General features: G+C 52.0%; 3 protein-coding genes and 1 pseudogene across 6 annotated transcripts in view; all 4 read left to right on the top strand.

Moving 5' to 3' along the window:
• Positions 1–9,497, top strand: part of LOC142496827 (uncharacterized) — an 11,538-nt gene extending 2,041 nt beyond the window's left edge. Inside the window, exons 2-6 of one of the 4 annotated variants that reach the window (XM_075603816.1) lie at positions 812–939; positions 2,518–2,630; positions 2,862–3,070; positions 5,861–5,902; positions 6,100–9,497. In XM_075603816.1, the coding sequence (XP_075459931.1) occupies positions 812–939; positions 2,518–2,630; positions 2,862–3,070; positions 5,861–5,902; positions 6,100–8,431 (2,824 nt within the window). In that variant the 3' untranslated portion in view covers positions 8,432–9,497. Of the gene's footprint in view, positions 1–811; positions 955–2,023; positions 2,208–2,517; positions 2,631–2,861; positions 3,071–5,860; positions 5,903–6,099 lie in introns of those variants that run through there. The other 3 variants (XM_075603815.1, XM_075603818.1, XM_075603817.1) reach the window with 3 other exon arrangements.
• A 13,879-nt stretch (positions 9,498–23,376) lies between these two features.
• Positions 23,377–26,667, top strand: LOC142496828 (uncharacterized). Its single transcript, XM_075603819.1, has one exon. It carries the CDS (start codon positions 23,503–23,505, stop codon positions 25,561–25,563), a length of 2,061 nt encoding a protein of 686 aa, XP_075459934.1. The 5' UTR covers positions 23,377–23,502; the 3' UTR covers positions 25,564–26,667.
• Positions 26,668–30,103: 3,436 nt separating this feature from the next.
• On the top strand, positions 30,104–32,602 carry LOC142496829 (uncharacterized; annotated as a pseudogene).
• A 50,065-nt stretch (positions 32,603–82,667) lies between these two features.
• Positions 82,668–136,989, top strand: LOC142496826 (lethal(3)malignant brain tumor-like protein 4). Its single transcript, XM_075603814.1, is given in 23 exon segments — positions 82,668–82,765; positions 85,287–85,389; positions 88,396–88,504; positions 88,603–88,669; positions 94,675–94,843; positions 95,530–95,584; positions 95,860–95,948; positions 96,373–96,477; positions 103,773–103,908; positions 104,591–104,682; positions 109,972–110,123; positions 110,786–110,862; positions 112,987–113,072; positions 130,265–130,375; positions 130,540–130,582; positions 130,585–130,653; positions 132,602–132,701; positions 132,804–132,968; positions 133,118–133,225; positions 133,808–133,869; positions 134,132–134,298; positions 135,056–135,118; positions 136,317–136,989. Coding segments are annotated over 23 exon segments (2,340 nt in total). The 5' UTR covers positions 82,668–82,682; the 3' UTR covers positions 136,446–136,989.
• Positions 136,990–144,179: the final 7,190 nt, after the last annotated feature.

Raw genomic sequence — 144,179 nt, 5'->3', positions numbered from 1 at the left:
TTGTGGGGCGAACGCCCTGTTGGGAATCACTGCCCTTTCGTTGTACTCACTAGAAGCGTGCGGGGATACATGTCATGCAGGTGTTGTCAGATATATTTACCTATCCTAGAGTCCTAGGGGTTTAGAAATTGAGTGCAGGGTGGGTTCTGTGTTGCTTCCTATAGATACCTCTGAGCTATCACGGGGGAAGGGAGAGGTTGTGAGGTGCTTGACCCTGTGTTGTCATTGTCTTCGGCTATGGCCCCAGTACTTACTGTTGCATGCGCGCCTGGTGGCGCGTTCACAGATAACATCTGCGGTCTGGAGAGCGATGGTAGCTGAAGCCGTGACGGGGCATATCTGCCCTTCCATTGGCCGCCGGCAACCACGTGACCACGGCACAGGAAGATAAAATTCTTGTCTTCCCTGCCATAGTTCGCATCACATCGCTTTGCGCCCCCACACATGCGGCCACTGGGGCCTGCCCCATAGAGGGCTGTGCTGAGGAGTCTGGCGCGCATGCTGCAGCGCCCGCATGTTTAGTCCAACTGCGTGGTTGGTGCTAGAGTTGCTGGGTTTTATCTATGTTTCTGCTATCTTGTATCCTAGAGGTGCTAGTCAACTGACGATACAGCTCGAAGAGACATGTATCTTACCCTCCCATTTTTGTTTTTCACTCGCTGCGCTGCCGGGCGATTTAGGAATAATAACGGCCTATGGGTGACACAGGGAACCCAAGGGATATGGAGTCTGTCCACCCCACCACAGGACGACAGGTAATGGAACCTATGAGACATGACATCTGCACTAACCGCTCCATGTTTTCGAACAGCTATGGCTTTGTGGAGTTCGCGGACCTTCGCGATGCAGATGACGCAGTGTACGAGATGAATGGAAGGGACCTGTGTGGCGAGCGTGTCATCGTGGAGCATGCCCGGGCCCCGCGGAGAGACTCACGCAGTGAGTATTCAACAGGCACGTAACTATCACCGCGCATGCGTGTCACATCTGCCACACCTGCATTTCACAACCCTTGTCGCTTGGCGAAGAATCCAGTGGGAGGAGTAGAACACAGAGCTATATAGAGTAATGCGAGGAAGTGACACCACATTACATATCACTGGTCAGTTCTTAAATAGAGCCGAAGGCTAGCGCTCACATCCCGGGGGGGTGATCGTAGCACGTCCTGCATCAATAGTCTAGCCGTCCCATGTACAATCCAAGAGGTCACATTTTTAGGAGGACGCAGGTAATTGCTGCAGTGTTCCATGTACAGTCCTTTCATGTCGTCTCCAGAAGTACATAGGAAAGTGAAATTGCTTACCAGATCATTGGTCAGGCCTCACCTCAAATGGTATAATCCTATGTCTCTCTCCTTCTGGGGATGTGATCTCTAGAACGGCATACATTGCTCTAGTTCTGGTTTTACCAATGGCTTCATGGCCCAAATATCTAGCCCCAGATGTCTAGAAGGACAGTGGTTGGTGAGACCTGTTTAAATAAGGCCATCTCCAGGAGAATACGGAAGTGTATTTGCCACTGTAGGATACAGGAAGGTGTTGATTCCACTGTTTCTAACATATGACCTTCACCTCCCTGAGTACTTCTGGAGGTTTTGTCATGTGTCCAACTTCCAGGCTCCATGTTTTGATGTCCTTTTAGATGTGAAGGCCACATCTAAAGGACTTCAACACATGGAGACTGGAAGAAAGAGGAAATTAGGGGTTGTGATGCGGTTACACCTCCATGGTATAAGTAAAGTGCATGATGGAAGCCTGAAGGAGTGTCAGAACAGATAGTGGATCAGTCTCACGGCAGAGGCTCTGGAGCAGTCTTTCTCTAGAACTCTGCTTCACCCACATCGCACACCTGTCAAACACTCCTTGTGAAAAATCCTTTCCCTGTTAAAATGTCTGCCAATGGGGGAAAATCCCTAGAGCAAGAGGCGAAACATGGAGGCCCTTTTTGTGCGCGCCTGCGTGTTTTTCTGAGACTGGCATGGGGCTGACGTTTCTTGCGTCCCTCCACGCGCTCTCCCTCGTAGGCGGTCCCTCTTCCTTCCCCCCTCCTCTCTCTCCTTCTCGCGAGATCCGAGGAGATGCCGCAGGGGGAGCGCGTGCGTTGGGGAGCGCGTGGCTTTTGCCTGCCGGCGGGGGGCCTGGGGCAGCCGTCCGACGCGTGGCAGGCGGAGGGAGCGCGGGCGGCTGAGGGCAGTTCCCTATTCAGAGGTAAGTGAATGTGCCTATGGGGTGCATGGGGCAGAGGAGGGGGAAGAGGCATGTGGGGGACATGAGGGATGGGCAGGTGGGAACTTGTGGGACAAGTAAAGGGACAGATCAAAGGGATTGGGGCAGTGTATCTCAGAGGAAAATACGGGAGGGCAGTTGAGGGGTGGGCTTAGCGGGGTTGAGGATGTAGCGGGAAGTTGGAGTGGGGCGAGCAGTGTAATATAGGAGCTGTGAGTATAAGTGTAGCTGCTGGTCACCGTTTCGTACTGTTGTCTTTGCACCTCTCTGACTCTCTTTCCCTATGTCCCAGGTGGTTATGGGTACCGCAGGAGCAGTAGTGATAAGTTCGGACCCCCGATCCGTACCATGTACCGACTGAGAGTGTTGAATCTGTCCACCCGGTGTAGCTGGCAGGACCTGAAGGTGAGGGCTTACTTGCGCTAGCGGGTTTTCATATTACTCATCACAGACAGGTATTTGCTAAGTAAAGAATATGAGCAGAAATAGAAGACCGCTACCTACCTCGGTTAGGTACATGTGAGAGAGAAGAGATGGCATGTCAATATTGTCAGTAAGAACCCCCTCCCCCACCCTGGTTTCTCCCACCTTTCCTCTCTGTTCCCCTTAAAACCTGTTGATCCTTCATTCCCACAGGATTTTATGCGCCAGGCCGGGGAAGTCACCTTTGCTGACGCTCACCAGCGGCGTCAGAGCGAGGGCGTCATAGAGTTCCGCTCACAGTCCGACATGAAGCGGGCACTAGAGAAGCTGGACGGTTCAGTGGTCAACGGTCGTAAGATCCGACTGGTTGAAGACAGAGCCGGGTCCTGGCTCAAGCGCTCCTCCTCCCGCAGCCGCTCCAGGTGTGAATTCCCACCATTGCTGGGGCTACCCCAACTCCTGCAGTGTCTTGTTTTAAAGGGTTGGTGCCTTGTGAGCTAAATGACAAGTTTAATAAGCTTAAGGACATTCCCATGTAGGACCAATTGGAACAGTTACTTATTTAGTTAACCTAATTATGGCCTGCCATTGGTTTAAATGGGCAATCCCATGTAGCTAACATAGAAAACAATGTAACGTAATTATTTAATTTAAACAAATCTATTGAATCAAAAAGATCAGAGTAACACCAACTTGTCCCCACTTGGTAATGTGGGAACGAAACACATTTGAAATGGATTTCTGTGTGGTATATAAAGTGACAATTGCTCAGATGGTATCTCATTGCTATCAAACATCTATAAATGATCAAAGACATTAGCAATGTATTCAGAGATAAATAAGACATCAACAGGGATGTTCAGAAATTGAGAAATATATTCAATATAAATGCCACATTGTAATAAAAGAAAAAAAAATCACTCAGTATATAGGTTGAGCGTATTGGTTGACACCTTAGTGTCCAAGGTTTCGGGCCAAGAATCGCCCGTTATCAAGCTGCTTGTTAATTTGATCGTTTAAACCAGTGTTTTTTTTTTTTTTACCCTTTTTGTTTTGTATAAGGAACTTTGAGATTCTGAGGAACCCCAACCCTCTCTAATAGCGTGTCTGAGATCAGATACATTGTAAGGAACCCCAACCGTCTCTAATAGCGTGTCTGAGATCAGATACATTGTAAGGAACCCCAACCCTCTCTAATAGCGCGTCTGAGATCAGATACATTGTAAGGAACCCCAACCCTCTCTAATAGCGCGTCTGAGATCAGATACATTGTAAGGAACCCCAACCCTCTCTAATAGCGTGTCTGAGATCAGATACATTGTAAGGAACTCCAACCCTCTCTAATAGCGTGTCTGAGATCAGATGCATTGTAAGGAACCCCAACCCTCTCTAATAGCGTGTCTGAGATCAGATGCACTGTAAGGAACCCCAACCCTCTCTAATAGCGCGTCTGAGATCAGATACATTGTAAGGCCGTGCTTATAGTGCCAGCGACGCGAATTCGCCCGTAAACAAACGCATTGTCGCCATCTCGAAAACCCGCCGCCGGCAAAATTTGATTTTTCAAAGGCCGTCGCGTCACGTGACGGCCCTTAAACAAATCAAATTGCGGGAATCCCGCTGTGCGGCTTACCCATCGTATTGCTGTTGCCATCGGCAGCCTAAGGAACCCCAACCCTCTCTAATAGCGCGTCTGAGATCAGATGCGTTGTAAGGAAACCCCAACCCTCTCTAATAGCGCGTCTGATATCAGATGCTTTGTAAGGAACCCCAACCCTTTCTAATAGCGCGTCTGAGATCAGATGCATTGTAAGGAACCCCAACCCTCTCTAATAGCGCGTCTGAGATCAGATGCATTGTAAGGAACCCCAACCCTCTCTAATAGCGCGTCTGAGATCAGATGCATTGTAAGTAACCCCAACCCTCTCTAATAGCGTGTCTGAGATCAGATGCATTGTAAGGAACCCCAACCCTCTCTAATAGCGTGTCTGGGATCAGATGCATTGTAAGGAACCCCAACCCTCTCTAATAGCGCCTCTGAGATCAGATGCATTGAAAATTATTCATTTGGTACAATTTTCAAATGGTCTGAAAATGTTTGGGATACCCGGGTGACCCAAGGCTTCCTAGGAACCCCTTTTGAAAAACACTGGTTTAAATAAATGTAACCAGATTTAAAGCTTATAATGGTTGTTTTTGTAGCTTTTGGCAGTTAAGGTTTTATTTTCATCCACATCTCAGAATGGGGAGTAGTGTCAAAGCGTAGAAATAAAATCAATGAGTCAAGGGTTCAAAAGGTAATAACATGAGTTTATCTGTACCAAGGCACAATTGAGAGAAAAGAATTCCAACAAGAAACTCGGGCCTCTGCCAACATATTGATTGGTATCACACTTTTATACATTTCAAAATGAGTAATACACCCCTCAAGGGGGCTGGCTTAGAGATAAATAATAATATGATGACATACAAAAATACATATTGGTTGATACATAAATATGCTTCATATGCTATATTCTTATCGATAATTTACCATAATGTGGGCCGCCCTTAACCTTGTGACATAAGGGAGTTACTGTGTCCATCCCTGTGTGTGCTGTATCTGTCAGATAACACTAACCTAAGGTCAGCAGAATTATCTAAGGCCGGAATAACCTCTTACAAATGCATTTTCAATTTATTACATGACTCGTAGGAATTACACAAGGGTGGGTTACATCCAGAAGCGATACTCTGCAGAATCAAACATTCACAGTTCATTCACGAATGAAACAAATAAACGGATAAGCATACATACAAGCAAACACTCAGAAAATGGCGGTTTATGCCAAAATGGAGGTGATGATAGCCACACACATTATCTCAATCTTCACAGTAGGTTCTCTGCTTTTCAATTGTGTTTGCTCAACATTAAGCCCACCTTTTCCCTGTTAGACTCAGTACAGATGGGTACTGGGGTATCTGCGCAAACCCCTGTTTATCACCATGATCTCACACAAAAGGGAGAAGCCAGAGGAAATAAAACCACTCCTGTTGACATGCTAACTTTAATACATGAGTTAATAATAGTTCTAGGTGTCACTCATCCAGATGGAACTCGCACATTGCTGCCCCTTGGGATCCTTTTTGTCTTAGGTGGGACCACAGCTATAAAGCAATCGGTGTGCTTTGGAATAGGTTATATATTATGCATCTTCTGCTTTTTATTTTAGATCCCGCTCTCGGCAGAGCAGAAGCAGCCGATCTAGATCCAGGTTAGCAAACGGTTCAAGATGCACAGAGGGGAGCGGTAAAGGACTCCTTGGGTATAGCCATGGCTAGTAGCTGAGGCTATCCTCATGCTGCTAGGAGCTGATGATGAGATCCGCTGATTCAACATCATGCCAGGCAGTGGCATTGATTCGGCTGCTGTGGGGTGGGTTTGTCTGATGCGTCTTTACCCATTTTTCAGATCCCATTCTCGATCCCGTAGCCGAAGCAGGAGGAGTGGAAGAAGCCGCTCCCCGAGCAGGGGAAGAAAAAGCCAGAGCCGTAGCAAGGAGAGGACGAAAGGCAGGAATGGGAGCGTAGGCAGAGGTGGCAGTAGGAGCCGGAGCAGGAGCAGGGGGAAGAGGGCGAGAGACAGCAGGAGCCGAAGCAAAGAGAGAAAGGCGAGAGCTAGTCGGAGCCGCAGCAAGGAGAGAGCGGAGGGAGCTAGTCGGAGCCGCAGCAAGGAGAGAGCGGAGGGAGCTAGTCGGAGCCGCAGCAAGGATAAAGCGGAGGGAGCTAGTCGAAGTCGGAGCCGCAGCAATGAGAGAGCGGAGGGAGCAAGTCGGAGCCGCAGCAAAGAGAGAGCGGAGGGAGCTAGTCGGAGCCGCAGCAAAGAGAGAGCGGAGGGAGCTAGTCGGAGCCGCAGCAAAGAGAGAGCAGAGGGAGCTAGTCGGAGCCGCAGCAAAGAGAGAGCGGAGGGGGCTAGTCGAAGTCGGAGCTGCAGCAAAGAGAGAGCGGAGGGAGCAAGTCGGAGCCGCAGCAAAGAGAGAGCGGGGGGAGCTAGTCGGAGCCGCAGCAAAGAGAGAGCGGAGGGAGCTAGTCGGAGTCGGAGCCACAGCAAAGAGAGAGCGGAGGGAGCTAGTCGGAGCCGCAGCAAAGAGGGAGCTAGTAGGAGCCACAGCAAAGGGAGAGCTACTAGGAGCTGCAGCATAGAGGGAAAGGATAGAGTTACTCGTAGCTGCAGCATAGAGGGAAAGGAGAGAGTTACTCGTAGCTGCAGCATAGAGGGAAAGGATAGAGTTACCCGTAGCTGCAGCATAGAGGGAAAAGAGAGAGTTACTCGGAGCTGCAGCATAGAGGGAAAGGAGAGAGTTACTCGGAGCCAAAGCATAGAGGGAAAGGAGAGAGTTAGTCGGAGCCAAAGCAAGGAGAGAGCTAGTCGGAGCCTCAGCAAAGAGGGAGAGGAGAGCCGGAGCTGCAGCAAGGAGAGAGGTAGTCGGAGCCGCAGCAGAGAGAGAAAGGAGAAGGCTAGTCGGAGCCGCAGCAGAGAGAGAAAGGAGAAGGCTAGTCGGAGCCGCAGCAGAGAGAGAAAGGAGAAGGCTAGTCGGAGCCGCAGCAGAGAGAGGAAGTCAAGAGCGAGTCGGAGCCGCAGCAAGGGGAGAAGAGCTAGGGACAGTCGGAGCCGCAGCAAGGGGAGAAGAGCTAGAGACAGTCGGAGTCGCAGCAAGGGGAGAAGAGCTAGGGACAGTCGGAGCCGCAGCAAGGGGAGAAGAGCTAGGGACAGTCGGAGCCGAAGCAGGGGGAGAAGAGCTAGGGACAGTCGGAGCCGCAGCAGGGGGAGAAGAGCTAGGGATAGTCGGAGCCGCAGCAAAGGTAGAAGAGCTAGGGACAGTCGGAGCCGCAGCAAGGGAAGACGAGCTAGGAACAGTCGGAGCCGCAGCAAGGGTAGAAGAGCTAGGGATAGTCGGAGCCGCAGCAAGGGGAGAAGAGCTAGGGACAGCCGGAGCCGCAGCAAGGGGAGAAGAGCTAGGGACAGTCGGAGCCGCAGGGAGACACATAGCCGAAGGAAGGGGAAGAGCAGGAGCCGCAGCAAAGATAGGAGAGGGAAGTCCAGCAGGAGCAAAGAGAGGAGGGACAGGCACAGCCGTAGTCGCAGCAAGGAGAGAAGTAGGAGTGGGAGAGGGGGGAGATCCAGTCGGGAGCGCGAGACGAGCCAGAGCAAACAGAGGGAGGAGACCAGCAAGAAGCGAAGCCGTGAGAGAAGCTGCAGCAGCGGGGGTAATGAAGACCGGACCAAGAGAATCAAGGGAGAAGAAATTGTTGCATTCACCACAGAGTCTGACCAGGAGCAAGAGAACGATGAGACAGAGGGCAGCATCCAGCAGGCACTGGGAGACACCGCTTCGGCAGACACCGCTTCCCAAAGCCTCGCCGACTCCAAGGAAGAAGAGAAGTTGGCTCCGGCAGATAGCTCCCCTTCTAAATCTGGCTCCCCTTCTAAATCTGACTCCCCTTCTAAATCTGGCTCCCCTTCTAAATCTGGCTCCCCCTCTAAAACTGGCTCCCCCTCTAAAACTGGCTCCCCCTCTAAAACTGGCTCCCCCTCTAAAACTGGCTCCCCCTCTAAAACTGGCTCCCCCTTTAAATCTGGCTCCCCCTCTAAATCTGGCTCCCCCTCTAAATCTGGCTCCCCCTCTAAATCTGGCTCCCCCTCTAAAACTGGCTCCCCCTCTAAATCTGGCTCCCCCTCTAAATCTGGCTCCCCCTCTAAAACTGGCTCCCCCTCTAAATCTGGCTCCCCCTCTGAGCCTTGATAACGTCCCCCCTTCACTCGTAACAAAGGGGCCGCCTTGTGGGGGGGTGTTTTATATTTATTTCCAGAATTATTATTTTTTATGTATTTTTGGTCCGTTAGTTGCTCTCCTGCGTTATGGCGGGTGGAAAAAATATTGCCGATGTTCAGAGGAGTCTTAGAGCAGCACTGCATGTTCAATCCTTACCCTTATCTTAATTCAAATGAGTATAACGAAACAGGACCAATATTTCCTCTGCAGCTTCCTGTGCAGGGAGTGGAAGGTGATGGTGTAGCACGAGCTCAGCAGATGCCTCTGATTTCATGTGCAGACAAGGAGTGATAATGGTGGCCAGGCAACTGAGTTTGGTGGGCAGGGACTTGGGCTTGGAGTAGTGGTTGACATAGTCATTCTGCAGTGTGTGTAAAGGAACGGAGAAGCCAGAGTGTACACTCTGCCGGCGTATGAGGGAATAGTATATACGTCCTGCGCAAGGAGCGAGCAATACTCGTACCCTGGAATCTGGTTTATTGTGCAGTGGGATGGAATAGTGGTCAAAATATGCAGTTAATGTGCAGCTTTCTGTGAGGGGAACAGAATGAAAAACATGCTACAACTGCCTGTGCAGGGAGTAGAAAGGCGAACGCGCTGCTTTTTCCTGTGCAGGGAGTAGAAAGGAGAGCACATACGCTGCTGCTTCCTGTGCAGGGAGTGAGAGGGAATAGAAAACGGGTATTTTAAAAATCTGGGCCGCATTTCATTCAGAATACCTGTCGTTTGGTATTTTAACCCCTTGCACGCTTGTGTTCATGCAGTGGGGTTCTCCCCCTCCCCACCCTTTTAAACATGCAGCGCCGCTTTAAAGCGGACCGCAAATATTACACGCTGTCATGATGCGTTTAAAATTTCAATGAGCCGGAGTCTGCTGGAAAAGGTTAAATGACAATATATCCCTTTTTTTGTTTGTTTTTTTTTTATCCTGTAATTTTCCTCTTGTGTTTTCTCCCCACGTTGTTCTTTTTCGTCTTCGGTAGTAAATGCTCCTGGTTTTCATGAGATTTGAATAAAGAATATTTTTGCTTGAGAAGGCAATGGTGCAGTTTATTTGGCGATTATATAGGGTTAAATATTAACTCGTGTGGCTGTGTTGAGCATGTGGGAACAAAAGTGGAGGGGACATTCCGTATATATTTAGTACATCTCGCTTTAGCTAATTCAATGCCGGCGACTGCTGAGAACGTAGGTTTCCCCATAATTCTCCTGTATTACACCGATCAACGCCAGTCGATCGTGTACCAATAAGGTGCCCACTACTTGGTAGAATATAGAGTTAAGGACCAGTGGTATTAAAAAATAGTTACCTGCTGTTCCTTAACAATAGTTCTCTCCCCAATTTCTAGGAGACTTAACACCTTAAGATAATAAAAAATGCACAAATGCGCACCAGGGATTAGTGGAAGGTAATTAATTAAAAATACACAAAAACTGAGGGGATCCAACCCCACCTCAGAACAGCTGTGCAGCTGGACGGCTAAGTATTACCAAGGAGAACACCTAATGGTGCACCATTAGGTGTTCTCCTTGGTAGTACTTAGCCGTCCAGCTGCACAGCTGTTCTGAGGTGGGGTTGGATCCCCTCAGTTTTTGTGTATTTTTAATAAATTACCTTCCACTAATCCCTGGTGCGCATTTGTGCATTTTTTATTATCTTGTTTTTCAGGGTGCCTTCCCCCCTTTCTAAGGGGTGTTCACCTAGATTTGAGAGTTTCTGGGGAGACGCTTTATGTACATGCTGCAAAGGGAACATCCACACCATCACACAGCACGAGCGCTGAATATCCTGTTTTTTCTACCTTCTGACTTAACACCTTATTAATTATTACACCTTCTGAGCCCTGAATTGGCCTGCCATTTGGCATAAGGTGTAACCTGAGTTTATGGCAATAATATAAAAACAACAACAATACCTGATCAGTATAATATTGATAAACTCACGTGATACAGGGTGTCCCGTCACTCAGGTAGGTTGCCCATAAAGAACAAACTGTCTACAGATTACTCAAACAATTAATCTAACAGCTTTTTTGTTAAAAGATAAAGCCATACCTTATTCCAAGTGTGCACGTTTGAGTAATGTAGGCAGCTGCTCCATCTGGGTTTCCTGCTCCCGAGGTGTTGGGTCCCTATTCGGGCGCCATCTGTCAAAGCGTAGATATAAAATCAATGAGTCAAGGGTTCAAAAAGTAACAACATGAGTTTATCTGTACCAAGGCACAATTGAGAGAAAAGAATTCCAACAAGGAGCTCAGGCCTCTGCCAACATATTGATTGGTATCACACTTTTATACATTTCAAAATGAGTAATACACCCCTCAAGGGGGCTGGCTTAGAGATAAATAATATGATGACATACAAAAATACATATTGGTTGATACATAAATATGCTTCATATGCTATATTCTTATCGATAATTTACCATAATGTGGGCCGCCCTTAACCTTGTGACATAAGGGAGTTACTGTGTCCATCCCTGTGTGTGCTGTATCTGTCAGATAACACTAACCTAATTTCAGCAGAATTATCTAAGGCAGGAATAACCTCTTACAAATGCATTTTCAATTTATTACATGACTCGTAGGAATTACACAAGGGTGGGTTACATCCAGAAGCGATACTCTGCAGAATCAAACATTCACAGTTCATTCACGAATGAAACAAATAAACGGATAAGCATACATACAAGCAAACACTCAGAAAATGGCGGTTTATGCCAAAATGGAGGTGATGATAGCCACACACATTATCTCAATCTTCACAGTAGGTTCTCTGCTTTTCAATTGTGTTTGCTCAACATTAAGCCCACCTTTTCCCTGTTAGACTCAGTACAGATGGGTACTGGGGTATCTGCGCAAACCCCTGTTTATCACCATGATCTCACACAAAAGGGAGAAGCCAGAGGAAATAAAACCACTCCTGTTGACATGCTAACTTTAATACATGAGTTAATAATAGTTCTAGGTGTCACTCATCCAGATGGAACTCGCACATTGCTGCCCCTTGGGATCCTTTTTGTCTTAGGTGGGACCACAGCTATAAAGCAATCGGTGTGCTTTGGAATAGGTTATATATTATGCATCTTCTGCTTTTTATTTTAGATCCCGCTCTCGGCAGAGCAGAAGCAGCCGATCTAGATCCAGGTTAGCAAACGGTTCAAGATGCACAGAGGGGAGCGGTAAAGGACTCCTTGGGTATAGCCATGGCTAGTAGCTGAGGCTATCCTCATGCTGCTAGGAGCTGATGATGAGATCCGCTGATTCAACATCATGCCAGGCAGTGGCATTGATTCCAGTGGAAAAAAGGGGGTGATAGTGCGCAGCTAATAATTGGTGAACAACAAATATCAAGTGAACAGTGCACCGTGATTAACAAACAATATTGTGGACCTTAGATGTGGATCTTGCACTAATCGTGGGTCTGCAGCCTTTCTTGGGGTGGCTCGACACCCCAGACACTAGACAAAAAACAAAAGAACAAGGTGCACAACGCACATAGTGTATTAAAGTATAAAATGTGACTTTATGGTTAAAAATAAATAGTTCTGCGTACATCAATTAGGAAATAAACAAGCAGTTGGTATATAGGTTTACCACACCAGGAGAAGACACTGTGCGACACCCTCAGATGGATCGCAGCATGCACTGGGTCTGCAGTCGTCTCATCAGTCTCTTCCAGCGTCCTCTGTTAGGGGATGGTAGATGGATGGGTCCTTTGTAGAGAGAGCCCCACAGCATACAGCTCACAGGTAGGTAAAGAAGCCGTAGGATTCAGCATCTATGGAACACTGCAGCATTTGCCGCCACTCCTCGTTGGGCCCTCAGCGGTGACGTCACTAGTCGCACCTCAGCTTCCGCAATGCTTCTCATGGAACGCACGGCGTGCGTGTCAGTCCAGAGTTGTAAGGCAGCGGGGAGAGATGTTTCGCCAGGCAAATGACTAATAAACAGTGTCCAAACAGTGTCCAGATTCACAAAGGATGGGGGGAGAAGAGCATAGACACCTCTAATCCAACGCGTTTCGTAACACTAGGTTACTTCTTCAGGGAATGTATGCATAGTGAAGGGGCATGTACATATATATATACTACACTTCACCCAATCACAAATGCGGTGTCTAATTGCCACATCATTAATTACAGGTGCAGCATATTGCTCTTGATTTGTGTTACTCTGTCTCACAGAACATATTAACAAACATTGTATAAAATTCATTCAGTCTAAAACAGATTTAATTCAAGTACATAATCGGCGCATGAAAAGTAGAGCTTCTGGAAAAGAAAAAGCCATAATTAGATACAAAGCAATAGCAATCTATAAAAAGGAATGGATGTCATTTTAAACACACAGATATTACAGAGACTAATAAAGTGACCAAATATCAATGTCCTCATTTAACCCCTTAGGGCTCAATGAATTCATCTTATATATCCAAAAAGTCTCTTGTTGTGAGAGACTTTTAATCCTGTCACCTCCCCTTCTTTCTTTGGGGACCACTTTTATTCCCTTAAATTGCAAACTAGAGGGATCTTTATTATGATAAAGTGCATAGTGACGGGAAAGACTATGTTTGTCATAACCTATTTTAATATTCCTGATGTGTTCCTGGATTCTAAGTTTCAGGCATCGTTTTGTGCGGCCAATATATTGCAGACCGCAATCACAATTTATCATGTATACCACATGTGTGGAATTGCAATTAATAAAAGTATCAATCACGAAACTCTCACCGGTGACAAATGATTTGAATGTTTTTCTCTCTGGATGGAGAAATTTGCATATGGAACATTTCCCACACTGATAGTTACCTATGGGTTTATCTCCAAGCCAAGTTAGTGGCTTTGCATGGGTATGACCCACATCACTGGGGGCTAATGTGTTTTTGAGATTTTTGGCCCTTCTGTATATAAACTTAGGAACTTTTGTAATTCGGTCATTTAAAATCGGATCAGTGCATAAAATTGCCCAGTGCCGTTGTACAATTCGTTCAATTTTTTTATTCATTGAATTGTAGGTTGTAATAAAGGGCACTTCAATTAGGTTATCCTGGGAATGACTTACTTCTTTTTTAACTTTTGGTTTTCCAGAAGCTCTACTTTTCATGCGCCGATTATGTACTTGAATTAAATCTGTTTTAGACTAAATGAATTTTATACAATGTTTGTTAATATGTTCTGTGAGACAGAGTAACACAAATCAAGAGCAATATGCTGCACCTGTAATTAATGATGTGGCAATTAGACACCGCATTTGTGATTGGGTGAAGTGTAGTATATATATATGTACATGCCCCTTCACTATGCATACATTCCCTGAAGAAGTAACCTAGTGTTACGAAACGCGTTGGATTAGAGGTGTCTATGCTCTTCTCCCCCCATCCTTTGTGAATCTGGACACTGTTTGGACACTGTTTATTAGTCATTTGCCTGGCGAAACATCTCTCCCCGCTGCCTTACAACTCTGGACTGACACGCACGCCGTGCGTTCCATGAGAAGCATTGCGGAAGCTGAGGTGCGACTAGTGACGTCACCGCTGAGCGCCCAACGAGGAGTGGCGGCAAATGCTGCAGTGTTCCATGGATGCTGAATCCTACGGCTTCTTTACCTACCTGTGAGCTGTATGCTGTGGGGCTCTCTCTACAAAGGACCCATCCATCTACCATCCCCTAACAGAGGACGCTGGAAGAGACTGATGAGACGACTGCAGACCCAGTGCATGCTGCGATCCATCTGAGGGTGTCGCACAGTGTCTTCTCCTGGTGTGGTAAACCTATTTACCAACTGCTTGTTTATTTCCTAATTGATGTACGCAGAACTATTTATTTTTAACCATAAAGTCACATTTTATACTTTAATACACTATGTGCGTTGTGCACCTTGTTCTTTTGTTTTTTGTCTAGTGGAATTGATTCGGCTGCTGTGGGGTGGGTTTGTCTGATGCGTCTTTACCCATTTTTCAGATCCCATTCTTGCTCCCGTAGCCGAAGCAGGAGGAGTGGAAGAAACCGCTCCCCGAGCAGGGGAAGAAAAAGCCAGAGCCGTAGCAAGGAGAGGACGAAAGGCAGGAATGGGAGCGTAGGCAGAGGTGGCAGTAGGCACAGGGGGAAGAGGGCGAGAGACAGCAGTAGCCGAAGCAAAGAGAGAAAGGCGAGAGCTAGTCGGAGCCGCAGCAAGGAGAGAGAGGAGGGAGCTAGTCGGAGCCGCAGCAAGGAGAGAGCGGAGGGAGCTAGTCAGAGCCGCAGCAAGGAGAGAGCGGAGGGAGCTAGTCGGAGCCGCAGCAAGGATAAAGCGGAGGGAGCTAGTCGAAGTCGGAGCCGCAGCAATGAGAGAGCGGAGGGAGCTAGTCGAAGTCGGAGCCGCAGCAAAGAGAGAGCGGAGGGAGCTAGTCGGAGCCGCAGCAAAGAGAGCAGAGGGAGCTAGTCGGAGCCGCAGCAAAGAGAGAGCAGAGGGCGCTAGTCGGAGCCGCAGCAAAGAGAGAGCGGAGGGGGCTAGTCGAAGTCGGAGCTGCAGCAAAGAGAGCGAGGGAGCAAGTCAGAGCCGCAGCAAAGAGAGAGCGGAGGGAGCTAATCGGAGCCGCAGCAAAGAGGGAGCTAGTAGGAGCCACAGCAAAGGGAGAGCTACTAGAAGCTGCAGCATAGAGGGAAAGGATAGAGTTACTCGTAGCTGCAGCATAGAGGGAAAGGATAGAGTTACTCGTAGCTGCAGCATAGAGGGAAAGGATAGAGTTACCCGTAGCTGCAGCATAGAGGGAAAGGATAGAGTTACTCGGAGCTGCAGCATAGAGGGAAAGGATAGAGTTACCCGTAGCTGCAGCATAGAGGGAAAAGAGAGAGTTACTCGGAGCTGCAGCATAGAGGGAAAGGATAGAGTTGCTCGGAGCCAAAGCATAGAGGGAAAGGAGAGAGTTGCTCGGAGCCAAAGCATAGAGGGAAAGGAGCGAGTTGCTCGGAGCCAAATCATAGAGGGAAAGGATAGAGTTAGTCGGAGCAAAAGCAAGGAGAGAGCTAGTAGGAGCCTCAGCAAAGAGGGAGAGGAGAGCCGCAGCTGCAGCAAGGAGAGAGGTAGTCGGAGCCTCAGCAGAGAGAGAAAGGAGAAGGCTAGTCGGAGCCGCAGCAGAGAGAGAAAGGAGAAGGCTAGTCGGAGCCGCAGCAGAAAGAGGAAGTCAAGAGCTAGTCGGAGCCGCAGCAAGGGGAGAAGAGCTAGGGACAGTCGGAGCCGCAGCAAGGGTAGAAGAGCTAGGGATAGTAGGAGCTGCAGCAAGGGGAGAAGAGCTAGGGACAGTCGGAGTCGCAGCAAGGGGAGAAGAGCTAGGGACAGTCGGAGCCGAAGCAGGGGGAGAAGAGCTAGGGATAGTCGGAGCCGCAGCAAAGGGAGAAGAGCTAGGGACAGTCGCAGCCGCAGCAAGGGAAGACGAGCTAGGAACAGTCGGAGCCGCAGCAAGGGGAGAAGAGCTAGGGACAGTCGGAGTCGCAGCAAGGGGAGAAGAGCTAGGGACAGTCGGAGTCGCAGCAAGGGGAGAAGAGCTAGGGACAGTCGGAGCCGAAGCAGGGGGAGAAGAGCTAGGGATAGTCGGAGCCGCAGCAAAGGGAGAAGAGCTAGGGACAGTCGCAGCCGCAGCAAGGGTAGAAGAGCTAGGGATAGTCGGAGCCGCAGCAAGGGAAGACGAGCTAGGAACAGTCAGAGCCGCAGCAAGGGTAGAAGAGCTAGGGACAGCCGGAGCCGCAGGGAGACACATAGCCGAAGGAAGGGGAAGAGCAGGAGCCGCAGCAAAGATAGGAGAGGGAAGTCCAGCAGGAGCAAAGAGAGGAGGGACAGGCACAGCCGTAGTCGCAGCAAGGAGAGAAGTAGGAGTGGGAGAGGGGGGAGATCCAGTCGGGAGCGCGAGACGAGCCAGAGCAAACAGAGCGAGGAGACCAGCAAGAAGCGAAGCCGTGAGAGAAGCTGCAGCAGCGGGGGTAATGAAGACCGGACCAAGAGAATCAAGGGAGAAGAAATTGTTGCATTCACCACAGAGTCTGACCAGGAGCAAGAGAACGATGAGACAGAGGGCAGCATCCAGCAGGCACTGGGAGACACTGCTTCGGCAGACACCGCTTCCCAAAGCCTCGCCGACTCCAAGGAAGAAGAGAAGTTGGCTCCGGCAGATAGCTCCCCTTCTAAATCTGGCTCCCCTTCTAAATCTGGCTCCCCTTCTAAATCTGGCTCCCCTTCTAAATCTGGCTCCCCTTCTAAATCTGGCTCCCCTTCTAAATCTGGCTCCCCTTCTAAATCTGGCTCCCCTTCTAAATCTGGCTCCCCTTCTAAATCTGACTCCCCTTCTAAATCTGGCTCCCCTTCTAAATCTGGCTCCCCTTCTAAATCTGGCTCCCCTTCTAAAACTGGCTCCCCCTCTAAATCTGGCTCCCCCTCTAAAACTGGCTCCCCCTCTAAAACTGGCTCCCCCTCTAAAACTGGCTTCCCCTCTAAATCTGGCTCCCCCTCTAAATCTGGCTCCCCCTCTAAATCTGGCTCCCCCTCTAAAACTGGCTCCCCCTCTAAAACTGGCTCCCCCTCTAAATCTGGCTCCCCCTCTAAATCTGGCTCCCCCTCTAAATCTGGCTTCCCCTCTAAATCTGGCTCCCCCTCTGAGCCTTGATAATGTCCCCCCTTCACTCGTAACAAAGGGGCCGCCTTGTGGGGGGGTGTTTTATATTTATTTCCAGAATTATTATTTTTTATGTATTTTTGGTCCGTTAGTTGCTCTCCTGCGTTATGGCGGGTGGAAAAAATATTGCCGATGTTCAGAGGAGTCTTAGAGCAGCACTGCATGTTCAATCCTTACCCTTATCTTAATTCAAATGAGTATAACGAAACAGGACCAATATTTCCTCTGCAGCTTCCTGTGCAGGGAGTGGAAGGTGATGGTGTAGCACGAGCTCAGCAGATGCCTCTGATTTCATGTGCAGACAAGGAGTGATAATGGTGGCCAGGCAACTGAGTTTGGTGGGCAGGGACTTGGGCTTGGAGTAGTGGTTGACATAGTCATTCTGCAGTGTGTGTAAAGGAACGGAGAAGCCAGAGTGTACACTCTGCCGGCGTATGAGGGAATAGTATATACGTCCTGCGCAAGGAGCGAGCAATACTCGTACCCTGGAATCTGGTTTATTGTGCAGTGGGATGGAATAGTGGTCAAAATATGCAGTTAATGTGCAGCTTTCTGTGAGGGGAACAGAATGAAAAACATGCTACAACTTCCTGTGCAGGGAGTAGAAAGGCGAACACGCTGCTTTTTCCTGTGCAGGGAGTAGAAAGGCGAACGCGCTGCTTTTTCCTGTGCAGGGAGTAGAAAGGAGAGCACATACGCTGCTGCTTCCTGTGCAGAGAGTGAGAGGGAATAGAAAACCGGTATTTTAAAAATCTGGGCCGCATTTCATTCAGAATACCTGTCGTTTGGTATTTTAACCCCTTGCACGCTTGTGTTCATGCAGTGGGGTTCTCCCCCTCCCCACCCTTTTAAACATGCAGCGCCGCTTTAAAGCGGACCGCAAATATTACACGCTGTCATGATGCGTTTAAAATTTCAATGAGCCGGAGTCTGCTGGAAAAGGTTAAATGACAATATATCCCTTTTTTTGTTTGTTTTTTTTTTTATCCTGTAATTTTCCTCTTGCGTTTTCTCCCCACGTTGTTCTTTTTCGTCTTCGGTAGTAAATGCTCCTGGTTTTCATGAGATTTGAATAAAGAATATTTTTGCTTGAGAAGGCAATGGTGCAGTTTATTTGGCGATTATATAGGGTTAAATATTAACTATTGTGGCTGTGTTGAGCATGTGGGAACAAAAGTGGAGGGGACATTCCGTATATATTTAGTACATCTCGCTTTAGCTAATTCAATGCCGGCGACTGCTGAGAACGTAGGTTTCCCCATAATTCTCCTGTATTACACCGATCAACGCCAGTCGATCGTGTACCAATAAGGTGCCCACTACTTGGTAGAATATAGAGTTAAGGACCAGTGGTATTAAAAAATAGTTACCTGCTGTTCCTTAACAATAGTTCTCTCCCCAATTTCTAGGAGACTTAACACCTTAAGATAATAAAAAATGCACAAATGCGCACCAGGGATTAGTGGAAGGTAATTTATTAAAAATACACAAAAACTGAGGGGATCCAACCCCACCTCAGAACAGCTGTGCAGCTGGACGGCTAAGTATTACCAAGGAGAACACCTAATGGTGCACCATTAGGTGTTCTCCTTGGTAGTACTTAGCCGTCCAGCTGCACAGCTGTTCTTAGGTGGGGTTGGATCCCGTCAGTTTTTGTGTATTTTTAATAAATTACCTTCCACTAATCCCTGGTGCACATTTGTGCATTTTTTATTATCTTGTTTTTCAGGGTGCCTTCCCCCCTTTCTAAGGGGTGTTCACCTAGATTTGAGAGTTTCTGGGGAGACGCTTTATGTACATGCTGCAAAGGGAACATCCACACCATCACACAGCACGAGCGCTGAATATCCTGTTTTTTCTACCTTCTGACTTAACACCTTATTAATTATTACACCTTCTGAGCCCTGAATTGGCCTGCCATTTGGCATAAGGTGTAACCTGAGTTTATGGCAATAATATAAAAACAACAACAATACCTGATCAGTATAATTTTGATAAACTCACGTGATACAGGGTGTCCCGTCACTCAGGTAGGTTGCCCATAAAGAACAAACTGTCTACAGATTACTCAAACAATTAATCTAACGGCTTTTTTTGTTAAAAGATAAAGCCATACCTTATTCCAAGTGTGCACGTTTGAGTAATGTAGGCAGCTGCTCCATCTGGGTTTCCTGCTCCCGAGGTGTTGGGTCCCTATTCGGGCGCCATCTGTCAAAGCGTAGATATAAAATCAATGAGTCAAGGGTTCAAAAAGTAACAACATGAGTTTATCTGTACCAAGGCACAATTGAGAGAAAAGAATTCCAACAAGGAGCTCAGGCCTCTGCCAACATATTGATTGGTATCACACTTTTATACATTTCAAAATGAGTAATACACCCCTCAAGGGGGCTGGCTTAGAGATAAATAATAATATGATGACATACAAAAATACATATTGGTTGATACATAAATATGCTTCATATGCTATATTCTTATCGATAATTTACCATAATGTGGGCCGCCCTTAACCTTGTGACATAAGGGAGTTACTGTGTCCATCCCTGTGTGTGCTGTATCTGTCAGATAACACTAACCTAATTTCAGCAGAATTATCTAAGGCAGGAATAACCTCTTACAAATGCATTTTCAATTTATTACATGACTCGTAGGAATTACACAAGGGTGGGTTACATCCAGAAGCGATACTCTGCAGAATCAAACATTCACAGTTCATTCACGAATGAAACAAATAAACGGATAAGCATACATACAAGCAAACACTCAGAAAATGGCGGTTTATGCCAAAATGGAGGTGATGATAGCCACACACATTATCTCAATCTTCACAGTAGGTTCTCTGCTTTTCAATTGTGTTTGCTCAACATTAAGCCCACCTTTTCCCTGTTAGACTCAGTACAGATGGGTACTGGGGTATCTGCGCAAACCCCTGTTTATCACCATGATCTCACACAAAAGGGAGAAGCCAGAGGAAATAAAACCACTCCTGTTGACATGCTAACTTTAATACATGAGTTAATAATAGTTCTAGGTGTCACTCATCCAGATGGAACTCGCACATTGCTGCCCCTTGGGATCCTTTTTGTCTTAGGTGGGACCACAGCTATAAAGCAATCGGTGTGCTTTGGAATAGGTTATATATTATGCATCTTCTGCTTTGTATTTTAGATCCCGCTCTCGGCAGAGCAGAAGCAGCCGATCTAGATCCAGGTTAGCAAACGGTTCAAGATGCACAGAGGGGAGCGGTAAAGGACTCCTTGGGTATAGCCATGGCTAGTAGCTGAGGCTATCCTCATGCTGCTAGGAGCTGATGATGAGATCCGCTGATTCAACATCATGCCAGGCAGTGGCATTGATTCCAGTGGAAAAAAGGGGGTGATAGTGCGCAGCTAATAATTGGTGAACAACAAATATCAAGTGAACAGTGCACCGTGATTAACAAACAATATTGTGGACCTTAGATGTGGATCTTGCACTAATCGTGGGTCTGCAGCCTTTCTTGGGGTGGCTCGACACCCCAGACACTAGACAAAAAACAAAAGAACAAGGTGCACAACGCACATAGTGTATTAAAGTATAAAATGTGACTTTATGGTTAAAAATAAATAGTTCTGCGTACATCAATTAGGAAATAAACAAGCAGTTGGTATATAGGTTTACCACACCAGGAGAAGACACTGTGCGACACCCTCAGATGGATCGCAGCATGCACTGGGTCTGCAGTCGTCTCATCAGTCTCTTCCAGCGTCCTCTGTTAGGGGATGGTAGATGGATGGGTCCTTTGTAGAGAGAGCCCCACAGCATACAGCTCACAGGTAGGTAAAGAAGCCGTAGGATTCAGCATCCATGGAACACTGCAGCATTTGCCGCCACTCCTCGTTGGGCCCTCAGCGGTGACGTCACAAGTCGCACCTCAGCTTCCGCAATGCTTCTCATGGAACGCACGGCATGCGTGTCAGTCCAGAGTTGTAAGGCAGCGGGGAGAGATGTTTCGCCAGGCAAATGACTAATAAACAGTGTCCAAACAGTGTCCAGATTCACAAAGGATGGGGGGAGAAGAGCATAGACACCTCTAATCCAACGCGTTTCGTAACACTAGGTTACTTCTTCAGGGAATGTATGCATAGTGAAGGGGCATGTACATATATATATATACTACACTTCACCCAATCACAAATGCGGTGTCTAATTGCCACATCATTAATTACAGGTGCAGCATATTGCTCTTGATTTGTGTTACTCTGTCTCACAGAACATATTAACAAACATTGTATAAAATTCATTTAGTCTAAAACAGATTTAATTCAAGTACATAATCGGCGCATGAAAAGTAGAGCTTCTGGAAAAGAAAAAGCCATAATTAGATACAAAGCAATAGCAATCTATAAAAAGGAATGGATGTCATTTTAAACACACAGATATTACAGAGACTAATAAAGTGACCAAATATCAATGTCCTCATTTAACCCCTTAGGGCTCAATGAATTCATCTTATATATCCAAAAAGTCTCTTGTTGTGAGAGACTTTTAATCCTGTCACCTCCCCTTCTTTCTTTGGGGACCACTTTTATTCCCTTAAATTGCAAACTAGAGGGATCTTTATTATGATAAAGTGCATAGTGACGGGAAAGACTATGTTTGTCATAACCTATTTTAATATTCCTGATGTGTTCCTGGATTCTAAGTTTCAGGCATCGTTTTGTGCGGCCAATATATTGCAGACCGCAATCACAATTTATCATGTATACCACATGTGTGGAATTGCAATTAATAAAAGTATCAATCACGAAACTCTCACCGGTGACAAATGATTTGAATGTTTTTCTCTCTGGATGGAGAAATTTGCATATGGAACATTTCCCACACTGATAGTTACCTATGGGTTTATCTCCAAGCCAAGTTAGTGGCTTTGCATGGGTATGACCCACATCACTGGGGGCTAATGTGTTTTTGAGATTTTTGGCCCTTCTGTATATAAACTTAGGAACTTTTGTAATTCGGTCATTTAAAATCGGATCAGTGCATAAAATTGCCCAGTGCCGTTGTACAATTCGTTCAATTTTTTTATTCATTGAATTGTAGGTTGTAATAAAGGGCACTTCAATTAGGTTATCCTGGGAATGACTTACTTTTATTCTTTTTTAACTTTTGGTTTTCCAGAAGCTCTACTTTTCATGCGCCGATTATGTACTTGAATTAAATCTGTTTTAGACTAAATGAATTTTATACAATGTTTGTTAATATGTTCTGTGAGACAGAGTAACACAAATCAAGAGCAATATGCTGCACCTGTAATTAATGATGTGGCAATTAGACACCGCATTTGTGATTGGGTGAAGTGTAGTATATATATATGTACATGCCCCTTCACTATGCATACATTCCCTGAAGAAGTAACCTAGTGTTACGAAACGCGTTGGATTAGAGGTGTCTATGCTCTTCTCCCCCCATCCTTTGTGAATCTGGACACTGTTTGGACACTGTTTATTAGTCATTTGCCTGGCGAAACATCTCTCCCCGCTGCCTTACAACTCTGGACTGACACGCATGCCGTGCGTTCCATGAGAAGCATTGCGGAAGCTGAGGTGCGACTTGTGACGTCACCGCTGAGGGCCCAACGAGGAGTGGCGGCAAATGCTGCAGTGTTCCATGGATGCTGAATCCTACGGCTTCTTTACCTACCTGTGAGCTGTATGCTGTGGGGCTCTCTCTACAAAGGACCCATCCATCTACCATCCCCTAACAGAGGACGCTGGAAGAGACTGATGAGACGACTGCAGACCCAGTGCATGCTGCGATCCATCTGAGGGTGTCGCACAGTGTCTTCTCCTGGTGTGGTAAACCTATATACCAACTGCTTGTTTATTTCCTAATTGATGTACGCAGAACTATTTATTTTTAACCATAAAGTCACATTTTATACTTTAATACACTATGTGCGTTGTGCACCTTGTTCTTTTGTTTTTTGTCTAGTGGAATTGATTCGGCTGCTGTGGGGTGGGTTTGTCTGATGCGTCTTTACCCATTTTTCAGATCCCATTCTCGCTCCCGTAACCGAAGCAGGAGGAGTGGAAGAAACCGCTCCCCGAGCAGGGGAAGAAAAAGCCAGAGCCGTAGCAAGGAGAGGACGAAAGGCAGGAATGGGAGCGTAGGCAGAGGTGGCAGTAGGCGCAGGGGGAAGAGGGCGAGAGACAGCAGTAGCCGAAGCAAAGAGAGAAAGGCGAGAGCTAGTCGGAGCCGCAGCAAGGAGAGAGAGGAGGGAGCTAGTCGGAGCCGCAGCAAGGAGAGAGCGGAGGGAGCTAGTCAGAGCCGCAGCAAGGAGAGAGCGGAGGGAGCTAGTCGGAGCCGCAGCAAGGATAAAGCGGAGGGAGCTAGTCGAAGTCGGAGCCGCAGCAATGAGAGAGCGGAGGGAGCTAGTCGAAGTCGGAGCCGCAGCAAAGAGAGAGCGGAGGGAGCTAGTCGGAGCCGCAGCAAAGAGAGCAGAGGGAGCTAGTCGGAGCCGCAGCAAAGAGAGAGCAGAGGGCGCTAGTCGGAGCCGCAGCAAAGAGAGAGCGGAGGGGGCTAGTCGAAGTCGGAGCTGCAGCAAAGAGAGCGAGGGAGCAAGTCGGAGCCGCAGCAAAGAGAGAGCGGAGGGAGCTAATCGGAGCCACAGCAAAGAGGGAGCTAGTAGGAGCCACAGCAAAGGGAGAGCTACTAGAAGCTGCAGCATAGAGGGAAAGGATATAGTTACTCGTAGCTGCAGCATAGAGGGAAAGGATAGAGTTACCCGTAGCTGCAGCATAGAGGGAAAGGATAGAGTTACTCGGAGCTGCAGCATAGAGGGAAAGGATAGAGTTACCCGTAGCTGCAGCATAGAGGGAAAGGATAGAGTTACCTGTAGCTGCAGCATAGAGGGAAAAGAGAGAGTTACTCGGAGCTGCAGCATAGAGGGAAAGGATAGAGTTGCTCGGAGCCAAAGCATAGAGGGAAAGGAGAGAGTTGCTCGGAGCCAAATCATAGAGGGAAAGGATAGAGTTAGTCGGAGCCAAAGCAAGGAGAGAGCTAGTCGGAGCCTCAGCAAAGAGGGAGAGGAGAGCCGCAGCTGCAGCAAGGAGAGAGGTAGTCGGAGCCTCAGCAGAGAGAGAAAGGAGAAGGCTAGTCGGAGCCGCAGCAGAGAGAGAAAGGAGAAGGCTAGTCGGAGCCGCAGCAGAAAGAGGAAGTCAAGAGCTAGTCGGAGCCGCAGCAAGGGGAGAAGAGCTAGGGACAGTCGGAGTCGCAGCAAGGGTAGAAGAGCTAGGGATAGTCGGAGCCGCAGCAAGGGGAGAAGAGCTAGGGACAGTCGGAGCCGCAGCAAGGGGAGAAGAGCTAGGGACAGTCGGAGTCGCAGCAAGGGGAGAAGAGCTAGGGACAGTCGGAGCCGAAGCAGGGGGAGAAGAGCTAGGGATAGTCGGAGCCGCAGCAAAGGGAGAAGAGCTAGGGACAGTCGCAGCCGCAGCAAGGGAAGACGAGCAAGGAACAGTCAGAGCCGCAGCAAGGGTAGAAGAGCTAGGGATAGTCGGAGCCGCAGCAAGGGGAGAAGAGCTAGGGACAGCCGGAGCCGCAGCAAGGGGAGAAGAGCTAGGGACAGTCAGAGCCGCAGGGAGACACATAGCCGAAAGAAGGGGAAGAGCAGGAGCCGCAGCAAAGATAGGAGAGGGAAGTCCAGCAGGAGCAAAGAGAGGAGGGACAGGCACAGCCGTAGTCGCAGCAAGGAGAGAAGTAGGAGTGGGAGAGGGGGGAGATCCAGTCGGGAGCGCGAGACGAGCCAGAGCAAACAGAGGGAGGAGACCAGCAAGAAGCGAAGCCGTGAGAGAAGCTGCAGCAGCGGGGGTAATGAAGACCGGACCAAGAGAATCAAGGGAGAAGAAATTGTTGCATTCACCACAGAGTCTGACCAGGAGCAAGAGAACGATGAGACAGAGGGCAGCATCCAGCAGGCACTGGGAGACACCGCTTCGGCAGACACCGCTTCCCAAAGTCTCGCCGACTCCAAGGAAGAAGAGAAGTTGGCTCCGGCAGATAGCTCCCCTTCTAAATCTGGCTCCCCTTCTAAATCTGGCTCCCCTTCTAAATCTGGCTCCCCTTCTAAATCTGACTCCCCTTCTAAATCTGGCTCCCCTTCTAAATCTGGCTCCCCTTCTAAATCTGGCTCCCCTTCTAAATCTGGCTCCCCCTCTAAATCTGGCTCCCCCTCTAAAACTGGCTCCCCCTCTAAAACTGGCTCCCCCTCTAAAACTGGCTCCCCCTCTAAAACTGGCTCCCCCTCTAAATCTGGCTCCCCCTCTAAATCTGGCTCCCCCTCTAAATCTGGCTCCCCCTCTAAAACTGGCTCCCCCTCTAAAACTGGCTCCCCCTCTAAATCTGGCTCCCCCTCTAAATCTGGCTCCCCCTCTAAATCTGGCTTCCCCTCTAAATCTGGCTCCCCCTCTGAGCCTTGATAACGTCCCCCCTTCACTCGTAACAAAGGGGCCGCCTTGTGGGGGGGTGTTTTATATTTATTTCCAGAATTATTATTTTTTATGTATTTTTGGTCCGTTAGTTGCTCTCCTGCGTTATGGCGGGTGGAAAAAATATTGCCGATGTTCAGAGGAGTCTTAGAGCAGCACTGCATGTTCAATCCTTACCCTTATCTTAATTCAAATGAGTATAACGAAACAGGACCAATATTTCCTCTGCAGCTTCCTGTGCAGGGAGTGGAAGGTGATGGTGTAGCACGAGCTCAGCAGATGCCTCTGATTTCATGTGCAGACAAGGAGTGATAATGGTGGCCAGGCAACTGAGTTTGGTGGGCAGGGACTTGGGCTTGGAGTAGTGGTTGACATAGTCATTCTGCAGTGTGTGTAAAGGAACGGAGAAGCCAGAGTGTACACTCTGCCGGCGTATGAGGGAATAGTATATACGTCCTGCGCAAGGAGCGAGCAATACTCGTACCCTGGAATCTGGTTTATTGTGCAGTGGGATGGAATAGTGGTCAAAATATGCAGTTAATGTGCAGCTTTCTGTGAGGGGAACAGAATGAAAAACATGCTACAACTTCCTGTGCAGGGAGTAGAAAGGCGAACACGCTGCTTTTTCCTGTGCAGGGAGTAGAAAGGCGAACGCGCTGCTTTTTCCTGTGCAGGGAGTAGAAAGGAGAGCACATACGCTGCTGCTTCCTGTGCAGGGAGTGAGAGGGAATAGAAAACGGGTATTTTAAAAATCTGGGCCGCATTTCATTCAGAATACCTGTCGTTTGGTATTTTAACCCCTTGCACACTTGTGTCATGCAGTGGGGTTCTCCCCCTCCCCACCCTTTTAAACATGCAGCGCCGCTTTAAAGCGGACCGCAAATATTACACGCTGTCATGACGCGTTTAAAATTTCAATGAGCCGGAGTCTGCTGGAAAAGGTTAAATGACAATATATCCCTTTTTTTGTTTGTTTTTTTTTTTATCCTGTAATTTTCCTCTTGCGTTTTCTCCCCACGTTGTTCTTTTTCGTCTTCGGTAGTAAATGCTCCTGGTTTTCATGAGATTTGAATAAAGAATATTTTTGCTTGAGAAGGCAATGGTGCAGTTTATTTGGCGATTATATAGGGTTAAATATTAACTCTTGTGGCTGTGTTGAGCATGTGGGAACAAAAGTGGAGGGGACATTCCGTATATATTTAGTACATCTCGCTTTAGCTAATTCAATGCCGGCGACTGCTGAGAACGTAGGTTTCCCCATAATTCTCCTGTATTACACCGATCAACGCCAGTCGATCGTGTACCAATAAGGTGCCCACTACTTGGTAGAATATAGAGTTAAGGACCAGTGGTATTAAAAAATAGTTACCTGCTGTTCCTTAACAATAGTTCTCTCCCCAATTTCTAGGAGACTTAACACCTTAAGATAATAAAAAATGCACAAATGCGCACCAGGGATTAGTGGAAGGTAATTTATTAAAAATACACAAAAACTGAGGGGATCCAACCCCACCTCAGAACAGCTGTGCAGCTGGATGGCTAAGTATTACCAAGGAGAACACCTAATGGTGCACCATTAGGTGTTCTCCTTGGTAGTACTTAGCCGTCCAGCTGCACAGCTGTTCTTAGGTGGGGTTGGATCCCGTCAGTTTTTGTGTATTTTTAATAAATTACCTTCCACTAATCCCTGGTGCACATTTGTGCATTTTTTATTATCTTGTTTTTCAGGGTGCCTTCCCCCCTTTCTAAGGGGTGTTCACCTAGATTTGAGAGTTTCTGGGGAGACGCTTTATGTACATGCTGCAAAGGGAACATCCACACCATCACACAGCACGAGCGCTGAATATCCTGTTTTTTCTACCTTCTGACTTAACACCTTATTAATTATTACACCTTCTGAGCCCTGAATTGGCCTGCCATTTGGCATAAGGTGTAACCTGAGTTTATGGCAATAATATAAAAACAACAACAATACCTGATCAGTATAATTTTGATAAACTCACGTGATACAGGGTGTCCCGTCACTCAGGTAGGTTGCCCATAAAGAACAAACTGTCTACAGATTACTCAAACAATTAATCTAACGGCTTTTTTTGTTAAAAGATAAAGCCATACCTTATTCCAAGTGTGCACGTTTGAGTAATGTAGGCAGCTGCTCCATCTGGGTTTCCTGCTCCCGAGGTGTTGGGTCCCTATTCGGGCGCCATCTGTCAAAGCGTAGATATAAAATCAATGAGTCAAGGGTTCAAAAAGTAACAACATGAGTTTATCTGTACCAAGGCACAATTGAGAGAAAAGAATTCCAACAAGGAGCTCAGGCCTCTGCCAACATATTGATTGGTATCACACTTTTATACATTTCAAAATGAGTAATACACCCCTCAAGGGGGCTGGCTTAGAGATAAATAATAATATGATGACATACAAAAATACATATTGGTTGATACATAAATATGCTTCATATGCTATATTCTTATCGATAATTTACCATAATGTGGGCCGCCCTTAACCTTGTGACATAAGGGAGTTACTGTGTCCATCCCTGTGTGTGCTGTATCTGTCAGATAACACTAACCTAATTTCAGCAGAATTATCTAAGGCAGGAATAACCTCTTACAAATGCATTTTCAATTTATTACATGACTTGTAGGAATTACACAAGGGTGGGTTACATCCAGAAGCGATACTCTGCAGAATCAAACATTCACAGTTCATTCACGAATGAAACAAATAAACGGATAAGCATACATACAAGCAAACACTCAGAAAATGGCGGTTTAGGCCAAAATGGAGGTGATGATAGCCACACACATTATCTCAATCTTCACAGTAGGTTCTCTGCTTTTCAATTGTGTTTGCTCAACATTAAGCCCACCTTTTCCCTGTTAGACTCAGTACAGATGGGTACTGGGGTATCTGCGCAAACCCCTGTTTATCACCATGATCTCACACAAAAGGGAGAAGCCAGAGGAAATAAAACCACTCCTGTTGACATGCTAACTTTAATACATGAGTTAATAATAGTTCTAGGTGTCACTCATCCAGATGGAACTCGCACATTGCTGCCCCTTGGGATCCTTTTTGTCTTAGGTGGGACCACAGCTATAAAGCAATCGGTGTGCTTTGGAATAGGTTATATATTATGCATCTTCTGCTTTGTATTTTAGATCCCGCTCTCGGCAGAGCAGAAGCAGCCGATCTAGATCCAGGTTAGCAAACGGTTCAAGATGCACAGAGGGGAGCGGTAAAGGACTCCTTGGGTATAGCCATGGCTAGTAGCTGAGGCTATCCTCATGCTGCTAGGAGCTGATGATGAGATCCGCTGATTCAACATCATGCCAGGCAGTGGCATTGATTCGGCTGCTGTGGGGTGGGTTTGTCTGATGCGTCTTTACCCATTTTTCAGATCCCATTCTCGCTCCCGTAGCCGAAGCAGGAGGAGTGGAAGAAGCCGCTCCCCGAGCAGGGGAAGAAAAAGCCAGAGCCGTAGCAAGGAGAGGACGAAAGGCAGGAATGGGAGCGTAGGCAGAGGTGGCAGTAGGCGCAGGGGGAACAGGGCGAGAGACAGCAGGAGCCGAAGCAAAGAGAGAAAGGCGAGAGCTAGTCGGAGCCGCAGCAAGGAGAGAGAGGAGGGAGCTAGTCGGAGCCGCAGAAAGGAGAGAGCAGAGGGAGCTAGTCGGAGCCGCAGCAAGGAGAGTGCGGAGGGAGCTAGTCGGAGCCGCAGCAAGGATAAAGCGGAGGGAGCTAGTCGAAGTCGGAGCCGCAGCAATGAGAGAGCGGAGGGAGCTAGTCGAAGTCGGAGCCGCAGCAAAGAGAGAGCGGAGGGAGCTAGTCGGAGCCGCAGCAAAGAGAGCGGAGGGAGCTAGTCGGAGCCGCAGCAAAGAGAGAGCAGAGGGCGCTAGTCGGAGCCGCAGCAAAGAGAGAGCGGAGGGGGCTAGTCAAAGTCAGAGCTGCAGCGAAGAGAGAGCGAGGGAGCAAGTCGGAGCCGCAGCAAAGAGAGCGCGGAGGGAGCTAGTCGGAGCCGCAGCAAAGAGGGAGCTAGTAGGAGCCACAGCAAAGGGAGAGCTACTAGAAGCTGCAGCATAGAGGGAAAGGATAGAGTTACTCGGAGCTGCAGCATAGAGGGAAAGGATAGAGTTACCCGTAGCTGCAGCATAGAGGGAAAGGATAGAGTTACTCGGAGCTGCAGCATAGAGGGAAAGGATAGAGTTACCTGTAGCTGCAGCATAGAGGGAAAGGATAGAGTTACCTGTAGCTGCAGCATAGAGGGAAAGGAGAGAGTTACCCGTAGCTGCAGCATAGAGGGAAAGGATAGAGTTAACCGTAGCTGCAGCATAGAGGGAAAGGATAGAGTTACCCGTAGCTGCAGCATAGAGGGAAAGGATAGAGTTACCTGTAGCTGCAGCATAGAGGGAAAAGAGAGAGTTACTCTGAGCTGCAGCATAGAGGGAAAGGAGAGAGTTGCTCGGAGCCAAAGCATAGAGGGAAAGGAGAGAGTTAGTCGGAGCCAAAGCAAGGAGAGAGCTAGTCGAGCCTCAGCAAAGAGGGAGAGGAGAGCCGCAGCTGCAGCAAGGAGAGAGGTAGTCGGAGCCGCAGCAGAGAGAGAAAGGAGAAGGCTAGTCGGAGCCGCAGCAGAGAGAGAAAGGAGAAGGCTAGTCGGAGCTGCAGCAGAGAGAGAAAGGAGAAGGCTAGTTGGAGCCGAAGCAGAGAGAGAAAGGAGAAGGCTAGTCGGAGCCGCAGCAGAGAGAGGAAGTCAAGAGCGAGTCGGAGCCGCAGCAAGGGGAGAAGAGCTAGAGACAGTCGGAGCCGCAGCAGGGGGAGAAGAGCTAGGGATAGTCGGAGCCGCAGCAAAGGGAGAAGAGCTAGGGATAGTCGGAGCCGCAGCAAAGGGAGAAGAGCTAGGGACAGTCGCAGCCGCAGCAAGGGTAGAAGAGCTAGGGATAGTCGGAGCCGCAGCAAGGGAAGACGAGCTAGGAACAGTCGGAGCCGCAGCAAGGGGAGAAGAGCTAGGGATAGTCGGAGCCGCAGCAAAGGGTGAAGAGCTAGGGATAGTCGGAGCCGCAGCAAAGGGAGAAGAGCTAGGGACAGTCGGAGCCGCAGCAAGGGGAGAAGAGCTAGGGACAGTCGGAGCCGAAGCAGGGGGAGAAGAGCTAGGGACAGTCGGAGCCGCAGCAGGGGGAGAAGAGCTAGGGATAGTCGGAGCCGCAGCAAAGGGAGAAGAGCTAGGGACAGTCGGAGCCGCAGCAAGGGAAGATGAGCTAGGAACAGTCGGAGCCGCAGCAGGGGGAGAAGAGCTAGGGATAGTCGGAGCCGCAGCAAGGGGAGAAGAGCTAGGGACAGCCGGAGCCGCAGCAAGGGGAGAAGAGCTAGGGACAGTCGGAGCCGCAGGGAGACACATAGCCGAAGGAAGGGGAAGAGCAGGAGCCGCAGCAAAGATAGGAGAGGGAAGTCCAGCAGGAGCAAAGAGAGGAGGGACAGGCACAGCCGTAGTCGCAGCAAGGAGAGAAGTAGGAGTGGGAGAGGGGGGAGATCCAGTCCGGAGCGCGAGACGAGCCAGAGCAAACAGAGGGAGGAGACCAGCAAGAAGCGAAGCCGTGAGAGAAGCTGCAGCAGCGGGGGTAATGAAGACCGGACCAAGAGAATCAAGGGAGAAGAAATTGTTGCATTCACCACAGAGTCTGACCAGGAGCAAGAGAATGATGAGACAGAGGGCAGTATCCAGCAGGCACTGGGAGACACCGCTTCGGCAGACACCGCTTCCCAAAGCCTCGCCGACTCCAAGGAAGAAGAGAAGTTGGCTCCGACAGATAGCTCCCCTTCTAAATCTGGCTCCCCTTCTAAATCTGGCTCCCCTTCTAAATCTGTCTCCCCTTCTAAATCTGGCTCCCCCTCTAAAACTGGCTCCCCCTCTAAAACTGGCTCCCCCTCTAAAACTGACTCCCCCTCTAAAACTGGCTCCCCCTCTAAATCTGGCTTCCCCTCTAAATCTGGCTCCCCCTCTAAAACTGGCTCCCCCTCTAAATCTGGCTCCCCCTCTAAATCTGGCTCCCCCTCTAAATCTGGCTTCCCCTCTAAATCTGGCTCCCCCTCTGAGCCTTGATAGCGTCCCCCCTTCACTCGTAACAAAGGGGCCGCCTTGTGGGGGGGTGTTTTATATTTATTTCCAGAATTATTATTTTTTATGTATTTTTGGTCCGTTAGTTGCTCTCCTGCGTTATGGCGGGTGGAAAAAATATTGCCGATGTTCAGAGGAGTCTTAGAGCAGCACTGCATGTTCAATCCTTACCCTTATCTTAATTCAAATGAGTATAACGAAACAGGACCAATATTTCCTCTGCAGCTTCCTGTGCAGGGAGTGGAAGGTGATGGTGTAGCACGAGCTCAGCAGATGCCTCTGATTTCATGTGCAGGCAAAGAGTGATAATGGTGGCCAGGCAACTGAGTTTGGTGGGCAGGGACTTGGGCTTGGAGTAGTGGTTGACATAGTCATTCTGCAGTGTGTGTAAAGGAACGGAGAAGCCAGAGTGTACACTCTGCCGGCGTATGAGGGAATAGTATATACGTCCTGCGCAAGGAGCGAGCAATACTCGTACCCTGGAATCTGGTTTATTGTGCAGTGGGATGGAATAGTGGTCAAAATATGCAGTTAATGTGCAGCTTTCAGTGAGGGGAACAGAATGAAAAACATGCTACAACTGCCTGTGCAGGGAGTAGAAAGGCGAACGCGCTGCTTTTTCCTGTGCAGGGAGTAGAAAGGAGAGCACATACGCTGCTGCTTCCTGTGCAGGGAGTGAGAGGGAATAAAAAACGGGTATTTTAAAAATCTGGGCCGCATTTCATTCAGAATACCTGTCGTTTGGTATTTTAACCCCTTGCACGCTTGTGTTCATGCAGTGGGGTTCTCCTCCCCCCCCCACCCTTTTAAACATGCAGCGCCGCTTTAAAGCGGACCGCAAATATTACACGCTGTCATGATGCGTTTAAAATTTCAATGAGCCGGAGTCTGCTGGAAAAGGTTAAATGACAATATATCCCTTTTTTGTCCCCACTTTGTTCTTTTTCGTCTTCGGTAGTAAATGCTCCTGGTTTTCATGAGATTTGAATAAAGAATATTTTTGCTTGAGAAGGCAATGGTGCAGTTTATTTGGCGATTATATAGGGTTAAATATTAACTCTTATGGCTGTGTTGAGCATGTGGGAACAAAAGTGATTGGGTGATAGTGACCTCATTTTACACTCTCCGTATATATTTAGTACATCTCGCTTTAGCTAAATCAATGCTACTAAAACGGAGAGATATTGAAAAGAAACCCCTAAGAAGATATGCGGTTTCCACATTTTTTCCAGAATAAAATGTTACTTTCAGCAATCCTACATTCTGTGGGTAGATAGTCATATGTATTATTTTAATTAGCCCATTATATGTGGCTTGTATATTATCTACATTGCAAAACACATTGTGTTCCTATCTACACGTGTTAATAGATTCATATGTTTGATGTTTTATATGTATATGTACACAGAGTGAATACAAAATGCTGGGGTGTGGAAAAAGGGAGCCTGCAACCACTTCACAGCATGACCAGTATGCAGGTCCGAACACTACCTGTGGAAAATTCTCAGTTATCCTTGCTGGAGGGAGAATGACCGCACAGGAACATGAAAAAAAAACCTGCTACTTAAAAAGTGGGGTGAGCTTAAACCCTGGGAGGAGGGGCATACTGGTCATACTGTGACGTGGCTGCATACTGGTCATACTGTGACGTGGCTGCATACTGGTCATACTGTGACGTGGCTGCATACTGGTCATACTGTGACGTGGCTGCAGGCTTATAACGCTTTGGCCAAAGGGTTTGACTACATGACCCTTATGGCTGCATACTGGTCATACTGTGACGTGGCTGCATACTGGTCATACTGTGACGTGGCTGCAGGCTTATAACGCTTTGGCCAAAGGGTTTGACTACATGACCCTTACTCATGAGAATACTAACATTGAAGTATTTAACTATGCATTTTATCACATTGGATATCTTTGTCTTTTGTTTTATACATTTGGCCACGCTCGGCACTGCTTTTGATACAAATATATATGATGTGGTGGGCCCTGGGGTTAGCACTTGCTGTTTTTGTGTGTTTGACATAGTATAATACATTTTTATTTTAAAAAATATAAAAGAAACGGGTAATATCACTCACAAACATGTCTTGGTTTTAGTGCATAATCAATTCAACCAATGCTTTCCAGCGATCTCTTAAGGCTTCACTGCACTTTCCCTCAGCGTTGTGATGTGACCAAAGACAAGCGTCCAAGTTCTGTTGTCACGTGTAAGGCCTCGGCCAAGCGTCCCGCTGGCGTGCTGAGGCTCAGGGAAAGCGGGTGCTTTCCCTGGCCTTGCGGGTGCTTTCCCTGCGTGCCGTCAGGGGGGCGGGCCAGTTACGTCACGGAGCTGGTTCGCCCTCATTGGGCAAACCGCTCACGTGACCGGCCCTGCGCTCCGGCAAGCGCTTGATTTTTAAAATTGCCTAAGACCTGCGCTTCCGTGCGCTTGCGGAAGCGTAGGCGAGCCCCTACTAAAGCCGCTCTAATTGCGGCTGTAGGGGCTCAGTGGCAAGCATGAGCGAGCGTTAGCACGCTTCAGCGAGTAAGCGCTTACCATGGCCGAGGCCTAAGATGTAACGGCTGTCCTCCGAGATGTCCTGGAAGTAACTTCTAGGTTGAAATGTGAGGGGTAGCAACTGTCGCGAGCACAGACACGACACGGCTGTTTTCGTGCCTCAGACTCGTCACAGCACTTTCCAAGAGGGCGGAGTATGGAAGCTTCACAAATACAAAAGACCAAACGCATTTTGCCAAAATAGCTTCTTCAGTGGTATCTCATCACATAACGTCTGTCTTTAATACCCCTACATTTAACCCCTTGATGGAAAAAGGAAAGGATCCAGAAGAAATCAAAGATATAGATGGACTAAACCACCAAACAAATACACTCAATCTGCAACAAAGAGATGTTAAAATCTCAATACAGCAATTAACTGTGTAACTCATATGTATGTATGTATGTATGTCTTTATTTGTATAGCGCCATAAAATGTACATAGCGCTTCACAGTAGTAATACATGTCATATAAATAACAAATATAAATAACAGATCATGGGAATAAGTGCTTCAGACATACTGTAAAAGTAACATTAAGGAAGGAGTCCCTGCTCTGAGGAGCTTACAATCTAATTGGTAGGTAGGGAGAACGTACAGAGACAGTAGGAGGGAATACTAGTAAGTGCGTCTGCAGGGGGCCAAGCTTTGTGTCATGTGTCCATGATTATCCAGTGCTACTCATATGCTTCTTTAAGCAGATGTGTCTTAAGGTGGGTCTTAATGGTGGATAGCGAGGGGGCTAGTCGGGTATTGAGGGGAAGGGCATTCCAGAGGTGCGGGGCAGAAAGTGAGAAAGGGTTAAGGCGGGAGAGAGATTTAGATACAAAGGGGGTAGAAAGAAGACATCCTTGAGAAGAACGCAAGAGTCGTGATGGTGCATAGCGAGAAATTAGGGCTGAGATGTAATGAGGGGCAGAAGAATGTAAAGCTTTAAAAGTGAGCAGTAGAATTGAGTGTGAGATACGCGATTTAATCGGAAGCCAGGAGAGGGATTTCAGCAGGGGAGACGCTGAGACAGATTTAGGAAAGAGTAGAGTGATTCTGGCAGCAGTGTTTAGGATAGATTGTAGGGGAGACAGGTGAGAGGTAGGAAGGCCGGACAGCAGGAGGTTGCAGTAATCGAGACGTGAGAGAATGAGGGCCTGAGTCAGAGTTTTAGCAGTTGAGTAACAGAGGAAAGGGCGTATCTTTGTGATATTGCGGAGGAAAAAGCGACAAGTTTTAGAAACGTTTTGAATATGAGAGGAGAATGAGAGAGAGGAATCAAGTGTGACCCCTAGGCAGCGTGCTTGGGCTACTGGGTGAATGATCGTATTTCCAATAGCAATGTGGAAGGATGTAGTAGGGACAGGTTTGGGAGGTAGTATAAGGAGCTCTGTTTTTGCCATGTTGAGTTTCAGTCGGCGGATGGCCATCCAGGATGATATTCCAGAGAGGCATTAAGAAACTTTGGTCTGTATAGCAGGTGTAAGGTCAGGGGTTGAAAGGTAAATTTGTGTGTCGTCAGCATAGAGGTGATATTTAAACCCAAAAGATGTGATTAGGTTACCTAGAAAGAGTGTGTAGAGAGAAAAGAGAAGGGGTCCCAGGACAGAGCCCTGGGGTACCCCCACAGAGAGATCAATAGAGGAGGAGGAGGTGTTAGCAAAAGAGACACTGAAGGTACGATGGGAGAAGTAAGAGGAGATCCAGGATAAAGCTTTGTTCCGAATACCAAGAGTATGGAGAATGTGAAGGAGAAGAGGGTGGTCCACGGTGTCGAATGCTGCAGAGAGGTCGAGTAATATGAGCAGAGTGTAATGACCTCTGTCTTTGGCAGCGTGGAGGTCGTCAGTTATTTTAGTGAGGGCTGTTTCAGTAGAGTGAGCAGTGCGGAAGCCAGATTGTAGAGGGTCTAGTACAGAATAGGTGTTGAGAAAGTGTAGCAATCGAGAGAATACAAGACGTTCAAGGAGTTTGGAGGCAAAAGGCAGGAGGGAGACAGGTCGATTGTTAGAAGGACAGGTAGGGTCAAGCTTGCTGTTTTTGAGTAATGGTTTAACGGTTGCATGCTTGAAGGATGAAGGAAAGGTACCAGAGTAGAGGGAAGAGTTAAAGATCTGTGTGAGCATAGGGATTATAGAAGGAGCAAGAGGTTTTAGGAGATGGGAGGGAATGGGATCAAGAGGGCAAGTGGTAGAGGGAGAAGAGGAGATCAGCAGTGATACATCCTCCTCCGAGATAGCAGAAAAAGAGTCAAGAAAGACAGGAGGAGAGTTGGGAAGCATTGTGGGATGGGAGGAGGCAACAGATGGGATGTTCTGCCGTATGGACTCCACCTTTTTCTTAAAAAAGTCAGCAAAGTCCTGAGGTGAGATGGAGGAAGAAGAGGAGGCAGCTGAGGGTGGTCTGAGTAGAGAGTCAAAGACAGAAAAGAGATGGCGTGGGTTAGACTTGTGTGTGTTGATTAGTGGTGAAAAGTAGGTTTGTTTAGCCTGAAAGAGGGCAGAGTTGAAACAGGATAGCATAAATTTGTAGTGAATGAAGTCTGCGAGCGTATGAGATTTCCTCCAGAGGCGTTCAGAGGAATGAGTGGAGGAACGCAGCATGCGTGTGTGGGAGTTTAGCCAGGGTCTGGGGTTAGAAGGGCGAGGACGGCAGAGAGAAAGTGGGGCATGAAGATCAAGAGAGGAAGATAAGGCAGAGTTGTAGTTCCTGACCAGGTTGTCAGGGTCTGAAGCAGAACTGAGAGAGGAGAGGGAGGAGCGTAAAGTGGAATCAAGAGCTGGTAGGTTAATAGAGCGCAGGTTTCTGCAAAAACGAGGGCGAGATGGAGATGGAGAGAAGCGAGAGAGAGAAAATGAGATGAGGTGATGGTCGGAGAGAGGAAAAGGGGAAATGGAGAAGTCGGAGAGAGAGAAGTTTTTAGTGAAAACCAGGTCTAAGTAGCGGCCATCCTTGTGGGTGCTGGCTGCAGTCCACTGTTGAAGGCCAAAAGAAGAGGTTAGAGAAAGAAAGCGGGAAGCCCAAGGGAGAGAGGGGTCATCAATGTGGCAGTTGAAGTCCCCAAGGAGAAGAACAGGGGAGTCTGAGGAGAGAAAGAAAGAGAGCCAGGATTCAAAGTGAGAGAGAAAGGCAGAAGGGGGATGAGTAGAGGAAGGTGGGCGATAGATGACCGCCACATGGACCGGGAGAGGAGAGAAGATCTGGACTGTGTGAGCCTCGAAGGAGGGAAAAGCAAGAGAGGGGGGAATAGAAACTGTTCTGTAACGGCAGAGAGAGGAGAGCAGGAGCCCCACGCCTCCACCCCTGCCACCAGGGCGTGGAGTGTGGGAGAAGGAAAGGCCACCATAGGAGAGGGCAGCTTCCAGAGCAGAGTCAGACTGAGTGAGCCAGGTCTCAGTTATAGCAAAGAGAAGCAGGGAGTGAGAGAGAAAGAAGTCATGTACAGAGAGGAACTTGTTACAGAGGGAGCGAGCATTCCAAAGGGCACAGGAGAAAGGGAGAGAGGAGGGAGGGTGGCAGGGGATGGGTATGAGATTAGAGGGGTTGACACCAGAAGGAGTAGAAGTTGCATGTGGAAGGCGAGGACGAGAGCAAGTAGAAATAAGGCAGGGACCAGGATTGGGAGAGATATCCCCAGAAGCAAGGAGGAGAAGCATGGACAGAAAGAGAATGTGTGAGGATGATTTGTAGGGGTGTGTTTTAGTGCAGGAGGTATAGCTGTATGGTGACAGAGGGCGCAGGTAAGAGAGGAGTTCATGTGAACTGAGAAGTGGTGAAGTAAGGAGAGATGGCGAAATATGAATAGAGTTAGAGACATGATGAGGCTGGTGGAAGGAAGTGCATAATTTGAAAATAAGTGAGGTTACAGTAAATATAAAAAGTAAGGAAACTTAAATATGGAGACCAGAGGTATACAGTAACATTGGAATAAATAACTTGGAGATATAAAATGTATGAAACAAGGTATTAAAAAAAAAAAAAAGTATATGCTACAAATTAATGAAAACATTTAAAATATAGAAAGCTGTGTAAAAAAGGGAACTTTTGTAAGTTGTGTATTGTGCCCCCCAAAATATTGATTATTAGAAAGAAACATAAATAATATAAAAATACTATTTGCACCCAAATGGTTTGTAATTTCTATATTATAATCAAATTGAAGGGGAAGGGGGGAAAAAGGGAGGATAGCTCTTGCTACAGTCTATGTGAATGTAGGTGCCAGGGGTAAGGAATACTGGACAGAAAGTGACACTTGCGTGAGCAAGTGAAAAAGACCCCTATATAACTAGCACTCAGACAGGATAATGTAATCAGATTAAAATTAAACCTTTATTGATATATGCAATAGTGAGTGAACAACACTCTGAAATAAACACACAACACTAATAATTAAAAAATGTATTTAATAAATTGAACCACCACCAATGGGATACCAATCTAATTGGGGTGGTACATAAAGGAACTATGAGGCACTGGCACCATACAATAAATGGTTCTAGTACAGGTGGTGCCTCAGAGTGGTAGGTATATATAAAATTGTCCAAGGAGGGTGTGGTATATAGAATTATGGTATGGTATGTTCAGTCCTCACACCTCCCAACGGTCCCTGATAAAAATGGTCACTCAGAGGTATATAACTCAGGCCTCTGTGAGGACTGAACATACCATACCATAATTCTATATATATTGACTAGCAGAATAAAATAACTCACTAAATATGCCTACCAAAAGTAATTTAAAAAAAACACAGGCACAAGAAGCATCAGATTTCTTCAGGAAGCGGGACCCGACCTCGAGGATTAGAGAGAGAACCAACGCAGCAAGTGGATTCTGGCTCGGAGGAAGAAATGGAATTGTTTGATTCAAACCAGCTGAGAACCAAACAGGACATAGAAGACTTGTTTGTCTGAAGGAAGGCAAAGGTCCAAGGCGAAATTAAAAAAAAGCTCTTAAGGAAGTACAAGGCAGACATAGATGCCCTGGGAGAACCGGTGGATGCGAATGAAACTAGAATAGATGAACTGTTAACGCATCATGATGAACAAGACCAAGAGTTAATCTTAATAAACACGAAGATCAAGGATCTAGTGGAACGACAAGAAGACTTGGAGGACCGGTCACGTGACAGATGGTTACACAAATAGGATCTTGAGAGCTTTTTCGCTCACCTCCTTTCTGATACTACAGAGGAAACATTTCGGATGGACAGAGGTCATAGAGCTATGAGAACCAAACCGAAGGTGGAGGAGAATCCAAGGGATGTAATTGTTCGTCTGCATTTCTACAAAATTAAGGAAGAAATAATACAGGCAGCTAGGACTCATCCTCAGATCAGATTTGATAATAACAACAACATCCCTGTTTATGCAGCTCTCGCTCCATCGACATTCCAAAAAAGAAGGGACTTGCGTCCGATAACAGAGGTATTGAGATCCAGGGAAATCAAATATAAATGGGGGTTCCCCTACCATCTTGTCACGCACAAAGGGACGCAGATCAGCATTCGAACGCTGGAGGAAGGAGAGACCCAGCTGAGCAAGAAAGGCATCCTAACATCGGCACGTGAGCAGACCACGAGGCGGAGCGGAACCTTGGCCTTTGGTAGATTGTGGATGCAGGTTGGCGAACCTCCGAGAAGAACCAGTGAAGATCATATTTAAAAACCGGAGGACTCCATCATATGAATCAGAACTATGATTCACCCAGGTATGTGACTGACTCCACTGATGAACCGTCCCTTCATCTGGAGGACATATTTCTTATATAAAACAATAAACATTTTTATAACGAGTAGACCAATTGGATCCCACCCAAGCCCAGAGAGGAAACAGGCACGACTCAATACGAAGCCCACACATGGACATGGGGACCCCCGAAAATGACCAGTGGGGGTGTCTAACCATGGAGTAAATCGAGGCGATATTGATCCTCATAGACTGTTTGTCACGGTGTGCTCACCACAAACTAGACAGGACCGCGAAGCCGAGGTGGGGATTTGAAATAACACCAACCCACAGCTGCGAGGGCGCGTCTTGATTGTAGATTGGTCTGGGTAGCCGGGTCAGGGTTGGAGAGGTCAGGATAGTCCGTGATACTTGCCGAGGTCTGGATAGGAGAGGTGCGGATTGTTGCGGGTACTATACCCGGGGTTGGAGAAGTCTGGATCGTCGGGGGTAAACCGAGGTCAACGAGCCAGAAGAGCGGAGTCCAAGAGTAAAGCCGGGTCGGTACACAGGAGATCACAAGGCAGGACAAGAAAGCACGAGACGAACGACGCAAGGTACTGGAGAGGTGAAGCACAGGTAACAAAAACTGTGCTCAGCCGAGGAGTGAATGGTGAGCATGGAATATATATGAGAGACTCACCAATGGGAAGCCAGGAGCCTGGAGGCGGGGATCAAGAGGAATCCAACCCAGGTAGGTTCCAGGTGCAGAAGCACCTATGTCTTTAACAAAGTGGGCGTGCGCCCGTGTGAGGAGGCGCGCGTGTCCAGTGCGCCCGCATGAGGAGAGGTTCCCAGCCGGCTCAGGGGCGCGCATCAGAACCGGCAGCACGGCGTCTGCACGATTGCGGTGGCGGGGAAAAGAGGGAGCTGAGGCTCCGGACTCCCTGGCGGTAAAGGGGGCCCGTGCCGGTGGTAGCGCGGCGCTCCGACCCCCACGGAGGGCACGCCGGGGGCGGGTCGCCTTCGCAGCCCTCACACTGTTGATGTGGCCCACCGCATGAAAGAAAGCCTAATAGGAGGTGTGAGGGACTAAATCTCTCGGCCTGTCTCACATTACAGGACTAGGCCCAGAGGAGGAACAAACTCCCACTCTTTTACAAACTTGGCGGGGCAGAGGGTAGACCCCTTCCCCAGGACACCGGATTGGGCTCCAGAGGGAAACCTTGCTTAACTAAACATACACTGAGAAGTTTTGTTCTCCCAGGTTTTAAATGCAACTCACTCCCCAGATTGAAAACAAATGGGAGAACTCTTCCTTGGTTTTAGGGATATATTTTGTCTTGACTCTAGGGCTAAGAACTAATCTAAAGAGAGACAAAATACTGCGATAAACTGAATATAGATATGAGCTTGTCTTTAGAAACGTATTATAACGTGTGTCACATACGGCACACCCGTGAGCACGTGACCTGCATACAGGACAAAGGTTAGTGCACAGCTCGCAAGCTGCCCAACTTCTTACCTCGGCAAAGGTCCCTCAAATGGACAATATCTCCCCGAAATCCATCCCCATATACCACCTGTCACGAACAGCACACAAGTGAGCATGTGACATAGATATGCAACCAGGGTTAATACACGTCTACTCTGGCACGAGAATGTCTGCGGGGGGCGCGGGGTCTACAGATGCCCAGTGCGCTTCCCGAAGGCACTTAAATGAAGTGCCGGGGAAGTGACGAAGGCCTCTGTAATCTGCACTTACCTTGGCTCAGACGGCTTCTGCGGTTGCGGCGTCATTTGATGCCGGGGGGTCATGTGACATCACATTGACATGGCAACGTGGCGTCATGACGCCCAGACGCCGGAGCCAAGGTAAGAGGGAATGCGTGCAGAGAGAAGTATTGCGCTCCCCTGCTCTAGAGAACTCATCCACAAAGGTACCTCCATTGAGTTAATATTAACCCCTAACTCAATTGCAATCATATGTATACGCTGCCACTACTCGAGATATTTATGCAAATAAAAGATGTTACATTAATCTGGTCTAAGGTCCCTGTTCATTATAGAAAAAACTATGCACTTAACACACAAAAATTTGTTGTAGCAAAATGTGTCAGAACATGTAAATACTCTCTCCAGAGCGTGCAATCAGTTCATTCAGAGCCCAAAGCATTACTTATTAAATGATATATATATATATATATATATATATATATATATATATATATATATATATATATATATGCAAATACAACTGTATGCTCATCTGCATGTCTTAGGCAGGTCTGCAACCCCACCTTTCACCATTATCACCCAGCATACAGCACTGGGTGATAATGGTGAAAGGTGGGGTTGCAGACCTGCCTAAGACATGCAGATGAGCATACAGTTGTATTTGCATATTTGCTTTCCTGTGGAGGGTTTTTGTCACTTTTTTTACTCACCATAACTTAACTCAGTATATATATTGCGTATATAGTAAATAGTATATATTGCGTATACAGTAAATATATATTGCGTATGTTAATGCGGGGTATGCCTGTATATACACATACACACACACACACACACACACACACACACATACATATACGCACCACCCTGAGGAAGATCCCCCTGTGGGATCGAAATTTTGGAGTTATGTGCTGTATTTAATACATTCATTTTCATTCAACTGAGTGCTGTCTCCTTTTTGCTGCTATGCGGTAATGTATACTTTTATTATTTATATGGGATATGCACCTATTCATTATTGAATTTCTATTGGAGTGCCAGTGATTTTTTATCATATATATATATATATGATAAAAAATCACTGGCACTCCAATAGAAATTCAATAATGAATAGGTGCATATCCCATATAAATAATAAAAGTATACATTACCGCATAGCAGCAAAAAGGAGACAGCACTCAGTTGAATGAAAATGAATGTATTAAATACAGCACATAACTCCAAAATTTCGATCCCACAGGGGGATCTTCCTCAGGGTGGTGCGTATATGTATGTGTGTGTGTGTGTGTGTGTGTGTGTATGTGTATATACAGGCATACCCCGCATTAACATACGCAATGGGACCGGAGTATGTATGTAAAGCGAAAATGTACTTAAAGTGAAGCAGTACCTTTTTTCCACTTATCGATGCATGTACAGTACTGCAATCGTCATATACGTGCATAACTGATGTAAATAACACATTTGTAACATGCTCTATAGTCTCCCCGCTTGCGCACAGCTTCGGTACAGGTAGGGAGCCGGTATTGCTGTTCAGGATGTGCTGACAGGCGCATGCGTGAACTGCCGTTTGCCTATTGGGCGACATGTACTTACTCGCGAGTGTACTTAAAGTGAGTGTCCTTAAAGCGGGGTATGCCTGTATATATATATGTAACGGGTATTCCCTCTGGCCTGACCCACCCAATCTCATATTGGCCCCTGTGGTCTAACCAGTCCCCATTACATGGTCGTTTCTGGTGGTGCACCTGTAGGCAACAGGACTCCTGAGTCTCCCGCATGATGGTATTCGGGGATTGTCAACCCAGACAGGCAGCTGAGGTAGTGTGTGCGAGTCCTACCTATATCACGTGCAGCGCCTCCACCTCATCAGGATCTATGCGTCCGCAGGGAGAGGGTCCTGATGAGGAACTCCTTCTTGGTGGTGCCTTCCACTGGAGAGTAACTTCACACTCACACAGTGGGGGTATCTTTGAACAGGGCATCTTTATTGATCTCGTATGGGCAAGCTGCCCTTCACAGCCAGCTGTCTCAGCCGCACATATTGATTTGCTGTTCCTTTGACAGGTACGCCCTCCCAATGGAGTGGGATCCCCTCTCCCCGTAGGGAGATCATCCCTGTGCCAGGTCCCTGGACACAGTGTGTCTCTTATCAAGTTTGATGTAGAAATGGACCACTAGTTACTGCACTAGTGGATCCTTCGTTCCCAACGCACGCCAACAACTCAGCAACACTAACTTTGGGCAGTGCTGTGCCTTATATACCTTAGGAAGCAGACACACCTCTGATGTCACTAACTGTGGACTCAGAGCATGTAGCCACTCCCATCCATACATAGGGCACCTCACCAGGGTGTGAGGGCAAACATCCATGATTACTGCTGGCATCCCTGTAACTTACCAGGTTTACTTCCAGCAGGAGAAGAAACTGCAGACCATTTCACAGTATGGATACAATCTCCCCCTGGTGAATCCCCACCGTCCCTGCTGGGACCTAAATTTGGTGTACCTTTTTCCAAGAAGCACTGTGAAATGGAACACATAATTAATCAAAACAACATTACTGTTTTCATAATTATCAACGGTATAACGCTCACTGACCTGCAGAGGGCACTCATGTTAGAAACAGACCTCACTATTCTGTCTACCTAATAATAGTGGCGAGGATCTGGTTTCTTCACCTCCCTACCTGCCATGTCGGTTACAGTGATACTATATTCCCGGGGCAAGCCACTCTTGGGTCTATATACAGCCTTGTGCATGTATATGCTACGCCCGATGCTCCACACTCGCATTAGCTGGGAGATTCTCTTTTCTGCTCTGCGTCCAGTAATAGCACCCCCTTTATTTACCATGTACATTTCTATTGTTTCTTGTAGCCACCCATTCCTCTTATCCTCTTTCTCCTGCATGAGATGTTCGGGAACATAGGGGTACTCTGACCCATGGGAGTTTTTGTACTTGGCTACAATGGCCCTTTCTGCTCGACTGGCCTGAATCAATTTGGTGTTACCCGCTCTCCCTGGCAGCACCCATGACAGGGGTTCGTCAGGTTCTGCCGGATCCTCAAGTTTACTGGGACCCAATGGCTCTATTAGCCCTCGACTAATGTCGTACCACCGGTCCTGCATGGCTTTCAACCGATCCTCCTCGGTAAATTCTCCCTTGGCCCACCAATAGTCCACCACCCCATCCCGCTCTAGGATGAACCGGGTTCTATCTAGCCAGGCCTCATATCCCTCAAATAAGGAGGCCCACCACCGGGTCTCCTTAACCTCCTCTGGAGCTGACTCCACGGACTCTCCCTCTTCTAACTCTCCCCAGGAGGACACTCTGGATGTCCCGGTAGACCGGGACTGAGATCCTACCCTCTTGGGCCTACTCTCTAGGGTGACACTTACGACACTTAGGCCGTCACTAGACGCGGACACTTGTCGCGAATACCTCCCACCCACCGAACCATCATCGGATGTACCACAGTCCAAGCCCCCTTCAGTCCTTTCATCAGACGTGACCCGGGAACCCCCTGACATCCCTAAGCTCGATGAGGAACCAAAAGAAAAGGTGGCTGGGACCGGGGCTTTAACTAGGGCTTTGGGTCTAGCTAGGGCCAGGGATTGGGCATAGGGCCGGACAGTCGGTATTCGCGGGGCTACGACCCGCTCTTCACCGCTACCTGGTCCGGTGCCACCGCATGGGCTCTCCGCTTCTCCGGTTTCACTGCTCTCCGTCTTCCGCATCGATCGCCCGCTCCTCTTCGACTTAGGCGATCGGCTGGCACTGCTCGAACGAAGAGACGCCATCATCTCCCAATCGGTTCCGCTCTGCCCGCCGGAAGCAACATCCTGACACGCACGTGTCTCGCCGCCATCTTGGGTTGGGTCCCCAAGCGAGACCTCTTCCTCCACCACGACATCCGGCAACGCCTTCTTCCGCTGTGGCACCGCTTGGGCCTGGCACCGTCCCTCCTCTGCCGTTGCCACCCTCGGAGCCTGGTAAAAGCAGGGACTTTGCTTACCGCTCCGTGGTGTCGGGGTGGATCTGCCGCCATCGGAACCGCTGGTCACCACGGCCGTGGGACTTCGCCGCTCGGGTTGCCGCTGTATGCTCCTTTTATTGCCGACACAGGTGAGTGGTACTCGCTAGCTGCTGTGGCTCACCGGCGGTCGGGTCATCACCGCGGTAGGACTTGCAGTTTCCTCGTCCGAGGATTCCAACTTTGCGTTAGGCCGAGGCATTCCGCTCGGTGATCGATGGTGAGCCCCCCTTTTATCACCGCGTCGGTGACCGTTTCTCTCGTCCGGCTCAGCCTTGAGGGCCGGGCCCGATCCCCTTTCTCCAGGATCCGTAGACTCCCTCCATAGCGCACCAGGGAGTTCCGCCGACAGCATGGCTATATCTCCCGCGGCCTCTACTGCCTGGACCGGCACGAATGTCGGCATTGGCCACAGGTACTGCAGGCCACATTGTGCGCATCGCGCTGTAGAGCTCACAGCACCGCCCAGCAGGCGACACTGTAGGCATAGGCATGCCACTGTCTCTGTACCCGCCACTCGAAGTATCAGGAAGCCTCCTGGAGCCGAGTAGGGATGGCAAGATATCAGTGACCCTTCTTCCGATTTCAAGGCCATAGTCACTAGAGGAGGCACTCTCACTAGTGGTCTGTTCTGCTCGCTGGCTCCTGGCAACTGAAGTGCAGGGTCTGGTTTTCCAACCCCTCCTCCAGTTTTCTCCATCCGCATCCGCCAAAACTGGAAAGCACTCCCCCTGGTCGAGATTAGGGGGAGGTCCCTTAAATTTGTAGGATGACCCAGCACAGGGGCTGAGTTCGTCATAGTCCATGAGGACGCGGCTCCAGCTTTCGCGCCATACTCCCCATCACGGTGGGGTTTTCCCGTTGGCGCCACTCCTGGCAAACTCTCTGCAAGTTGAGCATTTGCAACATTTTCTGCAACTGGCCCACGCGGTTTCCCAGGGAAGCGGGAACCGCCATCTTGGTTTGCAATGTCACTCTTGTTATCGGATGAGGTAGCGTTTAACTGTTTGTACGTCGAATGACAAGCCAGTCCATTATGTTCCTCATATCTCACAACAATGTCCTCTTCACTGTCCTCAGGGTTACTACCCCAAGGTCCTAGGCAGGACCAACACGGTGCAATCACAGCTTTCGCACCACTCCACAGCAGGCTCACAAAAGTCTCTTCTGTAGCTTGCTCTTCCAGCAGGCTCACAAAAGTCTCTTCTGTAGCTTGCTCTTCACCCGCACACAAGTCATGTGCACTCTCTCCCTTGGCCTCCGTCCACCATCTTGGACCTTCCGCACCGCACGGATCCTCCATTCTTGCGGTCGCCATTCGGCCACTATATATTGGGTTATTGTATATTGTTTTATTGAACATGGAGCTCCTCTCTGCGGGGCAGCTGCCACACCGATACAATAAAAATGCCTTGTGCACCACCTTGTGTACCTAATGTAGATCTGACTCGTATTTGCACTACCTTAGGCTAGGCTCACTCTTTCTGTATCTGCTGTATCTCCTTCCTCCCAGTCTGTGCTCCCTTCGGTAAGCGGTCTGGAATGGACTAGAGTACTCTGGCTCCTCCATGCAGTACTTGGGCATCTACCTACTGTTGGCTAGTCTAGCGCAGACCCTCTCCAGGATTCCTGCCCTAAGTTACCAGTTTATCCCTTTAGGCGTCCTACCACTAGCACTACCTCAAGGTGACTAGGACAGCTATAGCCCGGCTCCAGACCCACTAACTCCTTGCAGGATCCCAGGTGGTCTGTGCGGTCTGCAGCTCCAGCCACTCCCATCCATGTAGCCACTCCCACCTATACATAGGGCACCTCACCAGGGTGTGAGGGCAAACCTCCATGATTACTGCTGGCATCCCTGTAACTTACCAGGTTTACTGCCAGCAGGAGAAGAAACTGCAGACCATTTCACAGCATGGCTACATATACACACACTACCATAACCTTAATAATTGTTATATATATTAGTGCAGAAAAGGGATTAAAAGAACATACAATTACAATAAATGCCAAACAGTTTCTCAAAATATCAGGACAAAACATAAAATAGAAACCCCTATATAGTACATTACCCAAATGTCACAGGTTTTCTCCCAGTCAGGTCACTGGCTCAGGAAGATGAGATATCACGTGTTTGGGACCAAACACACCTCTGTTGAAATCTGATTTTCATAATAATTGTTAGGATTTAAGTACAATTTTTCTCCCCATTGAAAAAACATAAGCCCACCCCGTCGTAAACCGGCTGCGAGATTTTTGGATGATAACCACACCCTGTCTCCTGGGCTGAATTCTTGGATCCTGCGACGGTGACGGTCCGCCTGAATCTTCTGTCTAGAACAGGCCTGCACAACATGCGGCCCGCCGGGAAACCCTGTGCGGCCCGCCACGGCTCCCTCCAACCCCCCCCTTTACTTCACCCCCCCCACTTCACCCCCCCTTCCCTGGTAGGGAAGGAAGGAGCGCGCTCCAGCAGTGTGTGATAGCGTGCGCGCGCGCTCCCCCGCCCCCCCCTCTCCCGCTCTAGTAGTGTGTGACAGCGCGCTCCCCTCCCCCCCTCTCCCGCTCTAGCAGTGTAGCGTGACCCGGAACTTCTGGGGTCTGCTGCTAGAGCGCGCATCCCTCGCGCTTCTCCCTGCCGCCATCTCTGCTGCTGCCGCCGCTGACACCACCACCTCTGCTACTGCCGCTGCCATCGGGTAACATGGGGGGGTAGTTCATCCATGAGGGGTTGGGGGGCTGCTGAAATGGGCTGGGGGGCTGCTGAAATGGGTTGGGGAGAGCTGTTGAAATGGGCTGGGGGCTGCTGAAATGGGCTGGGGGGCTGCTGAAATGGGCTGGGGGGGCTGCTGAAATGGGCTGGGGGGGGCTGGTGAAATGGGTTGGGGGGCTGCTGAAATGGGTTGGGGGGCTGCTGAAATGGGTTGGGGGGCTGCTGAAATGGGTTGGGGGCTGCTGAAATGGGCAGGGTGGCTGCTGAAATGGGCAGGGGGCTGCTGAAATGGGCAGGGGGCTGCTGAAATGGGTTGGGGGCTGCTGAAATGGGCTGGGGGGATGCTGAAATGGGCACGGGCTGCTGAAATGGGTTGGGGGCTGCTGAAATGGGCTGGGGGTTTCTGAAATGGGCAGGGAACTGCTGAAATGGGTTGGGGTGAGAGATGTGAGGTGTAGGGGTGGAGAGAGATGTGAGGTGCACGGGGGGGGAGAGATGTGAGGTGCAGAGGGGGAGAGAGATGTGAGGTGTAGGGGGAGAGTGATATGAGGTGCAGGGGGGGAGAGAGATATGAGGTGCAGGGGGGGAGAGAGATGTGAGGTGCAGGGGGGGAGAGAGATGTGAGGTGCAGGGGGGAGGGAGATGTGAGGTGCAGGGGGGAGGGAGATGGGAGGTGCAGGGGGGGAGAGAGATATGAGGTGCAGGGGGGGAGAGAAATGTGAGGTGCAGGGGGGAGAGAGATGTGAGGTTCAGGGGGGAGAGAGATATGAGGTGCAGGGGGGGAGAGAGATGTGAGGTGCAGGGGGAGGGAGATGTGAGGTACAGGGTGGGAGAGATGTGAGGTGCAGGGGGGGAGAGAGATGTGAGGTGCAGGGAGGAAAGAGATGTGAGGTGCAGGGGGGGAGAGAGATGTGAGGTGCAGGGGGGGAGAGAGATATGAAGTGCAGGGGGGAGAGAGATGTGAGGTGCAGGGGGGGAGAGAGATGTGAGGTGCAGGGGGGAGAGAGATGCGAGGTGCAGGGGGGAGAGAGATGTGAGGTGCAGGGGGGAGGGAGATGTGAGGTGCAGGGGGGAGGGAGATGTGAGGTGCAGGGGGGGAGAGAGATATGAGGTGCAGGGGGGGAGAGAAATGTGAGGTGCAGGGGGGAGAGAGATGTGAGGTGCAGGGGGGGAGAGAGATATGAGGTGCAGGGGGGGAGAGAGATGTGAGGTGCAGGGGGAGGGAGATGTGAGGTACAGGGTGGGAGAGATGTGAAGTGCAGGGGGGGAGAGAGATGTGAGGTGCAGGGGGGAAAGAGATGTGAGGTGCAGGGGGGGAGAGAGATGTGAGGTGCAGGGGGGAAAGAGATGTGAGGTGCAGGGGGGGAGAGAGATGTGAGGTGCGGGGGGGGAGAGATGTGAGGTGCAGAGGGGGAGAGAGATGCGAGGTGCAGGGGGGGAGAGAGATGTGAGGTGCAGGGGGGGAGAGTGATGTGAGGTGCAGGGGGGAGAGAGATGTGAGGTGCAGGGGGGGAGAGTGATGTGAGGTGCAGGGAAGTGGGATGTGTGTGGTGTGCAGGGGGGTATTATGTGTATGGGTGAGGGGGAGAGATGGGGGTATGAGAGATCGATGGGGAGTCTCGCAAAGGTTGATGATGAGAGTTTTTGGGGGAGATATGAGGATGATGATGAAGGGTGCTGGGGTAGATATATGAGGATGATGATGATGATGATGATGATGATGAAGGGTGCTGGGGTAGATATATGAGGATGATGATGATGATTTTACCTGTGCGGCCCCAAACATTTTTCCTTTGTGCAGTTCGGCCCTTCTCACTGTACAAGTTGTGCCGGCGTGGTCTAGAAGTTGCCTTCCTAAGATTCTCTTGGATCTTTCTTCATGAATCCTGTAGAAAACAAATTGTGTTATCCGCTGCCGGTACCCCAGAACTGGGTGTGGCGATCGGGAGGAGAGATGGGTGAAACATCTTTTATGAAAAAAGGCAACTCCCTGGTGGATTCGCTGCGCAGATTATTGTGCGCAAATTCTGCCCTGGGGAGAAAGTCAATCCAGTTATTCTTAGTGTCTGAGACGAAACAACGTATGTGTTGCTCCAAAGACTGATTGGTTCGCTCTGTCTGACTGTTGGTTTGGGGATGATACCCTGAAGAAAAATGTAGAAGGTCAACTGCGGCTGCTCACACTGAAGAAAAGGCTCCTGTGTGCTTCCTCCACCACTTTATTGCTGGGAAGGCATTTCAGCGGAACAAAGCGTGCTTGCTTGGAAAAGCGGTCTACGACAACTAAGATGGTGTTCATCCCATTAGAAACAGGTAAGTCTACTATGAAGTCCATGGACAAGTGGGTCCATGGACAATCCGGGGTGGGAAGGGGACGTAGGTGTCCTGGTGGTTTGCTCCGGGGAGTCTTGTCGAGCACGCAGCAACAAATTCTTTAATGTCCTTCTGAATGCCGGGCCACCGGAAGGTCCGCTTCACAAGATCGGTGGTTCTCCTAGTACCTGGATGTCCTGCTGATTTGGAAGAATGGCCCCATTCTAGAACTTTCCTCCGATACGGTGATGAGGTGAAAAGACGATCGTCTGGGACTTCCAGACCCTGTGGAATATGAGACTGGTCATGTAGAATATCATTCAGTGCATCAAACGTGTTAGCGGAAAGTTTGTATTTAGAAGGAAGTATGGACTCTTCAGTCTTGTCGTCTGCCAGAAACTGTCGTGAAAGGGCGTCGGCTTTGACATTTTTAGAACCTGGTAAAAAATAAATAATAAAACTGAAACGAGAAAAAAAAAAAAGAAGCGGCCAGCGAGCTTGTCGAGCGCCTTTGATGTAAAGTACATTTTTGTGGTCGGTCAAGATGGTGATAGGGTTCTCCGTGCCCTCTAAGAGATACCTCCATTCTTCTAGAGCTAGCTTAAGGAGTTCCCGGTGTGACATAGTCCAAAGATGTTATGCAGCTTTCTGCCCCGTTTTAGGTCAGAAAGTGCAGGAATTGTGCAAAATGATCCATTCCACAGCTTCACATTTACTCAGGAAAAAGGGGGGGGGGTCCTTGATAAAGGACCTACCCGTCCGAAACGCGTAGGAGGTTGTTTGTTGCCCCCCCCTGGGGTTATGTTTGTTATCAGAGATGTTCTGAAATAAATGGATTTTATTCTTTGCACCACCTGACTCCCTGGCAGTGCGCCTTTTGCTCTTTTGTTCTTCACATTTACTCAGGCTGGTGGATGGAAAATCCAGACCACAGATTACAATGTGTCTAGTTCTCCCTCACCTGCTCTCCTAATCACTAGCACAGGTAATTAGAGCAGAGAGGGTTGCATTTCAGTCTCTCTTCTTAGAGCCTGGAGACTGGGGGTTTCGCTGCTCCCCTGCATCCAGTTCGGGGTGGACGGACCCTTCAAGTATCACAGTACCAGAGGATTTGCCTGGACACTTGGGACCAAGTTCCCACCACGAACAGATAAGACAAACACATGTTTATTGCCGTATCAAAAGACTGTATGCTTTGTCTAGTGACCCTAAATGAGAGGGCATTGTTTTAAACTGGGGAACCAGGATAGTTGGCCCAGCAGCAGTTAGAGAGGCTGATTCTGCTGTGTAGTTAGATCCCTGAATGGGATAGGATTTTGTTTATTTTAGTTGGTTTGGTTCTTAAAAATGACACTGTGTGAAATGCTATAACACTGATATGAGTAAACCGCTGAAGGTTAATGTCTGAGTGCCTCCTGCCTACACATGTTAAAGCTGCAGTCCCTTATTTGGATGAAAATGAAGCAGGCAGAAGCCTGAGTTAAGCAACGTAATACATTGCATGATCCTCTTTGTTGTATAATTAACCCTAGAAGACTGTGTCGGGAAGAACCCAGACAGACGTCAGCGCTACAAAAGAGGGGCGTTTGTCACACCGGTTACCTACATCATAATTTTGCTCAGCAGGAGAAACATTTTTTTAGAGAAAAAGGCACAGGGATGGAGTCTGGTTAGGGGTGTCCTTCTTTATGATAGAATAGCTCCGGCCCCGACATCAGATGTGTCCACCTCTAAGGTGAATGGTAGTTTGGGATCCCGATGTATGAGGATGGGTGCAGAAATGAAGGCGTTTTTCAGTTGATCGAAAGCTTGAATGGCTGCCGGTGGCCAAGAAGCAGGATCCGCACCTTTTTGTGTCAAGGCTGTAATGGGGGCTACCGCAGAGGAGAAATTTTGAATAAACCTGCGATAGTAATTATAGAAGCCCAGAATGCGTTGTACGGCCTTAAGAGTAGTAGGATGAGGCCAATCCAGGACTGCCTTCGTCTTAGCTGGATCCATGGCGAGACCGGTGTCAGAGATGATATATCCAAGAAAAGCAGTGGAAGTTTGATGGAACTGACATTTTTCCAGTTTGGCGAACAAATGATTTTGAGGAAGGCGTCGTACATGGCCGACGTGATCTTGAACGGACTTGGAAAAGATCATTATGTCCTCCAAGTAGACAATAAGAAACTGGTTGAGGAGATCTCTGACGATTTCGTTGACGAAGTCTTGAAGGGGCTACCATCTTCACCAAATTGGATTTACGTGGTGCCAACAATTTGGTGAGAATTCGCCAGGGTGACGAATGGAAAACAGTCTTCAACATATAAGACGGCCATTATGAGTACCTCGTCATGCCCTTTGGCCTCTGCAATGCCCCTGCTGTCTTTCAAAACAGTTGAAGACAGTGTCTTTACTCGCTGAGCCACTCCTTCTCCCTGTATACGTTGTATAACGTTAGCTATGATTAACTTATATATTATATGTGTATTGTGTTGGATTGCACAGCTATTTACACTGTTTTGCACTGCCTGGGATTCCGTAGCCCGGCCAGCCAGGTTGTTATTTGTGGTTCATTTGGTGCGTTCCATGCTGGGGTCACGTTATCACGTGGATGGCGATGTGTCTTGTGTGGGACGACACCATTTTCTATAGGCGCAGCAAGTTCCACTTTTTTAATTAGGTGGTATGTATACAAACGCTATCTGCACAAGTTATTACATACCTTATCAAAGGTCCAGGGATATATCTGAAACGTTGTATATTGTTATATTTCACCAACAAACAACGATTTGTAAGTAGTGCTCTTCCAAGTTTTTTTGACAAACAAGCTTTTGAAAGTACCGTATGGGGGGGTTACACTTTTTTTTCCAGTTATAAGATTGAGTGTTGGCCACGCTCGTTGTTTTTTTTTTTTACCCCACAGAAACCGCTATATGCTCTCCACCTTTAAGCCCCATCTTAAAACCCACCTCCTTAACGAAGCATATGAGTAGCTCCGTGGTTGATACTATACACCTCATACATCGAGCTTGGCCCCCTGCAGGCGCACTTACCAGAACACCCTCCTACTGTCTCTGTATGTTCCTCCTACTTACCAATTAGATTGTAAGCTCTTCAGGGCAGGGAGTCCTTTTCCTAAATGTTACTTTTATGGCCGAAGCGCTTCATTATGTGTTATTTGTGAGTTATATTATTATTATTATGTCACATGTATTACTGCTGTGAAGGGCTGTGCACATTAATGGCGCAATATAAATAAAGACATACAAAAAGAAACAAGAAGTTCCATATAGAGCACTTGGGATATCCACAAAATAATCACAGTTTATTACACACTAGCTGATATACCCGGCATTGCCCGGCGTGGAAGGGCAGGGGGCATGGAGTGGAAGGGCGGGGGGGAGGGGCGTCGAAGGGCGGGGGGGGCCAAGGGGCGTAGAAGGGTGGGGAGGGCAAAGGGCAGGGGGGCAAAGGGCAGGGATGGGCGGGGGGGGGCAAAGGGCAGGGAGGGGCAGGGGGGGCAAAGGGCAGGGAGGGGCAGGGAGGGGAGGGAGGGGTTGGGGCAAAGGGCAGGGGGAGGGAGGGCAGGGGGCAATGGGCAGGGGGAGGGAGGGCAGGGGGCAAAGGGCAGGGGGAGGGAGGGCAGGGGGCAAAGGGCAGGGGGCAAAGGGCTGGGGGGGCAGGGGGCAAAGGGCTGGGGAGGCAGGGGGAGGAGGGGCAGGTGGAGAGTGGCAGGGGACAAAGGGCAGGGGGAGGGAGGGTAGGGGGCAAAGGCCAGGGGGAGGGAGGGCAGGGGGCAACGGGCAGGGGGAGGGAGGGCAGGGGGCAAAGGGCAGGGGAGGGCAGGGGGCAAAAGGCAGGGGGCAAAGGGCAGGGGGAGGGAAGGCAGGGGGCAAAGGGCAGGGGGCAAATGGCAGGGGGGGGGCAGGGGGCAAGGGGAAGGTGGGCAGGGGGGCAGGAAGGGTAGGGGGGACAGGGAGGGTAGGGGGGCAGGGAGGGTAGGGGGGGCAGGAAGTGTAGGGGGGCAGGGAGGGGGCAAAGGGCAGGGTGAGTCTTGGACACGTTTAATAACCCATTCCCCTGCGTTTACTCACCTTGCACACGGCCGTGCTCCTGTTCCTACGGGTACCGGCCGCCGCCCTCCTCCACCTCGGGCTCCTCCGTGGAGAGGCTGAGACGCTCCGGTGAGGAGGTGCTGTGCCTCTCGCAGGTAGAGGCGGAGACAGCCGGAGGAGAGGCGGAGACAGCCGGAGGAGCGGCCTCTGGGACGGGGAGTGGCCTGTGTGAGGGGAGAGCCACAGAGAGCATGCTCTGTGTGTGTGGGGGGGGGGGATAAGCAGGGCGGGGGGTGAGCGGGGGGGGTGAGTGGGGGGGTGAGCGGGTGGGGGGTGAGGGAGAGCGCCGGGTGAGGGAGTGGCCTATGGGTGGTGAGAGCCGTGGGGAGCGCTCTCGGGATGGTCAGCTGGGGGAGCGGCCTATGTGAAGGGAGAGCCGTAAAGAGAGCGTGGGGGAGGGGGGTGGGGGTGGTGGTGTGTGTGTGTGTGTTGGCCCGTCACTCCGCCTCAGGCCAATGAGAGGTGTGCGGGGGGCGGGCGGTCCAAGGGAGCAATCTCATTGGCCTGGCCCAAGGTCCAATGGGATTGCCGCTAGGGACACAGGGAGGGACACAGTGAGACACATACAGACATAGAAACATATGACGCTTTCACAAATATATAGTAAGATAAATAAATCACAAAATACGCATAACTAAAAACACAGAGCATAGAACCCCTAGAAAATGCTGAAATAAAGAGGATCTACCTAAACTCTTGAGATGCTGCCAAATCACTAAAAGGACGATAACCCAGAATGCCAAATAGCTCACTATGAGATCGTGACTGGCCAGTCAATCATGAAAAGACAAAACTATGGGCCTCATGCAGTAAGCGCCGAAAAAGTGCTTTCGCCAAGTGTTTCCCATCGGCATGATTTAGGTGATTTTCTCTTGCCGTATGCAATAAGGGCCGAATCCCTTCCGAATGAAGCCGAAAACACTTGTTCCCACTATGCCGATGAATTGCCGATCAAACACAGGTGTATCGGTGAGCATGGCGAGGGCGTGTTATGTTCGCCAATTGAACTTGTTTCTGAATCTGGCGTAGCAAGCATTTTTTTGATTGAGTGGCCCATTTAAAGGCAGCGTTTCTTTCTATTCAATCTCTGTGTTGTTGGGGGAGAGAGAGAGAGACAGACAGAGCTGGGCGATTTGCATATTTGATATTGAGAGAGTTGCTGTGTATTGTGATTGGTTAGTCCTGTGTTGTTTTGTTAACATATTTTTGTTGTAGTCACTTTGTAAATGTTGAGTGTGATTGTGTTTAAATTTCTTTTCTGTTCTTTGTGAGTGCTATAGGTATGGCCGAGAGGCGTGTGAGGAGTGATGCTGGTGTGAGTGGTACTGGTAGTCATGTGAGTATGCATCTGAGTGAACGTGGTAGTCAGGGGAGTGGTGTTGCTGTGAGTGCTAGTGGTGTTGCTGTAAGTGCGAGTGGTGTTGCTGTGAGTGCGAGTGGTGTTGCTGTGAGTGCTAGTGGTGTTGCTGTGAGTGCTAGTGGTGTTGCTGGGAGTGCGAGTGCTGGTAGTGTGTCTGGTGGTGGGGTGTCTGGTGGTGGTGGTGGGGTGTCTGGTGGTGGGGTGTCTGTTAGTGGTGGTGGGGTGTCTGGTGGTGGTGGTGGGGTGTCTGGTGGTGGGGGTGGGGTGTCTGGTGGTGGTGGTGGTGGGTTGTCTGGTGGTGCAGCGCTTTTGGAGGCTCTTCCATTGGAAGAAGGAGAGTCCAGTCAGCAGCAGCCAAGCTCTGTGGCTGGACATTGTCGGAAGAAACGTGTGGAGCGGCCAATCATTTCAATGATGAGGAAAACAGAGTTCTTGTGACAGGGATTTTGGATCACCTTGACCATCTGTATGGGCATTTAGTAGGTAAGTCAATCTTTGCATTGATTGTGCCTAAACTTTGTCTCGTATCTGATATCACATGTGTTAATTGAAATCTATTAATCTGTAATTTCTATCAATTATAGTTGATTGTTACGCACATTATCGTTCATTGTTTACACCGAACATAAGAATACATAAAAAGTGATTTTCTATGTTCATTGAACATTCACGCAAGCTTCCTTAGCTTTGTATGTCTCCACATAATTGTAATCCTCATGTGCCACACATATTCAACCTAAACCAGCATGTTATCTATCTCTTTCAACAGTTAGCAGAATTTGTCTTTATTCGTCATTAAATTAAATATTAATTTACCATAATTTTTATGTATTTCAAGGACGGACAAATTCAGCCGTGAAGAAAGAAATGTGGGATCAAATTAGATTGTCTGTGTCTGCGTGTGGGAATCGTGTCAGGAGCCACACGAATTATAAGAAGAGATTTGATGATATCAAGGCGACTTTAAAAAAAAAATCCAAGCACAACGGATGCATGCTTCTGGCACTGGAGGCGGTCCGCCAGCACCAGCTCTAACGCTAACTCCATTGGAGGAGCAGCTGGGTGACAAATTTCTGCCGGTCGTTGTGGAGGGTTTGCCAGGGGACAGAGATATCGGTATATACGAACATCATTTCCCACCAGGTGAAAAATCTTACTGTACTACACGTGTCGTATCAAAATGAATATATCAATATTCCCAAAAAAGTTGCATAAATAAAATTAAAAAAAACTCTCTCTCTCTCTCTCTCTCTCTCTCTCTCTCTCTGTATCTGTATATATATATATATATATATATATATATATATATATATATATATATATAATCAGCTTGGTGATTATACTTCATAAATATATAGATATTATATATACATATTATATGTGTATGCTCATTTGCATGTACTGTGTCTGCAATCCTGACTTACACCATTAGGAGCCAGCACACACCAGTTGAACTGCAGGAAGGGATTATGTGTAATGATATTATAAATATCACACAGTGCCACCTTTTACTTTATAAACCATTCAACATCTTTCCCCTATAGGTTTAAGCTTCCAGTATGGTCACAGCTTGGAGCACACACAGGGTTAACATGCATACCCACTAAATACACCCGCAGTCATCGTTTGTCACATTAATGGGTGTCATCACTGTGTTCTTGGTTATAGTGTGTATGTGGAAAAAAATCCATAATTCACTATTTGATGTATCTGTCTATTATATAGAGATATAATATATGTATATATTTGTGTATGTATGTAACACCTCAAAACAGGCCCTTACTGCATAAGAAAGTCCTCTCTGTAATATTGTTAATTGAAAGCCGAACATTATGAACTTTCACGCAGACATTACATTATTGGTTATTATTGTTATGTTTTTGGTTCATGTTGCCTCATGTGAGTAGAAATACCAACATGTACCATCTAGAATTAAATTGTGTTAATATATAGCTAGCTTTATATAGTAATTACGCTCATATACCAGTGTGTGAAAACAGCTTCAACTAATATGTAATCATAGCATAGAGGTGAACAGAGGGGGGGGGGGGGAAAGAGACAGCTCAGGGGGTCATGTTGGGGTGAAGTGTTGGGGGAGGGGGTAGAGGTGGTAGAAGGTGACAATGTGAAGCTAAGTTCATGACAGTCATTTTAAATGCTAATTATATGACAACTTTAAACAACATTTACACTATATATTACAAAGTAGATTAGTCATTAGTGTTTGAAAGAACTATTGTAAGCTTACTGATACCCGAGCTTCTGAGACCAGTAGCATCTGTGAGCGACACACTGCATGTGGTGCTGAGTGTCACCAACATTCCGCGCTACCCCTGCTTCCCATAAATGTTCATACTCATTTAGAAAAAATATTGTACAATGTGAAACAATTATGTGCAGAATTGTAAGCATGGAGTATTGTTTTCATTCATGGCACTGATGTCACTTATTGTGCCTCTCATAATACCTAACATATGCAGTGTATGTAGAACAGGCCACTGAATTGTAGTACCCATACCTTCATACATATCTACATTAACATTCTAAGTATGTAGTAAAAATTATGTATTTTCATCATGTTAACATGTACATTTGTGTTAAGATGGATCATCTACAGATCGAGCTAAGCATATCATTGTTCTATCGTTAAATAATGCTGATAGTTTTACATCAGTACTCCCACTACAGATACTGTCATGTGTACATAATTCTGAAATTAAGCTTCTGCTGTTTATCTTCTCTATAGTTACTCCGCCAGCTCCTGTGTCACCTGTGCCAGCTCAGACAGAACATGTGTCATCACCTGCATCCTCAATGTCATCAGCAAGAATGGAAGGTGAGTGTTTGACGTACACACAATATAATATGTTGGGTATCTTGGGTCCCAAGACTCAACAAAGTATCCGGACGTTCCTCCTTCTCCTTCCGTGCACCCCAAAACTGGAACAACCTACCAGAGACTCTCATATCCACCACCAGCTTAAGTTCTTTCAAATCTAAGGCTGTCTCACACTTTAATCTGGTCTGTAACTGTTTCATACGCTCATAATATATATTTTCTTTAACTGTGCATGCAATGTCTTGTATATAATGTATACCTTGTTCATTTATGTAACTGTATTTGTAACCATGTATTATTTTGTTTTACTCTGTGCCCAGGACATACTTGAAAACGAGAGGTAACTCTCAATGTATTACTTCCTGGTAAAATATTTTATAAATAAATAAATAAATATGTACATTGCCATGGCAAATGACATTTTTCAAAGATGTGAGTTTCACATGTGATGAACTTATGAATAGTTAATGACACAGAGGAGATGTACGGTTTCATTACACAACATGTATTGTGTGCGTTTTTCAAGTAGCAACCTGGGAGGTGTGATGTAACAACAATATTCCATTAATTTATCATTCACACTGAGTCGAGACGTAATTGTGGGAAAAAGAGTTTAAAATTTATTGACCATAAATTATACATAATATGTCAACATGTAATGTCTTCCACTATGAGAGCAGCTATCTTTATTGCATGAAACAATGTTAATGTTCCATGTGAGTTGATCATTGATGTTTTTATTTTTACAACCAGATATTTCCGCTCACGGACAAATTGACTCAAGTGACCATGAAGTTGTTGACACTCCTGGATTAACACAGCATTCAAGTCCTCCTGCTCGTGACACTTTCTCAGCAATTGCAGCTTCGGAAGAACGAATCTTGGGTGAAGAAAATCGTCGCCATTCAGAAATGATCTCAATGAATGAAAGGATGATGTCACTGCATGAAAGGATGCATGAAAAGATGATATCAGAAATGACACAAATAAAAAATGTCATCATACAAATTCCTAAAGAGCTCCAAAATCTCAACAACACATTACAAGCACTAGTTCTGAATGTAAGCCAAGCCAATCTGTTTAGGAGTACAGCAAGAGAGCACGAATTCCATTTTAACCCATCAGAGGATGGATCTTTACGTGGTGCTAATTTTTCTCCAGTGCCATTTGTTCTTCATTCACCACTTCAGGATGTTTCAGGTACACTTGGTGTAACTTCTGTGCAGGTCCCTGTCAACATACAAGCGTTTACATCATCTGTTCCAAATATTGAACCGACACCTACAAATGAGACACGCAAAAGAAAGATCAACAATTACAAATCACCAGCTTTTGGAAGAAGACAAAAACACACACAAGAAACTGCTCCACCAGTGTTTCAATGCATCTCAAGTGCTGAACCAGTGCCACAGGCCCCACAAAATGCCCCTGAACCAGTGCCACAGGCCCCACAAAATGCCCCTGAACCAGTGCCACAGGTCCCACAAAGTGCCCCTGAACCAGTGCCACAGGCCCCACAAAGTGCCCCTGAACCAGTGCCACAGGCCCCACAAAGTGCCCCTGAACCAGTGCCACAGACACCACAAAGTGCCCCTGAACTGCACAGGTCCCACAAAGTGCCCCTGAACTGCCACAGGTCCCACAAAGTGCCCCTGAACTGCCATAGGCCCCACCAAGTGCCCCTGAACTGCCACAGGCCCCACAAAGTGCAACAGTTAAGCCGAGAGTACTTGGCACAGGGAGAAGTCGATCACAACAGCCAACAAGCAGGCCAGTGACTCGCTCTCAAAAGGCAAAAAAAACAAACAAATTACAAGCTTCACTAAATTCTTTTGTGTTGTTGTGTTGTTTAATGCATACTCTTTCATGCATAGTGTATGTGTGATTATGTATAGATGGTATAGATGGTAGCAAAGATTCAAGTATGTCCTTGTAGACATGAATGTTTCTAAATCTACATTCACTGAATTTGGTAAGGCATGTTTGCTAACATATTATAAACTATTATTAATTAGTTGTTTATTGAAAATACATTATGCCACACAGTACATGTAAATGGAATATGACATTCACTAAGCTCTTCTTAAGTATGATAATTTTCACCTTGAGTATTGTAATGTTTAGTGTCATGTTCTGACACTATTATTTCAATACAACATAATTAAATGACCCATATCACATGAGCTACTGTTTCATGTAATGTGTAATTGTGTGTTGACCCTCTAGGAAAGCTACTTACAATAATGTTCACATGTAATCATGTATGAAATACTTTCAATGGCAACAATATGTAAGTGTGCATCAATATATATTTAGTCTCTCTCTGTGTGTGTGTGTGTGTCTATATGTGTGTGTATGTATATATATATATATATATATATATATATATATATATATATATATATATATATATACATATATACATATATACATATACACACACATATATATATATACATATACACACACACGCATATATACATATACACACACACGCACACACACACACACACACACACACAGAGAGGGAGAATATGTGCAGTGGTGGGATTCAAAATTTTTAGCAACAGGTTCTCTCTCTAGGGTAGGGATAGTGGGGATGGGGAGGGGAGACCGCACCGCCCTGTCAGAGTGAAAAATGAAAAACAACAAGATTTGATTGAAATAAATTATTTATTTGCCTTTCGTAAAATATTGCTACTTGATTGTTGTTATACTGTTTCTTTTGTCCAGGGCAGAGACAGACCAGGGAGGGCAGAGACAGACCAGGGAGGGCAGAGACAGACCAGGGAGGGCAGAGACAGACCAGGGAGGGCAGAGACAGACCAGGGAGGGCAGAGACAGACCAGGGAGGGCAGAGACAGACCAGGGAGGGCAGAGAGAATCCTTCTCACAACTCCCCCAGTCCCTTTCACACCTCCCCCCATGTCCCTCCCACACCCCCTCTCACACCTCCCCAGTCCCTCTCACACCTCCCCCCCAGTCTCTCCCACACCCCCTTTCTCACCTCCCCCAGTCCCTCCCACACCTCCCTCCCACACCTCCCTCAGTCCCTCTCTCCCACATCGCCCTCACACCGCCCCGTGCCCCCTCACACCGCCCCCAGCCCCCCCTCACACCGCTCCCACTCCCTCTCACATCGCCCCCAAGCCCCCCTCACACCGCCCCCAGTCCCCCCTCACATCGCCCCCGAGTCCCTCTCACACCTCCCCCCACTCCCTTTCACACCTCCCCACACTCCCTCTCAGATCTCTCCCTACCCACCTCCATGCCTCCTGGCTAGGGTAACCATATTTGTCCCGGCAAAAACTGGACAAAATATCACGCATGCAAAGTAGTTTCCTGGTTACTCATGCGCGATTGGAGCTGGCCGGTCGCATATGCGCAAGACCAGTCGTCAATTGCCAATCGTCCATGCGCAGTTAGCGCTCGCCAAGGGTCCAGAAACCAGAACAGCAGCCGAAAAAGTCAGGACAGAGCCCTAAAAACGGTGACTGCCCAGGCTAAACTGGGACATCAGGTCACCCTACCCGTCTCTCTTATCCCCCGGTTTTGACGGATGCAGAGAGAAAAGCAGGGTCTGCCAATTTCTCCTCCAGCCATTAGGTGGTGCTGCGCTGCGCTGATAAATGGCTGTGTCCCTACAACTCTCGCTGTCATTGGCCGCCGGTCGACCCCACCTCTCGTTGTCATTGGCCGCCTGTCGGCCACACCTATCGCTGTCATTGGCCAGATAATGTAAAAAAAAAAACGCTGCCCGGTGTGAAAGGGAGGCACGGGAGCAGCATGGTGAGAAAGAGGCCTGCATCGGGGGCGGCGGCAACTGGTGAACATCGGAGCGCCTCTGCCGCCACCATGCCAACAACCCCCCCCACTGCCGCCACCATGCCAGCACCCCCCCCTGCAGCATTGGAGCACCGAAAACAGCCACCGGGCCATCACCGCCCCACCCCCCAAAGCCACCTGGCCGTCACCGCTTCCCAACCCCCACCCGCATCGGAGCACCCCCCCGCCCGCATCAGAGCACCCCCGCCCGCATCATAGCACCCCCCGCATGCGCATTGTGGCCCTATTCTACGGCGCATGCGTGGGAATATAAAGTAGCGCATGCGCAGTAGAATAGGGGCATAATGCGCATGCGCGAGAATAAAAAATTGCGCATGCGCAGTAGAATCGGGTTCCCAATGTGCATGCGCGGGAATATAAAAATGCGCATGCGCAGTAGAATCGGGAGCCCAATGCGTATGTGCGGGAATATAAAGTCGCGCATGCGCAGTAGAATCAGGAACCCAATGCGCATGCGCGGAAATATAAAATCGCGCATGCGCAGTAGAATAGGGGCATACTGCGCATGCGCTGGAATATAAAGTCGCGCGTGCGCAGTAGAATCGGGAGCCCAATGCGCATGCGCGGGAATATAAAAGCACGCATGCACAGTACAATACGGTCATACTGCGCATGCGCGGGAATATAATGTTGCGCGTGCGCAGCATTTTACGGGTTCCCAATGCGCATGCGCGCGAATATAAAATTGTGCATGCGCCGTAGAATAAGGCCCTAATGCGCTTGCGTGGGGATTTAAAATCGCGCATGCGCTGTAGCATATATGCTACAAATATGCATATTTCCCACCCCGTTTTGTGCTATCTGACCGGGCTACCGGAGAAAGACTGTCACGCGAGCAGCGCTGCATCTGATAGATGACGTCATAACCCGGAAGTACCGCGACGGAGGACAGAAAGAGGAATATAGCCATCGTGGGGATCCGCGAGACAGGATTGTTCTCACATGAGCTGCGGGTGCTGGACACCGCTCACCCACGAAGTGGTGACCTCAAAAGACTCCCCGCTGACCAATCTGGAACCTGGTATCACGGAACAGCTCCATCTTGCTGATGACATCTGATCCGGTCTGCAGTGTTGGTGTTTGGGTAACTTACCCCTAACATGCCTATTTGAATTATATTTGATGTAAGCACAATACTTACTTCATTGATTTACTGTCTTAATATATTTTTAATGCACTATGAGCGTTGTGCGCTGTGTTTTTTGTGTATTTGTCTAACCTTCTAGGGGGTGCTCTGGGCCATCCCCGGTACCACAGCTGCAGACGCTCCATCCTGCCTAATATTTAATAGGTCACGTATTATACTTCCTTATTTTCACTGTATTATCACTTCACGTGTGTGATATTGTTTAATAGCTGCGCACTTTCCCCTCACTTTGTCACATACCTGCTCTTTTCTGAGGTATTGGCCTCCATGTGGTCTTAATGATGCAGCGTCTCCATCTTCTATAATTCCCAGGGATGTGGGAAGAGACCCTTATAGAAGAACCCCCTTGGTCCCGGGGTGAACACTCCAGAATCACTCGACACACGGTTGGCAGCAACAGAGTATTTATTGTACTCACTGTCGGCAAGCAGTAGTAACAGCACGGCAATACAGGTACATGATATTCCTCCTCCTCCTCTCCCACCAGATCGTTCTCCGCAGGATGGTCTGAAGGGTATCTTTCTCCCTGCCTCCACCCGCAGCCAAGGGCGCTACGGGTGGGGCTAGCTCTTCCCTCACCCCCTAAGCAGGGTGAGAGGCATGGATCCACCTCTCTACTACTAGGCCCTACTCCTCAGGAACCTAGCTATACTCTCTCTCTCTCTCGCTGACTCCGGACCATCCCACACTGACTCTCAGAGCTCAACTCTCTGACTCGGTCTTAGGACTTGGCTGACTCAACCGACTCTCCGAACTGAACTCACTAGACTGACTGACTACAGAGCACACAGGAACCGCTACTAAGTTTGGTCAGCCCCGCCCCTCATGACATCAACAAGACCTCCCCTCTGCACAGGGCGGCAGCAGAGACAGGCTTGTATTAATCAAGCAGGCAGGGCTTTGCAAGGGGGGGAAACCCAGGATTACTACTGGGGCCTGCCTTTAACAGGGCTTACCACAGTAGTGGGAAGATTTAGTAGCCCGTGCTGTTTACAGGGGGCTACACTCTCCCTATGGTGGAAATCCAATGGTCCCCACTTGGACCTCGCTCGGCAGTACCATCCTGCAGTGAACAACCTGGGGAACAAACACAGGTTATACACACACATGGTCACAACATATTAAGGTAGTAATTAGTACACACTGAATCCAGTTACTCCTAACATGGAGAAACTAATAATAATGCTTAGGATCTGGCTTTCGTATTTTCCTGCCATTGTGATCAGTGACCGTTACAGAAAACGACTGAACTGACCCATGTTCCGGGCGGTAACTCACACTATGCATGTAGATACATCTCCCTATACTCCATATGCGCACTAGCTCGCTAATTTTGTCTTCGTTGTGATAACCGGCCTTACCAAACTTTGTTTGTAAGTACTCTTGGACCGCCTCTCTTAACCAACTGTCTCTGTTCTCTTCAATCTCACGCATGATAGGCTCAGGCACATAGGGGTACTCATAACCGTGTGACTGACAGTATCTGGCCACGATGGCTCTATCAGCCCTACTTAACTTGGTGAGTGTTCGGCGACCCACCCTGCTGGGCAGTACCCAACACAACGGCTCTTCTGGGGCTATCTCGTCATCAAAACACTTTGGCCGCTTGGTACAATGAGCTTTTGTTCTATCTCCTTGTACCTATGGTCTAGTTCATCCTCCACTTCCTGTTGAGTGAAAGACCCAGCCGCCCACAAATGATCAACAACATTATTCTTTATGAGAAGGAACCGGGTACGGTCCATCCCTTCGTGGTAACCGGTAAATAAGGGTGCCCACCACTTGTCAAGGTGTTCAGAGTCTGTGGAATGACTTGTGCGTTCTACCTCTGATTCTACCTGAGACGATAGACCTGACGTACCCGCATCAGTAGATTGCGAGCAATCTCTCCTTCCCTTAGCATTTATGTACCTCGTAGGATTCAACTTATGCACCACTGGTCTGGAAGGCCCAGCCTCTGCTGGAGTATGTGACCCACGGGCTCTCCCTCTAGCTGTAGGACAAAACGGTACAGGGTTAGGCACAGGTATTACGCTTCAATACGGTATCTCCCCATCCGATCCCTCATCACTCAGTTCCCAATCCCGCAAGTCCGTGGAGTAGGTGAGGAATTTACACAACTTATCCCGGGTAGGTCCCAGTGGTATCACCGGTGACGGGGCAGGGGCAATGGCCGGGGCAGTGGAGCTAGGGACTGGGGCTGGGGCAATGTCCAGATCAGTGTCCAGCAAGCGGACAATTCCGCGACCCATGGACGCTTTCTATGACCTCGCTCAGCCATGCTGCGCGCCTCTCTCGATGGACCTCGGCTCTGTATAGCAGCCAGGGCAATAGCTGCATCGATGCTCCGGGATGAAAACAATAATCTCGACCTTCTCTTTCCGGTGGAACTGGACACGACATCATCAGGTGTGCCTGCAGAATCGCCATCCGCCCCATGGTCACGCACCGGAAGTACGTCGAGGACCGGCATGGCCGTTGGCGGAGCATCCGGTACACGGCCGAACAAGTAGGCCTCAAGCCTCTCCTTCTCGTCCTCCGTGGTTACAGTCTCCTCCTGGCGGGGATAAGGGGGTGGTGGCGTCTCCTTACCACTCCGCTGCTCTTTAAGGAGATCAGGCTCCTCGAGGGTCGCGTCGCTCGCCATCTCCTCCGCACTGGGAGTCATCACGGCTGTGAGACTGCTCCGGGCCTTCGGCCGCACCAGCGCTTGCTATCGGATGGGGTCCGCGCTCGGCTACTCCTCCTTGATGCCACTGGGGTGGTTCGCCGGTAGGCGCATCGCCACCGATGAGACACCAACCTCTTCTTCAGACGAAATTATGATCGGCTCCTCCGCTCGGGAATCACCGGAATCTTCGGCGATACAGCCAGTGGGTATACGTACAAAGCTGGCGTGCTCAGTTACCTCCACTGCCGTCGCGCTCTTCTCCTTGGACAATTCTTTCGGCTCGACAGCCTTTTGGGCCTGGGTTCATCCCGCTCGTTTGTAACGGGGAACCAGGGCCGTTCTCTCGCTGCTCTCCGCCACCTCCGATATCGTTCCCGGTGAGGCACCCCGAGGGGTCTCGATCATCGGGTCCGGCTCCGTAGGCCAGAAGTAGTAGGTACCACACAAAGAGCATCGGGCCTTGGTGCTGGGTACCTCACCGGCCACTCCGCAATGCGCGCACAGGCATCGCAGGTACTCCTGATCGGCTATCTGGACCACCAGCAGGCCGCCTGGTACTTGGACCACGGTAGTGTTCATCTCTGACATAGTTCTCGTAAGATTGGAACAGTTCAATAGCTCAGCTCCGCTCTCTGTGACTGTCAAAAAGAAATGAAGCTCCTCGCTCTCGCTTCCAGTCCCTCCCTTTGCTGGGGAGGACTCTCCTGATTGGTTCTCCTGGGGCCTCCTCTCTCTGGTGGAATCCAGAGGCGGGGCTTTCTCTCCTTCAAAGTGACGTGGTCTGGCCTTCTGACCAATCACGGCACAGGTGGGTGGACTCTCGGCTTTCGCGCCGCTCCTCTCCTCTTGCAAGGAATCTGGGTTTGGCGCCAGACTCTTGCACATTTCCCGCCACAACTGTCTCACAGTCCTTTTGCAATTCTCACGTGCTTGCTCCAGGCTTGGCGGGACCCGCCATTTTAGCTCGCCTCTCCTGCTCCACGGAGCACGTGTAGGGATGGCCGCCATCTTGGATACTTCCTCCAAATGTGCCTGTGCCCTACTCTCCGTGTCTAACGGATATCTCGTACCTAGACTATGCTTTCCCTCCAAAGGTGAACTCTGCATCTTCATAATGTCTGTGACTCACTAACATGGGTGGCTTCTACCCCAGGCTCAGCGGAACTCCTCTCCTCCTATGCACTGTACTCTCTGTGTCTACGTGCAAGTGCTCTGTGGTGCGTCTGTGTGGGTGATAGCTAGGTACCGGCAACTTCATCGGTACGGGCGTCTCCTACAGCTGGCTACTAGTAACGTGGGCCCTGGGCCATGGTCCCCGGATTGGATACCGCTATGACCCCCCAGTTGCCTCACGCTACCTGCCGCAAGGGGACTTGGGCAGCTCTAGCTACTTCACCCCTCGTACGCTACCTCCTAAGGGCGCCCAGGGCTGTGCAAGAGACTACGCTCCCCTGACTACCCCCGGTTTGTGCAATCACACCCTTCCTCCTCCAGCACCTGCACAGAGAGTGCATCTCACTCTCCCCGTTCCGCCTCGCTATAAGCCTGACCTGTCCTGACATCCATCTCTCAGCAGCGCCTCCAAATGTAACCATTGTTCCCCCCCCCTAGACTCAACTGATGTATCTAGGGTGCGTGAGGGCGGATTACATGGTTGTGGGTGGTGCATTATCTGTTTGGAACAGGAGGGCCTGAGATTCCCGCGATGTTATGGGGGAGACAGGACCAGGCTTCTGAGGTATTGGCCTCCATGTGGTCTTAATGGTGCAGCGCCTCCATCTTCTATAATTCCCAGGGATGTGGGAAGAGACCCTTATAGAAGAACCCCCCTTGGTCCCGGGGTGAACACTCCAGAATCACTCAACACACGGTTGGCAGCAACAGAGTATTTATTGTACTCACTGTCGGCAAGCAGTAGTAACAGCACGGCAATACAGGTACATGATATTCCTCCTCCTCCTCTCCCACCAGATCGTTCTCCGCAGGATGGTCTGAAGGGTATCTTTCTCCCTGCCTCCACCCGCAGCCAAGGGCGCTACGGGTGGGGCTAGCTCTTCCCTCACCCCCTAAGCAGGGTGAGAGGCATGGATCCACCTCTCTACTACTAGGCCCTACTCCTCAGGAACCTAGCTATACTCTCTCTCGCTGACTCCGGACCATCCCACACTGACTCTCAGAGCTCAACTCTCTGACTCGGTCTTAGGACTGGACTGACTCAACCGACTCTCCGAACTGAACTCACTAGACTGACTGACCGCAGAGCACACAGGAACCGCTACTAAGTTTGGTCAGCCCCGCCCCTCAAAACATCAACAAGACCTCCCCTCTGCACAGGGCGGCAGCAGAGACAGGCTTGTATTAATCAAGCAGGCAGGGCTTTGCAAGGGGGGGAAACCCAGGATTACTACTGGGGCCTGCCTTTAACAGGGCTTACCACAGTAGTGGGAAGATTTAGTAGCCCGTGCTGTTTACAGGGGGCTACATATATACACACACATACATATAAATAGACACACACATGCGTGTGTGTGTATATATATACACAGTGTTCAACAAATCACCCAAAAATCTACTCGCCCAACCAAAATATCTACTTGCCACCTAGTCCCACCCCCAACCCCGCCCTTAGTCCTGCCCCCAACCCCGCTTTAAAATAAAAAAAATATATATAAAATACATTTAATAAATTCCTAGTCAGAACAACATTCGTTTTTGACATAAATGTATTTATTGTATTACATTATACTATGTGTGTGTGTGTCTGTGTGTGACTAGTTTCCTGAACCCCTTAACCAATGTCTGGACATCCCCGCTTCACAATATCTAAGGCCGCGAACCACCAGACCCTTGCCCGAATGGTCCCTGCCCCCGCTTCCTCCTTCCGGCAGGGCTGACTGTGACGCGTCAGCCGGCCGATGCTGCTGAATCTAGTGATTTTCGGCGCTGACGTGTCACGTGGTACGTGTCAGCCAATGGGGAGGAGGGGAGGGAAGGAGCTAGATGGGAGGCGCCTTGGGCGGGGAGCAGGGAAGGAGCTGTGGGTTAAAATGTGTGAGTATGTATGTGTGTATGTATGTGTATATGGATGTGTGTATGTATGTGTGTATGTGTATATGTGTGTGGGGGGGTGGACGGCACCACGATCAGATCCCGTCCCCCTCCCTCCCGCTCCCGCCCCCCTCCCACTCCCGGCTCCCTACTGACCGCATATCGCAGTTTGTGTCTGTCAGTGCCCCGCCTGTCTGCAGTGCGGGCGCGCTGACTGAGGGAGCGGGGCCTTAGCCTAAAGCAGCAATCCCGCCTGGGATCTTACCTGATCCGCAGTCCCTTAATGTCCAGGTACCCTCATTCCCGCAATGTTATACATTGGAGGGGAGGTGTTCCCTACCTGTCTTCTGGGTTAGGGGGGATTCCGATGTCTTCCGTGTGAAGCTCGAGTCAGATCTGGAAGAAAGCAGTATAGATTATTTCGGTGTAGTATAGGGCAGTTAAGATATATAGGGTAAATAAGATATCCAGATACAGAGAGGGGAGAGTGTGGGGGAGAGTGTGAGAGAGAGTGTGGGGGGGGGGGGAGAGAGAGAGAGTGTGGGGGGGGGAAAGAGAGAGAGTGTGAGGGAGAGAGTGTGAGGGGGGAGAGAGTGTGAGGGGGGGAGAGAGAGTGTGAGGGGGGAGAGAGAGAGTGTGAGGGGGGAGATAGAGAGTGTGAGGGGGGAGAGAGAGTGTGAGGGGGGGAGAGAGAGAGTGTGAGGGGGAGAGAGAGAGTGTGAGGGGGGGAGAGAGAGAGTGTGAGGGGGGAGAGAGAGTGTGTGAGGGGGGGGGGAGAGAGAGTGTGAGGGGGGAGAGAGAGTGTGAGGGGGGAGAGAGAGTGTGAGGGGGGAGAGAGAGAGGAGACAGAGGAGGGGGGAGAGGGTGGGTGACTGACTGGGGCAGGGGTGACTGACTGACTGGGACAGGGGTGACTGACTGGGACAGGGGTGACTGACTGGGGCAGGGGTGACTGACTGACTGGGGCAGGGGTCACTGACTGACTGGGGCAGGGGTGACTGACTGACTGCGGCAGGGTTGACTGACTGACTGACTGACTGGGGTGACTGACTGACTGGGGCAGGGGGGAGAGAGAGAGAGCAGAGGAGGGGGGAGAGACAGAGAGGGGAGAGAGGGTGGGTGACTGACTGGGGCAGGGGTGACTGACTGACTGACTGACTGACTGGGGCAGGGGTGACTGACTGACTAGGGCAGGGTTGACTGACTGACTGGGGCAGGGGTGACTGACTGACTAGGGCAGGGGTGACTGACTGACTGACTGGGGCAGTGGTGACTGACTGACTGGGGCGACTGACTGACTGGGGCAGGGGTGACTGACTGACTAGGACAGGGGTGACTGATTGACTGACTGGGGCAGTAGTGACTGACAGGGGGGGGTACCTCTGGTGAGAGAGAGAGAGATAGAGATAGAGAGAGAGAGAGGAGACAGAGGAGGGGGGAGAGACAGAGAGGGGAGAGAGGGTGGGTGACTGACTGGGGCAGGGGTGACTGACTGACTGGGCAGGGGTGACTGACTGACTGACTGACTGGGGCAGGGGTGACTGACTGACTGGGCAGGAGTGACTGACTGACTGACTGGGGCAGGGGTGACTGACTGACTGGGCAGGGGTGACTGACTGACTGACTGGGGCAGGGGTGACTGACTGACTGGGGCAGGGGGTGACTGACTGGGGCAGTGGTGACTGACTAGGGCAGGGTGACTGACTGACTGGGCAGGGGTGACTGACTGACTGACTGACTGACTGAGGCGACTGACTGACTGGGGCAGGGGGGAGAGAGAGAGAGAGCAGAGAGCAGAGGAGGGGGGAGAGAAAGAGAGGGGAGAGAGGGTGGGTGACTGACTGGGGCAGGGGTGACTGACTGACTGACTGGGGCAGGGGTGACTGACTGACTAGGGCAGGGGTGACTGACTGACTGGGGCAGGGGTGACTGACTGACTAGGGCAGGGGTGACTGACTGAATGACTGACTGGGGCAGTGGTGACTGACTGACTGGGGCAGGGGTGACTGACTGACTGACTGACTGGGGCAGTGGTGACTGACAGGGGGGGTACCTCTGGTGAGAGAGAGAGAGAGAGAGAGGAGACAAAGGAGGGGGGAGAGACAGAGAGGGGGAGAGGGTGGGTGACTGACTGGGGCAGGGGTGACTGACTGACTGACTGGGCAGGGGTGACAGACTGACTGACTGGGCAGGGGTGACTGACTGACTGACTGACTGGGGCAGGGGTGACTGACTGACTGGGCAGGGGTGACTAACTGACTGACTGGGGCAGGGGTGACTGAATGACTGGGCAGGGGTGACTGACTGACTGACTGACTGGGGCAGGGGTGACTGACTCACTGACTGGGGCAGGGGTGACTGACTGACTGGGGCAGGGGTGACTGATGGGGGGTACCTCTGGTGAGAGAGAGAGAGAGAGAGAGAGAGAGAGAGAGAGAGAGAGAGAGAGAGAGAGAGAGAGAGAGAGAGAGAGAGAGAGAGAGAGAGGAGGGGGGAGACAGAGAGGGGAGAGAGGGTGGGTGACTGACTGGGCAGGGGTGACTGACTGACTGGGCAGGGGTGACTGACTGACTGACTGACTGGGCAGGGGTGACTGACTGACTGACTGGGCAGGGGTGACTGACTGACTGGGGCAGGGGTGACTGACTGACTGGGCAGGGGTGACTGACTGACTGACTGACTGAGGCAGGGGTGACTGACTCACTGACTGGGGCAGGTGTGACTGACTGACTGATTGGGGCAGAGGTGACTGACTGACTGGGGCAGGGGTGACTGACTGACTGGGGCAGGGGTGACTGATGGGGGAGTACCTCTGGTGAGAGAGAGAGGAAACAGAGGAGGGGGGAGATAGAGAGGGGAGAGAGGGTGGGTGACTGACTGGGGCAGGGGTGACTGACTGACTGACAGGGCAGGGGTGACAGACTGACTGACTGGGCAGGGTTGACTGACTGACTGACTGGGGTGACTGACTGACTGGGGCAGGGGGGAGAGAGAGAGAGCAGAGAGCAGAGGAGGGGGGAGAGACAGAGAGGGGAGAGAGGGTGGGTGACTGACTGGGGCAGGGGTGACTGACTGACTGACTGACTGGGGCAGGGGTGACTGACTGACTAGGGCAGGGTTGACTGACTGACTGGGGCAGGGGTGACTGACTGACTAGGGCAGGGGTGACTGACTGACTGACTGGGGCAGTGGTGACTGACTGACTGGGGCGACTGACTGACTGGGGCAGGGGTGACTGACTGACTAGGACAGGGGTGACTGATTGACTGACTGGGGCAGTAGTGACTGACAGGGGGGGGTACCTCTGGTGAGAGAGAGAGAGATAGAGATAGAGAGAGAGAGAGGAGACAGAGGAGGGGGGAGAGACAGAGAGGGGAGAGAGGGTGTGTGACTGACTGGGGCAGGGGTGACTGACTGACTGGGCAGGGGTGACTGACTGACTGACTGACTGGGGCAGGGGTGACTGACTGACTGACTGGGCAGGAGTGACTGACTGACTGACTGGGGCAGGGGTGACTGACTGACTGGGCAGGGGTGACTGACTGACTGACTGGGGCAGGGGTGACTGACTGACTGGGGCAGGGGGTGACTGACTGGGGCAGTGGTGACTGACTAGGGCAGGGTGACTGACTGACTGGGCAGGGGTGACTGACTGACTGACTGACTGGGCAGGGGTGACTGACTGACTGACTGGGCAGGGGTGACTGACTGACTGGGGCAGGGGTGACTGACTGACTGGGCAGGGGTGACTGACTGACTGACTGAGGCAGGGGTGACTGACTCACTGACTGGGGCAGGTGTGACTGACTGACTGATTGGGGCAGAGGTGACTGACTGACTGGGGCAGGGGTGACTGACTGACTGGGGCAGGGGTGACTGATGGGGGAGTACCTCTGGTGAGAGAGAGAGGAAACAGAGGAGGGGGGAGATAGAGAGGGGAGAGAGGGTGGGTGACTGACTGGGGCAGGGGTGACTGACTGACTGACAGGGCAGGGGTGACAGACTGACTGACTGGGCAGGGTTGACTGACTGACTGACTGGGGTGACTGACTGACTGGGGCAGGGGGGAGAGAGAGAGAGCAGAGAGCAGAGGAGGGGGGAGAGACAGAGAGGGGAGAGAGGGTGGGTGACTGACTGGGGCAGGGGTGACTGACTGACTGACTGACTGGGGCAGGGGTGACTGACTGACTAGGGCAGGGTTGACTGACTGACTGGGGCAGGGGTGACTGACTGACTAGGGCAGGGGTGACTGACTGACTGACTGGGGCAGTGGTGACTGACTAACTGGGGCGACTGACTGACTGGGGCAGGGGTGACTGACTGACTAGGACAGGGGTGACTGATTGACTGACTGGGGCAGTAGTGACTGACAGGGGGGGGTACCTCTGGTGAGAGAGAGAGAGATAGAGATAGAGAGAGAGAGAGGAGACAGAGGAGGGGGGAGAGACAGAGAGGGGAGAGAGGGTGTGTGACTGACTGGGGCAGGGGTGACTGACTGACTGGGCAGGGGTGACTGACTGACTGACTGACTGGGGCAGGGGTGACTGACTGACTGACTGGGCAGGAGTGACTGACTGACTGACTGGGGCAGGGGTGACTGACTGACTGGGCAGGGGTGACTGACTGACTGACTGGGGCAGGGGTGACTGACTGACTGGGGCAGGGGGTGACTGACTGGGGCAGTGGTGACTGACTAGGGCAGGGTGACTGACTGACTGGGCAGGGGTGACTGACTGACTGACTGACTGGGCAGGGGTGACTGACTGACTGACTGGGCAGGGGTGACTGACTGACTGGGGCAGGGGTGACTGACTGACTGGGCAGGGGTGACTGACTGACTGACTGAGGCAGGGGTGACTGACTCACTGACTGGGGCAGGTGTGACTGACTGACTGATTGGGGCAGAGGTGACTGACTGACTGGGGCAGGGGTGACTGACTGACTGGGGCAGGGGTGACTGATGGGGGAGTACCTCTGGTGAGAGAGAGAGGAAACAGAGGAGGGGGGAGATAGAGAGGGGAGAGAGGGTGGGTGACTGACTGGGGCAGGGGTGACTGACTGACTGACAGGGCAGGGGTGACAGACTGACTGACTGGGCAGGGTTGACTGACTGACTGACTGGGGTGACTGACTGACTGGGGCAGGGGGGAGAGAGAGAGAGCAGAGAGCAGAGGAGGGGGGAGAGACAGAGAGGGGAGAGAGGGTGGGTGACTGACTGGGGCAGGGGTGACTGACTGACTGACTGACTGACTGGGGCAGGGGTGACTGACTGACTAGGGCAGGGTTGACTGACTGACTGGGGCAGGGGTGACTGACTGACTAGGGCAGGGGTGACTGACTGACTGACTGGGGCAGTGGTGACTGACTGACTGGGGCGACTGACTGACTGGGGCAGGGGTGACTGACTGACTAGGACAGGGGTGACTGATTGACTGACTGGGGCAGTAGTGACTGACAGGGGGGGGTACCTCTGGTGAGAGAGAGAGAGATAGAGATAGAGAGAGAGAGAGGAGACAGAGGAGGGGGGAGAGACAGAGAGGGGAGAGAGGGTGTGTGACTGACTGGGGCAGGGGTGACTGACTGACTGGGCAGGGGTGACTGACTGACTGACTGACTGACTGGGGCAGGGGTGACTGACTGACTGACTGGGCAGGAGTGACTGACTGACTGACTGGGGCAGGGGTGACTGACTGACTGGGCAGGGGTGACTGACTGACTGACTGGGGCAGGGGTGACTGACTGACTGGGGCAGGGGGTGACTGACTGGGGCAGTGGTGACTGACTAGGGCAGGGTGACTGACTGACTGGGCAGGGGTGACTGACTGACTGACTGACTGACTGAGGCGACTGACTGACTGGGGCAGGGGGGAGAGAGAGAGAGAGCAGAGAGCAGAGGAGGGGGGAGAGAAAGAGAGGGGAGAGAGGGTGGGTGACTGACTGGGGCAGGGGTGACTGACTGACTGACTGGGGCAGGGGTGACTGACTGACTAGGGCAGGGGTGACTGACTGACTGGGGCAGGGGTGACTGACTGACTAGGGCAGGGGTGACTGACTGAATGACTGACTGGGGCAGTGGTGACTGACTGACTGGGGCAGGGGTGACTGACTGACTGACTGGGGCAGTGGTGACTGACAGGGGGGGTACCTCTGGTGAGAGAGAGAGAGAGAGAGAGAGAGGAGACAAAGGAGGGGGGAGAGACAGAGAGGGGGAGAGGGTGGGTGACTGACTGGGGCAGGGGTGACTGACTGACTGGGCAGGGGTGACAGACTGACTGACTGGGCAGGGGTGACTGACTGACTGACTGACTGGGGCAGGGGTGACTGACTGACTGGGCAGGGGTGACTAACTGACTGACTGGGGCAGGGGTGACTGAATGACTGGGCAGGGGTGACTGACTGACTGACTGACTGGGGCAGGGGTGACTGACTCACTGACTGGGGCAGGGGTGACTGACTGACTGGGGCAGGGGTGACTGATGGGGGGTACCTCTGGTGAGAGAGAGAGAGAGAGAGAGAGAGAGAGAGAGAGAGAGAGGAGGGGGGAGACAGAGAGGGGAGAGAGGGTGGGTGACTGACTGGGCAGGGGTGACTGACTGACTGGGCAGGGGTGACTGACTGACTGACTGACTGGGCAGGGGTGACTGACTGACTGACTGGGCAGGGGTGACTGACTGACTGGGGCAGGGGTGACTGACTGACTGGGCAGGGGTGACTGACTGACTGACTGACTGAGGCAGGGGTGACTGACTCACTGACTGGGGCAGGTGTGACTGACTGACTGATTGGGGCAGAGGTGACTGACTGACTGGGGCAGGGGTGACTGACTGACTGGGGCAGGGGTGACTGATGGGGGAGTACCTCTGGTGAGAGAGAGAGGAAACAGAGGAGGGGGGAGATAGAGAGGGGAGAGAGGGTGGGTGACTGACTGGGGCAGGGGTGACTGACTGACTGACAGGGCAGGGGTGACAGACTGACTGACTGGGCAGGGGTGACTGACTGACTGACTGACTGGGGCAGGGGTGACTGACTGACTGGGCAGGAGTGACTGACTGACTGACTGGGGCAGGGGTGACTGACTGACTGGGCAGGGGTGACTGACTGACTGACTGGGGCAGGGGTGACTGACTCACTGACTGGGGCAGGGGTGACTGACTGACTGGGGCAGGGGGTGACTGACTGGGGCAGTGGTGACTGACTAGGGCAGGGTGACTGACTGACTGACTGACTGACTGGGGCAGGGGGGAGAGAGAGAGAGAGAGAGCAGAGAGCAGAGGAGGGGGGAGAGAAAGAGAGGGGAGAGAGGGAGGAAGGAGGGGGAGGAAGGAGGGGGGAGGCAGAAGGGGATAGAGAGAAAGAATGCTTAAGGGGTTAATGAGCTACACTTTTAAGAGAAATACAAAATGCTGAATCTGAAACAGGTCAGGACTGTTTCTTTGAACTGCTCTGACTTTCAAAGGGATTTACTTGGGCAGGGTGGTCTGTGTGGATGGCCCACTCAAGGTGTCAATTGAATTAATCAAGGTCTACAGACAGGGTTGGGGGAAATAAACATATTGCACTTGCGAACACCAAGCGTGCATCCACTACAAATAATACGGATTAATTCTGTGTGTTAATCAGTCAATGATGAAATTTGACTATGATGTCACGTTAAGCTTTATAAAAATAATTAATACAAAGTCTTTATGGAGGTTACAATGCACATATCACTTATTTAAGCAACACTCAGTAATCTAATTTGGATAAAAACATGAAATAAACGTTTAAAAATCAACGTGGCAACATGTTGAAGTTTGCATGGTATTATCACATGTTGACATGAACTAATTATAATGTGCATATGCATCATTAAAAGGCACCTGGAGAATTGCAATTGATTATGTTAAAATAATCTCAAAATGATGTCCTATTACAGATCTGTGTAGCACTTAACATGAAATGATTGCACTGCATTGTGTAAAATGTAATCATGCAATGTTATTGAGTGTGCAATTGCTGACGTCATAAAAAGAGGGATGTCACACAGAACATGTAAACATAACGAATAACAGCTATATCTTAGTTGGATCATGCGTTAGCCATTAAAAGCATTAAATAATGTAAACCAACATTACTAAACGCATGATCGGTGCTATGTGTCAAATATTTTACATTATATGATCAAAACAAGGACACTTAACTAACATGTTTCAGATGATGTGAACTGTTCCTTTAAGAGTTTACTATAGGACTTTCCCTTGACACAGCATAACATAAACAGTCATGTGGCACGCAAATCATAATAACATTCACAACTAAGATGTTCTGCCAATAATGAACGTAAGCGGTGACACGATGAAGTGAATTACATCGACAATGTAATGTCAAGTAAAGTTTTATATGGAGCTATACCACGTAAACACTCATATAAAGTTATAAGTCTCCGCTCCATTGACTCCATTGATGTTGAGATGAGCTACCTTTCCGATCCTTCTCCCCTGCAACTTGCCAACTTTAGTTGGCGGGACGAATTGGCGTAGAAATCTCAATTCTAGAGTGCCGATCAGCAGCGATAAGCTGATCGGGGCTACTAGAATACAGGCGATTTGAAAAAGTGGCGAAATGTGCCGAAAAGTGGCTTATCGGCACCCGCATGCCGAAAAGTTATTATCGGGAACAAAAAAATTCCGATTTTTGCGTCTTTTCGGCGCTTACTGAATCGGGAAGGCAATTTTGGCGAGAAAATGGCGAAAAAAGGCTTTTCGGCGCTTACTGCATACAGCCCTATGTTCCAAGTGGACATGATACAATGAATGCTAATGTAAACATGACATGCACACAAATAATGTAACACAGTATCACTTGATATAAACTAGCAAAGCAAAAGACTAAGGCTGCGTCCCCGCTAGCGCTGAGCTCGCTGAGCGGGCGGCGCTTGGCGAGGTGACTTGCATATATATATATGCAAGTCCCTGCTCACGCGATGCGCGCGCGGGTATAATATTTTTATACTTACCAGCGCGCTCAGCTTCCCGTGCAGCGTCCCCCCCGCCCCTCCTCCCCCCTCGCGAGCGCTTGCAAAAATGTAAAGGACACCCGGCGCTCATGCTTGGAGAGCTCCCCAAGCATGAGCGCGCTCAGCGCCGGCGGGGACTCAGCCTAACAGTAAATGCTCAATTGTAGGCAAACCTGAAAGTGCATATATAGAAAAAAGCATAAATAAGATGTGCTGTACACCCTGTAGGTCAAAGTCAGAGCACAAAGCCTGGAGTCAATAAGGCTACGTCCATAGTGCAGGTAGAGGGCCCGTGCTACGTAGCTCGCTCCGAAACAAACACTTGGACGACAATGAATTTGTGCATAGTGCGCGCATGCTAGCGCGTGCACATGCACTACGGGGAGACTGGTGCTTCACGCTACAAACGTGTTTGTATTTCCCGGGCGACGGCCGGGTCACGTGAGCGGTTCGCCCAATGAGGGTGAACCAGCTCTGTGATGTCACGGCCACGCCACCCGACACGCCTCCCTGTCGCCTCTGCCTGCAGGACTGGAAATATCTCCTGCTGCAGGCGAGCGTGCACCGCGCCCAGGAGCGCGGAAGCTAGCGCGTTCCTCTAAAGCCGAGGCCTAAGTGAGCTAGTAGTAAGATCATGAGTCAGATCAGAATGCAGGCTGCAAGAATGAATGTGAGCTTGCTGTGCAGCATATACGAGTCCCAAAAGAAGGGGACTAGCAAGAAGAACAAGGTCCTGAATGTAGCTGGAATCCCAGAAAATGGTGTAATGCAAATCTGAAGCTGTAGTGTCCCGTCATAAAGTCCCAATGCAAGTTCACAAATGGACAAACAGTGATACTTATCCACACTGCAGGACTACGTCCTCCATGGTAAGGTGGATATCTATCCGGAGCTGCAGAGCAAACATGCCCACACCAGGTCACAATCAGGGCATGAATAGGGGATCCAGGAGCATCCCCCGGTAAATGCGTGTAAGTAACACAGCGGGGTCCCGATCCGTCACTCCCACTCAACGTACGTTTCTTCCCAGAGTGTCACGCTGAGTGGGAGTGACGGGCCGCGCAGCCACGTTTACGGTAGTTACAGGGGAGACACGGAAGTTGCAGGGGCAGAAGCTGTAGAATGAAGGTAGATGCCGCACCCCGCCGGTAAAACTTGCGAGTGGGTGAAGTGAGGGGGATGAGAGTTTTTTGGAAGTGGGATTTGGGGGCGCGAATTACTTTTTGGGTGGGGGTGAGTGTTTTTTTTTTTAGAATTTGTCGAACCCTGGTGGTGATTACAATATTCCTTTACATTTATCAGTACACTAAACCAGTAAATAATATATTAAAATGACAAATACTTTAGACAATGACAAAGAAAAACCTAAATGAATTGTTAATTTGATGAGTCAGTCTTATCAGCATTGCATCATGGGTTTGTATATCCCTCTGCACCTCCGCCCCTTACCCACAGTCCCCCGTGTTGTTTCTCTGCTATCGGCCCTAATCCTATCTATGGATAACAGACATTAGATGTTTAATTCTTTCCCCCCTCCTCACGTTGTGGGCCTCTCACCTATCAGGTGCTGCCTTTTCTATCTCAAATGCTGCTACTAATATTCTGCCTGTTATACTGCTATCATCATAACTAATATCATCCTTGCTCCAGTGTGTGTGGTCTGTACAGTGTACATACTGTAGGCATTTATGCTGTCATGTTTACCATATAACTTTTTGGACTATTATTGTATTGTTTCTTGTTACATTTTTGTTATCTGTGAATTAAAAAATTACCCTTTTCTTTGTATTGAGGTATGTCTTTATTACTCCATCATGTACACAAGGGGTGCTCAACTCCAGAACGTCGCTCCCCCCTCCCTGCAGAACGTTACTCCCGCCTCCCCGCAGAACGTCGCTGCCCACTCCCTGCAGAACGTTGCTCCCACCTCCCCGCAGACCATTGCTCCCCCTACCCGCAGAACATCGTTCCCCCCTCCCGGCAGAATGTCGCTCCCCACAGAGCATCGCTCCCCCTCCCCGAAAAGAATCGCTCCCTGCTCTCCCTCCCCACAGAGCATCGCTCCCCATTCTCCCTCCCCGCAGGACTTTGCTCCCCCCTCCCCCCAGACTATTGCTCCCCCTCCCTGCCGAACGTCGCTCCCCCCTCCCCACAGACTATTGCTCCCCCTCCCTGCAGAACGTCGCTCCCCCTCCCTGCAGAATGTCGCTCCCCACAGTGTCGCTCCCACTCCCCGCAAATAATCGCTCCCCCCTTCCCCTCCCCGCAGAGCATCGCTCCCCCCTCTCCCTCACCACAGAGCATCGCTCCCCCTTCTCCCTCCCCACAGAGCATCGCTCCCCCTTCTCCCTCCCCGCAGAACGTCGCTCCCCCTCCACGCAGAACGTCGCTCCCCCTTCCCGCAGAACGTTGCTCCCATCATCTCCCTCTCCCACAGAGCGTCGCTCCCCCTCTCTCCCTCCCCAGAGTGTTGCTCCCCCCTCTCCTTCACTACAGAGCGTTGCTCCCCCCTCTCCCTCACTACAGAGCGTTGCTCCCTACTCTCCGTCCCCACAGAGCGTCGCCCCCCCCTCTCCCTCATTAAAAAATTACCCTTTTCTTTGTATTGAGGTATGTCTTTCTTACTCCATCATGTACACACGGGGTGCTCAACTCCAGAACGTCGCTCCCCCCTCCCTGCAGAACATTGTTCCCCCCTCTCCACAGACTATTGCTCCCCCTCCACGCAGAACGTTGCTCCCCCCTCCCCGCAGACTATTGCTCCCCCTCCTTGCAGAATGTCGCTCCCCACAGAGTGTCGCTCCCCCTCCCCGCAAATAATCGCTCCCCCCTCTCCCTCCCTACAGAGCGTTGCTACCCCCCTCGCCCTCCCCGCAGAGCGTCGCTCCCCCACTCTGCCTCCCCACAGAGCGTCGCTCCCCGAATCTCTCCCTGCCCACATAGCGTTGCTACACCCTCGCCCTCCACGCAGAGTGTCGCTCCCCCACTCGCCCTCCCCGCAGTGTCGCTCCCCCACTCTCCCTCCCCGCAGAACGTCGCTCCCCTGCACGTTGCATACTGATGTATGTATGTCTTTATTTATATCGCGCCATTAATGTACATAGCGCTTCACAGCAGTAATACAACTAGGAGAACATTGCGCCGGTGAGTAGCCGTCACAGGTGCAGAAGGGTGTGCGGATGTTTACACAGACTATTGAATGTCCATAAAATTCAGGGAGGGGACAGTCAATGGAGGGGGAATTCTCCGAGGTGTATGTGTGATGTTTGATCAACCAACAAACAAAGCAAATGCAAATGATAATCTGAAATCTTGATGTAATGTATAACCACGAATTGTATAATGAATAACCACTGATACTTAATGCAATCCCTTGAACCAGCTCAGCAAAGTTCTACTCACAGATATCATGTGTTTTACCAGTAATATTGTCCAATGAATAAAGTCCAATTTAAATTAACTGGTCCCCACAGGATGGTGAAAAAAGGATCCTTGTAGTTGTTAGTTATTGCATGCCCACACAGGAGGATACCACTCCTCACATATACCTCAAAGGAAAGAAAAAGAAATCAGGTGGAGGCGCAATAGCAAGTGGAATCAACTTTATATTCACCTTTAGTGTCCAATAAAAATGTTAATAATACATATAACATACACTACAGGTGCACGGACAAGAGATAAAAACATGAATAGATAATAATTATTAATGAGTGATATTGCTACATATAATACAACTGATTTCATTTATGATTGGATATAATGTGTCTGCGCAATAACATTTATTCCATGTACTGTATAATAAATCACTCTCATTATACTACTAGGCCCTGGCTGGCAACGCGTCAGGTTGCTTGACAACCAAGATGGCGTCGTGACGTCTCCACGCGCGGATAGGCTAGGCTGCTGATTGGCGGCTGGTGGGCATGGTTTCGATGCGAATAGGGGGAGTGTCGCCGGAGCGCCGTTGCCATGGGGATGGGGTAGAGTGGGCGGGATGATGGGGATCGACGCCCCGCCCCCTTTGCCGCCATCTTGTGGTGTCACAGGATACAGGGGGCGGCTCTGTAAGGAAGCCGGGTGAGGAGTGATGCTCTGCAAGGATGAGTGATGCTAGGTTGCGAGAGATAGGGGGTGGGAGTGATGCTCTGCAATAATAAAGGGGAGAGGGAGAGCAATGTGGTACAGAAGAAGGGGGAAATGGAGAGACATGCTCTGCAGAGAGAGAGAGAGTGGGGGAGGGACGCTCTGCAGAGAGAGAGTGGGGGAGCGATGCTCTGCAGGGAGAGAGTGGGGGAGCGACGCTCTGCAGGGAGAGAGAGAGTGGGGGAGCGACGCTCTGCAGAGAGAGAGTGGGGGAGCGATGCTCTGCAGGGAGAGAGTGGGGGAGCGACGCTCTGCAGGGAGAGAGCGGGGGAGCGACGCTCTGCAGGGAGAGAGTGGGGCAGTGACGCTCTGCAGGGAGAGAGTGGGGGAGCGACGCTCTGCAGGGAGAGAGTGGGGCAGTGACGCTCTGCAGAGAGAGAGAGATTGGGGCATTGACGCTCTGCAGGGAGAGAGTGGGGCAGTGACGCTCTGCAGGGAGAGAGTGGGGCAGTGACGCTCTGCAGGGAGAGAGTGGGGCAGTGACGCTCTGCAGGGAGAGAGTGGGGAGTGACGCTCTGCAGGGGCAGAGGGCGGGGGAGCGACGCTCTGCAGGGGCGGGGGAGCGACGCTCTGCAGGGGCAGAGGGCGGGGGAGCGACGCTCTGCAGGGGCAGAGGGCGGGGGAGCGACGTTCTGCAGGGGCAGAGGGCGGGGGAGCGACGCTCTGCGAGGGCGGGGGGAGCGACGCTCTGCATGGGCAGAGGGCGGGGGGAGCGACGCTCTGCAGGGGCGGGGGGAGCGATGCTCTGCAGGGGCGGGGGGAGCGACGCTCTGCAGGGGCGGGGGGAGCGACGCTCTGGAGGGGCAAAGGGCGGGGGGAGCGACGCTCTGCAGGGGCAGAGGACGGGGGGGAGCGACGCTCTGCAGGGGCAGAGGGCGGGGGGAGCGACGCTCTGCAGGGGCAGAGGGCGGGTGGAGCGACGCTCTGCAGGGGCAGAGAGCGACGCTCTGCAGGGGCAGAGAGCGACGCTGTGCTGGTGCAGAGAGTGGGGGAGCGACGCTCTGCAGGGGCAGAAGGCGACACTGTGCAGTGAGAGGGAGAGTGGGGGAGCGACGCTGCAGAGAAACAGGGAGAGCAGCAATGCCCTGCAAAGAGATGAGGGATTGTTTGGAGGAAGTGATGCCCTGCAGAGAGAGATGGAGGGTTGGGGGAAGTGATGTTCTGCAGAGAGAGATGGAGGGTTGGGGGAAGTGATGCCCTGCAGAGAGAGATGGCGGGTTGGGGGAAGTGATGTTCTGCAGAGAGAGATGGAGGGTTGGGGGAAGTGATGCCCTGCAGAGAGAGATGGAGGGTTGGGGGAAGTGATGTTCTGCAGAGAGAGATGGAGGGTTGGGGGAAGTGATGTTCTGCAGAGAGAGATGGAGGGTTGGGGGAAGTGATGCCCTGCAGAGAGAGATGGAGGGTTGGGGGAAGTGATGTTCTGCAGAGAGAGATGGAGGGTTGGGGGAAGTGATGTTCTGCAGAGAGAGATGGAGGGTTGGGGGAAGTGATGTTCTGCAGAGAGAGATGGAGGGTTGGGGGAAGTGATGTTCTGCAGAGAGATGGAGGGTTGGGGGAAGTGATGTTCTGCAGAGAGATGGAGGGTTGGAGGAAGTGATGCCCTGCAGAGAGAGATGGAGGGTTGGGGGAAGTGATGCCCTGCAGAGAGAGATGGAGGGTTGGGGGAAGTGATGCCCTGCAGAGAGAGATGGAGGGTTGGGGGAAGTGATGCCCTGCAGAGAGAGATGGAGGGTTGGGGGAAGTGATGTTCTGCAGAGAGAGATGGAGGGTTGGGGGAAGTGATGTTCTGCAGAGAGAGATGGAGGGTTGGGGGAAGTGATGTTCTGCAGAGAGAGATGGAGGGTTGGGGGAAGTGATGTTCTGCAGAGAGAGATGGAGAGTTGGGGGAAGTGATGTTCTGCAGAGAGAGATGGAGGGTTGAGGGAAGTGATGTTCTGCAGAGAGAGATGGAGGGTTGGGGGAAGTGATGTTCTGCAGAGAGAGATGGAGGGTTGGGGGAAGTGATGTTCTGCAGAGAGAGATGGAGGGTTGGGGGAAGTGATGTTCTGCAGAGAGAGAGAGATGGAGGGTTGGGGGAAGTGATGTTCTGCAGAGAGAGATGGAGGGTTGGGGGAAGTGATGTTCTGCAGAGAGAGATGGAGGGTTGGGGGAGTGATGTTCTGCAGAGAGAGATGGCGGGTTGGGGGAAGTGATGTTCTGCAGAGAGAGATGGAGGGTTGGGGTAGTGATGTTCTGCAGAGAGAGATGAAGGGTTGGGGGAGTGATGTTCTGCAGAGAGAGATGGAGGGTTGGGGGAAGTGATGTTCTGCAGAGAGAGATGGAGGGTTGGGGGAAGTGATGTTCTGCAGAGAGAGATGGAGGGTTGGGGGAAGTGATGTTCTGCAGAGAGAGATGGCGGGTTGGGGGAGTGATGTTCTGCAGGGATAACATGCTGTTTCCCCCCCTCCCCAGGTAGTGAGATGTCTCAGGGACCCACAGGCTCCGCTCCTGACTTTGATCTGATGAGCGCGTTGGACTGGAGAGACGGGATTGCTACCCTGCCAGGGAGTCACATCCAGGTCAGACGCCCCTACCGCCCTGTGCTGCTCCGCCCCTAACGCCCTGTGCTGCTCCGCCCCTAACACCCTGTGCTGCTCCGCCCCTAACACCCTGTGCTGCTCCGCCCCTAACACCCTGTGCTGCTCCGCCCCTAACGCCCTGTGCTGCTCCGCCCCTAACACCTTGTGCTGCTCCGCCCCTAACGCCCTGTGCTGCTCCTCCCCTAACGCCCTGTGCTGCTCCTCCCCCACACTATTCTCTCCGCCCCTAACGCCCTGTGCTGCTCCGCCCCTAACGCCCTGTGCTGCTCCGCCCCTAACACCCTGTGCTGCTCCGCCCCTAACGCCCTGTGCTGCTCCGCCCCTAACGCCCTGTGCTGCTCCGCCCCTAACGCCCTGTGCTGCTCCGCCCCTAACGCCCTGTGCTGCTCCGCCCCTAACGCCCTGTGCTGCTCCGCCCCTAACGCCCTGTGCTGCCCCGCCCCTAACGCCCTGTGCTGCCCCGCCCCTAACGCCCTGTGCTGCCCCGCCCCTAACGCCCTGTGCTGCTCCGCCCCCACACTATTCTCTATGCCCCTAACGCCCTGTGCTGCTCCGCCCCTAACGCCCTGTGCTGCTCCGCCCCTAACACCCTGTGCTGCTCCGCCCCCACACTATTCTCTACGCCCCTAACGCCCTGTGCTGCTGCGCCCCTAACGCCCTGTGCTGCTGCGCCCCTAACGCCCTGTGCTGCTGCGCCCCTAACGCCCTGTGCTGCTGCGCCCCTAACGCCCTGTGCTGCTCCGCCCCTAACGCCATGTGCTGCTCCGCCCCTAATGCCCTGTGCTGCTCCTCCCCCACACTATTCTCTACGCCCCTAACGCCCTGTGCTGCTCCGCCCCTAACGCCCTGTGCTGCTCCGCCCCTAACGCCCTGTGCTGCTCCGCCCCTAACGCCCTGTGCTGCTCCGCCCCTAACGCCCTGTGCTGCTCCGCCCCTAACGCCCTGTGCTGCTCCGCCCCTAACGCCCTGTGCTGCTCCTCCCCCACACTATTCTCTACGCCCCTAACGCCCTGTGCTGCTCCGCCCCTAATGCCCTGTGCTGCTCCTCCCCCACACTATTCTCTACGCCCGTACCTCTCTATTCTCTCTTCTCTTTCCCTTTCTTTTCTTTTCTTCTCAGTCTTTCTTGCTCTCAATATCTCTCCCCTCTCCCCTGTCTTTCTCTCTCCTCCCCCCCCTATCTCTCCTCCCCCCCCCTATCTCTCCTCCCCCCGATCTCCCCTCCCCCTTGTGTGTTGGGTACAGTCTCACGCAAGGTGTGTTAAAGCCTTAGGCTGAGTCCCCAGTGGCTGCTGCAGCGCGTGCTACGGTGTGTGTGCCACACACCAGAGCACAGCCCTGTATGGGGCAGGCCCGTGTGGGCGCGCAAAGCGCGATGACGCGACTGCTGGAAGGGAAGACAAGGATTTTGTCTGGCCCTACAGCGACGAGGTCACATGGTTGACTAGCAACCAACGGTTGTGCATATAGTGTAGACCGTCATGGCTGCGCCATTCTCCCCCCCTCACCCCTAGACTGCACAGGGTGTGACAGAGACAGCAGCCTAAGCGAGCGCAGGGTACAGTCTAAGGCTGAGTCCCCGCTGGCGCTGAGCGCGCTCATGCTTGGAGAGCGCTCCAAGCATGAGCGCCGGGTGTCCTTCATTTACGCGCGCACGCGGGGGGGGGGGGGGCATTGCGGGTAGTTGAGCGCACTGGAAAGTATAATGTTTTTGTTTATCTGAGCGTGGGTGAGCGTGAGTGCGCGTGCACAGCGTGAGCGGGGACTTGCATATATCTATATATGTAAGTAAGCGCCGCCCGCTCAGCGCTAGTGGGGACGCAGCCTAACAGAAGGTGTGTGGAGCCCAGGGGCACAGACCGTGCGTTCTCACGATGCCCGGGTCTCCCACTAGTCTGTATCTGGCAGCGGTGCCCATGGTGAGCTTGGTGTGGAAGGAGCTCACCAAAAGTCTACAAGTAGTGGGTCAGAGGGAACCCACAGGTCCGTGTCAGAGAGCTGTATAGTGGGGAGCCCAGAGGGGTGAAGGCGTCTCTATAAAGAGGAGCCCAGGGGGTGACTGTAATCTTAGTCCTGGGAATAAAGAGAGAGGCGTCTCTAAATCTCTGAGCCCCCTTTAACCCAAGGAATATGAGCGCACACATGTACAGGATACCCTGATAATTATTAATCAAGCTAAAGAAACGTACATTTATACAAATATTTAAATCGGAGAATATACAGCATCATAAGTAGCAAAATAATATGTTGTGCAAACGTATGTGAAACGTGCCAAAGAAACGCCAAGTTACAGACTTAACCAGAGCTGAGCTGCTTCACATATACCCTGCGAGGGGCCGCCGGGGGGGGGGGGGGGGGGGGGAGTGGAGCAGCCAGCTCGTTGGTCCCCCACTTGCATTCTCTCTCCGCTCCCCCTCTCTCGCGTTCTCTCTCTCCTCTCCCCCCTCTCGCGTTCTCTCTCTCCTCTCCCCCCCTCTCGCGTTCTCTCTCTCCTCTCCCCCCTCTCGCGTTCTCTCTCCTCCCCCCCCCTCTCGCGTTCTCTCTCCTCCCCCCCCCTCTCGCGTTCTCTCTCCTCTCCCCACCTCTCGCGTTCTCTCTCCTCTCCCCCCCTCTCGCGTTCTCTCTCCTCTCCCCCCCTCTCGCGTTCTCTCTCTCCTCCCCCTCTCGCGTTCTCTCTCCTCCCCCTCTCGCGTTCTCTCTCTCCTCACCCTCTCGCGTTCTCTCTCTCCTCCCCCTCTCGCGTTCTCTCTCTCCTCCCCCTCTCGCGTTCTCTCTCTCCTCCCCCTCTCGCGTTCTCTCTCTCCTCCCCCCCTCGCGTTCTCTCTCTCCCCCCCCCCTCGCGTTCTCTCTCTCCCCCCCTCGCGTTCTCTCTCCCCCCCTCTCGCATGTTCTCTCTCCTCTGCACCCCCTCTCACGTTCTCTCGCTCTCTTCCCCCCTCTCGTGTTCTCTCTCCCCCCCTTTCACGTTCTCTGTCCCCCTCTCAGTTTCGTCTCAGTGAGTTTGGGACACTGGAAATCATCACAGATCCCCCCTCCAGCATTCCTACCCCGGGGACACCTGCCCCCAACTCCAGCCTTCCTGCCACCGACCAGGGTAAGTACCCGCGCTAGGAGATCCCGGCACTCGGGGGGCTGCAGGGTTGGGGTTGTCATTGAGGGGGTTGACGTTTGTCCTTAATTTTGCCCCCTCAGAGGGTAAAAGCCCCAGCAAGAGAACAGAGGAAGAGATGGAGACAAAGAAGGAGACCACAGAAGAGGGGTGAGAGCGGGAGAGAGTGCAGCGCCATACAGGGGGGAGAGAGCGCAGCGCCGTACAGGGGGGAGAGAGCGCAGCGCCATACAGGGGGCAGAGAGCGCAGCGCCATACAGCGGGAGAGAGAGCGCAACGCCGTATAGGGGGGGGAGAGCGCAGCGCCATACAGCGGGGGAGAGAGCGCAGCGCCGTACAGGGGAGAGAGAGCGCAACGCCGTACAGGGGGGGGGAGAGAGAGTGCAGCGCCGTACAGGGGGGGGAGAGAGAGTGCAGCGCCGTACAGGGGGGGGGAGAGCTCAGCGCTGTACAGGGGGGAGAGTGCAGCGCGTACAGGGTGGGGGGAGAGCGCAGCGCCGTACAGGGGGGAGAGCGCAGCGCGTACAGGGGAGAGCGGGAGAGACCGCAGCGCGTACAGGGGAGAGCGGGAGAGAACGCAGCGCGTACAGGGGAGAGTGCAGCGTGTACAGGGGAGAGCGGGAGAGAGCGCAGCGCGTACAGGGGAGAGCGCAGCGAGTACAGGGGAGAGCGGGAGAGAGCGCGTACAGGGGAGAGCGGGAGAGACCGCAGCGCGTACAGGGGAGAGTGCGAGAGAGCGCAGCGCGTACAGGGGAGAGCGCAGCGCATACAGGGGAGAGCGGGAGAGAGCGCGTACAGGGGAGAGCGGGAGAGACCGCAGCGCGTACAGGGGAGAGCGGGAGGGAGCGCAGCGCGTACAGGGGAGAGCGGGAGAGACTGCAGCGTGTACAGGGGAGAGCGCAGCGCGTACAGGGGAGAGCGCAGCGCGTACAGGGGAGAGCGGGAGAGACCACAGCGCGTACAGGGGAGAGCGCAGCGCGTACAGGGGAGAGCGCAGCGCGTACAGGGGAGAGCGCAGCGCGTACAGGGGAGAGCGGGAGAGACCGCAGCGCGTATAGGGGAGAGCGCAGCGCGTATAGGGGAGAGCGCAGCGCGTATAGGGGAGAGCGCAGCGCGTACAGGGGAGAGCGCAGCGCGTACAGGGGAGAGCGCAGCGCGTACAGGGAGAGCGGGAGAGAGCGCAGCGCGTACAGGGGAGAGCGGGAGAGAGCGCAGCGCGTACAGGGGAGAGCGTGAGAGAGCGCAGCGCATACAGGGGAGAGCGGGAGAGAGCACAGCGCGTACAGGGGAGAGCGCAGCGCGTACAGGGGAGAGCGGGAGAGAGCGCAGCGCATACAGGGGAGAGCGGGAGAGACCGCAGCACGTACAGGGGAGAGCGGGAGAGACCGCAGCGCGTGCGGGGAAGAGCGCAGCGCGTACGGGAGAGAGCGCAGCGCGTACAGGGGAGAGCGGGAGAGAGCGCAGCGCATAAAGGGGGGAGGCGGGAGAGAGCGCAGTGCCATACAGGGGGGAGAAAGGCAAGGTTGCAGACCTGTATAAGACATGTGAATGTGCTCACAAGTGATCTTTTTACATTGATTCTGATAAAATGCAGCTCTGTGACCCAAATGAAGGATAGTTTCCAAATCCTTCTAGTAAGTAATATAGTGCAAATGAAGGGGAGCGCAAAAAGATACAAATATATGCAATTTCAGTGAATGAATTGAGAAAGTGATGTGAAAAGTGTCAATACGGCATGATACTAAAAGCAAACACAGGGATTGGCTGGTTGCCCGGGGATTCTTATCAGATGTTCATCTGTATCCAGCAGAGACACGAGCATACCATGGGGCAGAGGGTATAAGCAGAGACACGAGCATACCATGGGGCAGAGGGTATAAGCAGAGACACGGGCATACCATGGGACAGAGGGTATAAGCAGAGACACGAGCATACCATGGGGCAGAGGGTATAAGCAGAGACACGAGCATACCATGGGGCAGAGGGTATAAGCAGAGACACGGGCATACCATGGGACAGAGGGTATAAGCAGAGACACGGGCATACCATGGGGCAGAGGGTATAAGCAGAGACACGGGCATACCATGGGGCAGAGGGTATAAGCAGAGACACGGGCATACCATGGGGCAGAGGGTATAAGCAGAGACACGAGCATACCATGGGGCAGAGGGTATAAGCAGAGACACGGGCATACCATGGGGCAGAGGGTATAAGCAGAGACACGGGCATACCATGGGGCAGAGGGTATAAGCAGAGACACGAGCATACCATGGGGCAGAGGGTATAAGCAGAGACACGAGCATACCATGGGGCAGAGGGTATAAGCAGAGACACGGGCATACCATGGGGCAGAGGGTATAAGCAGAGACACGGGCATACCATTGGGCAGAGGGTATAAGCAGAGACACGAGCATACCATGGGGCAGAGGGTATAAGCAGAGACACGAGCATACCATGGGGCAGAGGGTATAAGCAGAGACACGAGCATACCATGGGGCAGAGGGTATAAGCAGAGACACGAGCATACCATGGGGCAGAGGGTATAAGCAGAGACACGGGCATACCATGGGGCAGAGGGTATAAGCAGAGACACGAGCATACCATGGGGCAGACGGTATAAGCAGAGACACGAGCATACCATGGGGCAGAGGGTATAAGCAGAGACACGAGCATACCATGGGGCAGAGGGTATAAGCAGAGACACGAGCATACCATGGGGCAGAGGGTATAAGCAGAGACACGAGCATACCATGGGGCAGAGGGTATAAGCAGAGACACGGGCATACCATGGGACAGAGGGTATAAGCAGAGACACGGGCATACCATGGGGCAGAGGGTATAAGCAGAGACACGGGCATACCATGGGGCAGAGGGTATAAGCAGAGACACGGGCATACCATGGGGCAGAGGGTATAAGCAGAGACACGAGCATACCATGGGGCAGAGGGTATAAGCAGAGACACGAGCATACCATGGGGCAGAGGGTATAAGCAGAGACACGGGCATACCATGGGGCAGAGGGTATAAGCAGAGACACGGGCATACCATGGGGCAGAGGGTATAAGCAGAGACACGAGCATACCATGGGGCAGAGGGTATAAGCAGAGACACGAGCATACCATGGGGCAGAGGGTATAAGCAGAGACACGAGCATACCATGGGGCAGAGGGTATAAGCAGAGACACGAGCATACCATGGGGCAGAGGGTATAAGCAGAGACACGAGCATACCATGGGGCAGAGGGTATAAGCAGAGACACGGGCATACCATGGGGCAGAGGGTATAAGCAGAGACACGAGCATACCATGGGGCAGACGGTATAAGCAGAGACACGAGCATACCATGGGGCAGAGGGTATAAGCAGAGACACGGGCATACCATGGGGCAGAGGGTATAAGCAGAGACACGGGCATACCATGGGGCAGAGGGTATAAGCAGAGACACGAGCATACCATGGGGCAGAGGGTATAAGCAGAGACACGGGCATACCATGGGGCAGAGGGTATAAGCAGAGACACGAGCATACCATGGGGCAGAGGGTATAAGCAGAGACACGAGCATACCATGGGGCAGAGGGTATAAGCAGAGACACGGGCATACCATGGGGCAGACGGTATAAGCAGAGACACGAGCATACCATGGGGCAGAGGGTATAAGCAGAGACACGAGCATACCATGGGGCAGAGGGTATAAGCAGAGACACGAGCATACCATGGGGCAGAGGGTATAAGCAGAGACACGAGCATACCATGGGGCAGAGGGTATAAGCAGAGACACGGGCATACCATGGGGCAGAGGGTATAAGCAGAGACACGAGCATACCATGGGGCAGAGGGTATAAGCAGAGACACGGGCATACCATGGGGCAGAGGGTATAAGCAGAGACACGAGCATACCATGGGGCAGAGGGTATAAGCAGAGACACGAGCATACCATGGGGCAGAGGGTATAAGCAGAGACACGAGCATACCATGGGGCAGAGGGTATAAGCAGAGACACGGGCATACCATGGGGCAGAGGGTATAAGCAGAGACACGGGCATACCATGGGGCAGAGGGTATAAGCAGAGACACGGGCATACCATGGGGCAGAGGGTATAAGCAGAGACACGAGCATACCATGGGGCAGAGGGTATAAGCAGAGACACGAGCATACCATGGGGCAGAGGGTATAAGCAGAGGCACGAGCATACCATGGGGCAGAGGGTATAAGCAGAGACACGAGCATACCATGGGGCAGAGGGTATAAGCAGAGACACGAGCATACCATGGGGCAGAGGGTATAAGCAGAGACACGAGCATACCATGGGGCAGAGGGTATAAGCAGAGACACGAGCATACCATGGGGCAGAGGGTATAAGCAGAGACACGGGCATACCATGGGGCAGAGGGTATAAGCAGAGACACGGGCATACCATGGGGCAGAGGGTATAAGCAGAGACACGGGCATACCATGGGGCAGAGGGTATAAGCAGAGACACGGGCATACCATGGGGCAGAGGGTATAAGCAGAGACACGAGCATACCATGGGGCAGAGGGTATAAGCAGAGACACGAGCATACCATGGGGCAGAGGGTATAAGCAGAGACACGAGCATACCATGGGGCAGAGGGTATAAGCAGAGACACGAGCATACCATGGGGCAGAGGGTATAAGCAGAGACACGAGCATACCATGGGGCAGAGGGTATAAGCAGAGACACGGGCATACCATGGGGCAGAGGGTATAAGCAGAGACACGAGCATACCATGGGGCAGAGGGTATAAGCAGAGACACGGGCATACCATGGGGCAGAGGGTATAAGCAGAGACACGGGCATACCATGGGGCAGAGGGTATAAGCAGAGACACGGGCATACCATGGGCCAGAGGGTATAAGCAGAGACACGAGCATACCATGGGGCAGAGGGTATAAGCAGAGACACGAGCATACCATGGGGCAGAGGGTATAAGCAGAGACACGAGCATACCATGGGGCAGAGGGTATAAGCAGAGACACGAGCATACCATGGGGCAGAGGGTATAAGCAGAGACACGAGCATACCATGGGGCAGAGGGTATAAGCAGAGACACGGGCATACCATGGGGCAGAGGGTATAAGCAGAGACACGGGCATACCATGGGGCAGAGGGTATAAGCAGAGACACGGGCATACCATGGTGCAGAGGGTATAAGCAGAGAGACGGGCATACCATGGGGAGAGGGTATAAGCAGAGACACGGGCATACCATGGGGCAGAGGGTATAAGCAGAGACACAAGCATACCATGGGGCAGAGGGTATAAGCAGAGACACGGGCATACCATGGGGCAGAGGGTATAAGCAGAGACACGAGCATACCATGGGGCAGAGGGTATAAGCAGAGACACGGGCATACCATGGGGCAGAGGGTATAAGCAGAGATTTAATAAGCACAGGGGTAGACCGTGCGAACAAAAAGGTCGTACCTCTATGCCGGCGCACATGATTTTGAAGGAGACATTTTTTTATTCTGTCGGGCAGTGCCAGGTCATGGGAGCGGTTCAGCCAATGAGGGCAAACCGCTCACGTGACGCCACGCCTCCCCATCCCCATGGCCACAGATTGCCTCAGGGGCGACGATGCCACACGCGCCTACTATATCCGTGGCCGTAGGCAGAAACAAATGCGCACTCACAATGCCCCAGATACAGACGCATTAGTTAGACCTCGCCACGAGGTTTCCCAGCTCCGGCGCTGTGTATTCCGGAAATGATGTCACGCATCTAGTCGCCGCCAGTCACGAGGGGACTGTGTGCGGGTCGAGCGGCGGAGAAATCTTCGGCACTCCGAGATGGAGTATAAACTTCTAAACCAGTGCGTTTATATCTGGGGCAGTGTCAGTGCGCATGTGTTTGTGCCTCTCTCTGTGCTTATTAAATCTCTGCTTATACCCTCTGCCCCATGGTACGCTCGTCTCTCCTCCGAGGGGGATCCGTGTCTGAGCTGGATACAGATGAACATCTGATAAGAATCCCCGGGCACCCAGCCAAACCCTGTGTCTGCTTTTAGTATCATGCCGTATTGACACTTTTCACATCACTTTCTCAATTCATTCACGGAAATTGCATATATTTGTATCTTTTTGCGCTCCCCTTCATTTTCACTAGAACATATTACTCTGCCCCTGTCTCTGCAGAGACACTGGGCCCCCTCCTGGGGAAGGTCAGACCCCGTCGGAGGTCTCGCCTCATGCACTCATAGGCCCCAACCCGTGCGCAGAGAGCGAGCGCCCCCAGCGGCTGCGCAGGAAGAGGAAACTGCTCTTGGATTCAGGCGATGAGGAGGAGGGAGCTGAGGAGGAAGAGGTGAGGTGCGGGGCACCGAAGTGCTTGTCAGAGTCCAATGTCCCATATAACAGCTCCTTATAACTCCTCTCTCTCTATAAACACTTCTTATAACTCCTTCTCTCTCCATATAACTCCTCCTATCTCTCCCTATAACCTCTCCTTATAACTCCTCCTATCTCTCCGTATAACCTCTCCCTATAACTCCTCCTGTCTCTCCATATAACCTCTCCCTATAACTCCTCCTATCTCTCCGTATAACCTCTCTCTATAACTCCTCCTATCTCTCCATATAACCTCTCCCTATAACTCCTCCCATCTCTCCATATAACCTCTCCCTATAACTCCTCCTATCTCTCCATATAACTCCTCCTATCTCTCCCTATAACCTCTCCCTATAACTCCTCCTATCTCTCCCTATAACTCCTCCCATCTCTCCATATAACCTCTCCCTATAACTCCTCCTATCTCTCCATATAACCTCTCCCTATATCTCCTCCTATCTCTCCATATAACCTCTCCCTATAACTCCTCCTATCTCTCCATATAACCTCTCCCTATAACTCCTCCTATCTCTCCATATAACCTCTCCCTATAACTCCTCCTATCTCTCCATATAACCTCTCCCTATAACTCCTCCTATCTCTCCATATAACCTCTCTCTATAACTCCTCCATATAATCATTAATGGGATGTCTTTGTTACAGGATAAAAGGGGGAGCGGCCTAAAGAGTCGAAAGGTCTCTAAGCAAACCAAAGCAGGTATGCGGGGAGCGCGAGGGGAGGGTTAGATATTGGGGTGAGGGGTAGTGATGGAGAGAGGAAGTGTACGTGGGGACCGGGACATGTGAACACTCCTAGGTTTCTCTAACATTAGTTTCTGCACATGTTGTGCCTGTCTCACTCCTCTTTCCTCTTCTCACTCTTTCCTTCTTTCTGTACCTCCCTCTCTGCTTCCCTCACCCTTCTTTCTCTATTCCATCTCTTTCCCTCTCTCTCTCTCCCTCTGCCCTGCTCTCCTCCCGATGCCTCCACAGTCCCTCCAGTTAAGAAGAAGATGTGGAACTGGGTCTCATACCTAGAAGAGGAGAAGATGCCTGCAGCTCCCCTCAAACTCTTCAAAGAGGTACGTTCCGTTTCCTGGTGTAGGGGTTAAAGTTCTGCCCTCCATCCCTTCCTCACTGATCTGGGATCCTTCCCCGCGGTAATGAATGATTTGTATTAGAAAAGCAGTGGTACTGCTCCCGATAACACACTAAGCTGTCTCCACCCTCTGCATCCCATTGTGCATATTTTCTGCAAGTGAATCCCTTAGAGAGAGGGACTATACGCTCGGAAATGAAGCAGTAGTGGGACTGCCTGTACACCTAGGAGATACACCTCTTCACCCTGTCTCTCTCCCTCACATTATCTCCCCATTCCCCTCTCTTCTCTTTCCTTCCTCCCTCTCTGTCTCTCTCCCCCCTTCTCTCTCCCTTCCCATCTACCCTCTCGCCTCCCTCTCTCGCTCTCGTCTCTGTCACCTCCCCTTCCGCCCCCTCTCTTTCCAGCACCAGTCCTTCCCTCAGTCTCGGAACAGCTTTAAGGTGGGGATGAAGATGGAGGGGTTAGACCCGGAACATCCTTCCCTGTACTGCGTCCTCACTGCTGTAGAGGTGAGTGTAACCATAGCATTCTCGTTCTGTTCCTTGTACTCCGCCATCTCTATAACATTAACCCAGTCACGTCACTAAGTCCTACACACGAGTATCCCTTTAATCCATTAAACATGTCACTGACGTCGCCTGGCTCCTACGTCGGACTGTTCTTTTTTTAAAATATATATATACATATTTTTTTTTTTTACATATAAATGGGGTGGGGGGGGGGGGGAAACAACCATTTTGTGTTAAATTTCTTACAAACAACAACAGTCACATTACATATCTTCCATTGTTTGGTTAACACATAAATATAGTGACAGATCGCTCACCTAATAGTATAAAATAAGGGTACGGGGGGCCCACCTTCCATGGGTTACAACTGACCTTGTTGCACTCTACCAGTTCAGGGATGCCTTGTGGGAAAGCTACAAAGTAACTGGCACTACCAAGGATCTCAATCACTACAGATGCCTGCGGAACGTGTGCACAAGGCAAACAAGGCATACAAAAGCACAATATTACTCTGACAATCCCCACCAAAATACAACAAACCCAGCTAACTTCTGGAAGGTTATCAACAATAAATTCCAGCCTCCTAACCATCAACAACCAAGTAATATCACGAAGGGGGATATTACTCTGACAAACCCCACTGACATTGCAAATGCATTCAATGATTACTTTGTGGGGTGTGCCACTAACTTATTAGCGAAACGCAGCCCAAACCACAAACCTGAATCTCATCCTGGGAATATCCCTATAGTCTCACCCCCTCCCAACACTGCCCACAATTTTCAATTTGGCCCAGTATCCGAAGAGGAGATTACACAAGCGCTCCTCAAACTAAAACTAAGCAGCCAATGTGGACCCGACTTACTACAATCTAGGTTCCTAAGACTTGGTGCCCCAGCCATTGCCAAACCAATTGCGTCCATAGTCAACTCTATCCTGTCTGCAGGCCATATCCCTAAGACCTGGAAAACTGCCAGAGTTGTCCCAATCTTCAAATGTGGGGACAAAAACACTGTCTCAAACTACAGACCAATCTCACTTCTCCCAATTCTATCCAAAGTCATGGAAAAATGTGTCCACTCCCAATTAAGCGATTTCTTTACCAAGACAAATTTCCCTAGCCAATTCCAATCTGGGTTTCGTCCCAAACACTCCACCATAACTACCCTGCTAAAAGTTTGCAATGAAATCCAGTGTGGAATGGAACGGGGACAACTCACTGGTATTCCTAGATTTTGCAAAGGCTTTTGACACAGTTGATCATGCTATCCTGCTTAACAAACTCCAGAGCTCTGGAATAGGGAAACATGCTTTAAACTGGTTTCAGTCCTACCTATCAGGAAGATCCCAACATGTGTCCATCTCAGGCTCTAACTCCAACCCCCTGGATATCACCTGTGGTGTCCCGCAAGGCTCTGTTCTGGGGCCCCTACTCTTCTCAGTGTTCATTAATGATCTTCCCACAGCTTGTAAGGAAGCCTCAATACACATGTATGCAGACGACACAATCCTATATGCACACAGCCATAGCCTCTCTGACCTTCAACACATACTTCAGTCTGACTTTTTGAGACTCGAAAACTGGATTTCCCAAAACAAACTGTTTTTAAACAGTGACAAGACTGTAACATTGGTGTTTGGGACCAAGACTAAATTTTTAAAGCTTCCAGTGACTGAGCTCCTGATTAGAACCAACGCTAACACCACCCTAACCACTGTCACTAGTTTTAAATACCTGGGCTTATGGTTTGACTCCCACTTAACATTCGGGATGCACATTGATACCCTGACAACCAAGACCTATGCCAAACTAGGGTTACTTTACAGGAACAAATCCTCCCTAAGTCTCCTGGTCAGAAAGCGTATCACCCAGCAGATGCTAATGCCAATTATTGACTATGGAGACATAGTATATGGCTCAGCACCTCAAACCCACCTTAGCAAACTTGACAACCTCTACAATTCAATTTGTCGTTTTGTTCTCCAATGCAACTACAACACACATCACTGCGATATGCTCAAAGAACTAGATTGGTCATCACTAGAGTCTAGGCGCAAAGTTCACCTTTCCTGTCTTGCCTTTAAATTCTTTATGGGTAAGCTACCCAGCTACCTGAACAAGCTCCTCACCCCTACCACATGCAGCACTTATCACCTGAGATCAGACTCCAAAAGACTATTCATGGTCCCAATGCTCAACAAAGTATCCGGCCGCTCCTCCATCTCTTACCGTGCACCCCAAAACTGGAACAACCTACCAGAGACTCTCACATCCACCACCAGTTTAAGTTCTTTCAAATCTAAGGCTGTCACACACTTTAATCTGGTCTGTAACTGTTACATACGCCCATAATATATATTATCTCTTACTGTGCATGCAATGTCTTGTATATAATGTATACCCTGTTCATTTATGTAACTGTATTTGTAGCCATGTATTATTTGTTTTACTCTGTGCCCAGGACATACCTGAAAACGAGAGGTAACTCTCAATGTATTACTTCCTGGCAAAATATTTTATAAATAATAAAAAAGTGGAAAGAATAACTTGGTGCAAAGGGCAAAACGAAATAAACTAACACTTGAACAAGTGACCACTAGGGGTCACTATAAGCCCTATAAATTGCACTCTGAAGTTATGGCACCCTAGTATGGGTGTTGTGGAGAGTGTAATATTGAAAATAATAGGACCAATAAAAGGATCCAAAGTCACCTTGCAACAGACTCAGAAGCAGTACAGCATTTATAATCAGAAAAAGAATAACGTTTTATTAGTCGTAATATGACGACAAAACACACGCAGGGCGACAAAAAGACAATGGGTATTAACAATCCCCAAGGGAGAGACGGCAAAGTAGGGGGAAGACCCATACACATGTATACTCTACTCTTTAAAGGCACAATATCCTATGTATTAAAGAGAGGGGTGTATGGGAGGTATAGGAGGTAGATGTAGGTATATATCCACGTATGCTATTGAAGTTGGCACCATAGGATCCTGCCTTAGTTAGTAGTTGTAACCTCCTAATATGCGAGCGGCTAAAACATAGATAGGCAAATCCCCCAGACTCATTTATATTTAATGCACATATATACTGTTGATGATTCGCATAGATCGTCAGTAAGCACAAATGCATAGATGTACTGTACAGGGTATCAAGAGGGGAAGGTATTCCTCAAAAGACACACAGAAAGCTGATTCAAAAATCAGAGGGTCGCAGCTAGATGTACTGCTGTGAATATTGCATCAATAGCTGTCAATACGATAAAGGGGGAATTGCAGACATATCTATGTCTCACGCTACACAACCTGGCCTTCATAATCCCACGTTACAAAATCCGTCATCCAGGAGAGACGGCTTCCAGAGCTGCGATCGAAGGAGAACTCGCCTAATCTTATCACAGCCTTACGGTGGCATTGCTCACCCCTCGGATGTCCGTCCGGGTCAACCTCGGCCACCAGACCTTTTGGAAATTTGGGCCAGAGTCGTTAACCAAACTTGTTAACTCCTCCATCTGGCAGACAAACCAAATTCTGTTCCGCATCTTTTCAATGGGTGGAGTTGCGTTTTGGTTGCACGACGCTGCGATCTCGCGCCCTATATCTGTCGCAAAGTGCGCCACTTGTTCTCTGCTCTGGAGAGCCCTCGTGCCGGTTTGTTTAATAAGAACACCCTGGGGTCTAGCTGAATTTCGAGGTCCAAAATCCTCTGTAGCCAATTCCGAATTTGTTCTTGTATAGGGGCTAATCTGGGGCAGGACCACAGCATGTGCAACAAGTCCCCCGGCTCTCCATACTGCTTAGGGCACGGGGGAGTAACCTAGGACACATTTGGATAATTTTACTGGGGTGAGGTACCACCTCATTAATACCTTATATGAGTTCTCCTTCAATGTCGTACAGACAGAACTTTTCGCTGCCGCATTAAAAATCTCTGTCCAGACCTCGTCCTCTAATGTCCTGTCTAGGTCAGATTGCCATTGAGACATGTAGTTTAGCTTCTGTTTATAGTCCCTACTGGAACTGATTACTCCTCCGTACAACCTAGACGTTGGTCCCCGCGTGTCAATGCTCCGCTCGCAGAGCGTTTCAAAATTTGTCGGCTGTGGACGTGATGTGTGCTTGATATATAATGCCCGGATTTGGAGGTATCTAAACAATTCTGTAGTGGGTATGTCTTTTTCTGACTTGATCTGTTCAAATGTTTGGATGGTGATTCTACCCTCCAAATCCTTTAACCTCCTCACCCCCCTTTTGTTTTCCAAATTTCGAAGCACTTGCCATCCAGCCCCGGAGCAAATTCTGGATTACCATATACGGGGGTCATCAGGGACTTCCTAGAGGTCAACGAGCATCTAAATTTAGTGGCCTCCCAAACCGCGAGTGAGTTGAGCATTGAGGACAGCGGTTTCTTTAAGCCTAGATTTAGTATACCAAATCAAGTTGCAAAGTTCGAATGGGGTGCATAGATCGCCCTCCAATGCCACCCACCTTCTCATCTCCGGGTCCATATGCCATTGAATAATTTGGTTTAATTGGGCCGCTTTATAGTATGAGATTAGACAAGGTACCGCCAACCCACGCGCTTCAGTCTAGCGGGATTTTGATATTGGTCACATCTTTTATTCGTTTCAAAACTGTCCTCCAATACACCTGCATTACTGGGCAATTCCACCATATGTGCCAAATCTCCTAATTGTCCACAACCCTTCCAGCATCTATCCGAGGTCCCCGGGAACATCTGTTTTAGTCTTTTGGGGGTGTAGCACCAACGTAGCAAAATGTTATACTGTATTCTCTTTTGTTACCGTACATATAGAGGTTTTACCTGCATTATCCCAGATATCTTCCAAGTCAACCCATGTTATTTCGGTCTGGAAGTCCAGAGCCCACTGTCCCATATATTTATGGTTTGGGGTTTCTTAATTAAAGATTAGCCCCTGGTACAGAGATGATATCAAACCTCTTTTGGTATTTTGTTTTTACATAAAAGTCTTCAAATCGTGTATATCCAGGAAATTCCTCGTCATAGAGGCCCTGACACACAAAATGTCGGACCTGCGTATACCTAAATAACTCTGTTTGGGGCAGACCATACTTTCTCATCAGTTCCTCAAAAAAAAACATTAGTTTATCCTTTTCTAATAAATCTTCTGCCTCCAGAATTCCTCTGTTTCCAAATTTCAAAGCCCTGACCCTGAAAACCCGGGGTGACCCCTGGATTACCGAACAGGGGCGCGAGCCTAGAAGGGGTCGGCATAACCTTATACTGTATTTCTTTGTTTCTACAAAATTGCTACCCCCCTTTTCTTTCTGGCGAAAGACGAGTAGAATGCGATAGGGTATGTCCTGCTAAAAGTATTTGGGGGTTCTGGGGAATCGAAATGTGTCTCTTGTACAAAGACAATATCCGCTTTCAAATTTCTAAATTCTTTTAGAGCCAGTCTACATTTACTATTACTATTAATATAAAAAAAAAAAACATTTCTAAAAGAAAACCACATCAATTCCTCACACCTGTCAGACAAACATATAAAACTTATCGTGTTGATATATAATTGTGGGGATAGACTTCCCGGCTAGAAATAAAATATACAAATATATGAAACCCTGGATTCACATTTTGTCTTTACATGTTCAATGTCTTTTAGCATTAAAAAAAAAAAATGTTTCGAGTAACAGATTGCGCGTGGTTTCTCGTTGAGGTTTAATGTCCTTTGTATCTATAACCAAACAAAAAGAAACCGCTCTTTTAAGTCTTTGGGCCAAGGCCCCCTCCCTCCCCCATCGCCGGGTTTCTCACTCCGTGTATTCATCGGTTTCGTTCTGCCGATCAACTTTAGCAAACCGGCACCCAAAAAGCAAGCGGCTGACTCCAAACCGTAGATCAAGCGGTAAATTAGGAAAAATATATAGGGAGATTGGAACGAGAACGGCAAGAACAGGAAAGAGAAAACAAATATAGCTGCGCATCCGGGATTCTTTCCCTGAGTTGTTGGTTGCCGAGCTGCCGGTCACAAAGATGGCCACAGACTCGCCGAGAGACCCTCAAAACCACTGTTAGTCTTGGATCTTTTATCTCCGGGCAACCGCACCCTCAGCCGATTGGTCGTCGTCATCTATGTTATCTTCTCGGGGGTCTTCGGTGCTGACCCGAACCTTCGCTGGCAGTTAGGTCCAGAGCCGACGGGAAAGACGCCGGTTCCTGGGGATAATGAAGGGAGACCTGTCTGCCTCTGTGGTTTACCACCAAACGGGATGGGAAGCCCCACCGGTAACGTATACCCTTTTCCTGAAGCACCGCCGTCACTGGACGCAGTCCTCTCCTCTCTATGGTCATCCTGGAAGATCTGGATGGAACGGTTTTCAAATTCAATTGAGCCGCTGTTTCTGCAGCCTTTTGTAATCCTTTTTCTGGTTGCGTATTGCTGGAGTCTTGGGACCACATCTCTGCTTCTTTTGGGGTCTTCGAATCTCGGTCCAAGGGCTCTGTGAGCTCTGTCCATCAGAAGATCGCCATCTTGCAACTGGGGGTCAATTGACATAAACAGTCTCTTAAGATATGGCTGGAGGTCTTCTGCGGAGACCGACTCAGGGATGTGGCGGATTCGTAAATTCTGCCTTCGCTCTCTGTTCTCCAGGTCGTCCATACCGTCCCTCATGGCTCTTATCTCTTCATTGAGACGCAGGACCTCATCGTCCGTATTTACTTGATTTTAGCATATTCTGGAGGTCCCGTTTAGTGATTACTGAATCTCCCTCAGACATGGACAGTTCATTATCAGAAGCAGCTCCCCCCTCGGCCCCCTCACTTGCTGTGGCCCCCTCTGACAGTTTTCTTAGGTTAGCTACCGGGTCCATACCTTGTCTCTCTCCCCTGTTGTCTTCAGTGTGTGCGCGCTCCCGTGCGCAGAGCTCTGTGGCGCCATCTTTCCTCTTCTTCCTCTCTGATGCCACTTGGTGCCCACGGCCGAAACGGGAGAGATCCGGGGTCCCCGTCCTCGGCAACTTCTTGGCGGTCATCCCTGTCTGCTCCCCCTGACCCGCCGGACGTCCCGCGGGGCTAACCAAGGCGGCGACCGGGCGTTTTTGAGGTAAATACTCGGCGGGGTGCAAAGAGCTTCCTTAGCTTGCGTGCACCCGCATTGGCGACACCCGGACTGTCCTTTCAACCCATTAAACAGGACGCTATCATAAGGTCAATCTGCCCCTTTAACCCATTAAACATGTCACTGTCATTAGTGCTCTTCGTTGGTTAGGGACAGTAAGGTGACCCTCTTCTCTTCACTGACAGGTTCAAGGTTACAGAATGCGGCTCCATTTTGACGGTTATCCTGATTGCTACGATTTTTGGGTTAATGGCGATTCCCCAGATATTCACCCCGTGGGATGGTGCGAGAAGACTGGACACAAGCTGCTGCCACCCAAAGGTGACAGTGATACAGGGAGCATGTGCCTCTGAATGCAGTGTGACATGGAGCTATGAGACATGGAGTGTGTCCCTCCCACCGCAGGGTGACACAGTGACACAGACAGGAGGGAGATATGAGACATGGAGTGTGTCCCTCCCACCGCAGGGTGACACAGTGACACAGACAGGAGGGAGATATGGGACATGGAGTCTGTCCCTCCCCCCGCAGGGTGACACAGTGACACAGACAGGAGGGAGATATGGGACATGGAGTCTGTCCCTCCCACCGCAGGGTGACACAGACAGGACGGAGATATGGGACATGGAGTCTGTCCCTCCCCCCGCAGGGTTACACAGTGACACAGACAGGAGGGAGATATGGGACATGGAGTCTGTCCCTCCCCCCGCAGGGTGACACAGTGACACAGACAGGAGGGAGATATGGGACACGGAGTCTGTCCCTCCCACCGCAGGGTGACACAGTGACACAGATAGGCGGGAGATATGAGACATGAAGTGTGTCCCTCCCCCCGCAGGGTGACACAGTGACACAGACAGGAGGGAGCTATGAGACATGGAGTGTGTCGCTCTCGTCGTAAAGTAACAATGACAGATCTATTGGACACGGAGCCTGTCCCTCCCATCACAGGGTGACACAGTGCTACAGAAGGGACCTGTCCCTCACATGTCCCCTTTGTCAGGTTACAGAGATGGGGAGTTTAACTGGGCATCGTACCTCAAAAACTGCAAGATCCAGGCTGCTCCAAAGACCTTCTTCAAGAGCTACAACACGGTGAGCGGGAAGCTGGCACTGCCGCTGCTCGCGGTGTGTGTGCGGGGGGGGGGGGGAGCTGGCACTGCCGCTGCCCGCTTTGTGTGTGGGGGGGGGGGGGGAAGCTGGCCCTGCCGCTGCCCGCTTTGTGTGTGTGTGTGGGGGGGGGGAAGCTGGCACTGCCGCTGCTCGTGATGTGTGTATGGGGGGGGGGAAGCTGGCACTGCCGCTGCTCGTGGTGTGTGTGTGGGGGGGGGAAGCTGGCACTGCCGCTGCTCGCTGTATGTGTGGGGGGGAAGCTGGCACTGCCGCTGCTCGCTGTATGTGTGGGGGGGGAAGTTGGCACTGCCACTGCTCGCTGTATGTGTGGGGGGGAAGCTGGCACTTCCGCTGCTCACTGTATGTGTGGGGGGGGAAGCTGGCACTGCCGCTGCTCGCTGTATGTGTGGGGGGGAAGCTGGCACTGCCGCTGCTCGCTGTATGTGTAGGGGGGGGAAGCTGGCACTGCCGCTGCTCGCTGTATGTGTGGGGGGGAAGCTGGCACTGCCGCTGCTCGCTGTATGTGTGGGGGGGAAGCTGGCACTGCCGCTGCTCGCTGTATGTGTGGGGGGGAAGCTGGCACTGCCGCTGCTTGCGGTGTGTGTGTGGGGGGGGGAAGCTGGCACTGCCGCTGCTCGCGGTGTATGTGTGGGGGGGGGGAAGCTGGCACTGCCGCTGCTCGCGGTGTGTGTGTGGGGGGGGGGGGGGAAGCTGGCACTGCCGCTGCTCGCGGTGTATGTGTGGGGGGGGGGAAGCTGGCACTGCCGCTGCTCGCTATATGTTTGGGGGGGAAGCTGGCACTGCCGCTGCTCGCTGTATGTTTGGGGGGGGAAGCTGGCACTGCCGCTGCTCGCTGTATGTGTGGGGGGGGAAGCTGGCACTGCCGCTGCTCACTGTGGGGGGGAGGGGATCTGGCCCTGCTGCTGCTCGCTGTGTGTGTGTGTGGGGGGGAAGCTGGCACTGCCGCTGCTCGCTGTGTGTGTGTGTGGGGGGGAAGCTGGCACTGCCGCTGCTCGCTGTATGTGTGGGGGGGGGGGATGCTGGCACTGCCGCTGTGGGGGTTGAGGGAGGCTGGCACTGCCGCTGCTTGCTGTGTGTGTGTGTGTGGGGGGGAAGCTGGCACTGCCGCTGCATGTGTGGGGGGGGATGCTGGCACTGCCGCTGCTCGCTCTGTGTGTGTGGGGGGGAAGCTGGCACTGCCGCTGCCCACTGTGTGTGTGGGGGGAAGTTAGCGCTGCCCGCTGTGTTTGTCTGTGTGGCATTGCTGCCGTCGCGTGCGCTTATAGTAGGCGCAACGGCTTTGTCTCGATCGCTGGAAGTCATCTCAATTTGATTTTTCCAGCGACCGCAGCCCGACGTCGCCCCCGCGTCACATCACCCCCGCGTCACATCACCCCCGCGTCACATCGCCGGCACTATAAGCGCAGCCTATCTCTGCTCTCCTCTATCCCTCTGTGCGCTCTCCCTTTCTCTCCTCTATCCCTCTGTGCGCTCTCCCTATCTCTCCTCTATCCCTCTGTGCACGCTCTCCCTTTCTCTCCTCTATCCCTCTGTGCGCTCTCCCTTTCTCTCCTCTATCCCTCTGTGCGCGCTCTCCCTTTTCTCTCCTCTATCCCTCTGTGCGCGCTCTCCCTTTTCTCTCCTCTATCCCTCTGTGCGCTCTCCCTTTTCTCTCCTCTATCCCTCTGTGCGCGCTCTCCCTTTCTCTCCTCTATCCCTCTGTGCGCGCTCTCCCTTTCTCTCCTCTATCCCTCTGTGCGCTCTCCCTTTTCTCTCCTCTATCCCTCTGTGCGCGCTCTCCCTTTCTCTCCTCTATCCCTCTGTGCGCGCTCTCCCTTTCTCTCCTCTATCCCTCTGTGCACTCTCCCTTTTCTCTCCTCTATCCCTCTGTGCGCGCTCTCCCTTTCTCTCCTCTATCCCTCTGTGCGCGCTCTCCCTTTTCTCTCCTCTATCCCTCTGTGCGCTCTCCCTTTTCTCTCCTCTATCCCTCTGTGCGCGCTCTCCCTTTCTCTCCTCTATCCCTCTGTGCGCGCTCTCCCTTTCTCTCCTCTATCCCTCTGTGCGCTCTCCCTTTTCTCTCCTCTATCCCTCTGTGCGCGCTCTCCCTTTCTCTCCTCTATCCCTCTGTGCGCGCTCTCCCTTTCTCTCCTCTATCCCTCTGTGCACTCTCCCTTTTCTCTCCTCTATCCCTCTGTGCGCACACTCCCTTTTCTCTCCTCTATCCCTCTGTGCGCGCACTCCCTTTTCTCTCCTCTATCCCTCTGTGCGCGCTCTCCCTTTTCTCTCCTCTATCCCTCTGTGCGCTCTCCCTTTCTCTCCTCTATCCCTCTGTGCGCTCTCCCTTTCTCTCCTCTATCCCTCTGTGCGCTCTCCCTTTCTCTCCTCTATCCCTCTGTGCGCTCTCCCTTTCTCTCCTCTATCCCTCTGTGCGCGCTCTCCCTTTTCTCTCCTCTATCCCTCTGTGCACTCTCCCTTTTCTCTCCTCTATCCCTCTGTGCGCGCTCTCCCTTTTCTCTCCTCTATCCCTCTGTGTGCGCTCTCCCTTTTCTCTCCTCTATCCCTCTGTGCGCGCTCTCCCTTTTCTCTCCTCTATCCCTCTGTGCGCGCTCTCCCTTTTCTCTCCTCTATCCCTCTGTGCGCACTCTCCCTTTTCTCTCCCCTATCCCTCTGTGTGCGCGCTCTCCCTTTTCTCTCCTCTATCCCTCTGTGCACGCTCTCCCTTTTCTCTCCTCTATCCCTCTGTGCACTCTCCCTTTTCTCTCCTCTATCCCTCTGTGCGCGCTCTCCCTTTTCTCTCCTCTATCCCTCTGTGCACTCTCCCTTTTCTCTCCTCTATCCCTCTGTGCGCGCTCTCCCTTTTCTCTCCTCTATCCCTCTGTGCGCGCTCTCCCTTTTCTCTCCTCTATCCCTCTGTGCGCGCTCTCCCTTTTCTCTCCTCTATCCCTCTGTGCGCGCTCTCCCTTTCTCTCCTCTATCCCTCTGTGCGCTCTCCCTTTCTCTCCTCTATCCCTCTGTGCGCGCTCTCCCTTTCTCTCCTCTATCCCTCTGTGCGCGCTCTCCCTTTTCTCTCTATCCCTCTGCGCGCGCTCTCCCTTTTCTCTCCTCTATCCCTCTGCGCGCGCTCTCCCTTTTCTCTCTATCCCTCTGTGCGCGCTCTCCCTTTCTCTCCTCTATCCCTCTGTGCGCTCTCCCTTTCTCTCCTCTATCCCTCTGTGCGCGCTCTCCCTTTCTCTCCCTATCCCTCTGTGCGCTCTCCCTTTCTCTCCTCTATCCCTCTGTGCGCACTCTCCCTTTCTCTCCTCTATCCCTCTGTGCGCGCTCTCCCTTTTCTCTCTATCCCTCTGTGCGCGCTCTCCCTTTTCTCTCCTCTATCCCTCTGCGCGCTCTCTCCCTTTTCTCTCCTCTATCCCTCTGCGCGCTCTCTCCCTTTTCTCTCCTCTATCCCTCTGCGCGCTCTCTCCCTTTTCTCTCCTCTATCCCTCTGCGCGCTCTCTCCCTTTTCTCTCCTCTATCCCTCTGTGCGCGCTCTCCCTTTTCTCTCCTCTATCCCTCTGTGCGCGCTCTCCCTTTTCTCTCCTCTATCCCTCTGTGCGCGCTCTCCCTTTTCTCTCCTCTATCCCTCTGTGCGCGCTCTCCCTTTCTCTCCTCTATCCCTCTGTGCGCGCTCTCCCTTTTCTCTCCTCTATCCCTCTGTGCGCGCTCTCCCTTTTCTCTCCTCTATCCCTCTGTGCGCGCTCTCCCTTTTCTCTTCTCTATCCCTCTGTGCGCGCTCTCCCTTTTCTCTCCTCTATCCCTCTGTGCGCGCTCTCCCTTTTCTCTCCTCTATCCCTCTGTGCGCGCTCTCCCTTTTCTCTCCTCTATCCCTCTGTGCGCGCTCTCCCTTTTCTCTCCTCTATCCCTCTGTGCGCGCTCTCCCTTTCTCTCCTCTATCCCTCTGTGCGCGCTCTCCCTTTCTCTCCTCTATCCCTCTGTGCGCTCTCCCTTTCTCTCCTCTATCCCTCTGTGCGCGCTCTCCCTTTTCTCTCCTCTATCCCTCTGTGCGCGCTCTCCCTTTTCTCTCCTCTATCCCTCTGTGCGCGCTCTCCCTTTCTCTCCTCTATCCCTCTGTGCGCTCTCCCTTTCTCTCCTCTATCCCTCTGTGCGCGCTCTCCCTTTCTCTCCTCTATCCCTCTGTGCGCGCTCTCCCTTTTCTCTCTATCCCTCTGCGCGCGCTCTCCCTTTTCTCTCCTCTATCCCTCTGCGCGCGCTCTCCCTTTTCTCTCTATCCCTCTGTGCGCGCTCTCCCTTTCTCTCCTCTATCCCTCTGTGCGCTCTCCCTTTCTCTCCTCTATCCCTCTGTGCGCGCTCTCCCTTTCTCTCCTCTATCCCTCTGTGCGCTCTCCCTTTCTCTCCTCTATCCCTCTGTGCGCACTCTCCCTTTCTCTCCTCTATCCCTCTGTGCGCGCTCTCCCTTTTCTCTCTATCCCTCTGTGCGCGCTCTCCCTTTTCTCTCCTCTATCCCTCTGCGCGCTCTCTCCCTTTTCTCTCCTCTATCCCTCTGTGCGCTCTCCCTTTCTCTCCTCTATCCCTCTGTGCGCACTCTCCCTTTCTCTCCTCTATCCCTCTGTGCGCGCTCTCCCTTTTCTCTCTATCCCTCTGTGCGCGCTCTCCCTTTTCTCTCCTCTATCCCTCTGCGCGCTCTCTCCCTTTTCTCTCCTCTATCCCTCTGCGCGCTCTCTCCCTTTTCTCTCCTCTATCCCTCTGCGCGCTCTCTCCCTTTTCTCTCCTCTATCCCTCTGCGCGCTCTCTCCCTTTTCTCTCCTCTATCCCTCTGTGCGCACTCTCCCTTTTGTCTCCCGTTAGTCTCTCACTTCTGTCCTTTCTCCCTCTCTCCCTTCTACCTCTTTCCTCCCACCTCTCTTGCCCTGCCTCTCTGCTGCCCCTCCCCCCCTTGCACCCTCCCTCCCCCCCTTGCGCCCTCCCCGCCTTGCGCCCACCCCCCCTCCCCCCCTTGCGCTCTCCCGCTGCCCCTCGCTTCTTCCTCCCTCCCTCGCTTCCCCCCTCCCTCCATCCCCCCCTGCTCCCTCCCTCCCCCGCTCCCCCCCTCCCTCCCCCGCTCCCCCCCTCCCTCCCCCGCTCCCCCCCTTCCTCACTCTGCTCCCCCCCTTCCTCACTCTGCTCCCTTCCTCCCTCTGCTCCCTTCAGCTTCTCATTCTCTCTTCTCTCTTTACTTCTCTCTCTCCCCCACTGTCCACCAGTTTCCCCAGTACACCCTCTCTCTCCCCCTCCCAGCCGGTGACACCCTCTGGTTTCCGGGTGGGTATGAAGCTGGAGGCCGTTGATCGGAAGAATCCGTCGCTGGTTTGTGTAGCGACCATCGCAGACATGGTGGAGAACAGGCAGCTCATTCACTTTGATAGCTGGGATGAGAGCTACGATTACTGGTACTGTGTGTGAGATATATAGATATACGTGTGTGTGTGTGTGTGTGTGTGTGTGTGTGTGTGTGTGTGTGTACATACATACACACATACACATTCCGGTTTTAGCCGTAAAAACACCACTGATTCCTAATCTTGCATTTCCGATCGAAAGGTGAAATGAAGCGTCATGTCCCACGCGTTTCACCTCTTGTAGCAGCCCAGCCACAGTAGGAGATAAAGGGAACACACAGGGAGTATGGAATCTAGAAACAAGTGCTCCGACAAACACACAACTCACGTCTGTCCATTCCCTTCCCATTGCTAACACTGATAAACACAGATTTATTTTTTAATAAAACTACCGGTAAAAAATAAGCACCGATGGAAAAAGAAACCACACACACACACACACACACACACACACTGTGTTAGTGTACGAGAGTTTGTGTATAAGGGTGTACGCATGTATGGACGAGTGTTTTTGTGTATACTTATGTATGTGTTTGATTGTGTTCACACTGTGTGTGTGTGTATATGTATATATATATATGTCTGTGTGATTGTTTGGGTTTATACATGGTCTGCCTGGCAGGGAAAGGGTTATACCGCGGTGCTTTGCAGGGCTCTGGCAGGGAAGGGGTTACACAGCAACACTCTGCAGTTTAACCCTCTCACCCCCTCAGGTGTGATGCCAGCAGTCCGTACATCCGGCCGGTCGGGTACTGCCAGGAAGTGGGCATCTCCCTCACTCCTCCTCCCGGTAAGAGACCCCTTAACACATTCAGTGCCGGGGGGAATTGCAATGCATTGCGGAGCCAAAAAAACTAATAACCAGAGAGAGAATATATTGTACACACACTATCAATGCCACATTGTAAAAAAGATCGCTCCGCAGTACTGAATTGATCATACAATATAGACACGCGCGTGCACACACACGTGTGTGTGTGTACATATATATATATATATATATATATATATATATTATATATCTTAACCCCGTTATAGCGCAATCCGCTACAACGTGGATCCGCTTAACGCGGTCTCAGCATGGCTCCCGTTTTAAAATAAAATTGAAAAAAAAATTTTTTTGGGGGGGGGGGGGGCAAACTTTAATAACACATCATGAGACTCAGGCAGCGAGCATGCTGGGAGATGTAGTCTTTGGGTGTCAAAAGCCATAGGGGAAAGGACAGGCAACAAGAGCCCTATTTAAACAAAACGCACACACTCGCCCGAAGCTGATGAAGCAGGGAGAGAGCTGCAGATGCCTGGTAAGTCCTCGCGGAATCCCTGATCGCGGTGGCCATTTTTTTACGCGTTCCCGGTTATAACGCAGCCTCATGTGGACCCCGAGTACCGCATTATAATGGGGTTCAGCTGTATATAATATATATACTGTATATCGGAAATAGCCATGTTAGTCCAGTTGCGATAGTGCAGAATAAATGAGTACTTCTGTATTAGGTGATACCTTTTTAATTTGGACTAACCATTTATGTCATAGGACAAGCTTTCGAAAGTTCTCCTCTCTTCCTCAGGTCAGCGATACTGATATACACAGGAATCTATGGCTAAAACAGAGTTTGGGAGAGCAGGGGGGAAAAAAACCCAGATGTACTGTAGATAAGGTAGGGTGAGAAAGTGTTTGAAGACATGTAAGGGTGACAACGAAAAGCATGGAGGGGGAAGGATGCTGTGGGGGGGGGGGGGGGTGTGGATAAGAAGAGACAGGCAGGATAATTACAAACAATTGTCTTGGTGTGTGAGAAACCCCATATCTGCATTAAGTCCTTTTGTTTTGGTGTCAGTCTTATCATAACAAACTAAAAGACACTGATAATGGCACAAAACCGTGCAACAACACACGTTGCAAACATCCCACAGCCAGTCACAACCATGGAACACTCAATGTTAAAGGATCATACAGCTGCACATCCAGGAACGTTGTGTATATGATTCAGTGCAACAAATGGGACCAAGGATGCTACATTGGGGAAACCAGCCAAAAGCTTCAAGGCAGAATTAATATGCACAGACACTCTATACTCCACCATGAAGAAGGAAGATACTGCTCACCTGTGGGACATCATTTCTCACAACCAAATCATTCCATAAATGATTTAAAAATCAAAATCCTCAATGGAATGTTCAAACGCAAGAAGAACGGAAAATATTTGAGCTCAGAATGATAAGACTCTTTGACACCAAAACAAGAGGACTTTATGCGGATATGGGGTTTCTCACACACTATCACAATTGTTTGTAATCATCCTGCCTGCCACACCTCCCACTCCATGCTGTTCCTTGTCACCCTTCCATGTCATCAAACACTTTAATCACCCTACCTTATCTACTGAACATCTCTCTCTCCCCCCCCCCCCCCCCCCGCCCCGCCCCACGCTCTCCCAAACCCTGTTTTAGCCATAGATTCCTTTGTAAACCAGTACTGCCGACCTAGGGAAGACAGGAGAACTCTCGAAAGCTTGTCCTATGACATATTTATCACCTAATACTGAAGTACTCAATTATTGAGAGAGAGGAATGCATGCACGCACACACTGTGTGTGTGTGTGTGTGTGTGTGTGTGTGTGTGTGTGTGTGTGTGTGTGTGTGTGTGTGTGTGTGTGTGTGTGTGTTCACACATATATACACACATATACATATATACACACATACATATATACACACACATATAAACACACACACAAAAATAGGTGGATAGGTATATGGGCAGGTAGATCGATTTACAGTAGATGGACATAAATAGATCTGGATGGATAGACATATTGACAGACAGAGGTATGCTTATATAGAGTGGGTAGCTATGACAGACATGAGGGGGGGGTAGGATTCTTTTGATGGATTCCTCCATGTTCTGCAGAATACAAAGACCCCAAGAGCTTCTCCTGGGAGGCTTATCTGGAGAAGAACGGAGCACAGGCAGCCCCGGCAAGGGCCTTCAAGCCAGTAAGGTCCCGGCACTGACTACTCCTCAACCTCACCCCTACTCCTCCACCTCACCCCTACTCCTCCACCTCAACCCTACTCCTCCACCTTACCCCTAATCCTCCACCTCACCCCTAATCCTCCACCTCACCCCTACTCCTCCACCTCACCCCTCGCCTCTACTCCTCCACCTCACCCCTCGCCTCTACTCCTCCACCTCACCCCTCGCCTCTACTCCTCCACCTCACCCCTCGCCTCTACTCCTCCACCTCACCCCTCGCCTCTACTCCTCCACCTCACCCCTCGCCTCTTCTCCTCCACCTCACCCCTCGCCTCTTCTCCTCCACCTCACCCCTCGCCTCTACTCCTCCACCTCACCCTCACCTCTACTCCTCCACCTCACCCCTCTTTTCCTCCACCTCACCCCTCGCCTCTACTCCTCCACCTCACCCCTCTTTTCCTCCACCTCACCCCTCGCCTCTTCTCCTCCACCTCACCCCTCGCCTCTTCTCCTCCACCTCGCCTCTCCTCCACCTCACCCCTCGCCTCTCTCCTCCACCTCACCCCTCTCCTCTTCTCCTCCACCTCGCCCCTCGCCTCTTCTCCTCCACCTCGCCCCTCGCCTCTTCTCCTCCACCTCACCCCTCTCCTCTTCTCCTCCACCTCACCCCTCGCCTCTACTCCTCCACCTCACCCCTCGCCTCTACTCCTCCACCTCACCCCTCGCCTCTACTCCTCCACCTCACCCCTCGCCTCTACTCCTCCACCTCACCCCTCGCCTCTACTCCTCCACCTCACCCCTCGCCTCTACTCCTCCACCTCACCCCTCGCCTCTACTCCTCCACCTCGCCTCTACTCCTCCACCTCACTCCTCGCCTCTACTCCTCCACCTCACCCCTCGCCTCTACTCCTCCACCTCACCCCTCTTTTCCTCCACCTCACCCCTCACCTCTACTCCTCCACCTCACCCCTCTTTTCCTCCACCTCACCTCTACTCCTCCACCTCACCCTCACCTCTACTCCTCCACCTCACCCCTCTTTTCCTCCACCTCACCCCTCGCCTCTTCTCCTCCACCTCGCCTCTCCTCCACCTCACCCCTCGCCTCTCTCCTCCACCTCACCCCTCTCCTCTTCTCCTCCACCTCACCCCTCTCCTCTTCTCCTCCACCTCACCCCTCGCCTCTTCTCCTCCACCTCGCCCCTCGCCTTTTCTCCTCCACCTCGCCCCTCGCCTTTTCTCCTCCACCTCAGCCCTCGCCTCTACTCCTCCACCTCACCCCTCGCCTCTTCTCCTCCACCTCACCCCTCGCCTCTACTCCTCCACCTCACCCCTCGCCTCTACTCCTCCACCTCACCCCTCGCCTCTACTCCTCCACCTCACCCCTCGCCTCTTCTCCTCCACCTCACCCCTCGCCTCTACTCCTCCACCTCACCCCTCGCCTCTACTCCTCCACCTCGCCTCTACTCCTCCACCTCACTCCTCGCCTCTACTCCTCCACCTCACCCCTCGCCTCTACTCCTCCACCTCGCCTCTTCTCCTCCACCTCACCCCTCGCCTCTTCTCCTCCACCTCGCCTCTTCTCCTCCACCTCGCCTCTTCTCCTCCACCTCACCCCTCGCCTCTTCTCCTCCACCTCACCCCTCACCTCTTCTCCTCCACCTCACCCCTCGCCTCTTCTCCTCCACCTCACCCCTCGCCTCTACTCCTCCACCTCACCCCTCGCCTCTACTCCTCCACCTCAGCCCTCTCCTCTTCTCCTCCACCTCACCCCTCTCCTCTACTCCTCCACCTCACCCCTCTTTTCCTCCACCTCACCCCTCTCCTCTACTCCTCCACCTCACCCCTCTCCTCTACTCCTCCACCTCACCCCTCTTTTCCTCCACCTCACCCCTCACTTCTACTCCTCCACCTCACCCCTCTTTTCCTCCACCTCACCTCTACTCCTCCACCTCACCCCTCGCCTCTACTCCTCCACCTCACCCCTCACCTCTACTCCTCCACCTCACCCCTCGCCTCTACTCCTCCACCTCACCCCTCGTCTCTACTCCCCCACCTCACCCATCACCTCTATTCTTCCACCTCACCCCTCGCCTCTTCTCCTCCACCTCACCCATCGTCTCTACTCCTCCACCTCACCCCTCTTTTCCTCCACCTCACCCCTCACCTCTACTCCTCCACCTCACCCCTCGCCTCTACTCCTCCACCTCACCCCTCACCTCTACTCCTGCACCTCACCCCTCACCTCTACTCCTGCACCTCACCCCTCACCTCTACTCCTCCACCTCACCCCTCGCCTCTACTCCTGCACCTCACCCCTCGCCTCTACTCCTCCACCTCACCCCTCGCCTCTACTCCTCCACCTCACCCCTCGCCTCTACTCCTCCACCTCACTCCTCGCCTCTACTCCTCCACCTCACCCCTCGCCTCGCCTCCTCCACCTCACTCCTCGTCCTCACTCCTCGCCTCTACTCCTCCACCTCACTCCTCGCCTCTACTCCTCCACCTCACCCCTCGCCTCTACTCCTCCACCTCACCTCCTCCACCTCACTCCTCGCCTCTACTCCTCCACCTCACTCCTCGCCTCTACTCCTCCACCTCACTCCTCGCCTCTACTCCTTCACCTCACTCCTCGCCTCTACTCCTCCACCTCACTCCTCGCCTCTACTCCTCCACCTCACACCTCGCCTCTACTCACCCCTCGCCTCTTCTCCTCCACCTCACTCCTCGCCTCTACTCCTCCACCTCACCCCTCGCCTCTACTCCTCCACCTCACTCCTCGCCTCTACTCCTCCACCTCACTCCTCGCCTCTACTCCTCCACCTCACCCCTCGCCTCTACTCCTCCACCTCACCCCTCGCCTCTACTCCTCCACCTCACCCCTCACCTCTACTCCTGCACCTCACCCCTCACCTCTACTCCTCCACCTCACCCCTCGCCTCTACTCCTGCACCTCACCCCTCACCTCTACTCCTCCACATCACCCCTCGCCTCTACTCCTCCACCTCACCCCTCGCCTCGCCTCCTCCACCTCACTCCTCGTCCTCACTCCTCGCCTCTACTCCTCCACCTCACTTCTCGCCTCTACTCCTCCACCTCACCCCTCGCCTCTACTCCTCCACCTCACCCCTCGCCTCCTCCACCTCACTCCTCGTCTCTACTCCTCCACCTCACTCCTCGCCTCTACTCCTCCACCTCACTCCTCGCCTCTACTCCTCGCCTCTACTCCTCGCCTCTACTCCTCCACCTCACTCCTCGCCTCTACTCCTCCACCTCACCCCTCGCCTCTACTCCTCCACCTCACCCCTCGCCTCTACTCCTCCACCTCACTCCTCGCCTCTACTCCTCCACCTCACTCCTCGCCTCTTCTCCTCTACCTCACCCCTCGCCTCTTCTCCTGACCCTCGCCTCTACTCCTCCACCTCACCCCTCGCCTCTACTCCTCCACCTCACCCCTCTCCTCTACTCCTCCACCTCACCCCTCGACCTCTACTCCTCCACCTCACCCCTTGCCTCTACTCCACCTCAACCCTCGACCTCTACTCCTCCACCTCACCCCTCGCCTCTCTCCTCCACCTCACCCCTCTCCTCTTCTCCTCCACCTCACCCCTCTCCTCTTCTCCTCCACCTCACCCCTCGCCTCTTCTCCTCCACCTCGCCCCTCGCCTTTTCTCCTCCACCTCGCCCCTCGCCTTTTCTCCTCCACCTCAGCCCTCGCCTCTACTCCTCCACCTCACCCCTCGCCTCTACTCCTCCACCTCACCCCTCGCCTCTACTCCTCCACCTCACCCCTCGCCTCTTCTCCTCCACCTCACCCCTCGCCTCTACTCCTCCACCTCACCCCTCGCCTCTACTCCTCCACCTCACCCCTCGCCTCTACTCCTCCACCTCACCCCTCGCCTCTTCTCCTCCACCTCACCCCTCGCCTCTACTCCTCCACCTCACCCCTCGCCTCTACTCCTCCACCTCGCCTCTACTCCTCCACCTCACTCCTCGCCTCTACTCCTCCACCTCACCCCTCGCCTCTACTCCTCCACCTCGCCTCTTCTCCTCCACCTCACCCCTCGCCTCTTCTCCTCCACCTCGCCTCTTCTCCTCCACCTCGCCTCTTCTCCTCCACCTCACCCCTCGCCTCTTCTCCTCCACCTCACCCCTCACCTCTTCTCCTCCACCTCACCCCTCGCCTCTTCTCCTCCACCTCACCCCTCGCCTCTACTCCTCCACCTCACCCCTCGCCTCTACTCCTCCACCTCAGCCCTCTCCTCTTCTCCTCCACCTCACCCCTCTCCTCTACTCCTCCACCTCACCCCTCTTTTCCTCCACCTCACCCCTCTCCTCTACTCCTCCACCTCACCCCTCTCCTCTACTCCTCCACCTCACCCCTCTTTTCCTCCACCTCACCCCTCACTTCTACTCCTCCACCTCACCCCTCTTTTCCTCCACCTCACCTCTACTCCTCCACCTCACCCCTCGCCTCTACTCCTCCACCTCACCCCTCACCTCTACTCCTCCACCTCACCCCTCGCCTCTACTCCTCCACCTCACCCCTCGCCTCTACTCCCCCACCTCACCCATAACCTCTATTCTTCCACCTCACCCCTCGCCTCTTCTCCTCCACCTCACCCATCGTCTCTACTCCTCCACCTCACCCCTCTTTTCCTCCACCTCACCCCTCACCTCTACTCCTCCACCTCACCCCTCGCCTCTACTCCTCCACCTCACCCCTCACCTCTACTCCTGCACCTCACCCCTCACCTCTACTCCTGCACCTCACCCCTCACCTCTACTCCTCCACCTCACCCCTCGCCTCTACTCCTCCACCTCGCCCCTCGCCTCTTCTCCTCCACCTCGCCCCTCGCCTCTTCTCCTCCACCTCACCCCTCTCCTCTTCTCCTCCACCTCACCCCTCGCCTCTACTCCTCCACCTCACCCCTCGCCTCTACTCCTCCACCTCACCCCTCGCCTCTACTCCTCCACCTCACCCCTCGCCTCTACTCCTCCACCTCACCCCTCGCCTCTACTCCTCCACCTCACCCCTCGCCTCTACTCCTCCACCTCGCCTCTACTCCTCCACCTCACTCCTCGCCTCTACTCCTCCACCTCACCCCTCGCCTCTACTCCTCCACCTCACCCCTCTTTTCCTCCACCTCACCCCTCACCTCTACTCCTCCACCTCACCCCTCTTTTCCTCCACCTCACCTCTACTCCTCCACCTCACCCTCACCTCTACTCCTCCACCTCACCCCTCTTTTCCTCCACCTCACCCCTCGCCTCTTCTCCTCCACCTCGCCTCTCCTCCACCTCACCCCTCGCCTCTCTCCTCCACCTCACCCCTCTCCTCTTCTCCTCCACCTCACCCCTCTCCTCTTCTCCTCCACCTCACCCCTCGCCTCTTCTCCTCCACCTCGCCCCTCGCCTTTTCTCCTCCACCTCGCCCCTCGCCTTTTCTCCTCCACCTCAGCCCTCGCCTCTACTCCTCCACCTCACCCCTCGCCTCTTCTCCTCCACCTCACCCCTCGCCTCTACTCCTCCACCTCACCCCTCGCCTCTACTCCTCCACCTCACCCCTCGCCTCTACTCCTCCACCTCACCCCTCGCCTCTTCTCCTCCACCTCACCCCTCGCCTCTACTCCTCCACCTCACCCCTCGCCTCTACTCCTCCACCTCGCCTCTACTCCTCCACCTCACTCCTCGCCTCTACTCCTCCACCTCACCCCTCGCCTCTACTCCTCCACCTCGCCTCTTCTCCTCCACCTCACCCCTCGCCTCTTCTCCTCCACCTCGCCTCTTCTCCTCCACCTCGCCTCTTCTCCTCCACCTCACCCCTCGCCTCTTCTCCTCCACCTCACCCCTCACCTCTTCTCCTCCACCTCACCCCTCACCTCTTCTCCTCCACCTCACCCCTCGCCTCTACTCCTCCACCTCACCCCTCGCCTCTACTCCTCCACCTCAGCCCTCTCCTCTTCTCCTCCACCTCACCCCTCTCCTCTACTCCTCCACCTCACCCCTCTTTTCCTCCACCTCACCCCTCTCCTCTACTCCTCCACCTCACCCCTCTCCTCTACTCCTCCACCTCACCCCTCTTTTCCTCCACCTCACCCCTCACTTCTACTCCTCCACCTCACCCCTCTTTTCCTCCACCTCACCTCTACTCCTCCACCTCACCCCTCGCCTCTACTCCTCCACCTCACCCCTCACCTCTACTCCTCCACCTCACCCCTCGCCTCTACTCCTCCACCTCACCCCTCGCCTCTACTCCCCCACCTCACCCATCACCTCTATTCTTCCACCTCACCCCTCGCCTCTTCTCCTCCACCTCACCCATCGTCTCTACTCCTCCACCTCACCCCTCTTTTCCTCCACCTCACCCCTCACCTCTACTCCTCCACCTCACCCCTCGCCTCTACTCCTCCACCTCACCCCTCACCTCTACTCCTGCACCTCACCCCTCACCTCTACTCCTGCACCTCACCCCTCACCTCTACTCCTCCACCTCACCCCTCGCCTCTACTCCTGCACCTCACCCCTCGCCTCTACTCCTCCACCTCACCCCTCGCCTCTACTCCTCCACCTCACCCCTCGCCTCGCCTCCTCCACCTCACTCCTCGTCCTCACTCCTCGCCTCTACTCCTCCACCTCACTCCTCGCCTCTACTCCTCCACCTCACCCCTCGCCTCTACTCCTCCACCTCACCTCCTCCACCTCACTCCTCGCCTCTACTCCTCCACCTCACTCCTCGCCTCTACTCCTCCACCTCACTCCTCGCCTCTACTCCTCCACCTCACTCCTCGCCTCTACTCCTCCACCTCACTCCTCGCCTCTACTCCTCCACCTCACACCTCGCCTCTACTCACCCCTCGCCTCTTCTCCTCCACCTCACTCCTCGCCTCTACTCCTCCACCTCACCCCTCGCCTCTACTCCTCCACCTCACTCCTCGCCTCTACTCCTCCACCTCACTCCTCGCCTCTACTCCTCCACCTCACCCCTCGCCTCTACTCCTCCACCTCACCCCTCACCTCTACTCCTGCACCTCACCCCTCACCTCTACTCCTCCACCTCACCCCTCGCCTCTACTCCTGCACCTCACCCCTCACCTCTACTCCTCCACATCACCCCTCGCCTCTACTCCTCCACCTCACCCCTCGCCTCGCCTCCTCCACCTCACTCCTCGTCCTCACTCCTCGCCTCTACTCCTCCACCTCACTCCTCGCCTCTACTCCTCCACCTCACCCCTCGCCTCTACTCCTCCACCTCACCCCTCGCCTCCTCCACCTCACTCCTCGTCTCTACTCCTCCACCTCACTCCTCGCCTCTACTCCTCCACCTCACTCCTCGCCTCTACTCCTCGCCTCTACTCCTCGCCTCTACTCCTCCACCTCACTCCTCGCCTCTACTCCTCCACCTCACCCCTCGCCTCTACTCCTCCACCTCACCCCTCGCCTCTACTCCTCCACCTCACTCCTCGCCTCTACTCCTCCACCTCACTCCTCGCCTCTTCTCCTCTACCTCACCCCTCGCCTCTTCTCCTGCCCCTCGCCTCTACTCCTCCACCTCACCCCTCGCCTCTACTCCTCCACCTCACCCCTCTCCTCTACTCCTCCACCTCACCCCTCGACCTCTACTCCTCCACCTCACCCCTTGCCTCTACTCCACCTCAACCCTCGACCTCTACTCCTCCACCTCACCCCTCGCCTCTCTCCTCCACCTCACCCCTCTCCTCTTCTCCTCCACCTCACCCCTCTCCTCTTCTCCTCCACCTCACCCCTCGCCTCTTCTCCTCCACCTCGCCCCTCGCCTTTTCTCCTCCACCTCGCCCCTCGCCTTTTCTCCTCCACCTCAGCCCTCGCCTCTACTCCTCCACCTCACCCCTCGCCTCTACTCCTCCACCTCACCCCTCGCCTCTACTCCTCCACCTCACCCCTCGCCTCTTCTCCTCCACCTCACCCCTCGCCTCTACTCCTCCACCTCACCCCTCGCCTCTACTCCTCCACCTCACCCCTCGCCTCTACTCCTCCACCTCACCCCTCGCCTCTTCTCCTCCACCTCACCCCTCGCCTCTACTCCTCCACCTCACCCCTCGCCTCTACTCCTCCACCTCGCCTCTACTCCTCCACCTCACTCCTCGCCTCTACTCCTCCACCTCACCCCTCGCCTCTACTCCTCCACCTCGCCTCTTCTCCTCCACCTCACCCCTCGCCTCTTCTCCTCCACCTCGCCTCTTCTCCTCCACCTCGCCTCTTCTCCTCCACCTCACCCCTCGCCTCTTCTCCTCCACCTCACCCCTCACCTCTTCTCCTCCACCTCACCCCTCGCCTCTTCTCCTCCACCTCACCCCTCGCCTCTACTCCTCCACCTCACCCCTCGCCTCTACTCCTCCACCTCAGCCCTCTCCTCTTCTCCTCCACCTCACCCCTCTCCTCTACTCCTCCACCTCACCCCTCTTTTCCTCCACCTCACCCCTCTCCTCTACTCCTCCACCTCACCCCTCTCCTCTACTCCTCCACCTCACCCCTCTTTTCCTCCACCTCACCCCTCACTTCTACTCCTCCACCTCACCCCTCTTTTCCTCCACCTCACCTCTACTCCTCCACCTCACCCCTCGCCTCTACTCCTCCACCTCACCCCTCACCTCTACTCCTCCACCTCACCCCTCGCCTCTACTCCTCCACCTCACCCCTCGCCTCTACTCCCCCACCTCACCCATCACCTCTATTCTTCCACCTCACCCCTCGCCTCTTCTCCTCCACCTCACCCATCGTCTCTACTCCTCCACCTCACCCCTCTTTTCCTCCACCTCACCCCTCACCTCTACTCCTCCACCTCACCCCTCGCCTCTACTCCTCCACCTCACCCCTCACCTCTACTCCTGCACCTCACCCCTCACCTCTACTCCTGCACCTCACCCCTCACCTCTACTCCTCCACCTCACCCCTCGCCTCTACTCCTGCACCTCACCCCTCGCCTCTACTCCTCCACCTCACCCCTCGCCTCTACTCCTCCACCTCACCCCTCGCCTCGCCTCCTCCACCTCACTCCTCGTCCTCACTCCTCGCCTCTACTCCTCCACCTCACTCCTCGCCTCTACTCCTCCACCTCACCCCTCGCCTCTACTCCTCCACCTCACCTCCTCCACCTCACTCCTCGTCTCTACTCCTCCACCTCACTCCTCGCCTCTACTCCTCCACCTCACTCCTCGCCTCTACTCCTCCACCTCACTCCTCGCCTCTACTCCTCCACCTCACTCCTCGCCTCTACTCCTCCACCTCACACCTCGCCTCTACTCACCCCTTCTCCTCCACCTCACTCCTCGCCTCTACTCCTCCACCTCACCCCTCGCCTCTACTCCTCCACCTCACTCCTCGCCTCTACTCCTCCACCTCACTCCTCGCCTCTACTCCTCCACCTCACTCCTCGCCTCTACTCCTCCACCTCACCCCTCGCCTCTACTCCTCCACCTCACCCCTCACCTCTACTCCTGCACCTCATCCTCACCTCTACTCCTCCACCTCACCCCTCGCCTCTACTCCTGCACCTCACCCCTCACCTCTACTCCTCCACCTCACCCCTCGCCTCTGCTCCTCCACCTCACCCCTCGCCTCGCCTCTCCACCTCACTCCTCGTCTCACTCCTCGCCTCTACTCCTCCACCTCACTCCTCGCCTCTACTCCTCCACCTCACCCCTCGCCTCTACTCCTCCACCTCACCCCTCGCCTCCTCCACCTCACTCCTCGTCTCTACTCCTCCACCTCACTCCTCGCCTCTACTCCTCCACCTCACTCCTCGCCTCTACTCCTCGCCTCTACTCCTCGCCTCTACTCCTCCACCTCACTCCTCGCCTCTACTCCTCCACCTCACCCCTCGCCTCTACTCCTCCACCTCACCCCTCGCCTCTACTCCTCCACCTCACTCCTCGCCTCTACTCCTCCACCTCACTCCTCGCCTCTTCTCCTCTACCTCACCCCTCGCCTCTTCTCCTGCCCTCGCCTCTACTCCTCCACCTCACCCCTCGCCTCTACTCCTCCACCTCACCCTCTCCTCTACTCCTCCACCTAACCCCACGACCTCTACTCCTCCACCTCACCCCTTGCCTCTACTCCACCTCAACCCTCGACCTCTACTCCTCCACCTCACCCCTCGCCTCTACTCCTCCACCTCACCCCTCGACCTCTACTTCTCCACCTCACCCCTCGCCTCTTCTCCTCCACCTCACCCCTCGCCTCTTCTCTCCACCTCACTCCTCGCCTCTTCTCCTCTACCTCACCCCTCGCCTCTTCTCCTGCCCCTCGCCTCTACTCCTCCACCTCACCCCTCGCCTCTACCCTCCACCTCACCCCTCACCTCTACTCCTGCACCTCACCCCTCACCTCTACTCCTCCACCTCACCCCTCGCCTCTACTCCTGCACCTCACCCCTCGCCTCTACTCCTCCACCTCACCCCTCGCCTCTACTCCTCCACCTCACCCCTCGCCTCGCCTCCTCCACCTCACTCCTCGTCCTCACTCCTCGCCTCTACTCCTCCACCTCACTCCTCGCCTCTACTCCTCCACCTCACCCCTCGCCTCTACTCCTCCACCTCACCCCACGCCTCCTCCACCTCACTCCTCGTCTCTACTCCTCCACCTAACTCCTCGCCTCTACTCTCCACCTCACTCCTCGCCTCTACTCCTCCACCTCACTCCTCGCCTCTACTCCTCCACCTCACTCCTCGCCTCTACTCCTCCACCTCACACCTCGCCTCTACTCACCCCTCGCCTCTTCTCCTCCACCTCACTCCTCGCCTCTACTCCTCCACCTCGCCTCTACTCCTCCACCTCACTCCTCGCCTCTACTCCTCCACCTCACTCCTCGCCTCTACTCCTCCACCTCACCCCTCGCCTCTACTCCTCCACCTCACCCCTCGCCTCTACTCCTCCACCTCACCCCTCACCTCTACTCCTGCACCTGACCCCTCACCTCTACTCCTGCACCTCACCCCTCGCCTCTACTCCTGCACCTCACCCCTCACCTCTACTCCTGCACCTCACCCCTCGCCTCTACTCCTGCACCTCACCCCTCGCCTCGCCTCCTCCACCTCACTCCTCGTCCTCACTCCTCGCCTCTACTCCTCCACCTCACCCCTCGCCTCTACTCCTCCACCTCACCCCTCGCCTCCTCCACCTCACTCCTCGTCTCTACTCCTCCACCTCACTCCTCGCCTCTACTCCTCCACCTCACTCCTCGCCTCTACTCCTCGCCTCTACTCCTCGCCTCTACTCCTCCACCTCACTCCTCGCCTCTACTCCTCCACCTCACCCCTCGCCTCTACTCCTCCACCTCACCCCTCGCCTCTACTCCTCCACCTCACTCCTCGCCTCTACTCCTCCACCTCACTCCTCGCCTCTTCTCCTCTACCTCACCCCTCGCCTCTTCTCCTGCCCCTCGCCTCTACTCCTCCACCTCACCCCTCGCCTCTACTCCTCCACCTCACCCCTCTCCTCTACTCCTCCACCTCACCCCTCGACCTCTACTCCTCCACCTTCCCCCCATGCCTCTACTCCACCTCAACCCTCGACCTCTACTCCTCCACCTCACCCCTCGCCTCTACTCCTCCACCTCACCCCTCGACCTATACTTCTCCACCTCACCCCTCGCCTCTTCTCCTCCACCTCACCCCTCGCCTCTTCTCCTCCACCTCACTCCTCGCCTCTTCTCCTCTACCTCACCCCTCGCCTCTTCTCCTGCCCCTCGCCTCTACTCCTCCACCTCACCCCTCGCCTCTACTCCTCCACCTCACCCCTCGACCTCTACTCCTCCACCTCACCCCTCGACCTCTACTCCTCCACCTCACACCTCGACTCTACTCCACCTCACCCTCGACCTCTACTCTCCACCTCACCACTCGCCTCTACTCCACCTCACCCCTCGACCTCTACTCCTCCACCTCACCCCTCGCCTCTACTCCTCCACCTCACCCCTCGCCTCTTCTCCTGCCCCTCGCCTCTACTCCTCCGCTCTACTCCTCCACCTCAGCCCTCGCCTCTACTCCTCCACCTCACCCCTCGCCTCTACTCCTCCACCTCACCCCTCGACCTCTACTCCTCCACCTCACGCCTCGCCTCTACTCCTAAACCTCACCCCTCGCCTCTACTCCTCCACCTCACCCCTCGCCTCTTCTCCTGCCCCTCGCCTCTACTCCTCCACCTCACCCCTCGCCTCTACTTCTCCACCTCACCCCTCGCCTCTACTCCTCCACCTCACCCCTCGACCTCTACTCCTCCACCTCACCATTCGACCTCTACTCCTCCACCTCACCCCTCACCTCTACTCCTCCACCTCACCCCTCACCTCTACTCCTCCACCTCACCCTCGCCTCTTCTCCTCCACCTCGCCTCTACTCCTCCACCTCAGCCCTCGCCTCTACTCCTCCACCTCACCCCTCGCCTCTACTCCTCCACCTCACCCCTCGCCTCTACTGCTCCACCTCACCCCTCGCCTCTACTCCTCCACCTCACCCTTGCCTCTTCTCCTCCACCTCGCCTCTACTCCTCCACCTCAGCCCTCGCCTCTACTCCTCCACCTCACCCCTTGCCTCTACTCCTCCACCTCACCCCTCGCCTCTTCTCCTCCACCTCGCCTCTACTCCTCCACCTCAGCCCTCGCCTCTACTCCTCCACCTCACCCCTCGCCTCTACTCCTCCACCTCACCCCTCGCCTCTACTCCACCTCACCCTTGCCTCTTCTCCTCCACCTCGCCTCTTCTCCTCCACCTTAGCCCTCGCCTCTACTCCTCCACCTCAGCCCTCGCCTCTTCTCCTCCACCTCACCCCTCGCCTCTTCTCCTCCACCTCGCCTTTTCTCCTCCACCTCGCCTCTTCTCCTCCACCTCAGCCCTCGCCTCTACTCCTCCACCTCACCCCTCGCCTCTTCTCCTCCACCTCGCCTCTTCTCCTCCACCTCAGCCCTCGCCTCTACTCCTCCACCTCACCCCTCGCCTCTTCTCCTCCACCTCGCCTCTTCTCCTCCACCTCGCCTCTTCTCCTCCACCTCAGCCCTCGCCTCTACTCCTCCACCTCACCCCTCGCCTCTTCTCCACCTCAGCCCTCGCCTCTACTCCTCCACCTCACCCCTCGCCTCTTCTCCTCCACCTCACCCCTCGCCTCTTCTCCTCCACCTCGCCTCTTCTCCTCCACCTCGCCTCTTCTCCTCCACCTCACCCCTCGCCTCTTCTCCTCCACCTCACCCCTCGCCTCTTCTCCTCCACCTCGCCTCTTCTCCACCTCAGCCCTCGCCTCTACTCCTCCACCTCACCCCTCGCCTCTTCTCCTCCACCTCGCCTCTTCTCCTCCACCTCGCCTCTTCTCCTCCACCTCGCCTCTTCTCCTCCACCTCGCCTCTTCTCCTCCACCTCAGCCCTCGCCTCTACTCCTCCACCTCACCCCTCGCCTCTTCTCCTCCACCTCGCCTCTTCTCCACCTCAGCCCTCGCCTCTACTCCTCCACCTCACCCCTCGCCTCTTCTCCTCCACCTCGCCTCTTCTCCTCCACCTCGCCTCTTCTCCTCCACCTCACCCCTCGCCTCTTCTCCTCCACCTCACCCCTCTCCTCTTCTCCTCCACCTCACCCCTCGCCTCTACTCCTCCACCTCACCCCTCGCCTCTTCTCCTCCACCTCGCCTCTTCTCAACCTCACCCCTCGCCTCTACTCCTCCACCTCACCCCTCGCCTCTACTCCTCCACCTCACCCCTCGCCTGTACTCCTCCACCTCGCCTCTTCTCCTCCACCTCGCCTCTTCTCCTCCACCTCACCCCTCGCCTCTACTCCTCCACCTCACCCCTCGCCTCTTCTCCTCCACCTCACCCCTCGCCTCTTCTCCTCTACCTCACCCCTCGCCTCTACTCCTCCACCTCACCCCTCGCCTCTACTCCTCCACTTCACTCCTCTTTTCCTCCACCTCGCCCCTCGCCTCTTCTCCTGCCCCTCGCCTCTACTCCTCCACTTCACCCCTCTTTTCCTCCACCTCGCCCCTCGCCTCTTCTCCTGCCCCTCGCCTCTTCTCCTCCACCTCACTCCTCGCCTCTACTCCTCCACCTCACCCCTACTCCTCCACCTCACTCCTCGCCTCTACTCCTCCACCTCACCCCTCGCCTCTACTCCTCCACCTCACCCCTACTCCTCCACCTCACCCCTCGCCTCTACTCCTCCACCTCACCCCTCTCCTCTTCTCCTCCACGTCACCCTTTGCCTATACTCCTTCACCTCACCCCTCGCCTCTTCTCCTGCCCCTCGCCTCTACTCCTCCACCTCACCCCTCGCCTCTACTCCTCCACCTCACCCCTCGCCTCTACTCCTCCACCTCACCTCTACTCCTCCACCTCACCCCTCGACCTCTACTCCTCCACCTCACCCCTCGACCTCTACTCCTCCACCTCACCCCTCACCTCTACTCCTCCACCTCACCCCTCACCTCTACTCCTCCACCTCACCCCTCACCTCTACTCCTCCACCTCACCCCTCGCCTCTTCTCCTCCACCTCGCCTCTACTCCTCCACCTCAGCCCTCGCCTCTACTCCTCCACCTCACCCCTCGCCTCTTCTCCTCCACCTCACCCCTCGCCTCTACTCCTCCACCTCACCCCTCGCCTCTACTCCTCCACCTCACCCCTCGCCTCTACTCCTCCACCTCACCCTTGCCTCTTCTCCTCCACCTCGCCTCTACTCCTCCACCTCAGCCCTCGCCTCTACTCCTCCACCTCACCCCTTGCCTCTACTCCTCCACCTAACCCCTAGCCTCTTCTCCTCCACCTCGCCTCTACTCCTCCACCTCACCCCTCGCCTCTACTCCTCCACCTCACCCCTCGCCTCTTCTCCTCCACCTCACCCCTCGCCTCTTCTCCTCCACCTCGCCTTTTCTCCTCCACCTCGCCTCTTCTCCTCCACCTCGCCTCTTCTCCTCCACCTCAGCCCTCGCCTCTACTCCTCCACCTCACCCCTCGCCTCTTCTCCTCCACCTCGCCTCTTCTCCTCCACCTCAGCCCTCGCCTCTACTCCTCCACCTCACCCCTCGCCTCTTCTCCTCCACCTCAGCCCTCGCCTCTACTCCTCCACCTCACCCCTCGCCTCTTCTCCTCCACCTCGCCTCTTCTCCTGCCCCTCACCCCTCGCCTCTACTCCTCCACCTCACCCCTCGCCTCTTCTCCTCCACCTCACCCCTCGCCTCTTCTCCTCCACCTCACCCCTCGCCTCTTCTCCTCCACCTCACCCCTCGCCTCTTCTCCTCCACCTCACCCCTCGCCTCTACTCCTCCACCTCACCCCTCGCCTCTTCTCCTCTACCTCACCCCTCGCCTCTTCTCCTTCCCCTCGCCTCTTCTCCTCCACCTCACTCCTCGCCTCTACTCCTCCACCTCACCCCTACTCCTCCACCTCACTCCTCGCCTCTACTCCTCCACCTCACCCCTACTCCTCCACCTCACCCCTCGCCTCTGCTCCTCCACCTCACCCCTACTCCTCCACCTCACCCCTCGCCTCTACTCCTCCACCTCACCCTTTGCCTATACTCCTCCACCTCGCTCCTCGCCTCTACTCCTCCACCTCGCCTCTACTCCTCCACCTCAGCCTTCTCCTCTTGTCCTCCACCTCACCCCTCTGCTCTACTCCTCCACCTCACCCCTCTTTTCCTCCACCTCACCCTCACCTCTACTCCTCCACCTCACCCCTCTTTTCCTCCACCTCACCCCTCACCTCTACTCCTCCACCTCACCCCTCTTTTCCTCCACCTCACCCCTCTCCTCTACTCCTCCACCTCACCCCTCTTTTCCTCCACCTCACCCCTCGCCTCTATTCCTCCACCTCACTCCTCGCCTCTACTCCTCCACCTCACCCCTCGCCTCTACTCCTCCACCTCACCCCTCGCCTTTACTCCTCCACCTCGCCCCTCGCCTCTCCTCCTCCACCTCAGCCCTCTCCTCTTCTCCCCCACCTCAGTCCTCGCCTCTCCTCCTCCACCTCAGCCCTCGCCTCTCCTCCTCCACCTCACCCCTCGCCTCTACTCCTCCACCTCACCCCTCGCCTCTCCTCCTCCACCTCAGCCCTCTCCTCTTCTCCCCCACCTCAGCCCTCGCCTCTCCTCCTCCACCTCAGCCCTCGCCTCTCCTCCTCCACCTCAGCCCTCTCCTCTCCTCCCCCACCTCAGCCCTCACCTCTACTCCTCCACTTCAGCCCTCGCCTCTACTCCTCCACTTCAGCCCTCGCCTCTCCTCCTCCACCTCAGCCCTCTCCTCTTCTCCCCCACCTCAGCCCTCTTCTCTTCTCCCCCACCTCAGCCCTCTCCTCTTCTCCCCCACCTCAGCCCTCGCCTCTCCTCCTCCACCTCAGCCCTCGCCTCTCCTCCTCTACCTCAGCCCTCTCCTCTACCTCAGCCCTCTCCTCTTCTCCCCCACCTCACCCTCGCCTCTACTCCTCCACCTCAACCCTCGCCTCTACTCCTCCACCTCACACCTCGCCTCTACTCCTCCACCTCACTTCTACTCCTCCATCTCACCCCTCGCCCCTACTCCTCCACCTCACCCCTCGCCTCTACTCCTCCACCTCACCCCTCGCCTCTACTCCTCCACCTCACCCCTCGCCTCTACTCCTCCACCTCGTCTCTACTCCTCCACCTCAGCCCTCGCCTCTCCTCCTCCACCTCAGCCCTCTCCTCTTCTCCCCCACCTCACCCCTCGCCTCTACTCCTCCACCTCAACCCTCGCCTCTACTCCTCCACGTCGCCCCTCGCCTCCTCCTCCACCTCACCCCTCACCTCTACTCCTCCACCTCACCCCTCGCCTCTACTCCACCTCACCCCTCGCCTCTCCTCCTCCACTTCACCCCTCGCCTCTCCTCCTCCACTTCACCCCTCGCCTCTCCTCCTCCACCTCAGCCCTCGCCTCTCCTCCTCCACCTCAGCCCTCGCTTCTCCTCCCCCACCTCAGCCCTCGCCGCTCCTCCTCCACCTCGCCCCTCGCCTCCTCCTCCACCTCACCCCTCGCCTCTCCTCCTCCACCTCAGCCCTCGCTTCTCCTCCTCCACCTCACCCCTCACCTCTACTCCTCCACCTCACCCCTCGCCTCTACTCCACCTCGCTTCTCCTCCTCCACCTCACCCCTTGCCTCTAGTCCCCCACCTCAGCCCTCGCTTCTCCTCCTCCACCTCGCACGGACTCTCCAACTGATTTCTCATCTTTCCCTCTCCCTCCCCCAGCGTCTTCCCCATGGATTCCAGCCTCACATGAAGCTGGAGGCCGTGGACAGGAGAAACCCTATGTTAATAAGGGTCTGCAGTACCATGCAGAGGGAGGAGAACCGCATCAAGGTAACCTCTAGGACATGACTGCAGGTGATAGCCTGAAACATCTAGGGCAAGCAGACTGACACCTCTATGGCCTGACAGTGCAGGGTGCTGCACACTGACCATGCTAGGAAAGAGCAGAGACACAGACTCCCATCTCCAGGACATGACACTGGTCTCTCTTGCAGCTGCACTTCGATGGCTGGAGCTCTCTGTATGACTTTTGGGTTGATGCGATAGTCCAGATATTCATCCGGTGGGATGGTGTGCGAAGACCGGGCACCCCTTACAACTGCCCCCGGGTAAGAGGGTTGGGAACCGGGCACCCCCTGTAGCTCACCCCTTGATACAAGATCAGGGGGGTGTGGGGGTGTAACATGAAAGTTCTTTAAGTACATTAATAACAAAAAAAAAATGAGAAATTATAGGACCCTTTCAGTGTGAGATGGGCAGGCAGAATATTGGAGATAAGGAAAAAGCAGAGGAATTAAACAAATTATTTGCCCCTGTGTTTAAGTGGGAAGAATTAATTTCAATAGTAGTGCCGCAGGAGGAAGCCACAACCTCCATATTAATGAACAATTGGTTAACTGAAGAAGTTCATAAGCGACTTGATAAAATTAAAGTAAATAAGGCACGTGGCCCCGATGGCATACATCCAAGAGTTCTCAAGGAGTTAAGTTCAGTAATAGCCAAACTGTTACATTTAATAGGCAAGGACTCAATTTCCACAGGCTCTGTACCACAAGATTGGCGTAAAGCAGATGTGGTGCCTATATTTAAAAAGGGAGCTAGATCACAACCGGGGAATTACAGACCTGTAAGCCTGACTTCAATAGTGGGCAAGCTACTTGAAGGTTTAATACGGGATAATATTCAGGAATACCTGATGCGAAACAAAATTATTACTAATAGTTAGCATGAATTTATGAAGGATAGGTCGTACCAAACTGACCTTATTAGTTTCTTTGAGGAGGTAAGTAGGAATTTAGGGTAATGCAGTTGATGTGGTCTACTTAGATTTTGCAAAGGCTTTTGATACAGTTCCACACGAGGTTAGTGTACAAAATAAAGAAAATCGCGCTCGGTTAAAATATTTGCATCTGGATTGAAAAGTGGTTGAAGGACAGACAACAGAGGGTTGTCATAAATTGAACCTTTTCAGGTTGTGCTAAAGTTGTGAGGAGTACCTCAGGGATCGGTACTGGAACCCCTGCTTTATAACGTATGTTAATGACCTTGAGGTTGGCATAGACTAGTGAGAAAAGTCGCCATCTTTGCTGATGATAATAAATTGTGTAAGGTAGTAGAATCAGAGCAGGATGTAATTTCTCTCCAGAAGGACTTGGAGAGACTGGAAACGTGGGCAGGTAAATGGCAGATGAGTTTTAATACAGATAAATGTAAGGTTATTCATTTGGGGAAACAAGAATAAACAGGCAACTTACAAATAAAATGGGGATAAATTAGGAGAATCTTTTGATAGAGAAGGATTTAGGTGTGCTTGTAGACAGCAAGTAGACAGTGCTTGTAGACCGCTTACCTATAGTGCCCAATGTCAGGCAGAAGCTGTAACGGCAAACAAGATGTTATCTTGCATTAAACTGGGAATGGATGCAAGGGAAGTAAACGTAATTATGCCCCTTTACAAAGTGTTAGTAAAACCACACCTTGAATATGGAGTACAGTTCTGGCATCAGTCCATAAAAGAGCCAACAAATTAATAAAGGGGATGGACAATCTGACTTTTGAGAAGAGGCCAGCTAAATTAGACACGGGGCCATCCCTTAAGGTTGGAGGAAAGGAGATTTCACCATCAACAAAGGAAAGCGTTCTTTACAGCAAGGGCAGTTACAATGTGGCATTCATTACTCATGAAGACTGATGGCAGATACAATAGATATGTTCAAAAAAAGTTGGACGTCTTTTTAGAAAGTAAAGGGATATACCAAATAAGTAAACACAGGAAGGATGTTGATCCCGGGAGTTATCTGATTGCTAATTCTTGGAGTCAAGAAGGAATTTATTTCCCCTTATTAGATATCATTGGATAATGTGTCACTGGGGTTTTCTGTTTGCCTTCCTCTGGATCTATATACTGCAAGTACAGATATAGGATAAAGTATGTGTCATCTATGTTTAGCATAGGGTGAACTTGATGGACGCATGTCTTTTTTTTTAACATCATCTACTATGTGACTATAACTCCTGTTGGAGGCCTGGCTGTGTAACTGCCTTTCCCCCCTTCAGGTGCCACAGAGGCAGTGACAGTAGCAGGACAGGGCTGTCCCATCGCAGGCTGCAGAGGAATTGGGCACGTGCGGGGACCCAGATATGGCACACATTATACGTACGTATGAGAGAGACAGAGGGGTGGCACAGACAGAGGACATGGAGTTAGGTTGACGGTAGGGACCTGTGATGTGTCACTCGCTCTGTACCTCTGTTATAGCGCTGTTGGATGTCCCTACTCTGAGGTGAATCTGAACAGAGAGAGTTTCCTACAGGATCGTCTGAGTGGGGAGCGGCCACCCCCTGCACACAGCACGTCCCGATCCCGCAGACCAGGGACCCCCAACCCCACACCAGAAGCCCGGCCTGATTCCCCCCAATCCAGGTGATGCGACTTACCCTATTAAGTAATAGGAATCATCTAAGAATGCCCCCGGTGTGTGGCGCCCTCTTCTCCCATCAGAGGCAGGTGTCCCTGACATCTCAGGTGCTTAATGGGGCATTCTGACTTTTAGTCTCCTCCCTCCCCTACAGGAAGTCCCCGCCCCCTGATGGGGAGCGCTGGGGGCGGAGCAACATGTGGGAGACGTCGGAGCGCGAGTGGTTAGAAGAGGATGCCGATACCAAGGCCCAGATCAAGAGGTAAAGGGATGTCACCTGTCACCACTTAATATTAATGGGGCATTTATGGGGTGGGGAAGGGTCAGTCCCAAAATCACCTAATCACTGACATTTACAGTGCGATGTAAAAGTGACTCGATTACATCACCTTTACTTACCCCTAATGTCAAACCCGATTCCAACCCCAGAGAAATCTCAACGTCCAATCATTTTGGCAGGGCTTCTTAAATATGTCCACAGTGGGAAATTCGGCCTTATATAACTCCGCTTCTGATCGCTGCAGCGCCTTAACCTCATATAGGGCTAACCCTGTGATCTGCATGTATTAAAGCAGCGAGTGGTGTATGTCCTGGGCGGGTCAGGACTTGAAATCCTATTAAACATTGTATACTACGGCACTGACATTAAAGCCGTCACACAAGGGATTATAGGGCTGTGTGCTTTCCGTGTATGCTAAACCCTGTATAGGTGGCCATGGAAGTATAACGCCTTCAGTGATAGAGGCCCCATCACCATTGAAGGAGTTGGTAGGGGACAGTTATCCTGCCCAAGTCCCCTCCTTATCTTCTGTAATGTCACAGCGTTGGTGTGTGTCTGTCACAGGTCCGGTCACGCTCACACCTACATCCGCCTGCAGCTGGTCAAACAGGAAACAGATGGGACAGGTAGGAACTGTGTGTGCAGAGCATCACTTGTAACCCCTTCCCTGCCAGAGATGCATTGCTTGCAGATGCAGTGCACCTCACAGGCCACAAGATGGTGCTAACATCACTGTTACATACGTCTAGTCCTAGGTGTTAAACATTGTCATATATATATGTATTTGGGCCTATACGTGGATTGCAGGTTAAATTTAAGGTTAAAGGGTCCCACAAAGTGACATAAATTGGGGGTATCTGTATCACAGTCCCTGTGTCCGTCCCTCAGACACTGAGGTCAGTTTGGAGCAGGCTCTGCATCAGTCGGTCTTTATGACATCACTGTCCTCGGACCCGTGTCACCGGATCCACCTTTGCTGGGAGCAGCAGTGCCGCCTGCTACCCGAGGTCTCCTCCTACACAGCCAGGAGTGTGAGCAAGTGGAGTGCAGAGGAGGTGAGAGAGCGGAGAAGGTACTTGGGGAGAAAGGTACAGAGAGGGGGGAGGTAAACAGAGGAAGGGGGGAGGTACACACAGAGGAAGGGGGGAAGGTACACACACACAGAGGGGGGGGGAAGGTACACACAGGGGAGAGGGGGCAGAGGTACACACAGAGGGGAGAGGGGGCGGAGGGACACACACAGGGGAGAGGGGGCGGAGGTACACACAGAGGGGAGAGGGAGCGGAGGTACACACAAAGGGGGCGGAGGTACACACAGAGGGGAGAGGGGGCGGAGGTACACACAGAGGGGAGAGGGGGCGGAGGTACACACAGAGGGGAGAGGGGGCGGAGGTACACACAGAGGGGAGAGGGCGGAGGTACACACAGAGGGGAGAGGGGGCGGAGGTACACACGGGAGAGGGGGCAGAGGTACACACAGAGGGGGGGGAGGTACACAGAAAGAGAAGGGAGGGGGGGAGAGAGGTACTCAGGGAGAGGGGGGAGAGGTACTGACAAAGGGGGGAGGAACTAAGAGATAGGTGAGCTATTTAGAGGTTGAAGTTGTATTGAGAGTAAGGGATTACTCCCCATCGCTCACATACTCTCCCTTTCTCTCCCTCCCTTTTTTTTCCCTCCCTTTCCCCCTGCTCCCTTTTCCCCCCTCCCTCTCCCTTTTCCCCCCTCCCTTTTCCCCCCTCCCTCTCCCTTTTCCCCCCCCCCCTCCCTCTCTCCCTCTCCACGCTCCCTTCCCCCCCCCCCTCCCTCTCTCAGGTTGCTGCCTTTGTACAGCAGCTCCCAGGCTGCACTGAACAAGCCTATGTGTTCAGGGAGGAGGTAAGTGATCCTCCAACATTCCCCAGGGGAGTCACAGGTGAGGGGTGGAGAGGGAGGGCAAAGAGGAGTAGAAAGGATAGATGGAAAAGTGATGGGGGGGGCGGAGGAGGAGCAGAAGGAAGAAAAGATGAGGGGGAGGGATACATACATTCCACCTCTCCCTCTCTCTTCCCTCTCTCTTCCCTCTCTCTTCCCTCTCTCTTCCCTCTCTCTTCCCTCTCTCTTCCCTCTCTCTTCCCTCTCTCTTCCCTCTCTCTTCTCTCTCTCTTCCCTCTCTCTTCCCTCTCTCCTCTCTCTCCGCACTCTCCGCACTCTCCGCACTCTCCGCACTCTCCGCACTCTCCGCACTCTCCGCACTCTCCGCACTCTCCGCACTCTCCGCACTCTCCGCACTCTCCGCACTCTCCTCTCTCTCCGCACTCTCCTCTCTCTCTCGCACTCTCCTCTCTCTCCTCTCTCTCTCGCACTCTCCTCTCTCTCCTCTCTCTCTCGCACTCTCCTCTCTCTCCTCTCTCTCTCTCCTCTCTCTCTCGCACTCTCCTCTCTCTCCTCTCTCTCTCGCACTCTCCTCTCTCTCCTCTCTCTCTCGCACTCTCCTCTCTCTCTCGCACTCTCCTCTCTCTCCTCTCTCTCTCGCACTCTCCTCTCTCTCTCGCACTCTCCTCTCTCTCCTCTCTCTCTCGCACTCTCCTCTCTCTCTCGCACTCTCCTCTCTCTCTCGCACTCTCCTCTCTCTCCTCTCTCTCTCCTCTCTCTCCTCTCTCTCTCGCACTCTCCTCTCTCTCCTCTCTCTCTCGCACTCTCCTCTCTCTCCTCTCTCTCTCGCACTCTCCTCTCTCTCCTCTCTCTCTCGCACTCTCCTCTCTCTCCTCTCTCTCTCGCACTCTCCTCTCTCTCCTCTCTCTCTCGCACTCTCCTCTCTCTCCTCTCTCTCTCGCACTCTCCTCTCTCTCCTCTCTCTCTCGCACTCTCCTCTCTCTCCTCTCTCTCTCGCACTCTCCTCTCTCTCCTCTCTCTCTCGCACTCTCCTCTCTCTCCTCTCTCTCTCGCACTCTCCTCTCTCTCCTCTCTCTCTCGCACTCTCCTCTCTCTCCTCTCTCTCTCGCACTCTCCTCTCTCTCTCGCACTCTCCTCTCTCTCTCGCACTCTCCTCTCTCTCTCGCACTCTCCTCTCTCTCTCACTCCCTCTCCCCCACAGCAAATAGATGGGGAGGCCTTCATGCTGCTGACTCAGAGTGACCTGGTGAAGATTCTGGGCATAAAACTTGGACCTGCCCTCAAAATCTACAACTCCATCCTTATGTTCCAGACCTCATCCCGGGACTGAGGGGACTGAGAGGGGGGGATACGTACCCTGCAGGGGAGGAGCGGTGGGGAGATACACATCTGCGGAGGAGGCGAGGGGGGACACACCTGCCAGGGAAGAGAGAGCAAGGGGAGAAATACACAACCTGAGAGGGAGAGTGGGGGGTTACACACACTGCAGGGAAGAGAGAAGGGGGAGATATTCAGTCCCCACAGAATATATATATATATATATATATATATATATATATATTAAAGCTACAGTCACCTTTGGTCACTGCCCTACAGTCTGAAAGGCTGGGTGCACAGAGATACTCGTCACAGCTGTATACTGTGCATCCCCCGATGCTCGCCTTTCAACGCAGTTCCAAAATTACTCTCTTAACCACTTCAGTGCCGGGGGGGGGGGGGTCAGCAATTAGTTGGGGGGAAAACAACCCTTTGGAGGTAGAGGGTAGCCCTACTTCTGCAATGCCTTAATGCCCTGTATTCCCAGGGATTCTGCCCCAAGGGGCAAAACTGTATTCTGCTTTTCTAACCAGGACAATAAAATGATTTTCTGTTCACAGTGTGTGTGTGTTATAAATGGCTGGTCTTGCATTAACCCATGGTGTGCCTTATATATATATATATATATATATATATATATATATATATAATCATCAAAAAAATGTACGCTACTTTCTATATTGGCTTGCAAATTATTAGGGAAATGTAACATCCCAAGTCTTTTAACAAATGAATAATTTCATTGCATATTTTAATCGAAAAATGATTGAAGCCTGCTAACCACTTCAAGGTAAACGCCATTTAAGAGGGTATCTAAACTAAATATATAATACCTCTTATTGTCTTATGAACTAAACCGCTTCATAATTACTATTAATATAAAATGTCACTAATAAATTGCCAGCCAATTCGGAAGGAAGTGCACGCACACACTCTTTAAGTTATGGTGGGTGAAAAAGGCGACAAAAAACCTCCACCGTTGGCATATAGCCAATAAAGAATATCACTTGTGAGCACATTCACATGTCTTAGACAGGTCTGCAACCCCCTGCCTTTCACCATCATCACCTAGCATACCTAGCTTATATGGGTTCCATGTAAAAATGGATTTCAGGCAAAAGGTGACAGTGTGCTCATTTGCATGTCATTTCCCAGAATCCCTTGCTGCAGTGGGAGCACTGCATGCGAGGTGATGATGGTGAAAGGCAGGGTTGCAGACCTGTCTAAGACATGTGAATGTGCTCACACGTGATATTCTTTACATACATACCACCTCCCCAAGGGGTCAAGGTCAGTGATTACTGGTTTATAGTTAGACTTGGCCCCATTCTTATATATCTCCACTAACGCACACACACGGCTCTTACCCCCCTATAGCTAAACAGCATGTGTTACTCATTTATTGGGCTGGGGGAGCATCCTAGTGACTAAGTGGAAGATTGCGTGGACCCCTTTATCCTTACCCTTTATCCTTACCTTGTATACAAGGCAATGGTACGCCGTCATTCTCCTGCTGTATATTGCGGCTGTTTTCCGCTGAGCAGCAGTCTCACGCTGACCCATTCTCGGTGATACTATCACTGACGCAGCGCACACACTCTGTAAATAGTTCATTCACGGATTATGTACTCTCCATCGTCCCAGTTATATTTTAATCCAAGCTATTAAAAGTGTTATTGCCATTCAAGGTACTCATTTGCCATCAATATGGGACTATTTGGTTCTATGCACATGGTTACACAGGTCCAGGTATACGCAAATCAAATGCATATGTGCTGCTCAACATGGCTTATATTTAACAATCATTATATTTATCAATATGGGTAGCTGAGTTAATGCAAGAGGAGCTGTCCTGCCTGTCTCCCTACCAGAGGAGAATCTGCCATTACAGGGCCTTTTGTTTCCACTATTGCATTGTTCCCCTAGTGCACCTTCTCCAATTGCCACTCATTATTAAGAGGTAGAGCGGGTATCATGCTTCTAGTCTGTTGCCATATAATATAAAAAATTCTCATTCATTGATTCACACCTAGGTCTGTACACACACAATATACATATATTCCCCAGTCTATATGTGCTATGGCGGGGGCCTGAGTCCTTCTTCCCTTAGTACTCTATAATTGGACCCCTTCAATTAAACCAGATGAGATTTGTGTATATATTTGCTGGTGATTTATCACCCCATGGCAACCTTAACCTGGCAGCCCTTACCTCTTATACAAAAACAATGTGTACACACATACACACACCTATTGTCCATTATACTAGTGGTTATCACAATGGCGTGCAGTCACATTGCAGGCCTGTAAAGGGTGACACATTTGTGAGGCGTGCGTGCGTGATACAAGGATACTCAATTTGCAGGAAAGGCCTCCCCAATGTCTGTTATCCCGTTGTGCTTTGCCAGCCCGGAAACTATCTTCATCTCTCTTCCCCTGCTCTCTTCTCTCTTCCTCTGAGTGTAGAGAATGTGTTTCTGCGCCTGTCTCACTTTCTCTGTCTGTGGCTAGCAGTCTCATACAATCCACCTGTCACCTCTGTGAGTGTCAGGCTGTCTTAAGCCCCTCAGTCACCTGGTCTGTCACTCTCAGCCAGAATAGCAGTTAGGCAGGTGAAAGACACAGAAAATGTCCAAGACAGGAACAATATGAAAATAAATGTAAATTGTTTGTGGGTTGTAAAAGAGAGATGTTTGCTAGGGCAGTTTGAATTAGTGGAGTTAAGTAGACTTTTACAAAACGTGCCCCCAACATCTGAGCAGTGCCTCCCATTCTTTAAGCCTATCACTGTTGGCATCTACCCGCCCCCCCTAAGGCCCCGACAATTCCTGTCTGATGTGACTAACGTTCTCAGAAATACCTCTCAGAGTGGAAAAACTGAGCTGTTAGTTCTTCAATCTGTACACAATCCAAATCTCTAAATGTAACGCAACTCATTTCTCAACCAACTCAAACCAATCTGAAATCCTGCAGCCACTCATTGCCAGGGCAGCCACTCATTGCCAGGGCGGCCACTCATTGCCAGGGCGGCCACTCATTGCCAGGGCAGCCACTCATTGCCAGGGCAGCCACTCATTGCCAGGGCGGCCACTCATTGCCAGGACGGCCACTCATTGCCAGGGCGGCCACTCATTGCCAGGGCAGCCACTCATTGCCAGGGCGGCCACTCATTGCCAGGGCTGCCACCTTCAACTGAAGGCAAACCAGGCCAAAATCATTTTAAAAATCCCTTGGCGGCGTCTCCCGGCATCCTGCTGCAGTTCCCCCTCCAACTGCAGTGAACATGGCTGCGCCGCATTGCCATGTTAACAGGACGCTCCGTGGCACCGCGTAGCGTCGTGATGTCACGGGGTGTCCCGTTACCATGGCAACGCGGCGCAGCCATGTTCAGTGCAGTTGGCGGGGGAATTGCAGAATGCCGGAGCCTCGGAGACGCCGCCGCACCCCACCGCCACCCGGAGATTGACGGGCTAAACCCGTAGCCCGGAGGTAAGTGCCCGAAACCCGGCGTCTCCGGGTCAAACCCGGAAAGGTGGCAACCCTGCTCATTGCTAGAGTGTATGTTATCCTCCTGTCCCGGCAGAATCCAATCCCCTGGTGCTTTACCTAACATTTTCAGTGCTCGTGCACTTGTGTAATTAAAATCAGACTAAAACCCTACTCACTAGAACATTTTAAAATGTTAATCTTCAATAATTTATTGGTGACCTTACCAGCTGCCCTTGGTATAAATTCAATTTGATAACTGACCCCGATGTTGCACTTCAGTTTTTCCAGGCTGCGTGCCTAAAATTCTGTGATGTTTACGCTACCTTATGCAGAATCAGAGTCCATAGGGCCCACCTTCCCTGGGTTACATCTGAGTTTAGTGAGCTTTAGGGGTACATTATTGAATAGCTACAAACTAACTGCCTCAACGAATGACCGAAATAATTACCAATACATGCACTAGGCAGATGACTACAAAAGCACAATATTACGCTTGACTATTTTGATCAACACACATCAAATCCTGCAAAATTTGGGAATTTTATCAGCGGAGTGCTCACGGGCACGCTGGTCAAACACATTGTCGCAATGTGTTAGATCGCGCCGAGCGTGAGCGTCCAGCACTAAGTGCTGTAGAACTGCACAACAAGCTCTAAGCTGGATTCACTTTTATCATAAAAAATCTCATATGTGTCCATCTCTGGCTCTAACCACTTGGATGTTACCTGTGGTTTACCCCAAAGTCTCTCTTCCGGGGGCCTTTACTCTTTTCTGTCTTTATAAATGACCTATCCATAGTTTGTAAGACAGGGTTTATGCGCATGTGCGATGCGTTACTAGACTTTTTTTTTTTTAGCCTTAATGCACATGTATGCTGATAAGTGATGTACCGGGTACCCGGAAATTACCCGGTACCCAGCTATATTTAAAGTACTCGTAAATTACCCAGAACTGGCCCAAGGCGCTGGAACCCGGGGCCGGGTAATTTCCGCTCGGCTCCCTCGGTCTGCCTCTTGGAGAATAGCAGGAGCAGAGCAGCAGATGAGATTTACTTGCATTTGGCGGAGGAGGGTGAGGAGGACCACAGCGATATCCTGGTGGTGGTGGGAGCAGCGGAAGACATCATTCAGCCGGTGGCAGTGGCAGCAGAGGACGGCATCCTTCACAGCCGGTGCCGGTGCGAGCAGAGGAACATGTGACCAGAGCAGGAAAGTTACTATTGGACAGTCGGGGAGGAGCTGCACTGGAAATCGGAAGACTTCTGGGTCGGACCGCTGGGGCACGCTCCTCCCTGGCTGTCTATAGTAACGCTCCTGCTCTGGTGACATGTTCCTGTGCCCCCACCGGCACCAGCTGTGAAGGATGTCGTCCTCTGCTGCCATCGGCTGAAGAATGCTCCCACCGCCACCAGGATGTCGCCATGGTCTTCCTCACCCTCCACCGCAGGTAGGTCAAAACTAGCCAGCTGAGTACCCGGTAATTTTTTGGACCCAGTCCGTCCCTAATGCTGATGATACTATCTTTTATGCACACAACTCCAGCTTCTCTGAAATTTTAAATGTTCTGCAATCTGATTTCTCAAAGGTGGAAACCTGGATTACACGGAAAAATTTTTTTTTTTAAACACTGCCAAAATCTTACCTATGACATTTGGGGAAAAGGCTAAACTCCTAAAGCTTCCAACTCATTAGAGTCAACTCTTAACACAAAGCTAGTCTCGATTGCCAGCTTTCAACATTTGGGTATATGGCTATACTGAGCGCCTTCTAAGTATCCTCAAATTGGACCTCCGTTAAGTCCTCCCTAGCTCCCAGAAGGGCCCTATAAAGCTTGTTGGATGGGCTATTTTTGTGGTCACACTCTGGAGTTGAGATCCTATCCCTGAGGCCCTTAGTGGATTGTAGTTTAACTTATTTTCTGTGGGAGGATACTGAAATGAGGGTCCCTCTAATTGCTGCCTTATGCGCCTCCCATAGAGTGGAACCTGATGTAACTGAGCCCTTGTTTAATGGGGAATAAAACCCCAAACGAATCTTTATTCTTTCCTCAATTACAGTAAAATTCAGGAGGGGCTCATTAAGTCCCCACTGCAACTCTCAATTGGGCGAAATGGGTCCTAAGAACCAGTGTCAAGTACGGCACCGTGCGAGCACGCGACCTGCATACGGACAGAGGATAATACTCACGCCCGCAAGCGCTCCCACTATTTACCTCCGCAAAGGTCCGTTAAATGCACAATATCTCCTCTACAGGACAAGGATTAATACACAACCCGCAAGCTGTCCCACTCTTCACCTTCGCAACGGTCCCTCAAATGAGTTATATCTCTCCTCAATCCATCACAATATACCACCGCCACGAACAGCACACAAGGGAGCACGTGACTCAGATATGCAACCAGGGTTAATACACACGGCAACTCTAGCCAACTCACCTATCTCCTCTGCAAAGAACCAGTGAGTTAATATTAACTCAATTGCAAATCATATCTATCCACTGCCACCACCTGGGGGTATGCAAATATGATGAGATGTCAGATTAATATCTGCAAGGGCCCCAGGTCCCTGTTTATTAGAGAAAAAAGTATGCACATCAGTTGTTGCAAAATGTGTCCGAATACGTAAGATACTCTCTCCAGAGCGTGCACAAGTTCATTCAGAGCCCAAAGCATTACTTATTAAATGTTTATATATATATATATATATATATATATATATAATCAAAAAATAAATAGATGATACCGTTCTGTGGCTAACGAAATGCTTTTATTTGTGCGAGCTTTCGAAATACACTGATCTCTTCTTCCGGCGATGTTACAATGAATGAAGCAAACAAAAGGTATACTTAAAAACAGTGTTTCTTGGAATGTTATCTGTGCTTGTCCTTCCCCCGGTGTGGATACTATGTGGTCCCTATTGGAGTAAAACACATCCTGCTTTCAGGAACCTTTTGACACCTCTAGCCATAAAACACAGCCACACCGGGGGAAGGACAAGCACAGATAACATTCCAAGAGACACTGTTTTTAAGTATACCTTTTGCTTGCTTCATTCATTGTAACATCGCCGGAAGAAGAGATCAGTGTATCTCGAAAGCTCGCACAAATAAAAGCATTTCGTTAGCCACAGAACGGTATCATCTATTTATTTTTTGATTATTGAAGCTCGGCTAACACGGTACTGATACCTCTACACATATATATATATATATAAATACAGTGCTTAGGTTACAGAAAAGGTATTACAAGAAACAAACAATTACAATAAAATAGAGAACAGCTTCTTAAAAGGGTAAAACACAGACAGAAAATCCTATACATTACCACATGCCATAGATTTTCCACAGAGCGGCCGCTGGATCATAAATATGAGAAATCAAGAATTTAGTCCTAATTCGCCTCTGTTGAAATCTGATTATTATAATCTCTGTTCAGATATAAATACAATTCTTTCCCATTGAACACAACCTAAACCCAGCCCCTGTCGTAAACCAGCTGTGAGATTGACAGTTTTACGACAGAGTAAAACACCTCCCACCAAATTATGTTTAAAACTTATTTTGCATATCTAAATGTACTCATAACTTCACTTCTGTAATACTTACTGACACGTGAGACACATCAATACATTCAGGCCCTCATGGCGGACACAATGAGACTAAATATGAACATTTTAATCCTAACTTTACGAGAAATATTGATATCTGTCTCCTAGTACCTGCTAGACCTAACGTGCCTGTAATCATTATGTGCGACTCGGTTCCACGGATACACACATGTAATTTTTAGCATGTTCAGCATAGGACATCACATGATATTCTCATATTTAATAAGGTCACTCTTGGTTTGATACATTCTGTAGCCAAGCCTCTGGCCATCCATACACCCCCTGCCGAGAAATGCATCGCTCGCTCTAAGGAGACCATGTTTACAGAAAGTTGTCACATGGGCCTTATTTCACACCCAAGTCTCCAGACACTGCCCTTACCTGGACTCTATTAGCCATTTAACACCGTCTGGACATTTTTAAGTGAGCCCATACAAGACTGCCACCCCCCCCCCCCCCAATTAAGCTGTTTTTGAAGCCAAGCACAAAGCTGAAAAAAGTTCTGACATGTTTCAATCCCAACAGATGTCATTTTAAGATAAAACTCCAATCCCATTAACCCCTTACCTAATATTTCATGACATTATCATGACAACCAGTATAAAAGGAGAGCGGGCCGACTGCACTACGCTGATCTAGAATAGAGTACAAGCA

This window comes from Ascaphus truei, chromosome 6 (assembly GCF_040206685.1).
Source record: "Ascaphus truei isolate aAscTru1 chromosome 6, aAscTru1.hap1, whole genome shotgun sequence".
NCBI lineage: Eukaryota > Metazoa > Chordata > Amphibia > Anura > Ascaphidae > Ascaphus > Ascaphus truei.
The sequence above is the reverse complement of the archived record's forward strand: the minus strand, read 5'-3'. Positions and strand labels throughout refer to the sequence as shown.

Excerpts from the sequence above, each read along its gene's own strand:
- LOC142496828 (XM_075603819.1), top strand. The coding sequence starts at position 23,503 with ATGAGAGAGCGGAGGGAGCTAGTCGAAGTCGGAGCCGCAGCAAAGAGA.